We start from the raw sequence: 141,213 nt of genomic DNA on the forward strand, positions 1-141,213 counted from the left end.
ATGCACTGTAGTAGTAGAGTAGTAGTAGTAGTAGAAGCACCAGCACCACCGCAGCACCCCGCCAGGCCACGGTCGCCTAGCGCTCCAGTCACCATGGCTTCCTCACATAGCGCATCCCGAGACGCCTCTGGACTGGTCTCCGTCCTTGCTGGTTCTTCTGCCGTGCACTGCTGACGAATGGCCTCGACATCGGCGGAGGAGAGTCGTCCGCTCTTCCGAATTTCTCGCAACTGGTTGGCCAAATTTACCTCGCTTACCTGTCTCTCCAGGCCCCTGCCACACCAAGCATCGTGCATCCGTCTCATGTACCCACGAGACTGGACACCTCCAGGCGTCGCAATTGCGTAGCACTCAGCCAACACTCTCACTTCCTCCTCCGACCAGCGCTTTCTCCGGGCCCTCTGGCCCCCATTTCCATCCATTATTGAAATAAGTATTACAATGAACAAAACGTTCAATTTTCTGAGCGGACGAGCCATTGAGCCACGCTAAGGAAGCTCTCAGTGCTCATCAGAGCTCAGAAAGTGCAACCGTTCACATCGTTAGGAAAAATATTATTATTATGCCCAAGTTTGCAAGCTGTCGGGGTTCATCCACATGCGACACAGTGACCCCACCGACTTCATCACGTCGTGCATGAAGGACCTCAGTCCATATCAGTGGAGGTGGAGCCACCATTGCAGCCCCTAACTATAACTTGCGAAACCCTTCACCATCGGTCAGCCAACACTGATCCTGATGCCTGTGCCGACCTGTGGGTGAAGGGAACGATAGCCGCAACGCATTGTTCAATACAAGGGTGTTTATGGGTGCCCCGTAAGAAGGCCTATATTAGGCCTGTGGGAATGCCCTACGGGGTACTGAGTACTAGTACCCTATTTCACAAAGCTCCCATGGCCCAGTCCACATCATGACAATGGTCTGAGTCATTTTTTCATGACGATTGTCTGTTCTTTTGGTCTTTTTGGTGAAGCATATAAAGCGTAATTGGCTGCCGCTTTCTCGACCATCCTGTAGAGCATAATCATTCTGGTCATTTCCCGAGCATACTAGTAATCCGTTTACGCATATTGTTAGATTGACAGCATGAACCAAGGTGGAGGACACTGTGTTCGGAAACAGTGACCTTACTACAACATTCCGCGGTTGGCAGAGCCCCGGTCCCTGCGCCGGACCATTTGAACCATAATTATGGGTGTGACACCCATATGGTTCAAATGGTCCGGCGCAGGGACCGGGGCTCTGCCAACCGCGGAAGGTTGTAGTAAGCACGGTAAGGTCACTGTTTCCGAACACAGTGTCCTCCACCTTGTTTCATGCTGTCAATCTAACAATATGCGTGACAAGGTTTATCTAATACTACTTACTAGTTCTGAACTAGTATTGGGTTATAGAGTCCATAATGTTTATGCACTCTTGGTTATTAATTTTTAATATTATTATTATTAGACACAATCTCATAGCATGTGACAAGCATAACTAATGCAGGGACAGAATCCCCTGAGACAAGGGCGTTGAGCCAGCCACGGCAATAGTAAGCTAAGAAAATATGAATTAAAGCAAAAAATGAGTGGAAAAGTACAAAGAAAAACGAAACGATTAACGGAAGTGAGCACAATCAAAATTCGTGCAGTAATCCGTTTGTACCAGGGAGTCATAAAATACCATATTTTACGACTCCCTGGTTTGTACAGGTGGAATCCTGATACAGTGGTCCCTCTATAATCCGGCACCATTTGTGCCACGAAAATCTGCTGGATTAGGGAGGGTGCTGGATTAACAAATCTGATTTACTGCTGCAATGTGCATGAAGAGGACATTTTGGCTACTGAAAATTGTGCTGGTTTATCGAGGGTGCTGGATTATAAAGTGCCGGATTAGAGAGGGACGACTGTAATTCGAATATGGCTTAATTCGAACATACCGCTTAATTAGAAGTTTTTCCAAGACCGATTTCTGTCAATACGATTCCCACATAAACTTTTCTGATAATTCGAACCTCGAACCGGACATGTCCGGTTAATTCGAAGTTCCACGGATTCCACTTACATAGAAAATGTGTGGGATTTGTGCTGATAATTATTATTATTATTATTATTATTAAATTTTTGATAGGGCAATCCCCACAGGCCTAAGGCCTTTTGACAGGGTACCCTAAAAAATGAAGAACAGAATTACGGAAGGTATGCAAGGAAGAACTTGAGCGGACCTCCGCTGGGAGGGCATTCCAGCGGTCAGAGCCAAGGAAAGTGACAGAAAATAAACCATAGCGACGTTTGGCTGTCGGAAGAGCAAGGGAAGAGGACACTTGAGAGCGGGTGCGAGAACTAGTGCAGGTAGAATTAGAGCGGAGACAGAAACAGTTAGCAACAAAGACACTAGCCAGATCATGAAGCGCACGGTACGTTAGAACGTACAGCTTGAATTGGTACGTGACAGACAAGGGAATGATATGGTAGCGGGCAAGAACAAGGGAGACATCAGATAGGCGGGGCATGCAAAATACAATACGCAGCGCTCTATTACTAAGTCGGACAACACGGTCATGGAGGGAGGCAGAAAGGCAGTGAGCAAAGGAATTAGACCCATACTCAAGTATGGACTGAATGGAACAGATGTAGAAAGCCCTCTTAGCATCGATCGTTTAAATGGTCTCGGACCTTTCTAAACATTCCTAACTTACAGCCTATTTTACGTTCTAATTGTGCAATGTGAACTCCAAAGGAGAGATGTTCGTCAAGAACTATACCGAGGTATTTCACGTGTGCACTAGGGGTGATGGTGACATCTTCAATCTGAACGTTGACATCGGGGTCAAGAGGTTTCGACTTTGGCCTGAACACAACAAGCTGGGTTTTCGAGGAGTTCAACATAAGACCTCTCGTTGCCAAGAATTCCTTTGCTTTGATGATGTCCTCTGTGAGGTCTTTGCATAAGTTCTGGACATTCTTCCCCGCCCTGTATAAAGACACATCATCTGCGTATTGACGGGCTTTGCAGTGTTTGGGCACAGCGGGGAGTTTCCTCACGGACAAGTTAAGGGGGGACACCACCATTCGCGGCCCAAATCAGACCGCATACAATTGAAATAGACATATCATGAAAACGGATTGGCAGATTGCCTTCAAATTTTCTATGTTCAATCACTATATACTGCTCCACAATGTAGGCACCAAAAAGAGAATTTACAGTTCATCCCAGTAATGCTTGATGGGCTACACAAATTCTTCACGGGTGCGCACAAACAGCAATTTTTTTGGACAACTTTGCAGCAAGATGTATCAACATAGACAGTTCCAAAATGCAGCAAAACCCAGTCCATATGCCTATGCAGGGAATGAACTACAATGAACTCTATCTGACAGGTATTACTACCCCAAATGCAGAGACAAAACAAGACGAGCCGCAAAACGCGTAAAATAGAAGGCACTGTGGGAGCTCAAAATCCAATGTAAAAGGTCCTATGATCACCATTGTAGTTCAATCCCTGCGCAACAAGTCACTGATTCCAAAAATGTATGGGTTGATAGGTCTAAAATAAACACACTAGCCGCAATCATGTCCAAGAAGGCAGAAAAAGGCCAAAAAGCACAAACATTTAGGTGTCCTTTTCATAGATTCTAAGACTATTGTTCCAACTAAAACCCACCAGCCTCGTATGTGACACCCTCAGCTTCCACAATCTGCTCCTCAATTCCCTTCCTGCACCTCCTCCTTTGTTTCCTTCGCTGTTTTTCCTCCTGCTTCATCTTCTTCTCAGCCTTGGCCACTCTAATACTATCCAACATGAGCTGGCGTTCTGCAAAAACGCCAGGTGCGGTTGCAGAGAGGGATATGGCCCGACTTCCACTTCTCATACTCGTCAGCTGTGACTTCACTATGCGCCTGGCGAGCTTTCCACAAGCTGAAGCCATGGCAGTACTTGGAAGCTAGATGCACATCAAGGACCTTCCCGACTTGCCAGTCAATTGCCGTAAACGCACCGTGTAGGGAGGAAAACCCGCGCTTCATTCACGTACCATCATAGGTGACAGCAGTTATATGCTTAGGCCTGTCCATTGTCTTGTTCATCTGCTGCTTCGTTCATGCTGATTTGCGCAACTGACCTTGCCGCCTTGCACAATGCTCGCTGGTGCCGCTGGAATGCAGATAGCTGAACAGGTGGGGCAAATTCATGAGGCCGCAAAAAATTTGCCAGCCAACATGGCCAATTCCCAGCGTGCGCAATGCCAGAACACTGCGGCGATTGCACTCATAAAACTGTCCTGACTTCTCCACCACTGGCAGGCTGGTGCCTGCTGAACACTGGCTCTTCATTGCAGCATGTGATTCTGACAGTGGATGCAAGGCCAGAACGTGCAGTTTCAGCAATGGTCAGCTCACCTCCACAGTATTTTACACGAGCAAGCAGAGAAAATCAAATTTCGTAAACAATTCAAGTCCAGTGGCGTCTGAATCACAACTTTCAGCGATTGGGCCATGACAGTCTTCAGAGAACGAGGAATCACTTGAGGGAGCAACTGTCTGAGTTCGAGGCCAGCGTACATCCATCAAAGCTCTCCTCCGAATCCGACTCACCATCGCTCAGTTGAATCCATTAATTTTTTATTATGATCACTGTATTCTTATTTTTGGAACGCCATCGTACAACTTGCGCTTCGAGGCGGACTCTGGCACTGCTTCAGCTTCATAAACTCCCTCAGCAGCTTCCTGGACAGGTGCTGCGTGCAGTGAGAATCTTCTCTTTGCAGGACGCTTGCACGACCTGCTCTTCTTGTTCCCCATTGTGCATCGCGCTCGAAACTGCAACAGCAAAGAAGTCCTTTGGGAAAGAATTTTTTGCACTTTTTTTGCACGTGGCACGGGTCACTGCTGCCATGGCAACAAAATTTGGAAGTAAACTAAAAGCGCTTCAAAACTCCCAAACTCCACGGCCACAATCTTGACAGCTCGTTTAGTGCACGAGCATCGCGATGTGTACAATTTTTTTCAACTTTTTAGTGTACGAACATCGATGTGTACAAATTTTTCAAATATTTTCAAATTTCAAACGGTCATATGACTGCAACGGTTGGTCCGAATCGCTTCAAATTTGGAATACTGACACCTCAGGGCATATGCTTTGATTTCCAATATAATAATAGCAAAAAGGTGACAAATCGAAAGTTGATTTTTTGACCCCTGGAAGGTGGTGTCCCACCTTAAATAGAAACGGCCCTAAAACAGAGCCTTGTGGAATTCGAAGTAAGCAAAGTGTAATTTTTTTTGTTTTGAAAATCACTCAAAAACTCCTCTTGTACGGGCAAAATAAACACAATCATTACGAGTGCAACCTCGGCCTCAACAGCACCGGAAGAAAAACGAGCAAAAATGGCTGTGAAAACAGTCGAGAGAGCAAAATGGCTGTGAAAACAGTCTAGTATGGAGCCTCGGGAGGGAGCTTTAACCGATGCTGCTCATGCGGCAACCGCAAATCGGGCCGAGTCGTTTGCATCTGAGGGTACTCGGTGCCGATAGCCTCGCAGACTGGCAACAGCAGCACGGATGAGGGCAAAGCTGAGCTTACATCGGATGTAGGAGATTGTGGCAGAGTACGGCTCCTGCTTCTTGTCGGCGAGCATCGATGCCAGCCGAGCATAGAGTGCTGTTGCAGCTTTGCCATACCCTCCAGTGCAGGACAAGACAACTGGTGAGAAGGAGGCGTGCTCGATGTTGGTGATCCGTTCCTTGTAGCGGCGACGCTTCTCCTGCTCATACCATGTCGCTTGTACACAGCGGGCAAGGCAAACTTGGCGTTGGTGGGGGCGTGGGGGTTGAAAACCCGGACATCAAAATACGAACGCTCGTACCGACCTCCCGCCGTCCCGGCCCGATCCCCAGACTCCACTGGCACCGATGTCCAGGCGGGCGTTGTCTTCAGTTGAAGCCGACCGTAGCGTCATCCTCTCACCTGTCAGCGGCTCCAGCAGCGGTTCCACCACAACTAATTACTTGGCTCAGCTCACCGAGTCTGAGTCGTTGGTCAGCTGGCGATTGGCAGTGTTGCAGCAGCAAAGTGTCGAAGTAAATTAGTTCCCTGAACACTGTACTGGTCAGCTCAGTTTGCATGATCTGAGCAGGCTGTACTGGTCAGTTCAGTATCCGTGAAATCTGTATCTAAGGTCCATAGCGCAACTCTGCGTGAACATGGGAGCATTTTGACATAGTTATTGTCACAATTATAGACGGCAACTTCTGTAGGGCCTTCCCTATCAAAATAATCATTACTACTATGTAATTGTTGCGGGTTCATGTTTGGATAATTAAAATGTCCGGATAATAAGAAGTTTTTCCCGGCATTTGGAGGTTCGAATTATCAGGATTCCACCTGTACTTTGAATTTGTACTACGGCCTCCTCAATCCTCATGTCATGACTGTTGACGTCATGACAACAGCTCAGGCCGGTCATGTTCTGAAGACAGAATGAATATTATGCAAAAAAGTACTTTATATCCACAGTGTATGTTATGTCCAGTGTATCCAGTGTACTTTATACTGAAGTATCACTGAACTATCTTGTCAGCTGTCTTTTGTCAAGAGTTTTGAAGTTTTTTCTCTGTACTGTTTCCATCAGCTTTGTTGTATTCGAACGAGTAACTAACTCGAGTTTGTTGCGGATCGATGTCAACTATGCCGGTGCTTCGAGTCTCCTGCCGTCCTCAGGATAGGGAGCTGCATCTCCTGGTGAATTATGTGCAGAGAACATCGTCATGCTGTGTCAGCGTTGATCTCGTTCCAGGCAATTCAGTAAGTGCTATAGTATAGAGAATAGAATATCATGGAGTCATTATTTGAGGGATGTGAAAAGAATAGTTTCTCGTTTTCAGGCAGGTACATCACTCACTGCACTGATATCTTTTGTTCCACACTAACATCTAATCATGCACGTTTGGTAATATCTAGGTCCTGCAACAATCGTGATCATGGTGATTATTGCCAAGCTTTGCCAAAGGCATACTGGCACATAGTGACATAGTACTACACTCATGTAGTACGTCTGGTGCGGTCAGGGTCCAGCGACCAGTACAGTCAGACCTCGCTTATCCGGTATATATCCTGTCCTCTTTTATCCGGATCCCTCGCCATCCGGAAGAAAATCGCTGGTTACCGATGTGCAGCATATGTTACGCATACAACATAACCGGACCTCACGATCCGCATATATGCGCATACCGCGTACCGGTGCATGTTTTTGTGTACAAACTGGTTGAAATGTGTACAAAAAGCTTCGTCGTATCCGGTTGCACATGGCTTGCAAAAGCTAGAATCAGGGAGTTATACAAGCAAATGAGGTCCTTGACCTGCTGGATGCATGCGGATAGCACTCAGTTGCATGCACTTGTCATTTTTCTGGCTTGTTTTACATACTGAGCACGCTAGTTGTACTGCATAGGACCCGTCTACATGTATGTACGAGGCCACTCCTTTTGATATGCCACATGCATATACAGTATGTGTGTTCAGTTATCCGGTTCCCTCGCCTATCCGGATACTTTTGTGGAAAACGGATGTGTGCGGTTATGCGAGGTCTGACTGTATTGTTATTAAATTCTGTAGATGTTTATGAGAAGCATAGGCCTTCAAAGCTCAACAAAAGCCCACCCGCGTATAAACCCAGGCCAAGTTCGAACATCGCGAAGCTTCGTCGCACAAGCCCATGGGCCTAGATCGTACCATGTACGTTTTTTTGTACATTTCAACACAATCATCGGTTGTTTTTGTTTGCACAGTGATTTTCAGCAATGTACTTCCCACTTCCTTGTTACTTTTCAATAGCACAACTTTGGTGTCGGCGTATAAGCCCACCGAAATGTCCTTGTGAAACAGATAAGCCCGGGGGCTTATCCGCGGGATTCTACGGTAGTCGACTTGCACACAGAGCTGTCGCCGTTTGGGTTCAGCATTTCTGGGACCCAGCCACTCTAGCTTTTCTATCATGATACGTTGCTCCTTCACTATACTGTCGACGCAGGCCTGTCCGAATTGTTGGATGGTGACAGGTGACTGCCAACTAGTGCAGCGAAATGGTGGTGTCAAACTTCTTGATAGTTATCCAGAATAACCATGGTAACTAAGCTTCCAAGGTTGTGCCACTCTGCATATGGGGTCTCCGATGGCGAAAACTCGAATCGCGTGTTCCAAATTCATTTCGTACTGTGTCGATCTACGACAAAGGCCAGCATACGAGCAGTCGACTACCCATGGTTCTACCAATTTTATCACATTCTGCACCAAAATGGCTTCAAGGAAAGAAGACAGGTGAGGAAAAAGGCATGTCAGGGATTGCGAAAAACTACTCTACAGCCGTATATACGAAATAAAAAATAAAATAAAAACCCTCCCGTCCGCCCCGATTTCTCAGGAAAATCTGACTATAAACAATCAATATATTTTACATGGACTCGCATGGAGAGCCAGGAATTAATTTATAGAAAAGAAAAAGGACCAAGGAACTACAAGTTACGCTATAATGTCCACTAGCACCACCAGTTACTAAACAATCAGCTCATGCGATAACATTGCACGACACTGACCGACGGTACTGACGTTCTACATTTTGGCTGCACTCACCTTCCCCTCCTTATGTTATTTCTATAACTTAGAACCTTCCAAGTTGGAAGGCTGTTGGAGTGCGCATCCAAGATGTGCTAGAGCTGTTAGCCAGTTAGTTCCTCGGTACTTTTTCTTTTCTATAAATATTTTACATGGCCTAATTATCCCAGTTTTTAGAGCTGGTTGGGTGTGTATACCGACAGATGTATTTTGTGATAGTTTTCTCTCTCTCTCTCACTCTCTCTCTCACTCTCACTCTCTCTCTCTCTCTCTCTCTCTCTCTCTCTCTCTCTCTCTCTCTCTCTCTCTCTCTGTCTCTCTCTCTCTCTGTCTCTCTCTGTCTCTCTCTCTCTCTTCTCATCTCCCTTGACTTGTGTTTGCTTGTTTTGTAGCCGCAGCTGGAAGTAGACTCTTCAGTGGCCGCCGAAGGCACGAGCGCTGTCGGTCGAAGTCTGGTCGGCCACAGTCAGCCCAACAGTCGACAGTCGGTGTGTTTGCTAGGTCAGGGTGCCAGCGAGAATGCCGCAATCTGGCAGTGGTGCGATGCAGCGCACCAGCTCAAGACGGCCTCCTCTCGGCATAGCATGCTCCAGGTGAGGGTGCAGACTACTGCTACTTACTACTTGTCAACACATTGGCTTCTGTATTGCCCTACTGTTGGCTTGTGGTCATGTGCTTCTGATTGTGTCTGTTGAATCTCAGCACTATCACAGCTACACTGCAGGACCGCCGGAAGCACGTTTCAATTGGTCCGGTCGTACCGTAGTCTTCCATACTTTGTGTATAATATGGCAGGGACGTATGCCCTCCTCAGCGTTGGTAGCTACAAAGTTGGTCCGGCGTTAACCTGACCAAAGCGGACCGGTTCCGGCGGGCCTGCACTGTAACTGCTCTCCTTGCCACCACGGCTTGCACTGCTGGCACTACTGGCACTACCGTAGAAGTCCGTAAATAAGTACCTGCCCGAAAGAAATACCCCCTTCATTCTTTTGGCTCTGTCTGTTGAAGTCAAGTCAAGCCCGATAAACATACTGCCCGAAATAAGTACCGGTACGATGCGCACATGCAGCACATAGCATGTACATCTACATGAAAATGACTTCTCCACTACACACAAGTCACACAAGTCAGGTCCGAAAGGTTGTGGTCGTGCCCGAAAGTCGGTACTCGCCCGAAAGTTAGTACGGGTGTGGTCACTAAATTCGAAAGTAAATACGTACTTATTTACGGACTTTTACGATAGTAGTATAGAATGAACAGCAGTACAGTAGTGATAAACACGTACCTGCTTACCGCCTGTCCAATTCACCTGCTGCATTTCGATCATCCATCAAGACTTTCCTAGGGTTCCCTGTAAAAAGGCGAAGACGCCTGTTGGGATTTCCCTAGTAGAATAAAGAATAAAAAACAAAATTAAAAAAACACGTTTTGACGATGACAATATGTTACAAGGCGGAGGGCGCACAGCAGTGCTCCTGACTGCCACAGCATGTTAACCTATCGAGCAGGGCTTGCGTATACCAAACGATAGTGATTGCGGTGGTACATGTATACCGGCAGGAGAGACTGCTGGCGGCACACCGTTATGCCTGCCTGTGTGATTGTACTACAAATTCTACAATGGCAATCAGTAGGTGTAGTGCCCCTCCGCTGTCATCCACGTGCGAAATTAATGATTTTGCGTGCTAAACCAGTGACACGTCATGAATACATTGTGGCAGTGCGCTAGTATAGCAATTGTATCAATGAATGTATGGTGGCAATGTGCTAGTATAGCAATTGTACTTCAGTAGCAAGGAGTGCGTGGTGGCGATGTGCTAGTATAGCAGCTGCAGCAGCAACTTGGAACCAATGCACCTCTCCAGAAGAAGCGCTTAAGTTGTTACCTAAACCTGTTCCCTTTTCCATTCGCTCAAGTAGTGAATATTAGAATAGACCCATGTTGTTTCCTGTTCGACTTCTCCTTTTTAGCACCAGCTGGTCGTGTGCATTCTGTGTCGCTGACATTTGGGTTTCACTCTCAAACTTTAACACAGTTAGCAGAGAGAAGGTTGGCCGAAACATTGCGCTTGTGCTTGAACTTGGCACTTACTCATGCGTTAAATTTTTTTAAAAGAATGGTGCAACCCTTCCCATCATTGCTTTCATGGTCGTACCAAAGTCCGTACATGTGCTTGGACAAGTTGTCAACTTGCACCTTTGCCTTCACCTTGTGCTTTGCAAGTCATAGCAAACTATACATATTTGGCGCGATGATTTCCGCACCTATCGAATTTGACATTGCGCAGTGTGCAGCTCTCATCCGGCCTAGTCAGAAGCACGCCAGGGGTTGGAGTCATTTTCCAGTGCGGCACCTGCTTGGCATGTTTGGCCTGTGCACGCTGTGTCAGTGATATTCTCCTTGTAGTGTACTCCAGTCAGTCATGAGGCATTCCCCTTGTAGTGTACTCCAGTCAGTCATGAGGCATTCCCTTTGTATTGTACTCCAGCCATGTACTCATGTCATGTGTCAATTGGCCAACACATGCACTCTAGTTGTCAAACTTGCAAGCGTAACCCTGAGGCCAATTTTCTTTCCCATTCGTTGTTACTGCTCAGCACATCAATGACTGGCTGGCATCTCGTTCGTTTCTAGCAACACACTGTTTATCATTAGCTGATCTTTGGCTCTATGCAGTGTGCCACCCTATACTGGTAAGTGTTGCAATTATCTCTGCTGAAGCAGCCCTGTGCTGCTGAACAGTGCAGGTGTGTGTGTGTGTGTGTGTGTGTGTGTGTGTGTGTGCGCGTGCGCGTGCGTGCGTGCATGTGTTGGTCTGTGTTTGCGTCTGTGTATCTAACGTTATGCCTGTCCCTCTGGATGTCTGGACAGTACATGCTCCCTAGTATAAACACGTGGTGATGAGTTTGTTTTCTTGTACATGTGTTGCCATGGGGTGATAGGGTGATACCGTGATAGGGCGTGCATGTATCGTAAAGTACCATTATGTGCCCTCCTCCCCCCCCCCCCCCCCCCCACACACACTTATGGTGCTTTGTTTCATGAAAGTCAAAAAGCAAAGGGAGTGGATAATCAATCTTTTTCCTCACAAGTGCTACGATACATGACAAGCTCTTAGCTGTGTACTCGCGCTGAATGCACGGTCTCATTGTAAGTTTTGTTTCAAGGAGGTAACATGAACACACACACACACACACTCTCTCTCTCTCTCTCTCTCTCTCTCTCTCTCTCTCTCCCCCCCCCCCCCCCCCCCCCCCGCCGAAAAACACATTGCTTCAATGGTATCGCTGTAATACCCCTAGTCTCTGCGTCGCTTATTCATTTCTTCAAACAAATCCTGCGGTGCTGCTTACTGAAATCCAACCGTACCAGACACCGTACCAGACCTGACAACACTGGGCTGTGCACTGGTGTAGGCTGCTAATGTATTTGATGAGATCGGATTTCGTTGAGCAGGACTAAAGTAAGCATATGCATGCATTCTACGATCGGATTGTTATGTCTTCTTCCCTCCTCTTTGTGTGTGCGTGCGTGCGTGTGCAGAGTTCAAATTTTAGCTTTGGCGGTTTTCAGCATTTGGCTCGTTGGTTTGAACAGGTATGTTCGCTGTTTGTTTGCGTAGTTTTTGATGAGGCAGGCAACAGGCCAGTGATGGAGAGAGAGAGAGAGAGAGAGAGAGAGAGAGAGGGGGGGGGGGGGAGAGGGAGAGGGAGAGGGAGAGAGAGAGTACAGTAAATAGCACTGATTTGTGTGTGCATGAATATTCTCGTCTTCCCGTTTCGACTTCTTCTGTACTATTTGTGCTGTGTGTTGCCTTTGAAATCCGCGTCAACTTGTCATGATTGTCCTGTTCTAGCCCCGTGTTGCACGTAGATTTATCATATTGAAACTTTTGATTGAGCAGATGCTCCTGTCATGCAGTTGTGCACCTTGTAATGCTTTCGATCATTTCCATTTTTCCAACTAGAGGGATAACAAAAACAGTCTTTAAACAGATACTCCTTTCTACTGTGAAGGCACTATAAATTGTAGTTTTCGGTTGCATGTGATTCCCGGTACCCCGGGATCACATCTCTTCCAGTGGTGACGAGTCGTTGGTGCCTGTGTGAAATTGAAATTTAGGTGGTAGACCTTAAAATGTGCGAGAGTGCTGAAGATAGGAACCTACCAAAAACCAAGTGTGATTACGGCAGCTAGTGCCAGTACATCGTATGTGTGTGAAAGAGGCGTTCAGCCCGAAGGTATCTTGCTGTTCTTGTCTGTTGTTTCAAATCTTTATTCTCACGATAGCCAGTGGCCAATAAGAGATAATAGTGAAAGAAAGGAGAAAGAGTGAGGAAGAATTGGGTGGGTAGAGCTTAGGGGTTAATGACTACTCTAATTTCAGAAATTTTCGGTGCTCAATTTTTTCGGTATGAGGGCAAAAGGCCAGGTTAGGTGAACAGAAATGTTCGGTACAGAGAAGCAGTTCCCTATTGGATTATGTGTGTTAGTGTTTGTTCAGTGTATTGAAATTTTAGGTATGAAACAGATGCACCGAAAGTACCGAAAATAAAAGTACACCGAAAATTTGTGAAATTACAGTACTTACGTGTACGGGCAGGGCCTAGGGGTGGTCGCTACACGAGCATACAGAGTTGTGCAACAGCAAGGATATCTGGGATTTGAAGAGAGTACGATGTTGTTGTTGTTGTTGTCTTGTCGCAGGTGCACAATACTGAGGGTGTAAGAGGATTGTATCCGGACGTAGCTCTGTACCGAGTATGAAGCGGTTGCCTAGTGATTACCGTCCGCAGTTTCGTACTCTGTCCAGCATACCAGTACAGTGGATTGGGTTTTGTTTAGAAGTGCCAGTGGCAGTGCTCCCAAGAACAACTCGGCTCTGAAGATCCCCACATACGGACTCCGACCTCTGTGTCCCAACATGCTAGCTGTGGATACGCGCTTGTTTGTGTGGTCTTCTGTCCACCTAGCAGCGACAGCGCCTAGCACCATTGTTTGTTGGTCGAGATCTATCCACAATGCATAGGTTGTGTGGTGGGTGCTCCGAGCTACTGCTGTCTTTCTTCTCCGTACTACTTGTATTGGTGTTTGGTGACCTAGTTTTAGAATTGAAGCTTTTATCGCTTTCTCCCTTCTGCTACCATTCAAGAGCCGTTTTAGAAGAATGCTAGCCCCCAAGATAATTTATCCTAACCCAGGAGTTTCGCGAAGTGCTGCCGTTCCCGGCTATACCACTTTCTACCAACATGTACTCTGATCAACCAATCTTTTTTATAACCCTACTGCACAGCCAGCGCCTGCACATTAACTGTGTGTGTGCGTGTTGTGTGTGTGCGAGTGCGTGTTGTGTGTGTGTAGGTGGGGCGCCGTGCATACCGTGTTCTTTCTGAACGTTAATTAAGCCCATTCCCTATGCCCTCTTGTTCTTCGCTTATCGTCAGTCCACATGGCCATATGGGTCAATCTTGTTCAACCTGTTTGGTCACAACAGAGAGTCTTGCTCTCCCCCTAGACACATGCAACACTGGCAGCAGCTGAAGCGCTCCTCGCTTTGCTCACGAAAATGCCATCTACGTACACTCGTACAGAGAACAATTCAAGTGTTAGTGGGCAGCAAGATAATGGGCATATACACAATCAGCTGGTAGCGAACAAAAATGAAGAGCAAATCGAGCAGAAGAAGAGAAAGTTGGCTACTTCAAAGCAACTGTTGTTAGCAACCGTATTTTTCATGCTATTGAAAAGTAGATAGTAATCAGTATGAACAGAGAATGTGTCTTGTTCAACCTGTTTGGTCACAACAGAGAGTCTTGCTCTCCCCCTAGACACATGCAACACTGGCAGCAGCTGAAGCGCTCCTCGCTTTGCTCACGAAAATGCCATCTACGTACACTCGTACAGAGAACAATTCAAGTGTTAGTGGGCAGCAAGATAATGGGCATATACACAATCAGCTGGTAGCGAACAAAAATGAAGAGCAAATCGAGCAGAAGAAGAGAAAGTTGGCTACTTCAAAGCAACTGTTGTTAGCAACCGTATTTTTCATGCTATTGAAAAGTAGATAGTAATCAGTATGAACAGAGAATGTGTCAGAATCAGATGTGTGATGGGAATATGTTCTCGTGTGTGTGTGTGTGTGTGTGTGTGTGTGTGTGTGTGTGTGTGTGTGTGTGTGTGTGTGTGTCTGCGTGCGTGTCATGAGCAGTGATAGTGACAGTTCGCGGGGTCAAGCAGGCTTATCAAAATCGAAGGAAACTGGAGGAAGTATTTGAAGTTGTTGAAGGTCATAATTTAGGAGAAGAGTGTACACGTACGCCGTGGTTTATGACGGACAGTGTTGCGCGTGTCGCCCAGGAGGGGCATTGGTTAAATGTACATATGCCGTGTCGTCATTTACGCTATTCTGCGGTTGCCATTCGTGGAGCACTGCTTGACAAGGCAGGACTCTCTGGCGAAGGAACGGCAGTGAACGCCATTGGAGACAACAAGTTCTGTCGACACGATGTGGTGGGTGCAGTGCTGGGTGAAGTGGCAACACCAGCAGCACATACCATACCACCCATCGGTGAGGAGGAAGATGGCGACGGTGAAAGGCGCTGCTGCTGAGAGCTTCGTGTCGGCGTAACACGACCGGACGGCGAAGTGAGACCAGTCGCAACCGCTGGCGAAGACGAAGATGATGGTGGCTGGGGTCGGGGACTCAACCACTGCTGGAGCGACGTCAGTTTCGGAGTGCCAGGGGCCTTGTTGGATGAGCTCCTTCCTGCCCTATTGCTGCCACCTGGCGACGTTCTAGAGCGAGACGATGCAGAGAAAACAGGGGTTAGCGCAGTTCTGGTGGACGGCGAGACAGCTGTTCGTGTCGCTGGAGATAGTGGTGTCTTGGGTGTTGTTGGTTGCTGGGTAGTGGTACCAGTACCCGCACTGGATGTGACCACTGTCTGCCGAGAGGGACTCAGCGGAAGTGTGAACATGCGCTTGGCAGGCGGTGGCCCCACGGATGCTCCAGCGACGACCGCTGCTCTGTGCGTAGGCGCACCCTCAGCACCTGTTCTTGCAGGTGCTGCGGCGGCGGCGGAGGTGGCAGCGGACGAGTCCACGGCAATGTTCTCCTTGTCGTCCTGGAACAGAGCAGTGCGACTGGGAGTCACCTTCACAAAGCTGAGCATGGACGCAGTACGCATGCACTTGTCGCGCGACGGTGTCACTTGCCCAGGCTCTCTGCTGGCACTGCCGGCTGCTGCTGCCACTGTGCCATCGCAAGCAGTCGGTGCAACTACAGGCTCTGGTGGAGCTGTGAGGAGGCAATAGAAGGCAATCAACACAAGGCATTAGTGACGTTCAGCAACTCGTTAAATGAGCGTGCAACGAGTTCACGTGTCCCCGACTCGTAATGAACTCGTGAAACCGGTCTCAATTCCCTGTCAGCTGGGCACGGCTTGGAATTTGGAAATGAGTCCGCGGTCCATTCTGAACTCGTTCTGTGAGCCGTCAACACTCTATTGATAGAACAACGCAGCACTCTTCACATCAACTGAGATCATATTCAACTATTCACTGATGGGGTGTGGTCTATAATTGATAGCCACCAATATTCTGAGTCCAGAGGCCCCCTAATCCAGGAAATCAGACAGCCTCGGGGTGTAACGTTACACGGCTGCACAAACTTTATGTGTTCTGTGTCCCTACCATCGCAGCTGCGGACGAGCTCTGGACCCCGGTGGGCTGGATGCGGGGAGTTTGAGGAGACTATGCCTGACCCAGAGCGGACAATGATCAACTGGAAAGATTCCTTTTGAAGTTGTCCCGGTCTTTACGGTGGCACTGTGCACATTGCACTGAGCTTGTGTCCACTATATTTACTACGCACCTCCCCCATTATAGTCGTAGGCAACCTGCTCATTATCGTCAGTGTGTTGTCTGGTGATAAGCCCACTGCCATGAACAGCGGAGTTACAACCACCATTGTGAACTTGTGGCAATGTACCCCCCCCCCCCCCCCCCCCCACCACACACACACACATACACACGTATCTTACCTGCAACAAGTGTGGCTCTGCCGATCAGTCGGGCATCAGACAAGTCGCGGGACAAGAGAGCTGCGGTGTTCTTATGACGCCTGCACTCAGAACAGAACAGGATTAAAGAGAAGAAGTTTGAGAGCGGTGGCCAATGCAGGGGTAAGTACTAAACAAAAAACCTTGAGTATACCACAGTGTTATGTCTTCTGTCCACTGAATCACTATCAACATGGCTTGTTGCACAGAGATAACTCCGTGCTCAAGGATCGACACTTTGGTATATCTTTGGCTTCCTTTGGGCGATTTTCATGATCTTGGGCCTTTTGACTCTGCAAAGTCACAAAGCCGTGGTACAGTCTAGCCTAGCCCCAGGTTCACCACCAAAAAGTCAAACATGGGGTTTTAACTTTTTTTTTAACTTTTTACTTTTCCATTTCAGTGCCCCTGCTCGTTTCAACCATAATTTTTTAAACCTCACTGGATACCCTGGCACCATTCCAATCTTGTTCCATGATAGTAGGTTGCAAAGAAAGAGCAAAACGGATTGCGTAGCTGTGCAGTGTGCGCACACACGCACACACACACGGTACGGCTTCAGACTTTTTTTCTCGCACAGGTGCTAATCCCGTCCAACTCACCACAGTCGCACCGAGCAATCATCGCTACACGTGACAAGCTGCACCAAAGCACACAACATCAAGCGGTGGAAAACAGTGAAGTCAGCAAGGGTTTAGCAACTGGTCCGAGGACACCCGGTGTGCTTCATAATCACATTACACAAAGACTGGGAACGGTTTTTGGACACTTGATGTCCCTTTGCTAAGAAGAGGTTGAAGATGAAGATGATAACACAACAGCAAGAGAGAGAGAGAATATCACCTGCCACACACATACCTGCTCCTGGTTTCCGGGGCAGAACGCAACAGCCATGACTTCTCCCACATGCCCGCTAAGTGCAGCATGAGGAACCTGCGGATGGTTCACCTTCACAACGGACATGGAAACACACAGGGACAGGCCGACTACCATTGTCACAGAGATAACTTTCATACATTGTAACATTAAACGTCTTAAAACGTTTCAGCCACACACCTTCTTACCCTGTATTACAAGCAGCATACAGTCGACTCCTGCTAAAGCAAGCACCAATGTGCAGATTTAGTTGCTTATAGCTGAAGTTCGCTACAGCAGAAATGCACTCACACCATACAAGCAACACTAGTCATGACTGGCATGTGGCCCATGACAGTGTGAGCGCACTTGGATTACGTGCGGCCCTACAAGGTATGGTGCGTTATATACGACAGCTGTTCCCTAGTATGAAGGGTCAATTAAATTCGTATGGGCTTGACCAGAGACATGGACAGTGGTTCGCCGTATCATACAATTTGCTATAATGCAAGTTCGTTATAAGTGGAGTAGAAAAAGTAGGAATGCAGAGCATTGCACGCACACAACAACTACAGTAGGCCAGGTGTGGAGAAACCTACGAGAATAGAACGAAGTGCTCAACGTCATTGTGATGTCACCTGCGTGCACACCCTCTAGACAAGATGGGTGCTTTCAGGAGACTTTTGGGGCTCCGCAGATCTAACACAAAAACCCAGAGTATCACCCACTTCATCCTATAGGTTTGCACACATTGTGTACACATTTCATTATCGGGCAATCGGTCGATTGGATCATGTGTGCTGGTGTTTGCATGTTGAAAAGGTTGGGCAAGAAACAGGAAGTACCCAAAGTATAATAATGTACACCAACAATTTCTGAAAAATTCCAGTACCTGATAGATCAGAGCGTCGCTTTCCATGGACCCCGTTACAAGAAATCTAAGCAAGACAACACGCAAAACAAAGAACAGCGCAATGCATGACATAACAAGTGAACAGAGCAGTCTCCAGTAATCGGGCTAGGGGATTAGAGACGCAACTGGGCGGAAGTGATGCAGACAACACACACACACACACACACACCCACCACCACTACGGATTGGCTGATCACCGGATAGCAATGCCAAGCTAGACATTATGGTATATACAGGTACATGTATATGGAGCTTCACTGCTCGGGCCACAGAACAGGACACAGGCAACGACTACACCCACACGTGTTTCACTCACTGTCCATCCGCACTGAGATCCATCTTGACGTAGTATGAGCCCAGGCCTTGCGACTGGATGGTGGAGACTGCAGGTGCGCATGCAACAGGCGGATAAACACATGCGTTATGCACAGCAGTCGCGGCAACAGTCATAGTGTTAGCTAAAACAAGACACCAGGGTAGAACTGTGGCAGCGATTTTTATGAAGCTGGAAAGCCGTTCAAAGTACCGGTATTCAAACAGACTTTGATGATACCCGCGGTTGCGTACCCACCGGTAACGTATTGTGATTCATTAGACGAGTGCGACGATGCATCATGCAGATACCATGTATCCAGTAGCATACATGTATTTTCACAAAGGATATTGTAAGGACCACAGCATCACGCACATGGACTGTTCCATATACACTCCATATCTCTAGTATTAACTTTACACACACACGCGCACACACACACACACACATACACACACACACACAGAGCCTCTCACCTGGCTTGGGAGAACATGCTGCAATGTCGTAACGGTACACGCTGCACAAAGGGGCAAGTGAGACATTCGCAGAGAGCACAAACTCACGACCATACACTGGAGGCATAAGCTACTTTTACCCACCTAGCTAGTCAACAACAGAAAAGCCATGTACTTTCTTAAAAGTTGAAAATAATACTGCAATGCGATGAACACAGCCTTGAGAGTGAGTGTTTGCCGATTTTAAAAGGATTTCAGACATCCATGTGTAGCTCAATAACAAGGCATACAGCCGCACAGAGGAGACGAGATAGAATACCCAGGCCAGCCATTGGCTGGTGGAGGTTTGCGTGGCAGTCAACACAACTTACACATCATCAGTACAGCTTGCAAACACAGTAGCCTTGATGGGATCCATCACCAGGCCAGTGAAGCCTGCACAACAGGAATTGGTCAAAGATGCGGCGGAGATAAATACATGTAGTTCATCAGTGACAATGCAGCATCACGCAGAATTTGCTACAACAGACCAACAGTCACACACAGTCCCAGTCCCACATGTATACTGCATGTACCACACAGAGCGTATTTAACAAAGCTACAGGAAAAGGCAGAGCTGCTGTTCAAGAGAGAGAGAGAGAGAGAGAGAGAGAGAGAGAGAGAGAGAGAGAGAGAGAGAGAGAGAGAGAGAGAGAGAGAGAGAGAGAGAGAGAGAGAGAGAGAGAGAGAGAGAATTCTGAAGCAGACTCACCATGTTTCCCTTGCCTCCCACCACAGTAGGAAAACGCAGCAGTAGGAGTGGGTACAAGCTGATGGATAGATCTTGGCATACGAATATCCCAAACCTTGATCATTCTGAAGAAGAAGGAAGAAGGAAGAATTTTGTGAGAAAACTGCTACGAGGAAGACTAGTCAATGGACTACCACCTAATTGTCTTGCTTTACTTTAGAAGTAACATGCAGAAAGACGGGTGTAGCATTATATATACTCTGCAATGCGTGGGGAAATCTGCAGGCGAGGAAGTCAACACCATCAGTGCTACATCCCCAGCTGTTGCTGACAAGAGCAGCAAAGCGCGCAAAAACTTCGGTCTTCACCTACCCCAGCGCGCTACAAGTACAGAAAATTGAAGAAGAGTTCAAGCCTTACAAGCAAGTCAGGCACTAACACTACAGGTATACTACAGCGCTGCTCAATGAAATCCAGTCGCGTCACGCGCCAGTTCACAGCCCAGTGTTCGCGGGTCTAGGGCTGCGCAACGCCCGGCGCGTACTTGAGCGACGTGACTGGATTTCATTGAGCAGCACTGTACATAGGTGTTGCTCAGCAGTACTGAATAGGCACGGCGTAAGACGCGACAGATAGACAAGACGCGGAAACATCGCCAAAGGTGCAACATAGTCGGGCGTAAGACACGACAGATAGACAAGACGCGGAAACATCGCCAAAGGTGCAACATAGTCGGGCGTAAGACACGACAGATAGACAAGACGCGGAAACATCGCCAAAGATGCAACATAGTCATCCATGGCATGGGTTGGTGGGGGTGGTGGGGGCACAGGATACTACATGGTTAAAGGGGAAGTCCGGTGAAAAATTTAAATTTCAGGGTCGGTAGAGTTTTGGGCGCTGAGTCGAATGGTGTTGGTCCCACGTGTCTCTGCCAAAGCGTTCTCGAGATATTTCCGTTTGAAAAACTGAGTTTCGGGGGCTGCGCCATGACGTCATGCGGCCGCGCCACACCCTCCGCAACGTCATAGCGTGCAGCTAGGTCAAAAGGAGTGCGTGAAAGCAATAGTGTCAGTGCTATTTCAAATGATTTGGCGACTGATATTAGGTGGTGCAAGCGACCCCGAAGACCTAACTCCTTGTGAGAGTGAGGATGCAGCCATGGCTGACCTTCATGAGTTTGGTCTGGCGCTGAGAACCTCGGTATTCAGCTGAAGAAATGGCCGCGCGGGCCGGTCAAGAGTGAGCGCTACTGAGTTTCCGACTGATGAAGAAGCAGCAGCTATTGCAGACGAGGCTGATATAATTATCAGATCGCTGGAGAGCAGGGTCGCCAAAATGGAGAAGAGTGATGCGAGTACTCTAAATGTTGTTCCATACCGATTCGCTTAGACTCCAGTAGCCTGGCACATGGTGATGTTTTGGTGCGAACTTGGCATATTTCGGACTACTCAATTTGAGAACAGTGCAGGCTCTTTGAACCACGGGCACGGCTCTCCGCTCGCAACGCTATGGAATCTGAAAGTTCTAGGTCCGGGAGCTGTTCGCTGTTTTGTCACTTGTCACGGTTGTGCACTCATCGCTGTAGCAAAAAATAATGAGGCGGGACTGGAGCGGAAAACTAAAATTTTCTTTCTCAAAGCACAACCACCGGCACCGGCAAGGAGAAACGCACGTAACGTCGTTCTCTGACCACATGAACTGATACGAGTGTAGTACATGACAAGTCTGTGTACGTGTGTTGACTAGTTTTTGAGTCTTGTGACTCGAGTCTTGTTGTAGCTACCCCTGCACGGCAGTGCGCGAGTAGTTCCGTGTGTGAGTTTGTTGACTGCACTACAGCTAGCATGCACGCAGCGCATTGCTAGAGCCGTAGAGGCCTTGCTGACGGAAAAAGTCCAACTCGGAAACGGCTAAAATACGGTATAACCTCGAGGTTTACCGAGCTGAAAATCACAAGGAAAGTAGTGTTTGTAACACTGAATCGAATGGTCTTGGTCCGAAGAAGCGGCGACAAACGGTTCCCCAATCGAACGCGCTCCGAATATGGCCATTTTGTACACAACTAGATGGTGTGGCTACCTGGCTGCACGCTGTGACGTCATCACCTGGATCTGGGTGATGTGCGCTCAAATTCGCGCTTGTTCGATTGGGCGTATCTGACGAACCATAGGCCGCAGCCTCCTCGGACAAAGACCATTCGACTCAGCGACCCGAACTCTACGGACTGTGAAATTTAAATTTTTCACCGGACTTCCCCTTTAAACCTGCAGGCATAGGGTGTCAGTAAGGTCTGAGCACTTTCAAGGCGAGCTATACCAAGCTCTCTGGAGACTGCAATAAAAACATGCGTATGCACAAATGCATGCATGTGCACATACATCCTTACACACGCACACGCGCACACAAACAAACACACACCCATGCAAGCAGGCAAACAGTGAGCCACCAGGCACCTACCCATCACCACCACCAGCTGACACGATACAGCGATCATCGCGAAACAGCACTGCAGTTACACTCTGCCTGCCAGCCGTTTCCGCCTTCATTGCCGCACACAGTCAAATATCAAGTACAACACACAAACGACAATGCTATTAGTGGCACTGCTGGTAAATGCACAGCGCTGTGTGTGTGTGTGTGCACGTGCACGTGTGTGTGCAAGACGAGCCTCCAGCCTCTGCTCATATACCGTAAAAGTCTGTAAATAAGTACCTGCCCGAAAGAAATACTTCTTTTGGCTCTGTCTGTTGAAGTCAAGTCAAGCCCGATAAACATACTGCCCGAAATAAGTACCGGTACGATGCGCACATGCAGCACGTAGCATGTACATCGACATGAAAATGATTTCTCCACTACACACAAGCCAGGTCCGAAAGTTAGTTCGTGCCCGAAAGTCAGTACCCGCCCGAAAGTTAGTACGGGTGTAGTCACTAAATTCGAAAGTAAATACGTACTTATTTACGGACTTTTACGGTACCACTGAAACCAGGACTGATCAGCTAGGCCCGGCTGTGGCCGCTCAACTATTATAAACTGGGATCACAAGATGCCACACCCATTATAATAATTGTTTTGCTCAACGAGCAAAATTGATGCAAGATTATATAGGTACAGGAGAGAGCCCTGCACAAAGGACAACAGCCACATCAAACAATTACCTACCAAGAGCTCTCGCACATGGAGCACATACACACACACACGCAGTCACCAAAGACACACCTGGCTACGGTTAGAGCGCTTTAGAGACGGCCGAGCACTGGTACTGGACGCTGCCATGCCGAGTGAGCTGTGAGCGTTGAACAGCTGAGAGCAAGGCTTTACCTGGTAAGGTTGATCACCTGTGTGGCACAGGGAAAACAATAAGAGAGTTCACACACGACATACACATACATACACCATGTACACACAGTCAAACAGTAGTAGACCCAAACAGGCATCGTCGCTTCTTTTGCCATCAAAATCACACCGGGCGTGTGTACACACACAGACAACACACGCCACTGCCAGCACCAGCGTAACCACCACTGGCACACTACGTGAAGCACATCTGGGCCACCACAACCCTCATTCACAGACAGGCTTTCAAAAATGTACGAATAATAATAATAATAATAATAATAATAAACACAGCTCGCATCTTCCCTGAACCTGTTAGACAGGAGCAGAGTCGACGCATCTGTCAACAGTGTCAAGCCAAGTTAGTCTATCTCCTGCAGCTTGGAGAGCGCTCTCCACGGAGAGATCCGCTGCCTTCAGGTCGTGCCGAATCGTATCTACCCACCGCAATGGCGGACGGCCACGGTTTTTTTTTATGTCGTTTGTGTTGATTGATAGCTCCAGTGCTTGGAACGAGGCGGATTCCGGACCCTCTCGCACCACATGGCCAAACCACAGCAGCCTGCGTCGCCGACATGTGGCACTAACTGGAGATTGTACGAATGGCCTGCATTAATACATGTACAGTAGGTATCGGTTATAGCGTGGGTGTTTGAAAAACTACTTTCTATTCTTATTTCCGATATTTCTTACACACGATAAATCAAGTGTGACATATCATGTGCATGTGCGCAGAGGCAGGAAGATCATCGTACATGCGGCTGGTCATTGTCGCGTACGCGATCTCCACATTTAATATTGAAACCTAAAACATTTACACACGTTACGTAATTTCTCGCAGCACGTGAGCTCTCATGTTTTGATAACCAAGGCGCATGCTTGCGCTTCTGGGCCTTTTTTTCTCTTTGCTCGTTTTGGAAAAGAGAGAGAGAGAGAGAATCCCGAAGAGTTTGGAGTAATTGGAGTGTATGTGCCCTATGATTGGAGTGACGGAGAGAGATCTAGAGTGTGAGATTTAGAGGCTGGTGAGAGAAGGTGCATGAGCCGTAATTGGAGTAGTAGTCCATTGAGTGTGATAGTTTTATAAGTAAGGTACATTTCAGTCTTACTTCTCTCCCGACAGTCATAGTCACATAGGCTTACCATGTGGCTATGCAACATGAGTTACATGACCACAACAGTTGAACCTGCAGCACTGCGACCCAACGCGAGTCAGATCGGAACTGAATTGGACGGATATTATATTATTATCACTACAGGCGATATACTTTGTACTAATCTGGTATGTTTTGCTACACAAAGTCCATTCTTAGGACCGATATATTCTACTGTACGATAAAATTGCTTGCAAGAATAAGTGTGCACTTGAAATCCATGTTATGATTATGAAAACATGAGAGTTCATTCTTGTAGGCAGTATATTCTTTTACACGACCACGCTATAACCCATACGCACTGTACATGCGGCGAAACACAAATATGCCTCTTACCAGCAGACCGATTTACTCTCAGATCCCACAGCATGATGTGGCCATCACGTGCACCGGATGCAAACACCACTGAAACAACACAAACACCACAAGCAACGCCGGCGATGAAACTCCATGCAGGAAACGTACAATAGCAAAGTACAGTAAAAGCTGTCAAGGCGGCCGCTCGGATAAGGCGACCACCTGTCCTAGAAGACCACTGGAGCCATGACCAAGGGATGCTATTTCCAGTCAATTGGCCCTGGATAAGGAGACCACCTGACAGCAGAGACCACATTTTGAAGGTCCCTTGAGCGGTAGCCGTAGACAGGTTTCACACATCATTCACAGTGGAGCCTCTGACACCTGACTAGATGACTGGGATTCAACATTGACCTTTGAACGTGGATGTGACCGTCCCCGAGTGGTGCCCCTTTGCGGAGTAATGAAAGTGTAGAAAATGAAATTGCTTGCTCTATTGTGACTGACAACTGGGTCACAAGTGTGACTATTTAGTCCTGCAGGAGTACTGTACATATGTGTGTGTGTGGGGGGGGGGGGGGGGGGGATTCCTACAAATGCACCAGTACCAGCAGAAACACGCACACAACTATGACCACAACAAAAAGAAGAAAAAGAGTGCATCTCCCTTTGTTTTCCATCTCGGGCACATCATGTTGAGCGAGGCCAGATGGTTATTACAATGTAGTACATGGAACGCATCTGCTTGGGGGAACGCTTCATGTTCAAAGGACTTACTCGGTTCTTCTTGGCAAAAGCTGACCGACTTCACGCTGCCAGAATGTCCAGCAAAGGTAGCCAGTGGCGAGTTGGTCCTGGCACAGTCCCAAAGATGAATCTTCTGATCACCGGATGCAGTGAGCTGAGTGTGCAGCAGCAGCAGGGGACAACGAGAAGAGACGAACAAGACAAGAGATCAGATGAGGGGCAAAAGACCAATACCCCACCCGACGACTAGTCGGACAGCAAGCATCACAAGGGATCAGCTATCAACGCACACAGCCCAGGATACGCGACATATTTCGATATGACCACGCGACAAAGATCTATCAGCAAGCATTGCAGGAAGGGGGATTGCCAGGCCCGGGCCCGGACAAACCCAGTCAACACGTGAGAAGATCAACAGAAGAAGCACTACACGGAGCACTAGATTTCGAAAATCCACGCTGAGCAGGTTTTCTGGACCAAGGGTGTATGTATGTGCGCAGCGAGAACCAGTCACCAAGGGATGCATGCAAGTACGCGCAAACAGTGTACAGAACACAAGACAGAGAGTGGGTAAACGTGGGATCATAGATCCGAATCATACGACTCCAGTTACCGTATTGCACACATCACATCATACGACTCCAGTTATCGTATTGCACACATCACAGGCAGCGTACCAGTTTAGCCTCGCCATCCACCGGCATCCAGGCCAGATCAAAGACAGCATTGCTGTGGGCTTCCCATGCTGTGCACGCACCAACACAGGGCAGAACAGAGCAACGGTTGCAGCGACACCAACAACGAGAATGGCTGTGCACGCTAGATGCTACCATACACACGTAATATCCTGCACAGATGACAGTAGTACATGTAGCAGCTAAGCTAATACAGCGGAACATGTGCAAACCCCATGCCGGTGCACTGCATGGTAAACCAGCCTTCATAGACAGGAGGCTTTGCTCCCCAAGTCAGAATGCATGTTGAGGGATGGTGTTGAGGCCTGAGGCAGCGGGTCTCCTAACTTTTAAAAGACAGGTGGCCTCTTAATTGCAGTGGTAGCTCAACAGTTTTCACTGGACAGCGCATGCTAGTACCGTAAAGTACCGCCAGAGCGCCCCGTCTCGCGAGAGCGCCCCACCTTGATTTTACAGCCAGAGAAAGGAAAATCGTATGGCAGAGTGCAATGAAGTGTGTACGATGTGAGAATCTTAGTGTACTAAGGTCACACTTGGCAGGTTTTGTGTGGAGCTTGTGTCCTCTTGAAGGTACGGATTGACTGCAAAACGTGCAATATGTGTACAAGGTTCATGTCGTATGACCTACAGACAGCAGACCACCTCCACAATACGACCACGAAAGGATGAGATGGTGGGGCGCTCTGGCGGTACTTTACGGTAATGGCCAGAGAGACTATCGCGACAACAAACCTGAGAGTATAGTAGACTACTGAACACCACGTGTACGTACTAAGTCAACAACTCATTTCAGTACTTCTCACACTTTTGAAGTACAACAAATATTACTCTGGGTCACAACAAGTCTCTGCAGTTGGCTGGTCCTGTCTTACCAACTCCTACAGTATGCTCTCAGCGGGGAATGCAATGCAGTTCGCATTTGTCTCATGTTCAGATTGATACGGCAATGGGGTGTACGACACCCATGCTCAACAATAGAGAGCTAGCATAGCAAGCATAGGCACAAACGATCACAGAGGAACATACAGCCTTCCAGCGCTTTGCACAGTGGCCGGCGAATGTCATACAGGCTCAGAACACCGGCTTCGTCAGCCGTTGCCATGAACGCTCCATCCCGAATCCCTGCAGTGGCGAGAGTTACAAGACGTGAGAAAAGAAAGAAACGTCCAGGAATGGCCACCAGAGTGTATGCCTCCTCGTCTGGAATTTTGTCTCGCACTCATTCTGGTGAGCAGTGCAAAATGGGTCCACAGTTTATATAACACGCACGCGCGCACACATACACACAAGTACGTACACGCACAGGCACTCACACACGGAGCGCACAGCAACTTCCACAAAACTTCAGGCACGATGTAACAGCAGAGGTATGCATTGAATGCAACCGAGCGACATTACAGCTTACAGGGGCATCGGAACCGGTGCGGCAGAACAATTTCATCTTGGGATTTTTGAAGCAACGGAATATGGGTTATTTGGGCCCAATTTCCCTAAAAATACCTCGGGGGAGGACCCCTGACCCTCCACCCATTCATGGCTGCACCAATGTCGAATACCATCCGACGCTCCTGGCTTATCTACACCTGTGGTCTCTTTTCCACATCCGGGACGTAGAAAATATTGTTATGTAACGTATGTACCACACTCACGTATGTACCACACATTGTGTAACGTATGTACCACACTCACATTATGTAACGTATGTACCACACTCACATTATGTAACGTATCTACAATGCTGCCAAACCGTCCGATTTTTCGGACAGTGTCCGATTTTCGAAGGCTCTTCCGAAAAACCGGTCCGAAAAGGGAAACGTCCGAAAAACAGCCAAAATGTCGGAGATCATTACTTTCATATGCAGAAGTCCTGTACTTTCACTTTTCAACGCAACTGAAGGCACAAATCACATTTGCTTCTAAAAAGGCTGCGCTTGGCTGTGGAAGTGCAAAGTAACATGCCTGGATCAGGCTGGATGGCATGTACACTGACAGTCTATACAGAGTCAGTGTACGACCACACTCATCATTACAAAATTCATGACAACTCCGGGGTTACCATGGCAACAAAGCGAATTTTCATGGTGTTTTAGGCGATATTTTGAATTCTCTGTAAAAAAATTGCCGAGGAGAAAAATTCGCACCATGTGGCCAGCCTTGACGGTGAAGGGTGTCCGATTTGGGGCGAAAATTATTTGGCAGCACTGTATCTACCACACCCATATTATGTAACTTATCTACCACACTCACATTTGCTGAACCTGCAAGTAAGTGGCGGGGTGTCGCTCTGAAAACACACAATAAAAAAACGAAATCCAAGAAATGCAGGGAGTCAGCATCAAATCTACTCAGTCCTGGACCATGCAAGACCAGGACACCAAGTACTCGTAAGCAGTGAGTATGTCGCAGAAGAGCTGCTGGAAAATTGCCAACATCACCTTGAGTCAGATTCCCATTCCAGTGGGATGGAGGAGGAATTGACCGTGATTGGCCCGTATGTTGTAGTCTTTTGGACACTGAGTCGACTTGTTTTGGTCCGAAAAGGCTGCGATGTAGCTTTCGGCCCTTATTCCCAAGCGAACACGGTTGAATAAGCGGTCAAGTGCTCATGCATACACCAGTCACCTGGTCACCGCGCCTGCAGGGTACAACTTTCACACCAAGATTCAACTCGAGTTCAACTCGAGTGACAGGAACGCGCCCAAACAGGCTGTAAGTTGTGCCCTGCAGGCACGGTGACTGGTGTACGCATGAACAAGTGACCGCTTATCAACCATGTTTGATTGGGAATAAGGGACGAATGCTGCATTGCAGCCTTCTCGGACCAAAACCAGTCGACTCAGCGTCCAAAGGACTACAACATATGGGCCAATCGCGGTCATCCGTGCTTTTATAAGAACGAAATGGCGCTTTTAGTGACATTTTGCGTACAAATCCCCATCTAGTAGGGCACAGTCACCCAGCTTCGGTGGAAGTGGCGAGTTCGATTGGGAATAAAGGAGGAAGGGAGCGTCTCGGGTTCCTCGGACCAAGACCATTCGACGCAGCACCCCCAAGACTACAACGGGTGAAAACTTGATTTGAGGCTTAACTTCCCCTTTAAATTGGCGGACCAAGCAACACAGCACAACGCTGATTTTGTCATGTGTTAGTTACTATCACGTACAGTCACATAGCGATGGGAGTGTTGGTCTAGTACTCTCTGTAGGATGATTTAAATGGTTCCGTAATTTTATGTTATGTGTTACGTGTCTATACACTATGCCAGGTAGATTTCATCTCTGCACTGCGACGATTAGACGCCTCGAACGAACACCACAATCGACTGTGCACATGTCCTCATGTACAGATAACTTGTCAGAACTCACCAACGATATATTGTGCCCGTTGCTGGTGATTATCTCATCGTGCTCACGACACTGGAACCCTTCCAGGTATCGGCAGGGCACGGCAATTCGATCTAGTACAGGATTCACAGCAGATATGAAATGTGCTCAATGACTGAGGAGAATGTATTACAACACAAAGGCGAGCAGATAGCTGATGGCGTGGCGTGCAGCAGCAAGATGAATATAGCCCAGGCCAGATGAAAGAATCGCGTCTTGAAGGTGACAGTGGGAATATGACTGTATTACCTCGCTTCCTATAGAGTTGCCTTTGACGAAGAAACTGAGCCATGTCACTTCGCTGAAGTCTCCGATATAACAATACTCCACAGCAAATCAGCAAAACATTGGACTGTTGTAGAGTTCAGACAACTCACTGTGCGAAGCTGGCTTGTCTTTCCCGCGGTTCCAGAAGAAGACGATGATTGGCTGCAACCATAGTGATACCCATGCTGTCGGGCCACGCGGTGAGCTCTGCAGCAGTGCAGGGCCCGGGGAAATCCCTTGTAAGTGCAGGAATGTGTGGTAAAAAAAAGACGATCGAGTTTTGAGTTCGAATGCATGCTACGGTGAGTGTACGACTAGACTGCACTGGTCTGTAGTGTAGAACAGGAGGTAGATCTACTACAATAGGTAGCTTGTACAGTACTAGTAGTACCAATCAGGGAGTACATGTAGTACAATAATTATTGTACTACTCCCTGGTACCAATCAATAGTGCAAGGCAAGATCAAGAGTACATAACCATGATAACCTGGGGTGTGTACTCTTGCTTGTACCAAGACTGCAAGAGGCAAGCGCAAGACTACAAGAGTACAATCATAAACTGTGATTCCTCCTCGTCCTCCGATTTCATGAGATTCCCTCCATGGACACCCATTTATCTTTGGAATATCTATTACTGTATTTGACTACTATAAATAATGATGTATAATATACATGTACATGACTGTATTTCCTTTACTTCGGATAATCATCATACCAGGGAGTCGACCTCCCTGGTACGGTGTGTACATGTATATGTACATAAAAGCATTCCTGCCTTCATTACATACTGCAGTAAAATGCTGAACAAGCTACCTGGACTTCAGCTTTCCAGTTCCTACGGTTTAGCTGCAACAATTTCACATCACAAACAAACCCATCCAAAGTCTCCGAGGAAAGCGGACTTGGAAGCAAGAAACAGTACAGCAGATCAATAATGATGCAAATCAGCAATGGCTCACAGTTTGACACTGCCGCAGTCTGCGTAACCAGTGTAAAGTGGGCAGCGTGCTGCGCCATACCCCATATGCAGAGCTGCACACCCTTGTGGTTATGCAAGAAAGTGCTATAAGAACGCAGCCACACAGGCTAAAAAAATCAGAAGGTCCCAGCTCGACAATTAAAATGGCATTCTTGGGTATGTGACTCTGCTGCACAGTAAACTAGAATCAAGAGTATATAACATGGTTATGTACTCTTGCTAGAATGAATGGCACCCTACTCGTCCCTAGCCTATGTTGGCTGCCCAGTCAACACACCAGGAACAAGACTCGAGCTAATAGTTTGTTCGTAGATTGACTACTCAATGATTCTGAATCGTTATGGTCTCTAGATAGCACACTGTACCTGGTAAATGATGTACGTTAGGAGAAAAAAGGAATGAAAGAAAGAGGTAAAAGGCAAAGAGAAAGTCGTATCATGCTAAAATCACACATCAAGAGGAAGAGAAAATGGAATAGCAACGTTATGTAAAGAGAGAAAGTATCAAGCATCAAAGTCCAGAGAGACGAAAGAATCGGCAAGAGTCAGGGCTCAATGTAGCCAGAGAGGAGAAAATATAAAAAAAAAAAAAAAAAGGTCACTTAAAAGAAAAGAATACAGCACTGCACTAGATCGCAAGCGTGCATGTACCCTCACAAACACGGCAAGGTTTTTGCAACAAAATACCAACAGTAGTAAAAGCAAGGCAGTAAAAATAAACACCAGTTGTAGCCGTGCAAGAGACTAGACAAACTGTAGAGAGAACAGTGAGTAGAGACACACAGACGGACACACAGACGCACGCACACAAGAGAGACTACATTCCAGCTAAAGGAATCCGAAAGAAATGGACCGCAGCTGTAGCGATTACCAGCCCGCTATAAGATCTATTCTAAACTAAGTACGGGGTCAAACTAAGAGACCAGACAACTAAAACACATAAACGGGAAACACAGATACAAGGCACACAGGCTTACTGCTTTAGGCCGCGGCCACGGGAGGAAAGCTGCTGGCGCAGTTGGCAATTACGGCGCTGGAGAACTTTGAATTCGTCATCAAGATTCGACTTCTCCTTGACAAGACGCTGGATGAAGCCATTAGCTCTCTCAAGAATCTTCACCTTGGCAGCTTTGTCTTTCAATTCAAGGTCCGGCAGACAGCAACGCAGGTTGGCATACATTACTTTCAAGTCCTCTCGCCGGCGACGCTCAAGAACATTGTGGGTAGCGCGTTTAACTTCAGGATCGTCTTCATCAATCGAAGTGCTCAAGTGAGTGATCGACGGAACACGCTCACGTTCACGGCGGACACGCTTGGCAGCAGCATTTGGGCTAAGGGGGGATGATGGCGCACTTTGCAAGGATAGACGTTGTGGACGGAGGCCAATCGGCCGCGGTGACATGGATGCAGTGGATGTTGTGATGGCTGCAGCAGGCGTAGAGGGCGCAATTGCTGCGCCAGTGGGTAGCTCACTTACTGGCGTGCCAGGACTAGGTGTTGCAGGCGGTGTGTTGACAGTTGCAGAGCAAATTGGCAGCGAGAAGCCTGGTATGTTCTTCTTATGATGAACCACAGAGGCTGAAATACAACCAGTCCTAGGAGGTGTGTAGGTAGCAGGAGTTTTTCCAGATGTGGAGTGCCGAAAGGAACAGTATTCAGCAACGCTAGCATCCACATCTTCCTCCCCATCTACAACACAAAAAGAACACAAAAGAACATACAGTAACAGAGCACATTGTTAAAATTAATGGTAAAACTGGCTAGACATAGTAGAAAACGCAAGACGAAAGAAATATACCACAGGGACATCAAACTAATACCATAAAGTATCACTGCTCTACCCCCACGCTGCGTCGCTTCCTATGTAGATGGTGTCCGGTTTGGGTGGGAATGGGACATACGCATCATTTTCCCGCTATAAGGTTTTGCATGGAAAGTTCACTATAACCATGCGCACGGCGATATCAGCCCTGCACAAAAGCCCAGACATGACCTGTGAAGGATCAAAGTCACAAATGTACTGGCGGGTGTGTAGTACCTGCCAAACATGGGCCGCAAAAAGGTGACGGCCATCTTCGATGCATGCCTCCCAATGCTTCCATTAGATCCAGGCTGCCGAGTGCAGTACAGTAGAGACGCGCGCCCAAAAACATAGTTTCCAAGGGGTCAGCCTGGGACGTTCTTATCTTTCAGCAATCTGGTTCATAGCATTTCAGGCTGGATGTTCCTGGACTCCACGTTCTTCAGCGCGCGACTCTACTGTACGAAATACAATATGGAAGGCCTTGAACTGAAGTCGTTCAACATGTAGAATATCATCAGGGCAACGGTATTTGACGGTACTGTACTAGGAACACACAGTATCGCATGAATACCTCGCGGGAGGACCTCGCTCGCGGGAGGAACAAAAGTTCAGCACTGTGGAAAACACAAACTGTTCAAAATCTGGTTTTGTTGGTGGACTCTATCGCTTAACTTGTGCCCACAATTATTTCCATGTTACAATTTATTTTCCTTGGCTCACCATCTGAGTTCTTAATGCACAATATGTAATTAAACGAGCAGTTGTCCATATTTTACAAATAAATCAAGGGGGATTTAGGGTGTCATCGATTGGCGAATCTGGATTGAGTGCGCAGGCGGTGTAGTCCGAGCAACGCTGGCCCAATCAAACAAAACAAGGGTGTAGTATGCAAAATGTACAGATATCGTCCAAAGATTCTGTGAAAGCTGTCAAAAAAAAACAACTCCAAAGTCCATTTCCACTCCAGCCACTCCCGGTGTGGGGGCCGGTGTGTATCGTACACCGTACTGTAAATACTGCAAGAACAAAGACGGGGGTGGGGGTGGCGATACACCACATAAATCATAACATACCGTATATTCTCTATTATAAGCACAGGTCTCCATTACTAGCACAGTCTCTAATATTAGCACACTGTGAGCACCTTTCGAAACATTATAAGTAGTGCTGAAACGATCATATCGATTACTCGTTACTTACTCGATAAGAAATAGATCGAACGGTTATTTCAATTTTATCGGCTAAACGAGTAGAATGGTACTTATGCTCGGTGCGGAATTTCCCCCCTTTTGGGGGTCACACAAAGCGTGCATGCATCGAAAGTGTTGGGAGTAGGTCTACGTCACGAATATGTACATGACTGTACACTTGCAACATCAATGTACGTGTAAAGCACAAGCGCGATCTGAGAAACATCGACGCGATCACCGTCGCCGTCTTTTGAGCTGACTACTTTTCTTACATCCAGCATGCAGGACGGGCAGGCTCAGTATGTGTCTACACTAGCTGCAGAGGCTGGAGTTCCCTCCACGTGCAAGTAGTCTTGAGCTAAAGACAGTAAAGTGGTCTTCAGTTTCATGTTTTCCGTTCTGTCGACGGTTCCCGAACCAGTTTGCTCGACGACGAGCTAGGCCTGGCGTCTGGGCCTATTTTGAGCATAGACAGGAAAAGCAACTAGTTACTTGTTGGTGCGCCTCAAGTCAGCTCATCCGTCGAAATTCGCCGATCTGCACCCCGGGCCGGCATCTCTGACTTCATCATCGTAGTCAGCGAAGTCACAGGCGAAGGGCACCATCAGCTCTTGGGTTGCAACCAGTGAGCTGCCTCTGTCTTGTCTGTATCTGTCTCAGTGGTCAGGCTGAACAGCTGACGGACTTGTCCGGATCATCAGATCTATGCGCCCACTTTCCGTCGCTGGCGATGTTGGATTCGTAATTTTTTTCCAATTCACAGAATGTACATGTACTGATGTAGTTACATTAATAATCGTTTAGCCGATAAGCCGATCGTTATGGTATCAGCTAAGCCACTAAGGAAAAAACGTAATCGTTTCAGCACTAATTATAAGCACAGTCTCTATTATTAGCACGGTCTTGGTGGAAATCAATGCTGCATGCATGATATCCAGCATGTATTTCTTCTTGCTCTCTATGGATGTATTGGTTGAAAAATATAAGCACGGTCTCCAATATAAGCACGGGGTAGAGGGGTGTTGAAAATATATAAGCACGGCGCTTAATATAATAGAGAATATACGGTAGTTGTTGCATCGGCGATCAACCAAAATGGGTACCGTAGTTCCGCGCATATAAGCCCATGGGCTAATATATGAAATAATGCATTTTCTGGGAAAATGAATCAGTCACAATGGTTCGTTTTTTAGTCCTGGGCCTATATTCGAATTTTGAAGGCAGCTGGCACGCGAAAAAGTACAAGTCCGTCCGCGGTTGTCCGCCTACCATAGGTACCGGTACTGGTAATGTAGTCTGCACTGACATGCTGTACTACGGTGTTTGGGTCTGTATATTAGCCCATGGGCCTATAAACGGAAGTGGGCTTATATCCGGATATAGGCCCATGGGCTTATATGCGCGGAACTACGGTACATTGTGTTCGCGAACTTCCAACCACTGTCTTTTCTTTCTTCACAATCTGCTCTACTCTACTCAACCAAGTAGACAAAAACGAAAGCAGTCTGAAGCACGGATTTGGCACGGAATATGCTGAAGAATTAAAGAAAATTTATACAGAAGCATGGAAATTGAGAAATCGATGGGCGAATCATTTCCAGTGCAGTGCAAATCAAAGTCAGGCCAAAAGTATGCTGCACCACTGGAGGACAATTCCATCGATTTTCTAAATCCTTCTGTCAAGCGTGCTAGGCTGTCAGGAAACAGCACATGGACATACAATCAACCTACCGCCATAACGATATTTGCACCAGATGGTGATATTGTTATAAGAGTAACTGGTTCATTTCATACATGTACATCATATTAACATCTCAATAAAACCTTCGTGAAATGACAATTCAAGCTGGTTCTGTTGATTGCAATCCTTAAATCATATTGCAAGCTTTTAGCTAATTCTTTACTCCTGTTAGCATCAAAAACTTATGTACATGTATGCAGAAAATATCGTTACAATAATAGAGGGGTAGGTTGACTGTATATGCAACCCACACATATCACATGAGTACAGACCACGCAAAATTTGAGTTGCAGCAATCTTACTTGCACAACGGTCTCCCTAAGGGGCGGCAATGTATGAAAAATTCCAAAAAAGAGGAGCAAATGCATATTGGTGTGGTTGGGAGTGGATCGTGCTTCGATACTGTTCCCACAGTGCACTTCAATAAAATACTACCAGCACAAGAATCTGCATTCCAGCTGCTCAGCAGGAGCACAAGCTCGGGGGGGGGGGGGGGGGGTACCACAGCCCCAAGAATGTCCCAGCATGGCGTCAAATACTTCAGTGCCCTTCAATCCCAGCAGGGTGTTTGGCTTTATTTCCCAGTTGGACAGCCATGTGGCTCATGTTCTTTGGAATGCCTTTCCCAGATGGACGGCCATGTGGCTCATGTTCTTTGGAATGCAACTCTGCTGGATGCTAATCCAATCCAGTATACTTCTGGCTTCCCAGGTTAGTGACACCCCCGCCCCATTTCATGCATCTCGCACAAAACCCACGTCCCTTTGTAGATGTTTGGAGAGATGTGTGCATGTAATGTATTGTTAGTCAGTAGCCGACGTTGCGTCAGCGGTGATAGGTTGATGCTTAGTAGTCATAAGAAGAGAAAATATGAAGGCAGAAAGTACCAGCACATCTGCTTACCAGTGCTGGAGGTTGACGATTTGCGGCGTGGCAGGCAGTAGGCAGAGTTCAGAGAATTCAAAGGAAAGGGAAACGGTTCAGGTCCGTTATCGTCAGCACAGCTTTTCCCAGGCCCGGCCAAGCCATCGGGCCGCTTTGGACCAACTTCCGAGGAAGCATTGGGTGATCGACGACTTGCACTGACAGGAACTTGGTTGACAACAGAATTTAGTGTAAGCTTGGAAGAACTCCACATGCAATCTCTAAAAACATTACTGTGTACAATTGCATTTTCTTCATCCATTAGCTCTGTGCCGTTTTCACTTTCGTCACCTGATTCATCAGAGTCCGGTGGTGATAGGGGTGCAGACTTCTGCAAACCACGCACAGCCTCAGCATGACGATTTACTTTACAAGCATGGCCATTTTGATCGACATTATCAGCGCAGCCTGAACTACTATTAGTTGTACACTTGCAATTAGTTAGCGGACGTTGTGGCCGTGGTAGAGGAGATGTCTGGGCTAATTCAAACTTCCTCCAGAGGTCGTTACCAACAAGGTCGTCGACATGTTGGAGTTCTTCCTGGCATGTCAGAAACGCCTCCAAGGAGTCAACCTCGAGTGTAGAGGAGTGACTCCGCTTGCGACGACATTTATAGCTTTCAGTACCGAGGGTACTGAATGCTATGGAGAGTCTACAAAACACAGAATTAAAAAAAAAAGAGCAAGAGCCAGAGTCAACTCGCTGCTTTCCAGAAAACACCCTTGGCAAAAGTAGGTCTCACTTTTGGTGGAGGTCTAGATCCTGTTGGTTCATCATCAACCTCTGCACCACAACTCTCTTCCAAGCCCAACGTCCAAGGCAAGGAGAGGAAAAGGAAAGATGGCGTACGCAATACGGGTTTTATTTGATTCTTCGGCTTCGGCCGATCGGCCGAGTGGTCACATGAGCCCTTTCGGCCAATCATGCATTGCGTCCACGCGGCGGCGTCACGGGACTGCTGAAAGAACGCTGCAGCCAAGGGGGCCGAGGATCCATAACCATGCACGCGACGAAGCTTGCCATGGTATTCCGTACAGATGTCGTGCAGGGTGCATGGCAGCATGCACCTACGCTAGCTTGTGGCTCAATGTAGCTGAACCATCGGACCTTATTTGTCAGCTTGGATCACGTGATCCATCCAGCTGCCGCGTGCGGCAAACAGCCCAAATAGCGCTAACTCTGGCCTGCGAGCGTTTGCTGCGACTAGCGCGCTAGCGCTCGTGACATACACAAACGCGCTAGCCAGAATGCTTTGACTTTGATGGCTTTCAGCTTCTATTTTTTGAAAAGTAGCGCGCTCAGACCAGCTCGCTCACTCTTTTCCTCTTCCATTTTTTAGGGCAATTGTTTTGTTTGATAGACGAAGCTTAGGGTCTCTTTGGGTTTGCAACCCTTACCCTCCTGGAAAAAATCATAGTTGTGCTAGACTGCGACACTTCAGACCAGGTACTATTAGAGCCGCTAATGGACGACGAGCTATTTTCCGCTATCCGGAGCTCAAGCATTTGAGCCGCTAAATGGACGAGACTCCTGAGGTAAAGGATGCAGAGAATGAGGAGAGAACACTCGTATGGAGCAGGGAGTAGGTAGTGTACTACTTCCTGGTATGGAGCACTGAGAAGCGGTAAGTCTTAGGGCAATTCTTAGCCAGTAATTACTTTCTCGCCATAATTATGTTCTCGTTTTTCGTGTCTTCTGTAATGCCAGTACACTAGCAGTACGACTACACTGTAGGCGAGAGTCCATAAGCCAGAGTGTGCAGCTCTCCATCTATGCAGCATAAACAAATTAATGACAAATTTCCTTTGCCTAAGGGCTGGGTTCCACTGCCGCTCCGCCGCACATCATCCACGGCATGAAACGTCATCATTACGAGCTGGTCCAGCGAGGCCGCGGCTCATCACCAGCTTTCGCTTCGCTGCTTGATACAAAAAAATGCAAGCCGCGGTCACGGCTTGCATTGTTTCCCGCACTTAATTGTTTTATTCGGGGGAATTTTAATTCGTTGCACAGGCCAGAACACGAGGATTTTTTTTGGATTTCACGCGCGCGCAGGCAGGCTAAATGTCATAAAAAAAACGTCGAGCACGATCGCGGTACCGTGAATGGCGAGTGTCACTGGAACCACGCCGCTCTGCTGCATGCAGCCAAGTACCGTGGAGCAGCGGAGCTGCGGAGCCGCAGTGGAACCCGGCCCTAACCAAACTTATAGCAATTTGAAAATGTTTGACAATTTTTCATAAAAAACTTGACAACATTGTTCTTCTGTAGAGTGCCGCTGGCAACTCCATCGATGAACTCCATCAATGAGCGCAGGGATAAAGTTAAGAAACCCTTCGAGCGAGAACGTGTTTTCAAAAAGGAAGCACAAATATGCCGCGTAACTTCCCCTCTAGTACTGTATGGCCCCATCAAAGCCACTCGCTGACTACTTACCAGTAAAATGGGGTTGGACGGTTGTCAGATTAGCTGACATGTTTTCTGCCAACACAACCATAAGCAGTTGTCAACTCTCAAGACTAAAAGAGCTTGCGAAGAAAGTGAGAAACCTTGGCTATGAAAGCACATGAAGCGTCAGAACAAAATCGAGCAAACTTGGACCTAGATTACCAGTGTCTGCTCCAGAGCCGGGTCAGTGGCCCTGTTTGTGAGTACTTGGACCTTTTGGAAAAAGAACACTGGGTTACCTGAGACCCGGTCGGAAGTCCTGTCGAGTACTATACTTTTTTATACCGTTCGAGGGCATACCGCCACTGACAGGCTGCATACGCGTGCAGATGCGTGCGGCCAGAGTGCCCAGTGCGAGTACGTTCATACATGTACATGTACAATCATGTACATCAGGAAGTCGAAAGTAAGTTTACGACTCCCTGACACACAGTAGCCGCACTTGAACGCATCTGGCTCTGGCCCAGTGTTGCAGGAATTGTGCCAGGTAGACGTGTACCCGGTTTGTGTTAAATCTTAGAGCAGGTACTGCATACCCTATCATATCTGTGTACATGGGTAGACAGAGTCAGTGTTGTTGCGTCCCACTCAGCACCCTTCTGGTTCATTTCGGCACCAGCACTCTTTGCGTATGCAGAGTTGAGTAGAGTGCAAGTTCGGACCACAAGTACACTGCAGCGGCTAGTAGCAAACCTAACCTGTGCCGTGATGCCCGGCACGTGTGTGCATCTACTTCATCCCTGAGTAACACACCTGGTATATTGTGCACAATAGGGCACAGTAAATAATCAGCATGCATCGCAGTTTTCTGCAACATATTCCTGAAGTCACTTTACACCTCAGAAGAATTGCGTCGCTGACTGGAATTCGATACCGGTTTAGTTTCTCTCTGGGTCATTATCAATCATAGAAAACCCGTCATACAATAGGTTCAAGCTAAAGTACCGTATCACCATGGTAATTACCTGGAAATTCGGTGTGTTTTCTACGTTTTTGTTAAACAAGCAGCAATGTGCAACAGAAATTACCATGGTGATAGAGTAGATGACCGTGTGAAGCGGTGTGAGATGCAGCAAAGGTGAGCCTGTTACTGCGAGTCTATGCCCTAAACAATAAACTTTGCCGTGGGATGATTCTCTTTGGGCTGCACACTCTGGTTAATGTACTCTTGGTGGCAGCATTCTGGTGCCAAAGATGATATTTTTTCAGAAAAATAAGCACTAGAGAAATGGAGTGGGAGTAACCTGAATTATTCTATTAGCAGAGCTGCAATACTTGGGATATGAGATTATTCCCGTAGCTATGCAAAAGACGCTATTCAGTTGTACTTTAGTAGCATCTGGCGCTAGCCAGTATCCACACCGCTGTAATTCGGTGCGTGTCACGGTGTCTGGTAGGGTGGTTCACGTGGCATGCAATGGTTGGTGCAGTATCCCGTATGTGTCCCGTACCGTAATTCGAGTATGCGGTGCGCACCGTAGCATAGATGTATCTGGAGCGCTGTACGAGCTAAGATGTCGGGGCAAATATGGGGACATTCACAACATGCAATGTGAATATGCACGTCAGTTTCGTTTTAAGAAGTGGGTTTGACGGAGTAAGAAAAGGCCCCAGCTTTGGCTGCTGCATGCTAGCCCAGTGGGTACCAATCTCCTGCCATCGGCCGAGTGCTGATGGAACGGAGTAGAAGAAAAAGAAAGAAGAATATTGCGTTCAAGAATACAATTTCGGTAAGGGATATACAGTAAAACCTGTAACTAAAGACCACTGTCACTAGCGACCAGCCTGGTACTACCAACCACTTCGCCAGGCACGGAAGGTCTCACATTCAAAATGCACTGTGACTAGCGACTACCTTCTGAACGCGACCAGCGACCGCCTTTTCCTGTCCCAAACACAATTTTTGACCCGTAACTAGCGACCGCGATGTAGGAAATCAAATGTTGCTCGAAGCTCCTTCTTGAAATTTTACTGATTTTCCATGGTCCTGAAAAAAATCTTTCGATACTACAGCTGAACAAATGAATGCAGGTAATTTTGGCTGTGGAGTCGGTGTGGACTGCACTACACCTGTCAAAATTTCAAGCGCTGTCAAGAAAAAACATGATAGGAAACGTCTTGGAGAGCGCATCGAAAGCGCTCTCTGATCGATGTTACTACTCGGAGGAGAAACGAAGACTGGGCGGCTCTGTCACACCAGTCATACAGACGGATTGACGATGGCATCAAGGAATCCAGAAACAAAGCAGCACCACAAGGTCCTGATGCTGAAGGATCGCGTTCAAGCAATCCAGAAGTCACAACAAGGACAGTCGGTATGATTGATCGCATGAACAAATTTGAAGCCCAGCGCGAAACGAAACTTCCCCAGGGAACGTTTGACTCCTGGCTTCAGAAGTAGCAGCTGAATTTGAAGTCTGCAAAAAATTAATCTTCTCTCTCTCTCTCTCTCTCTCTCTCTCTCTCTCTCTCTCTCTCTCTCCATCTCTCCGTCTTTCTGACATTGCGCAAGTCCTGGGGAATCGTATTAGCTGCATTTTGACATACATATCATATAATGGGATCCACATATGGTCACGCGGTGCAAACCTCTAACTAAAGACCACCTGCTACTAAAGACCGCTTTTGCTGGCACCAAGGGGTGGTCGGTAGTCACAGGTTTTACTGTACCGGTATGTGGATAGCTAACTAAAATAATTAGCCGTATGGTTTGGAAATAGTGGTGGCGACTCTGGATGGCAGTCGTGAGTCCGTCAAGTGTCAAGTCGACGGAATAGCGCTAGCTCCAGTGTGGGGAGCAAACCCATTCCTAGGTTAGCACCCCCCCCCCCCACCTCACAACAGAGCAACCGAGTTTTGGATTAAGCTGGGAGTGCCGATTCGAGCAACTGGTATGATGGCTCTGCTTGGAGCCACTAGATGGCTCGCAGCTGAGCCGACAAATGACTCTGCTTGGAGCCGGCAAATGACTCCGCATGGAGCCACCGAATGACTTCGCATGGAGCCGCCGAATGACTCTGCATGGAGCCGCCGAATGACCCCGCATGGAGCCGCCGAATGACCCCGCATGGAGCCCCAAATTGACTCCGCATGGAGCCGCCAATGACTCCGCATGGAGCCGCCACTGACTGCATGGAGCCACCAATGACTCTGAGTAGAGCCTCCAAATGCTAAATATATTGGTATGCATAACCAGTTGAGAGCATATATTCCATAAATCGGCACTCCCGGAGCGGATCACAAAGTGCAGCTACCCGTGCAATCTGTAAGCGGTGCAAGCTAGGTAAAGACTGTCAGAACTTGATATCATGGGCTGAGGCCATTGCCGCAGCCACCCATACTTTGGCTGCAGGTGGCGTCCGAATGTTACTCGGGCAGACATCGCTTTCCACCTTCCCGCCTCTCTGAATATCGAGTCCCGCAGCTGATTCGAAACGAGTGGCCGGTGTACAACGCCAGGCCAAAGCCACAACTGATGAGCAATATCCTCGCAGTTGCTGTAAATGCCCATTGATTGGCATTCCCAGCTGATGCCGCTAGTTTTCCCAGGTGCTGCGGGCTGCCACAATTGCAAACAACCCTTTGCGATTGCTGCTCTGCTTGATTGACTGTCCATCGCCCTATCCCCGGTCGCAATTGTACGAGCACCGGCCAAGTGCACCACTTGCATCAGTGAATACCAGCAAGTCGGGGGACGGCGTCCATTTAGGGTATAGGAAGAAGGACCGGCCGTTCCGCTAATCCAGGAGCTCAGGCCATCAGCGAAGATCTTTGAGGCACTCTTTGGAGAGCTTGATCAGGTAACACGGCTGCCGGTACCAGTTGGCAAGTGACCACAATCTGCAATTTGCATCCAGGGGCTATCACTCTTGTAGCAAACGGGAGCTTTCCCAGAAGAGACTCGAGTTGACATTGGGTAGTTGAAGCTGTGTGAAGAGTGGCCCGAAGGAGATCACGAAGCTCGGCAAGTTCGTCCATAGGCATACTGATGTTAGCGCGGCGGGTGTCCAGGATGACGCCGATAAACATCAGGACGTGGGCTGGACCCTCCACTTTTGCTGACGCCAGAGAAAACACCGAGGTATGTAAATGCGCGGCGCCGAGTAGCGAGTTGCTGGCGAGCTAACACAGGTCCAGAGCATGCATTGAGGAAGCACTTTTACTGACGCCAGAGAAACACCGAGGTATGTAAACGCGCGGCGCCGAGTAGCGAGTTGCTGGCGAGCTAACACAAGTTCAGAGCAGGCATGGAGACAGAAACGTTAGTCGAGGCACTCCCCGTAATAGGATGATGCCAATAACGTCAGGACTTGAGCTGGACCCTCCACTTTTGCTGGGGCCAGAGAAACATCGAAGTATGTAAATTCTCGGAGCAGAATAGCGAATTGCTGGCAAGCTAACACAAGTCCAGAGCATGCACTGAGGAAGTAACGTTAGTTGAGGTATTCCCCGTAATGCAATAGGCGTGTGAGTGCGAACTGCTAGCACATAATCCATTCACTGGCGGATGCGACAGAGTTCCATATAGCTGGACTGGAGCGTAATACAGTCTGAAGGGCAGGGCACTCTCATAAAAGTATTGATCCTGCCAGCGGATCGACAAGGACCAATCCTCCGGGCGGACGGGAATTCGGCAGAATGCACTTTTAACATTGAGCTTAGCAAGATACACCGGGGCGAGCACAATTGTGGAGGAAATTGTTTGGGAACGCATGTTCCGCAAGTTGCATGCTCGAAAGTCGAAAACAGCAATGACATGCAAGAGACATTGTACAGGATCTTGGAGGTCGCATGACCATGTGACTCGCGCATGCGTGCAGGTCGGGCCAGCTCGCTGGACTGCCTGCTAACTTGCGTTAGCATGCTAACGCTCATTATGGTTTAGATCGCATTATTGTAATGGTTGCGGTTTGATTTCAAAAGACCATAGAACGTGTCGTACTATCGGTCGAAAGTTTAGGGGTGTGGTACTAATGGGCTGGGAATGTAAGGATCGGGTAGATTGCAGTGTTTTAATGGTCGTAGTTGTTGTATAAATAGAATGCTGAGATAATTAGAAGAGGACTATGAGGAGGAGCAAAATGACAGGGGTGACAGTGTTAAAGCTCTGAGCAGACGGCGTCGGCAGGAGTGCCTACACAGAGAGTAGAAGAAGGGAGAAGAGAGGTCCCGCCGCCTCGAGAGTCGCCGTGCTTGCGAAAGGCTATGCCAACAGCAAGAAACGACGGAGCAAATATCCCGTCGTTTGGAGACTCACCGCCTTCGTGACAAGACGCGTTGACAGCTAGAGACCGCTGCACAGGCATCCATTCAGCAGGAGAAAATACATGCTCTCATGCTCGAACTTGTTCGGTGTGCGGGGCCATCATCATGTTACGCACCAGCCTGGCCCTATTCCGTTGATGTTCCGTACCATTCTGGCAAAGACTGCTGGCCACATGTTGAAACAGGGCTTGAAAAAAATGAAATAAGCTAGTACCAAAGCGTAATCTATTATTATATTTACTTTTACTTGGTAGAATGTACCTGTCTGAGAGTTTGAGTTTTGAGTTATGTATCGATGTGCGTTTATGAACTAAAGTTTTGATTGTCATGCACATGTTTTTGTATTGCAAAGACGTTTCTATCAGTTCGAACAACACACATGATGACCTAGGCAAATATTAAGCATAGCGAGGGCTCCTGGGCGGTCAAGCCCTCTCTAGCCTTCAAGCCCAAGCGCTCTTTATTTGTGCGATATCGAAATGAAAAACTAAATGATATAACAACGATGAACAATTTATTTCAGCCAAGTACAAGTGGGGTCTATTGGTATCCTTTATTTCAGCCGAATAAAACTGTTGTTTATTCCTATCGCATAATGCATGATAACCTAGGCAAAAAAGATAGTGAGGGCCCTGAGCTTTCAACTGAGCTCTCTCGTTGGAATTATTAATATGGAGGTGTATGTGCCAATTTTTCACGTAGGATTGCCTGCCACTTGCAGCACTGCATTGCCTTCTGCAACTTGGGGGAAGCTGCGTGCTCAGGCCCGTAGCAGCTCCATTCTGGTTGGTCCAGCGAGACCTGACTTCCACAACTTTGCGTGCTTTTCTTGTGACGGGCATATACATGGTACAAAGTATGTGTGTATGTGTGTGTGTCCGTGTGTGTCTGTGTGTGTGTGTGTGTGTTGGCGTTCCTCTGGAGCAGCTTGGTGACATCGTCCAAGATCGACAGGGATGGCGGGTCACCTGCCGTGACGCTGTCGACGCTATTGTCCAGTCCCGCATGGAGCCTGTGGCGAAGCCCCTCATTTGTGGCACTTGTGCGCGCAGTTTTCGTCGGCCACAGGATATTGCGACGCACAAGTGTAACGCTGTTCGCGCGGCCCGCGCGCGCTGAGTATGGCGTTCCCCGTCCGGTGGACAACACGTCTCCTGGTCTGCCCCGTATGGGGCCACATAGCCAGTCATGGCAGTGGAAGAAGGAAGGAAGGTGTGTGTGTGTGTGTGTGTGTGTGTGTGTGTGTGTGTGTATGTATGTATGTGTATATGTGTGTGTGTGCATGCATGTGTGTGTGTGTGTGTGTGTGTGTGTGTGTGTGTGTGTGTGCGTGCGTGCGTGTGTGTGTGTGTGCGTGTGCCCCCCCCCCCACCCAAACCAAAATCATGGTTTCTGGCCCCCACCTCTAACGACGGTCTAGAGCCGCTCGCGACTCGAACCATGGAGATTGCCCATGTGTCGTCTTTTCGTTACCTTGGATCCAACATACACAGCAACGGCCGATGTCATGATGATGTTACATCCCGGATCTCTGTCTTTTCTCCTTCTGTCTGTCTGTCTGTCTGTCTGTCTGTCTGTCTGTCTGTCTCTGTGTGTTTGTGTGTGTGTGTGTGTGTGTGTGTCTCTCTCTCTCTCTCTCTCTCTCTCTCTCTCTCTCTCTCTCTCTCTCTCTCTCTCTCTCTCTCTCTCTCTCTCTCTCTCTCTCTCTCTCCTCTCTCTGTCTCTCTCTGTCTCTCTGTCTCTCTCTGTCTCTCTGTGTCTGTCTCTCTCTCTCTCTCTCTCTCTCTCTCTCTCTCTCTCTCTCTCTCTCTCTCTCTCTCTCTCTCTCTCTCTCTCTCTCTTACCCCGCTCTCTCTCTCTCTCTCTGTGTCAATATACAGCTTTCACTGTCCAGGAGCGACACTGACTCGCACTGCTATCTGGTGCTCACGAGGTGTTTGTCGCGCTGCAAACGGAGCGTCTCTGTAAGTTTGTATCCCTGGTGATGTTTGGACCTGGAGAGCACTATATAAATGGTGCTTCTCAGGCACAATCTTCCTCAGCCTACTCAAACTCGACTGACGAGGGTAAATTTTCCCGAAACACTGTGTATTGAGCAGGGAGTGGTCCCTTCTTGCAGGTTTTCCGAGTGGAAGGTTGGATGGACTTTTCGTGTGCTCTGGGTGGCAGCTGTCAGTCAGTCAAGTGTAAAGTCAAGGCGGCGGAATAGCGTGAGCTCCAGTGTCGAGAGCAAACCCTTTCCTAACAATCTTCGCCGAAGTCGCAACCACTATTTCGTAGGTCTACCCTTGTTAGGAGACAACCCTGGGGGTATCAACTTTTTTTGTCTGATAACGAGTACATTTTTCTGCTGCTTTGCATCATCCATATTGTGTCCACATCAGAACTGATGGTTCCTTGTTATTAGACAGTGTTTTCCACCAGACCCCTGTACAAGACAACCCATTATCAGACAATGTTTCATCGGACCCCGATACAAGACAACATGAAATATCAATCGAGCTATCCTCGGCCATCCGCTTTTTCTTGTAATGAGAATTCAAACCTGTGGGACAGCTGGAGGGGACGTTATAACGAATTTGGTCTACAAACGAATAATCTCTTATCCGGACTTGCATGTACGACTGCTAATGATTCATGGGATTTTGGATCGTTGTCTGCTAATGAGGTTTGTCTTGCAACCGATGTCATACTAACGAGGGTAGGACTGTAAATTAAATGCTTGAAAGTTGAAACTTCGTTTTTCAGATGAATCAGACTGCAAATCAATAGCATAGCAAAGACCATAGCTATCCCAGGAACACTTGAGTAGTGCCCTCTTTTACCTTTTTCTATGTTGTCCTCTTCAGTTTGAGCAGGTATGGATGTTTCCTAGTGCCTTCTAGAATTTCTAGGTATATCATTGGTCTTGTTCGGATCGTCCATTACGTTTGCAGCTGTTCAAACTTGTATTGTTGTTTATTATTTTAATGATTTATTTATTCTACTTGCCTTTCCTATCTTCTTGTGTTTTAGCATTAGGCGATTTGATCGCAGGACGAGAGAGGAGCTGATGGACGATCTCTCCAATGTTCCACTTGGTTCGGAGCGGCGCCGAGTGCTGACGTTGGGACTTGGGTAAGGATGAGTGTTCCCTCATGTTTACAAGTTATCCGTTTTGTCCAACACTAACGGTTATATGCAGAATACTGTTGAGTCAAAAATGTGCAACAATCAGCACAAAAACTGACTGATGAGATCATGACATTCAACGACCTGATGCTTAGCTGCATCACGTTTATACCCGTTAGTGTTGGAAAAAACGGATACCTCGTAAACTTATGGTCCTCTTTTTTAATTTTAATCCTTGGCTCTCCATCCGAGTTCCCTCATGTGTTGCTATTATTTTTATTTACTTATTTTTTTGCCCAGGGTCTACATTCTACATTTATTTTACTTAGACTAGGGTTAGCTGTCCGTTTACCAGTACTCATCCACACATATGTGCACATAGGGTCTACACAGAACTCTATCAGTAGATATTTTTGTATAGGAGGTTGTCTATCCTCCGGGATAGCACTATATACTCCCATTCTGTGTGTTCTCTGGTAGCTATGTTCCTTGGAGACCATATGACTGTGCCAGTGTGGTGACCGAGGTGAGGTGTGTCTGCACTGGCATCGTCAACTTGCCTACTGCTACGTGCTCCCCAGTGCTCCATCTGTGTCCTGTACTTTATTTGGGGGGGGGGGGCAATACCGGTACTTCAGGTGCAGGGGGCAAGGGGGATGGGGTGGGGGACATCATGCCCCCAATGAACCTCTCCAGGCGTTGTTCTGGAGTAGACTAACCATAGGCGGAGTGTACACATGCAGCACATAGTTTGGGAATTAGAACGCGATCAGACTCGGGCATATTCAAAGGCAGTCTATTGTGATAGTAGTCCTGGACGGATCTCACTATGATGATATAGGTCGTGCCCAGCATCACAATGCCCAACATTTTTTCCTGAGGGGCTAGATGAACATGTGGCTAGACTGCCGATGGCAACCAACAGGCTCAAGGCTGTGTTGAGACTTCGTGTTTGCGACCCGAGTCAATTGTTTACTCACCATGACTAGGCATCGCATCGGGCATCGTATGACCATTTTATATGTCACTGTTCTTAGTCGCACCGGGGGCGTATGCCCGTTTTCAGGAGACTTATCAAAACACATAAGCCCTGTGCCCTGAAGGTTAGGCCTATTGTTAGTCTGAATAGTCCCGGCTACTATCCCACTAAGTTCATTGACTTTCTACTGAACCTGTATGTACGGGAGGAAAGTACTGTTCTGGCCTGAACTACGGATTTCATCAACTTGGTAGAAGGTTTGCCTGTGCGGGACGATCATTTATTTTTAGTATAGATGTGACCAGCCTTTACACCAGCATCCCCAACGAGCTCGGTCACGTGGCATTGTCGTGGTATATCACACACAGGTATACAAGGTGGATGCCCCCGGCCCTTAGTACACGGTTAACAACAGCAGTGACTTCCTTGATGTCAGTCATTCGGAAGACTAACGGGTTCGTGTAAGGTAACGATTTGTTTCCGCAGATCCAAGGGACTGCCATGGGTTCGCCTGCAGCAGTGGTCTATGCCGACATTGTTATGCTGTATTTGGAGAATCGGTACATTTTGCCGATCTTAGAGGGGGAGGGTTTAGAGGTTCAGGTTTATAGACGCTTTATCAGTGACATTTTTGTTTCATTGCATGGTTGCGAAGGTCAAGTTCAGCGCGCTTTAGACAGGATTAATAAGTGTTCGGCCCTCGGGTTTGCGCATGAACTGGCACATGATGGCATTGATTTCCTGGACACCACAGTTTTCCGTAGTAAGGGATACATGGCGGTGAAGCCTCATTTCAAGGTCACCAATCGTTTCCTGTATCTGCTTGCCGGTAGTAACCACCCCCGTAGTATGGGTAAAGGTGTGATCACTGGGGAGTTGATCCGTATCCGTCGGTCTTCGACCCTTGACCACCACTACGAAGCTGCTGCCGAGCAGGCGAAGCAGACTTTCCGGGCCCGTGTATACAAGAGCTCCATCTTTCATCTTTCAGACCGTACACCAGGCATGCAAGGCCGGTACAGCTGGGGTGGCTGGGGCGGCCTCAGCCGCCCCACTTTTTTGGCCGTTTTTTTTTGTTCTTGTTTTTTAGCACACTGCAACAAAGCGCGATGATCGCAGCTCAGCTCAAACGTGGCAAATAATGAAGAATCCTTGTGTATCAAGGTCAAGGTCAAGGTGTGTGTGTGTGTGTGTGTGTGTGTGTGTGTGTGTGTGCCTGTGTGTGTGTGTGTGCCTGTGTGTGTACGTGCCTGTGTGTGTACGTGCCTGTGACGTGTACAGCCGGTGTGTGCACACCGCTAGCTAAACCGACCAACGGCTACTCCCAGGGCACAAACTATTCTGCTGGAGGCAGCGTCGTCTTCGGCTGAAATTCCGGATACAACCTGCAGGGAAGCATTGTGCGCATCTGCCAGATTGACGGTTCCTGGAGTGGGGAAGCTGCCTCATGTAATCGTAAGTTGAATTTCAAGAGAGCCGATATATCCCTCTTGTGTAGAGAAGCTTCAGGCTTGTAGGAAGGCAGATTCTGGTGGCGTTGATCTTTCCTATTTACAGAGCATGTAATAGTCTGGGTGTTACCTGCCACTTTTCATCATCACAAATGATGATCGTGCTTATCACAGGACCCAGGACCAGTCGGGCATCTCAGCCTGAGTCCTTAGGATATATGTTATACTTGTAGGTGTATGGTTAGGGTGTTTCACCGGGTAGAGGCGACGGTTTCAAATAGGACACAGGTTGCAAACCGGAACGGACTCAATATTCACTTTCTCTCTTGGTATTTTGATTAGAAAACATATGTCACAGTGAGACTACGATGTGTTATACTCCGAGCCAAAATTTCATGGCTCTGCGATGACCAGACGCGCCATACCAAGCAGGTGAGTTTTTGACGTGTTGCTTCACACTGCGACTTGAGTTTTACGACTTTCGAAAAATCTACTTCTTGTCGCAGGTAAACAGCGGCTCGCCTCTTTCCAATAAAGCACCGCATACCAATAAAAACTAATGGAAGCACACACAAGGCTTATTGTTACTCTGTACTGGCTGTCGTGGAGCGATAGCAATTAGCTAATTTCAGACCCAAAGTGAATTTGACGTGCACTCTAAAACGTGTCCGGTTTGGAGCCACCTCTGATTTGAACTTTTTTGAAGCGAAAAATTGGGCAACTTGGAGGCAATGGGTCAACACAAAGGAGTGGCTCAGTTCGATTGACTCTGGCCCCAGAGCAAACTTCAACATGCCAGTTTCCTTCCACAAACATATTTCGAGTGAAAAATCAACGCTGATGATCGGTTTGGGTCTATACAAATTTGGCTGTCAAGGCGTTCCGGTATCGAACCGTCTACTCTACCAGAACACTGAGTTGTTGGCATAAGCCGGTAACTTTTGTCGAGCCTGTTTTAGGCTACCTTCTCCTCCAAATATGCTAATATCTCTTGACTGTACAAAAGATGTGCCGAGCAGACACTTTCTTCATCTCTTGACTGCTTTGTGTGTTGTGTGTATGGGTACGTGTATCCAGCCATTCAACTGCAGTGCCAGTCTGGCTACCTGCCCTGCCTGCGTTCCAGCCTGTGGCTGTATCCTGCCATCACAGCGCTGCGACGGTGTTTGGTACGACTGTGCTGATGGCTCTGATGCACAGTACTGCCCAGGCAAGGTCACACCAGCTCCAGGTAAGCACCAGCAGCAGCACTGATAGTAGTACCATGACTTCTATTATTATTACAGGGTGCGACAGAGCTCTCGGCCATTGAAGAAAATGTTGAGTCACCTCCACCACCACACTGCGCTCTTTAGCCGACTAGACCCTCCTGCACACAACCATCATCATTGTGAGGACACTTCCGTAGACGATATTGATAAACTCCTTCAGACAGCTGTTTCGCTAATACATAGCTCATCAGTGAAGGTAGATATTGAATGATTAAAAATATAGACCAAACTGCTATTATATAGGGGGTTTCCACATACAAAACTGGCATAGCTGAGGTGATAACGCGGGAAAAGGAAAGTGTGAAGTACTGTTGACGCGCATTGGACATGCATGCAGCGTCGGATATTCGGCGCGGAAAATCAATCACTATTCAATGCAGAAATAACGTGCCAGAATCAGAGTACTATGTAGCTAGTAGTGAGAGTCTGTGTACTAGTATTGCAGTTGTCCGAGCGCCATGAAGGCCTGCGAACGCACCTCAAGACCCGCCGACGTCGACAGCCACAGCAGCCCCTGGGGCATGACACTGTACTGCTCGCCCGTCGCGCCAAGACGCTTGGCAGTCACTAGGCTTCATGCCACCGATGTTGTCCGCAAGCTACCTTGTTATCTGCCCATCACCCACTGCCGTTGACACGCTGGGAGGCCCCGCGGCATTCGCCCAGTATATCGTCGTCAGAGCTGTGTCGACGGTACAATAACGCTGGTAGAAACAAACAGTTGGTCGTATGATATTGCGTCCTCCGGATTGTCCCTTGACTCGTCTTGTCCCTCTTCTTGCTCTGACGCTAATGACTTCTATTACAAGCAAAATGTAGAGCTACTGTTGACCGCTATTCACTGCTGTATTTATTTTATTACTTTGCATGGCCATGTTGAGGCAGTCTTCGCATCAATTTCCTTTACACAATGCGTGTACTACAATGTATTCAAAACCAATGTCTGTGCCACGCACACATACGCAAACGTTTTAGGGATGAAACGAGTATATCGAATACTCGAGCGCTTGCTCGAAAATTCGAAAGGAGTGAGGACTCGTTTCGCAAAATACTCAAGTATCTTATGCACAGTGTACTGTATGCTTGTACATCAAGCACGTCTGTTACTCTGACCAGTACTGATAACCCATGCAAGTGTGAAATTATTACTTGTCCCTACTTACCAACAAAAGACGTAGTTCAGACTATTTCCTGCACTAGGCTGCATGCAAGACTACATGTGTATCAGGTGTAATACGTTCAGTGTTACGAGAGTGTGTGCAGTACATTGTTTTATGTTGTCAGTAAAATACTCGTACTCGCTCGAATACTCGCTCGTTTTTTCAAAGAGTGCTCGAGTCCTCAATTTTGGCACTCGTTTCACCCCTAGGCCAAACATGCATGCACTGAATGCCTGTGCTCTGTGCACTCTGTGCTTGTGCAGGTCAAGCGACTGCCAGGTCCTGTCACCACCGGCACTGGGCTCAATGACCGTGAACGGCTTGATGTTCAGCAACACGACCACGTTTGTGTGCAGTCTCCCTATGTCCTTATGGGCTCGGCCGTGTGTACTTGTGAAATCAACGGCCAGTGGAGCGGTGTGCAGCCAACTTGCGTCCGTAAGTACATGTACCAATGCTCGACTGGCTTGTATTATGCATTCCCGTTCATCACACCGCTCATACTGTCAAATGCTGCCTCTTTTCATTCACAATGGCATGGGTCACAGTAGATAGGCCTGGTGCAGGTATTGCCAGTTCCTTGCTTGCTGCAGTACAGTATGACATATTAACTTAGCTGGTAAGCAGTGCATGTGTGCATGGCAAGTGTTAATTTTGTCCATTGCTTCCCAACCCATGTGTAGTGACGACTGCTGCTCTGAGTGCGGCCAGTGACGAGCTAGTCAAGGACTCCGTCTCAGAACGCATGACACAAACGTGTAAGCCTAGTATTGCTGCATAATTAAGAGCAATTTCTCCTACTGCTGACTGCTGAAAATGTTGTGTCCTTCACAACTAGTCTCTTTGTTCTAAGAAGTCTGCCTCTTTCATCGATTCGTGTTTACCTAGCTGCGTTACGCTATTAGTAGCCTATTACCTGTTGTGCAATGGGGATGGCCTAAAAGCTGCTCGCTCAACAGTTGTGTTGCATGGCATAGAGGGAGATACGGCAAGCCACCTCGGCATATTTGCGGATAGAGCTTTTATTAGAAAGGAAAAGGACATATGGATACGTAACTGTCCACCACTGTAACTAGCTACTACAGTAAAAAAATGCAACAACTAGGCACAAAACTGACAGAGTGCTGAGACATTCGACGACCTGACTCCTAGCTTCAACACATCTCCGTAGCGCTAACCAACAGCCTTCCAACTTGGAAGGTTCAAGGTTAAAAGGAGAGACCAAAGAGGGGAAGGTAAGCGCAACGAAAATGAGCACAAGCTAGTAGTTGAAGCTACAGTCCCACAAGAACAAGAAATGTTGATTGTTACTGGACGATGACGAAACCAGTATTACCTTTCCCTCTTTGGTCTCTCCTTAACACTACGGAGATGTGTTGAAGCCAGGAGTCGGGTCGTCAAATGTTTTAGTGCCTGGTTGTTGCACTTTCTGACTGTATTTAGTATATAGTGACAGTTACTCTACACTCATATCCATACGTCCTTTTCCTTTCTACATTAATTTTATTATTGCCATATTGGCTCAACATCCGAGTTTCAAAGAGCTTTTAGTGGACGACTTAATCCATTTTCGGCAATACTTACAACGATCCAATCAGTCATATTGTAGATCAGGCTATGCTGTGGGTAAGTATACTACTGGCCTTGTATGGCTTATTGTTTGCCAGCGAGTATTTAGCATCATCTACTAGTATTCACTCGTTTGACAGCCAAAGAGTATTTGTGTGGGAGGCTGGGAGTCTCGCACCTGACTTGGTCACGTTGCGCCTGAAGGTCACTAAGACGCGGCCATATACGGTGGAGCCGTCGCAGTTCCATCTACTGTCGACCAAACATGCCCGGTATTGGCTATTCCGGTACATGACAGCCCATGCCTGTAGCACCAAGCCTGTGTTCACTTTTGCCAAAGGGATCCACCTTACTCGGCCTTATTTAAATAAGATACTCTGTCACGCTCTCAACTGTTATCAGGTTAGCTCCTGCTCCATGCCCATTGTTGGAGCGACAGTCCTGGAATCCAGAGTTGCAAGTGAGGTGGTGATACGGCAAGCAGACGGTGGCAAAGTACGGCTTAAAAGCTCTACATCTGGCAAGTGGCCGGCATACCACCCCAATGGACATCGGAACAGTACACGTAGAGTAGCATCTCTACGTGACAGGGTATGAGCGCAAGTGAGTTCTTATGCTCTACTAATGTGCATTGATACTGTGACTATAGTTGCAGGGAATTTTCTAGAACCGCCCCAACCGGTTTTCGACCGGTTGAAATAGTTGGCGACCGGTTGAAAAGTTACAAATCAGTTCCAACCGCCCGTACTTTTCTGTGGGTGAATGGAGCTGTGAATGGTCATACGCTTTTTTCTGGATGGATACTTCCAGCGAAGCCGCGTGGGCTGGTACTAGGGTCACGAGTTTGTACGGTTTGTACGGTCGAACCACGTCATCGAGCTGTAGCGACGGCGTTGCTACAGTCCAACAGCTCCGCGCGACACTCCAGCACCAAGAAATCTGTTAAATTGCTGTCGAGTGCCATATTTGGGTTGTATTTTGAAAACTATTTCCGGAGGGGGACCCCCCGACTCTTCATTGTACCGTAACCGGTTGGAAATTCGTCCTAGAATATACCCTGAGTTGGTGTACAGATCTCATCACATGAGCCTTAGGCGGGATTTCCTATTGTCACTGGAAAATTCAGCCCTAACAAACAGTGTGATGGATGAATTTGACTCCAGGTATCTGCTTTTGGGAATGCCATGTATGCATGTCTGGCGTGCTGCTGCTATAATGTTGTGGCAGCAGCATTTTGGTGCGATGGACTGTTCTTGTAACGGTGTACCTACCCATTTGCTGTTGCTGGATGCCGTGTTTTGTCAGTTGTGCCTGTTTGAAGGTGCCAGGCCAGCTTGTGTTGGTGCGTTCCCGTTAAGTTGCCAGGCCAGGTATCTGCTTTTGGGAATGCCATGTATGCATGTCTGGCGTGCTGCTGCTATAATGTTGTGGCAGCAGCATTTTGGTGCGATGGACTGTTCTTGTAACGGTGTACCTACCCATTTGCTGTTGCTGGATGCCGTGTTTTGTCAGTTGTGCCTGTTTGAAGGTGCCAGGCCAGCTTGTGTTGGTGCGTTCCCGTTAAGTTGCCAGGGCACCATATTTGTAACGGCGTTCCCGTTTTGCTGTTGTGGGGCTGTGTTTGTATCGGTGTGTTCCCGTTGAAGTTGACGGGGCACCACGTTAGTGGATTGTGTCTGTTTGAAGTTGCCAGGCCAATCCTGTAACGCACACCCGTTTGCTGATAATTGGGGACATGTTTGTCCATTTTGCTCGAGATTCACATGGCTGCGCCAGTTGCCTTGTGCGGATTAGACTGTTATCTGGCACTAGTCTTGATCTGTTTTATTCAGATTCAGATCAGCTATTGTTCCTATACGAGAAAATCTGTGGGTGCACATCCAATTCATTTGCAGATTTGGGTGCTTCTCCTGCAACGGGCGTTTACATGGTACATGGTGTGTGGGCGTATGTGTGGTGTGTTCATGCTGTACAGGCCAGTATTGCCAAGCACTGGGGACCTTTGGCAATCTGAAGAATGTTTTGTCCGAGAATCGATCCTTGGATCTGTGGCGTTGCAGTTGTGGTGCTCCCGACCCTCTTGCGCGATGGCCGCGGAGACCTAGCGAAAAGGTTCGAGACATACGGCATCTCAATATCTTCCACCACAATCAGTACATCAGCACCACCATCGAGTGTAGCGACATCAGCAATAGAAGACGCACATGATATCATCCACCCTTACGGCCTTAGCGAAGACCCGGGAATACCTGAGAAGATGTTAGCCGCAACTTTACTGGAGAAGTCGTCGGTGACAACAGCACTCCATATTTTAGCTGCATGCAGTTAGGTCTCTCAACAAGTGTACCCAAAGTTTTCAAGCTAATACACAAGCAAATTCACTAGGGGCCGAGTATATTTTCCTACACCTCTCCCTGTTTGTTGTTGTTATTTCTGCATTCAAATTGTTTGTGTACCTGTACATTTATTACAGTAGAGCCACGCATCCACAGCTGTTGTTTCCAAGGGGTCAGGCTCGTCAGTTATACAAAACCTTTCAGCAATCTGGCCTTAGGCTTAGTTCCTTGACTTCTTGTACCACTTTCTTAGATGCACATCCCACTGGATAGTGAGCAATACGTGTGTAGCAGAATCTGTATTCCAGAAAAGCAGAGACTCGAGTCTATTGACACTGCGTTTCTTTTTAAAACGTTATTGGCTGTGGTGTACCTAGAGGTATACACGTACATTCCTGGGTCCCACGTTCTGTGACGCCCGACTGTATTCGTGGTGCCTCAACAACTTTTAATTTTGTGCGCTCGGGAAAACCTGCCGGAGGCTGTGAGGCTGCAGAGTGTTGGCTGTGTTTTGCTTTAAAAAACCATTAGGTCTCCCCAGATTTTCTAGTCTGGCCCTGAATTTTGCCACTCTTCGGTTTCAAAACCTAGTGTGGTGGTGGAAAGCCTAGCAGTGTTGTGTGTGCATGTGTGTATTTTGTACAGTGCTGGCCAGAGAAATCCAACCTCGTTAATAAAGTAGCGCCGCGTTCGAGAGCACAGACCGGTCCAGTATGTTTACTACTAGGGCTGCATAGCGCCCGGTGCAATTTTATTCATAAGGTTGGATTTCTTTGGCCAGCACTGTAGTTAGAAGTAGGTCCTCTATGGTCCTCTGTTTGTGCGCAATTGTGGTCACAGTGGCAGTAGTGGGTGAGGGGTAGACTCAGTTACTACGAAGATGGTGTATACATGATGGTGTATACAGTCATGTAGTTGAATGTTACTTCGGGCTTAGACCCAGAGGTTCTTGAAATGATGACCCCGGGTTTATGTACATGTATCATTCAGCTACCGTTGTCATAATGGCACTAGTTGATAGAACACCTGTATAAGTACAGGCTGTACATCTAGCATTTTCCAAAATAGCACTCCGTACTTCGAGGCTGCAGCCGTTTTGCATGCAACGTTGTATGTGTTGATCGGTTGACAGCATGTGACAAAGCCGAGGACATACTAGTGTATCAGGAGCACTGTTTTTTAACACAGTGCGTCCCCCGCCTTGTCATGTTAATTTATCAAACAAGGCTTACCTATACCAACATTATACATGTAGGGCTGTGCATGCTTTCAAAATTCTTCCTTGTTGAAGTAGAATACCGTGCTTGTGGGGGCTTTAGTAGTTCCTTTGCCAGATGTTCTATGCGTATCTCAATGACTTATCAGTTTCAGCACTTGGGCAAGGCACATTCGGGCCTACACATGTAGCCTTGAATTCTGGCTTGGAGGCATTATTTATCTATTTTCATGGCTGCTAGGTTCATCCTTAGTTAAGAGTTATTTCTCCGTTATTCGCTAATGAGTCCACAAAGGACGAAACAGCTAGACAGTACTAGTGCTGTCCCCAGATCGTGTATTCTAAATCCATAATACTGACGCTCAATCTCCAGACAGCTGTTTCAGCCTTTTTTAGGTCCCATCAGTGGAGCTCAGAGCGGGAGGTTAAACAAATGGCAATACGGTCTATATGAAATGAACAAAAAAAGCAATTTGAAAATGGCTCAAAGCATCAAAGTCAGCGAGCTATCTGCAAGACACGCACAAAGAGAGCTTTGCACGAAGGCAGATACATATTACATATACCTTTGACACTAACCAAAAAGAGTGCTCAATCAAGTCAACGCAAGGCAGCGTAATGCGGTGATCGAGTCTATAAAAAGCTATAGTGACATATAGCCAGGCCCCCAGCACAATAAGCTGACTTGCATCATGCTAAAATCGTTCACACAAATCTCTTATAACAATTATTATATAGATTGCAGGATAGGGTGGTTGCACCAGGAAGTGCTGTCTCTGCGATAGTGGGACCAGCCAAGATTGCAGTACAGTCGTCCACCATCAATCCAGCACTTCATTGGCCCACGCCCTCGATACACCAGCATGATTTCCGGAGTTATTACCATTCATTAGAGAGGTTAAGATGCACGTTATTTCTGACGTGACGCGAAAGTTCATCTCGCGTTATTTGGCTCGCACGTCGAAAAATCAACGCGAGTGACCTGCTGCTCGCGTCGAAATTTGGAGTTTTACGCCAAATTTGACGTGAAATTGCGCGTCACGTCGGAAATAACGTGCATCTTAACCTCTCTATTGATACATGCCCCCCACCCCCCAGTTCTTCGGCACCTGACCCGAGTTCTATTTGGGCCGCACTACTTTGTAGCAGTCATACTATAGTACTAGAACTGGATGCACGTGATATCCACTGGAGCTGGCGCTGGCCATGAGCTGACCCACCGCCGTGCCTCCCAGTGTCAATTTTGCTTACGTGATCCTACCACAATCTGGAACATTATCAGTACTCGCCTCTGTTGACTTGCCAGCACTAGTTCTGGTGGATCCGGGCATGTTTCTGCCTTCTCTTAAGCATGTATTCTCCTGCAGGTGCATCTTTCACCTCCTTCTAATGCGCGAGCACATTTTCTGTGGAGATTCAACGACACATAGACCAGAAAATACAGAACGGAACAGTGGCTGCCAATGCGACACAAGTACCACATAGACCTAAAAACTCATAAGTACCCTGGGAGTTAGATGCATTTACGGGCAGTATGCCAGGATTTGCGCAGCTAATTTAAAATCAGATTAGCAATGCTGTGTGCTACCTAGGCGGCATCTTGGACTCAAAAACCAACCGATTGTGGTCCAACCCAACCGACAGCGTTGTCGGTGGGTTCCGATTGGCAGGTGTTGGGTGGACGTATGATCCATGCGTCCCCACAAGCAATGAGAAGTTAACAATGCCACTAAGGATATACTATCGCGGACAGCAGTACAATGAAACTGGGCCATTCATTATCAGCAATATCAGGGGTATATCCCATCCGATAAGACGTACTGCTCGTGTATGGCGGACTTTACAGCAGGTCCCGACATAGCTTGCCCCGTGCCCTTTACCACTCCTGGGCCAAAACTGTTGTACAATATTCGAGAGGGTCTAGCCTAGTGAGTGTGAACAGAACCTGGCAAACCATATCTCCAAGTGATTCACATGTTGGTATATTCTCCGTTATCATACATCAATTCCGAGCAATTTGACACCCGAATATTCTCGCACCACTACTGCTGAAGTATTGACCACAAACCATGTTCCATTTGACTTACAAACGGAACTTGCAAAAGGCATGAGAGCACTGGAATCTGTAAAGACTCTCGCATTATTTATTAGCCACCATACATACCTTTCGGGAAGTCGTGTTGGATGCAGAATGCTCGGAGAGCAGAGCTGAGTGAGATCTGCATACAGTAACACAGCGACAATGAATCACATGAACAGAAGGTATCCGTACACATCTGAATATGCGCTTATGGGAGGAAAATCCGTGCGACAAAAGAGGATCGTGCTATGCAGGTGTATGTCTTACCCGGGTACGTACTAAGTGAGTTCCACCGTACGTATATAATTGTATTGCAATTGAATTACTTTACTGACTGGAGCCAAAAATATCAATTGGCACTTACTCCGGTTACCCGAATGTTTCGGTACCACTATCATTAGGTTTGTTGCAATCGAACCAAGTAATAGTTGAGTCATTTTCAATGCGTTAGGTGTTACCTGACGTGCCCACTGCATCAGCCGCTATGTCATATTCCACCAGGCATGCACCAAACCAGGCGCAATGCGCACACTGATGATGGTGGTTGTCACACAACGAGCAGTAGTAAAAGTGAAAGCACATTTTGCATGTGATTTTGTTGTAATTTGTGCCTGTCGAATTGTCTCAGTGTAACTAGTTTATCGTTAGCTTACTAGTTTGTTTATACAAAAGAGAAAGACCAAGGAACTACAAGTTACGCTATACTGTCCACTAACACCACCAGTTACTAAACAATCAGCTCATGCGATAGCATTGCACGACACTGAACAGCTCTAGCACATCTTGGATGCGCACTCCAACAGCCTTGTGGACGACGACCGTCACTGGAGAATCGGTCCGTCGCTCCACCAGCCCGGCGGCACAGGGGACAGTGCCTTGGGGGTGTCAGGCATGGATCGCCAATGTAATGTTGTTCTCTTGCTGTGTTCCAAACAACAACTAGCTCGGAGCTCCGGAAAGCTCCGCAATAGTGAGGTTTTGCATTCCGAATTTCGGCTCGGGGTTCTTTGGTCATTTGTCGAACATCAAAATGTCGAATTTTCGCACCGACGTTTGTTTTGCAAGTCGAAAATGATGTGTTTTGATTTCGTGAGCCCCAGCATCAGCAATGTCCTGTCCCGTGCTCCTTTTCTTGCTGATTCCGACAAACTTTGATCGCGCCCAAAGAGTCGAGGGCCAAACCTGCCTCCTCAGTCGCCTCAGAAAAACAAAAAGGTACACCACACCAGGAAGCAAGTCAAATAAAGATGTGTGAACAACAGCCACACACCACAGAAAAGCATACAGAACAAAAACTCAATTACCGACACCATAGACACTGCAAAATCCAAACAGGAGGAAAATACTAACTCCCTGAGGACACTGAGCATGAGGCAAACGAGCAAGCAACCTCTTGCCGATGTTCCACCGTGTAACAACAACCGCGCTGGCCACCGGACTGTATGGTAGAGGTATTACACCTGGACCTCAAGACCAACGGGCGAAGGACAGCAGGCCGGGCCCAGGTAAATACAATGAGGAGCACTGTATACAACTACAGAAATAACCCAAACCCATGCCAATTTGACCAACATACCTTCCCTGCGCATCCATTCCTAGTGTACGGGTCTGAAAGATGAAAGATGGAGCGCTTGTATACACGGGCCCGGAAAGCCTGCTTCGGCCGCTCGGCAGCAGCTTCGTAGTGGTGGTCAAGGGTCGAAGACCGACGGATACGGATCAACTCCCCAGTGAACACACCTTTGCCCATACTACAGGGGTGGTTACTACCGACAAGCAGATACAGGAAACGATTGGTGACCTTGAAATGAGGCTTCACCGCCATGTATCCCTTACTACGGAAAACTGTGGTGTCCAGGAAATCAATGCCATCATGTGTCAGTTCATGAGAAAACTTGAGGGCCGAACACTTATTATTCCTATCTAAAGTGCGCTGAACTTGACCTTCGCAACCATGCAATGATAAAGCGTCTATAAACCTGAACCTCTAAACCCTCCCCGTCTAAGATCGGCAAAACGTACCGCTTCTCCAAATACAGCATAACAATGTCGGCATAGACCACTGCTGCAGGCGAACCCATGGCAGTCCCTTGGATCTGCCGAAACACATCGTTACCATACACGAACTCATTTTTCTTCCGAATGACTGACATCAAGGAAGTCACTGCTGTTAATAACCATGTACGAAGGGCGAGGGGCATCCACCTTGTACACCTGTGTGTGATATACCACGACAACCGAGCTCGTTGGGGATGTTGGTGTAGTAAAGGCTGGTCACATCTATAATAAATAAATTTCACGGTTCGCGTGAGACTCGGCTGGAAGCCGAGTTTTCCGCATCCGCCGTGGGAACGCCACCACCCTCTAGGATCAAAGGCGCAGATGCAGCGCCTGAACGGTGGGAGGTGAGTAGATCAGACCCACCACCAAGTGGTCAAAGACCGAAATCCCATTAGCTGCATCCATGTTACCCTCGTGCCAGGCCACGAGTTCCCAATTGACTGTGGGTCGCAGCACGGCTGGAAAAAATCCTTCCGCTTCCAAGCAGGACTTGAACCTGGTACCCTCTGTTTCTCAATCATGGTCTTAGACCATCCCACTATGCCTGCCTGTCACATCTATACTCAATTATAAATGATCGTCCCGCACAGGCAAACCTTCTACCAAGTTGATGAAATCCGCAGTTGAGGTCAGAACAGTACTTTCCTCACATACATACGGGTTCAGTAGAAAGTCAGTGAACTCAGCGGGATAGTAGCCAGGACTATTTAGATTAACAATAGGCCTAACCTTCAGGACCCAGGGCTTATGTGTTTTGAGAAGTCTCCTGAAAACGGGCATGCGCCCCCGGTGCGACTAAGAACAGTGACATATATTTGTGGGCATACGATGCTCAATGCGATGCCTAGTCATGGCGAGTAAACAATTGACTCGGGTCGCTCACAGGAAGTCTCAACACAGCCTTGAGCCTGTCGGTTGCCATCGGCAGTCTAGCCGCATGCTCATCTAGCCCCTCAGGCAAAAAAACAGTCATTTATAATGTTTGGCATTGTGATGCTGGGCACGACCTATATCATCATAGTGAGATCTGTCCAGGACTACTATCACAATAGACTGCCTTTGAATATACCTGAGTCCGATCGCGTTCTAGCTCCCAAACTATGTGCTGCATGTGTACACTCCGCCTATGGTTAGTCTACTCCAGAACAACGCCTGGAGAGGTTCATTGGGGGCATGATGTCCCCCCACCCCATTCCCCCTGCACCTGAAGTACCGGTATTGCCCCCCCCCCCCCTCCCCAAACAAATTACAGGACACAGATGGAGCACTGGGGAGCACGTAGCAGTAGGCAAAGTTGACGATGCCAGTGCAGACACGGCCTGACCTCGGTCACCACACTGGCACCGTATAGTCTCAAAGGGACATAGCTACCAGAGAACACACAGAATGGGAGTATATAGTGCTATCTCGGTGGATAGACAACCCCCTATACACAAAATATCTACTGATAGAGTTCTGTGTAGACCCTATGTGCACATATGTGTGGATGAGTACTGGTAAACGGACAGCTAACCCTAGTCTAAGTAAAATAAAGGTAGAATGTAGACCCTGGGCAAAAAAATAAGTAAATAAAAATATTGACTAGTTTGAGGGAAAGACACAAACGGGAAAAGTCTGAAGAAAAAATTGACTGTCACCAAAAAAATAATAATAGCTACACACACGAGGGAACTCGGATGGAGAGCCAAGGATTAAAATTGAAAAAGAGGACCATCAGTTTACGAGTTATCCGTTTTGTCCAACACTAACGGATATAAACGTGATGCAGCTAAGCATCAGGTCGTTGAATGTCATGATCTCATCAGTCAGTTTTTGTGCTGATTGTTGCACATTTTTGACTCAGCAGTATTCTGCATATAACCGTTAGTGTTGGACAAAACGGATAACTTGTAAACATGAGGGAACACTTGTAACCTTGGCCTGAGGTTACAATTACATTCACAGGAGCATAAACTCCCCAGCCCCCAGCCAGGCACCAGTTCCAACCATGACAAGACGTTGAGATCAAAACTGCAACTCTCAAGTCCAAAACATTCTCTCCAAGCAAAAGGAAAAACCAGCATCATAACAGAGCGAGCCAGCGAAAAGATACGCATGCGTGTGTGCCTGTGAGTGTGTACAAATGACGTATGCATACATGTCATGAAGTAGAGTCACATTCATAGCTACAATCAAGAGTGGAAATATTACTACGCCAAACGGAACATGTGCAACATGTTACACCTCCCCCCTCGTTACAGAGGGAACGATAGTGACCGAAAGTTACAAAGCTTAGAGCATATCCGTGATAGCTTTCTACATGAGAAAATTAAATACTGGAAAGTGAAATAGTGTGGCGCAAGTATGGTACAAGTGTAGTTAATCGGTGTGAGGTATAATGGAAAGTTTAGAAACTACTAATGCTATGTAAGTGGACTGTGAAACAGCAAGTGAAATGCTCGACATTATTCATACTAACCTAACAACAGGTAGGACTGTGTGAAATATGTGTATTTCTGAACTAAGAATGTACAATTTCTCAATAATCACACTGTACAGTCATAGACACTCACTGAGCAAACCTTGCTGGCGGCTGAATGTTTGCACGGTTCCGCAGATCATAGTGGTGCACAACAGGCACAGGTGCATGATTCAGTGCTGCGGCTGGTGGCGGCACCGGCGCAGCAGCAATTACTGGTGCAGGTGGCGCCTGCACTGGAGCCGGGATTGGTACTGGTTGCATATTATACTCAACATCAGGCATGTAGTCGGCAATAGAAGTCGGAGGCGAGTTCGGTACGAGCTCATTGGCACTTGCAGGCAGATCAGAGCCAGTCCAAGCCTTCAGACGGTCAACGTGAACAGTCTGGGTCGTGCCGGATTTGTCAGCTATCCGAAGTACTACATCGTCAACACGTTCTAGCACAGTGTACGGGCCTTTCCAAGGTCGATGGAACTTGGAAGTCGTACCTGGTTTGACGGCAGGAGAATGCAACCGAACCATGTCACCAACGTTGAGTTTCGGTTGTTTAGCGTGCTTGTCATAGTGGGCCTTCTGCCGTCGTTGAGCTGTTGCTCCAGCATCACGGGCATGCGTGAACGCTCGTTGTAGATTGCGCCGTAAGTTGATAACATACGTGTTCACATGGGAGCGCTCAGAGTCTGGTGACTGAAACATCACATCAACAGGCAGGTGTATTTCATGACCTAACATGAGCATCGCTGGCGTCTCCTTGGTCGAGGAGTGCACACTAGACCGATAGGCCAGCAGACAACGTTGCAGATGACGGTCCCAATTGGTGTGGTGGTCGTCGACGTGAGCAGCCAGCATTTGCTCAAGTGTGCGATTCATCCTCTCGACTAAGCCGTCACTCTGGGGCCGGTATGCTGTTGTACGTGACTTTCTGATATCCAACAACTGACAGATCTGCTGGAATAACCTCGACTCAAATTGCGCACCACGGTCAGAGTGCAGCTGGTATGGAATACCATAACGACAGAAGAAGCCGTCAACAAGGACATGTGCTACTGTTTCAGCAGTAATATTCGGTACAGGAAACGCTTCTGGCCACTTAGTGAAATAGTCACAAATGACGACTAAATACTTGTTACCGCTAGGCGTAGTAGGCAGTGGGCCCATAATATCAATAGCAACTTTCTCTAGCGGGAATGATGGGCGGTCTTGGACAAGCGGGGCTTTGGCCTTTGGTAGCGGTGCTTTGCGGCTCTCACAAATATCACATGCTTGGCAAAATTCACTAACTGCAGACGACATGAAGGGCCAATAACACCGCTTGCGAAGCTTGTCTTGTGTTCGCTCAATACCTAAGTGGCTTCCAGAGACATCAGCATGCACAGACTGAAGCATGCGGGATTGCAGAGACTGTGGTACAACAAATTGTAGGTACGGTGTGTCGCTATTCTCGGGGTGGTAAACCCGGTACAACACTCCATCAACCAGTCTTAGACGCTTCCACTGGCTCCATAATCGTATCAATGCAATAGACGCACCGTGCATGGCAGAATCACTACGCAGGGGCCTGTCAAGTAATGCCTCCTGCCAGCCGATCATTGTACTCACATCTGCATCTTCTAATTGAGCTCTGCGCAACTCTTCAACAGTGAAAGACTCACACCAATTGGGTGGCGACACTTCAGCATTGACTGTTACAGGATTACTATCAGGACTAGCGCTAGACAGGTGATTGACAACAATATTCTGCTCACCTACTCTCTGCTCGGGCGTTGGCGTCGGTGAGGTTGCGGTAGCCGGGCTGTGGTAGCGGAGTCTTGACAAGGCGTCTGCATTGACATGCTGCTTCCCGGGCCGATGTGTGACGACGTAGTCGAAGACGGCCAAACGCTCAATCCACCGGGCTAGAAGACCGTCCACTTCCCGGAACGAATGTAGCCAGATGAGCGCTTTGTGATCAGTTCGCAATGTGAACTGATTTCCAAGTAGGTAATGGCGGAAATGTGCAGTAAATGTGACAACAGCAAGCAGCTCCTTGCGTGTACTGCCCATGTTACGTTGGGATCTCGTTAATGCTTTGCTGGCATAGGCAATCACTACTTCCTCACCGTGACTATTGACTTGCGAGAGAACAGCTCCCATGGCGAGATCTGACGCATCAGTGTCCAGGATGAAGCGCTTTGCAGGATCAGGATATGTTAGAACAGGTGACTTGACTAGTCGGGACTTCAGTTCAGCAAATGCCTGTTCACACTCATGTGTCCAGTTGAAAGTGGCATTCTTCTGGGACAAACGGTTCAGGGGCTCTACAATTTCTGAGAAATGTGGCACAAAGCGGCGATAGTACGATGCGAAACCAACAAAGCTACGCACCTCTTTCAGTGATGTTGGGGATGACCAGTCTTGAACAGCCGTGAACTTGCTTGCATCCGGTGCCACACCTTGCTCTGAGAATAAGAATCCCAGGTACGTGACTGAGGACTGAAGCAGTGAGCACTTCTTGGGCTTGATCTTGAGGCCAGCTTGACGAAGACGACTGAATATTGTTTGCAGACGACTCATGTGTTCCTCAATCGTTGATGAGAACACGATAATGTCGTCCAAGTAGACCAGACAGATATTGGGTACTAGGTCACCAAGGACCCGGTTCATGAGGCGTTGAAAAGTTGCCGGTGCGTTACACAGGCCGAACGGCATACGGTTCCACTCGAATAATCCGAACGGTGTCACAAACGCCGACTTAGCTTTGGCAGCTTCATCTATCTCCACCTGCCAATAGCCAGCTGCGAGATCTAAGGTAGAGAAGTAGCGTGCACCCGCCATAGCGTCGATAGCATCGTCCACACGAGGAAGGGGAAAGGCATCCTTCTCGGTGATACTGTTCAACTGCCGGTAGTCGATGCATAGCCGGATAGAAGAGTCAGGCTTGCGTACGACAACTATCGGAGCAGCCCAAGGGCTTCTGGATGGAGATATAATCTCATGATCAAGCAGTTGATCAACGTGCTGCTTTACCTCGACTCGTTGACTGAGAGGAATTCGGCGGGGTGGCTGTCTCTTAGGCTGATCAGATGTAGTCTGGATGTTGTGTGTTACTACATCAGTCTTCCCAAGGTCGAATTGTCCCTGCGAGATGACATCGGCATTGTCGTTGAGCACAGTAGCTATAGCAGACTGCGCTTGCGGATCGAGGTGACGTAAGTCAAATAGATCGTCTGGCTCGGAAGGTGAGCAGCTCTCTTCCTGTACTGCGCTACAGCTATGCTCGTCAACAGAGGCAGCATGCGTAGGCGAATCATTGAGATCATCGTCAATGTAAATATCAGAATCAAATTCAGCAATTTGATAATTCTTCGGGACAGTTGTGGAATGAGGAAGAAAATTTTGTAGGCGAATCCAAACACGGCCAGCAGAGTCAGGAGTAGCCACCACACGTGACATAGCAGTGCTAAACTTGGAAATAAACTTCTCTGAGGGTGAAACAAAACCAGCAGAGCTAGGTAAATGATTATCATCGGTACGCAGCTGAGCTTGAACAATGACTTGTGTATACGCTGGTACAGTAACCGAATTAGCAAGATGAACACGGCAGACTACAGGATTAGCATTATGGGTGGGCTCTAGGGGTACATCGACACCGCCTGCATCGAGCATGTTGCGACCGAAATCAATTGTGCAGCCATGAGATTGCAAGAAGTCAATGCCGATTAGCACATCGGGCATAATGTCAGCAACAATGACTCTGTGGCGTACAGCAAGCTTGCCAGTTGCTAACAATACGACAGCTTCCCCGAGCACAGGGACAGAAGAATTATTTACCGCTTTAAGAACAGTATTAACGGGTGAGATAGATAAATGAACATTGTGATGAGAGAGAGACTTAGCAAAGCTGGTGCTCAACAACGTTACGCAACTGCCGGTGTCCACAAGCATGTTGGCTGGTACAGCCTCGACCGTGCCTTGGATCTGCACCGTGCTGTCGGACTGTGTTGCAAGACACGACAGAGGCAGGACAATCGAGCTGTCTGGACACTCGGCTGGAGTAATTGTGCAGGCCTGACAAGTTGTCTCAGTAGGTAAGCAGACAGCCTCATGACACACCGAACACGGTTCACTCTGCTTACCGGTACATGGGTCCATTGGGGAGGTTGCTGACGGCGGACCCTGGCTGTCAGCGACGCTCAGTTTCCCCGACCGCGTCCACGACCCCGGTGACCACCACGGTTAGCCGGTGTGTATCTCTGGTGCGGACAGTCAGGTGCGAAATGCATTGTGCTGTCGCACACATAGCACCGCTTGGTGTCACCATCTCCACTCCGATGCAGATTAGTTGGCCTCTCCAGCGTGAGCCTGGAGATCTTGTCCTCCAGGGCTGCCATCCTCGACAGCAGGGCGTTGAGTGTAGGGTCACTGGGCTGAGATTGCACCGCACATATAACTGGGCTAGCTGCCTGCTGCTGCTGGTCTGCCTCCAGGATGCACTGAAAATGCATAGCCCGTCGGAGTGCATCATCCAATGTTGGTGGGTCCGTGCCACGAACATGCAGGCGCAGGTCCCTGCTGTCAAGGCCGGCTACAAAGGTGTCGCGCGCCAGGGTATCCTGCACTGCTCCAGCTACCGTGGGGTACGCCCGTCTACTGAGCCTGCGGACGACTTCCGCAAAATCCGACAGGGACTCGCCACGAATTTGCCGGCGTGACTGCAGCTCTGCTCTGAACGTGGGGATGAAGTTTGCGTCGCCGAATCGCTGTTCAAACGCCTGCAGCAGCTGGTCGAATGGGCCTGTCCTCGTATGGGCTTCCAAACTTTGGAAGTAAGACAGTGCGTGGCCGGTGAGGTACAACCCAATGTACCTGCCTTGGTCTGCCGGTGTCCAGTTGTTTGCATTCGCGACGAGGCGAAAATGGCCAATCCATGATGTCCAGTCGGCGTTGCGCTCGCCAGAGAATTTCTCTGGCGTGGCCCATGCCCGCATCTGCTGTTGTTGACGTGCTGGTTGTTGCGCTGGGCCCGGTGGTGGTGGTGGAGGGGGCGGAGGAGCGCCACCTTGCTGAGCCATCTCTACACGATCAATCTTCCACAAATAATTTGGTACGCGTGCTCTCACAAGACGTGGAATTCGAATTCGCTGCCACCACGTGTAACCTTGGCCTGAGGTTACAATTACATTCACAGGAGCATAAACTCCCCAGCCCCCAGCCAGGCACCAGTTCCAACCATGACAAGACGTTGAGATCAAAACTGCAACTCTCAAGTCCAAAACATTCTCTCCAAGCAAAAGGAAAAACCAGCATCATAACAGAGCGAGCCAGCGAAAAGATACGCATGCGTGTGTGCCTGTGAGTGTGTACAAATGACGTATGCATACATGTCATGAAGTAGAGTCACATTCATAGCTACAATCAAGAGTGGAAATATTACTACGCCAAACGGAACATGTGCAACATGTTACACACTCATCCTTACCCAAGTCCCAACGTCAGCACTCGGCGCTGCTCCGAACCAAGAGGGGACACTGGAGAGATCGTCCATCAGCTCCTCTCTTGTCCTGCGATCAAATCGCCTAATGCTAAAACACAAGAAGATAGGAAAGGCAAGTAGAATAAATAAATCAATAAAATAATAGACAACAAAACAAGTTTGAACAGCTGCAAACGTAATGGACGATCCGAACAAGACCAATGATATACCTAGCAATAATTGTGCAGAGTGTGCAGCCCAAGGATAATCATCCCACGGCAAAGTTTATTGTTTAGGGCATAGACTCACAGTAACAGGCTCACCTTTGCTGCATCTCACACCGCTTCACACGGTAATCTACTGTATCACCATGGTAATTTCTGTTGCACATTGCTGCTTGTTTAACAAAAGGCAGAAAACACACCGAATTTCCAGGAATTACCATGGTGATACGGTACTTCATAATGACCCAGAGAGAAACTAAACCGGTATCGAATTCCTGTCAGCGACGCAATTCTTCTGAGGTGTAAAGTGACTTCAGGAATATGTTGCAGAAAACTGCGATGCATGCTGATTATCTACTGTGCCCTATTGTGCACAATATACCAGGTGTGTTACTCAGGGATGAAGTAGATGCACACACGTGCCGTGCATCACGGCACAGGTTAGGTTTGCTACTAGCTGCTTTAGTGTACTTGTGGTCCGAACTTGCACTCTACTCAACTCTGCATACGCAAAGAGTGCTGGTGCCGAAATGAACCAGAAGGGTGCTGAGTGGGACGCAACAACACTGACTCTGTATACCCATGTCCACAGATATGATAGGGTATGCAGTACCTGCTCTAAGATTTAACACAAACTGGGTACACGTCTAACTGGCACAACTCCTGCAACACTGGGCCAGAGCCAGATGCGTTCAAGTGCGGCTACTGTGTGTCAGGGAGTCGTAAACTTACTTTCGACTTCCTGATGTACATAATTGTACATGTACATGTATGAACGTACTCGCACTGGGCACTCTGGCCGCACGTATCTGCAAGCGTATGCAGCCTGTCAGTGGCGGTATACCCTCGAAGTATAAAAAATTATAGTACTCGACAGGACTTCCGACCGGGTCGCAGGTAACCCAGTGTTATTTTTCCAAAAGGTCCAAGTACTCACAAACAGGGTCACTGACCCGGCTCTGGAGCAGACACTGGTAATCTAGGTCCAAGTTTGCTCGATTTTGTTCTGACGCTTCATGTGCTTTCATAGCCAAGGTTTCTCACTTTCTTCGCAAGCTCTTTTAGTCTTGAGAGTTGACAACTGCTTATGGTTGTGTTGGCAGAAAACATGTCAGCTAATCTGACAACCGTCCAACCCCATTTTACTGGTAAGTAGTCAGCGAGTGGCTTTGATGGGGCCATACTAGAGGGGAAGTTACGCGGCATATTTGTGCTTCCTTTTTGAAAACACGCTCTCGCTCGAAGGGTTTCTAAACTTTATCCCTGCTCTCATTGATGGAGTTGCCAGCGGCACTCTACACTCGGAAGAACAATGTTGTCTAGTTTTTTATGAAAAATTGTCAAACATTTTCAAATTGCTATAAGTTTGGTTAGGGCCGGGTTCCACTGCGGCTCCGCAGCTCCGCTGCTCCACGGTACTTGGCTGCATGCAGCAGAGCGGCGCGGTTCCAGTGACACTCGCCATTCACGGTACCGAGATCGTGCTCGACGTTTTTGATGACATTTAGCCTGCCTGCGGCGCGTGAAATCCAAAAAAATCCTCGTGTTCTGGCCTGTGCAACGAACTAAAATTCCCCCGAATAAAACAATCAAGTGCGGGAAACAATGCAAGCCGTGACCGCGGCTTGCATTTTTTTGTATCAAGCAGCGAAGCGAAAGCTGGTGATGAGCCGCGGCCTCGCTGGACCAGCTCGTAATGATGACGCTTCATGCCGTGGATGATGTGCGGCGGAGCGGCAGTGGAACCCAGCCCTTAGGCAAAGGAAATTTGTCATTAATTTGTTCATGCTGCATAGATGGAGAGCTGCACACTCTGGCTTATGGACTCTCGCCTACAGTGTAGTCGTACTGCTAGTGTACTGGCATTACAGAACTTCAGAAGACACGAAAAACGAGAACATAATTATGGCGAGAAAGTAATTACTGGCTAAGAATTGCCCTAGGACTTACCGCTTCTCAGTGCTCCATACCAGGAAGTAGTACAATACCTACTCCCTGCTCCATACGAGTGTTTTCTCCTCATTCTCTGCATCCTTTACCCCAGGAGTCTCGTCCATTTAGCGGCTCAAATGCTTGAGCTCCGGATAGCGGAAAATAGCTCGTCGTCCATTAGCGGCTCTAATAGTACCTGGTCTGAAGTGTCGCAGTCTAGCAACTATGATTTTTGACAGGAGGGTAAGGGTTGCAAACCCAAAGAGACCCTAAGCTTCGTCTATCAAACAAAACAATAAGAATGGCCCTAAAAAATGGAAGAGGAAAAGAGTGAGCGAGCTGGTGTGAGCGCGCTACTTTTCAAAAAATAGAAGCTGAAAGCCATCAAAGTCAAAGCATTCTGGCTAGCGCGTTTGTGTATGTCAAGAGCGCTAGCGCGCTAGTCGCAGCAAACGCTCGCAGCCCAGAGTTAGCGCTATTTGGGCTGTTTGCCGCACGCGGCAGCTGGATGGATCACGTGATCCAAGCTGACAAATAAGGTCCGATGGTTCAGCTACATTGAGCCACAAGCCCTACGCTATACGGTGTAACTACCAAAATTTAATTATTATTTATACGAGTACATGTAGGTCTACAACCAAGAATCAAGATACAAGAGTCCATGGGGCATGACCCCAGGGACCGGTCGACCATGGACATTTTTACTTCGTAGATTCTAGCTGGTATGCAAGGTGAAATAGTTTCCATCAGGGAGTCGTAAAATACAACTTCACCCCCATCAAATAATAGTTGTGTGTGGTTTAGTTAGACTTTAGAAGTGGATGACTGCCTCAGTGTCAGTGACTGCGAGTAGATTGCACCTAGACCTGTACAGTGACTGACTGTATTAGATAACCAGACCATGGAATGTCTTTTGTGTACATCTAATCAGGCGTTGCTCACGATTCGATGCTCAGCAGCGCTCCCTGACAGTGACAAGGAAGGGCCACAGCATCCGGGCCGACAGACAACTGACAGCAGCTAGCCTCCTGCTCCTGCTGTGTTCCTCTCTCAACCAAGTCACGGTGTATAATCGTGTTGTAAGTACAGTGGAGATTTGTGCTTGTGCACTGAGCTGAGGCTGCCATAATCAGATGACGAGGGGATCCATAATTTTTATGTAACAGGTTTGGCGAAAATTCGGATGAGGCACAGAAAATTGCAAACCAGCCGGAAATCACTTCCAACACACATCAGCTATGCATAAAGGAAATGATACTTGCAGCATAGCAACGGTCATATGTGGGCCATGATGGGAGCCGGAGGTACCGGTATGAAGATGGCCGCAAACTTTTTGTGGGACAGCTTGTCCCATATTTGGCAGGTACAACCAGCTCAAGTACACATTTTGCCCGTAAAAGAGGCCTGTTCACAGCTAGTTGTTTTAAAGTGTTATGCAGCAGGAGTACATAATCATAATAATGGGACGTATCAAGAGTACATAACCCCCCAGAGTGTGCAACGCCGATCCAGCTCTGCATAGGGTCTTGGTCGAGCGGAATCGGATCTTCTGATGTCATGCGTACACTCCACACCAGCGCAAGGCCGGTCTCGAGGCAGGGCACCATTGCTTTTGATCCAAGAGTACCCGCGACTCCCCGGGTTCCCCTCAGATGTGTACGGTATTATGACGCAAAGATCTGATTCCGCTCGACCAAGACCCTATGCAGAGCTGGATCGGGCGTTGCACACTCTGGGGGGTTATGTACTCTTGGACGTATTCATCCATTTCCCGCCGTTAGGTTTTGCGGGGCAAGTCCACTACAACCGTACACACTGTAATACCAACTCTGCATAAAAGGTCATGAACTTTGTGAGGTCATACTCATAAATGTACTACAGTAGAGTCGCGCGCCCAAGAACGTTGTTTCCAAGGGGTTAGCCAGGGACGTTCTTATTTTTCTGCAATCTGGCTGCGTTCTTTTAACACGTTCTTAGAAACAATGCGTACTGAATCATATGTATCCCACAAGCTCCCAGAAAAACAACACCGCCGTTCTTAACTTTAGGCTGTGGCATTCTTAGTATTTCAGGCTGGACGTTCTTGGGCTCCACGTTCTTCAGCGCGCGACTCTACTGTAGAATGGGTTGTTCCTGCCAAAAATGGGGCAACTTGCCCCGCAAAAAAGGTGACGGCCATCTTCGATGCATACCTCCCATTGGTTACGTGTACTCTTGATGGCGGGAAAGAGTGTGACTAAAAAGTTCCCCGGGGCCCCGCATACGAGTACAATAAGCGCATCACTACGCTACAAGATTTTGCAAGAGTTGTTTACAGTCATGCAAGTACGCCTGCCTAGCGCCTGCAAGGCATCAAGGCGGATTATGGGAGGTACCCCCTAGAAGGTCCTGATAAGAGAGGTCCTGCTGTGTATTCTTCTCTCTGTCAAGAAGAGGACTTGAGCAGTGATAAGATTGATGGCAATGCAGCTCTTACAGTGTCAACCCAGCTATGGTTTGATTGGAACCTGTCATCTCTGTTTTGATGCATAGCTCAGCTAAAGATGACAGCCTCAGTGTGACGGTGTGGAGTTGCTGTCAGTGTCTGGTGTCCCGCCTACATTCTATGCCTGGGTGGCTGTTCATGCTCTTAGATAGGGTTTGCCCTTTGCATCGCACGCCTGGACCGTATTGCGTCAGTACAAGACCACACATTGACAGAACGCACGCTGCCAGCGAATGAAATGACGCAGGCATATGACCAGGCTTGCGCTGGATAAGGCATTCAAAAGTCTCTCTATCAGTGAAGGTGCTAACTTGACTGATCCATTGCTGTTTTCTCGCTCGTACAGTGAGAAATAGCTACAGAGCCACCACCATTTGAAATTTTGAATTCCGGTGCCGTTTTCACCGGGCCTGAAACGACAGTCGACTCCATTCATACACCAAATTCACACTGTGTAGCAAATTTCGAGATTTATAGCGAACCGTTCTCCATGTTCCTTTTTGAACCAGTACAAAACTGACCCTTTGCAGCGAACTGTTTTCGTTTACAATGAGCTCATAATAATTATTACCTTGAGGAGGAGCCTGTAAACTTCAGAAAATCAGCTCAATCACAGTCATGGCATTCTCTTTTTCTAGAGAACTGCTACTTTCACTCTTCCTGTCCATGTGCATATAATTATGTGCATCTGCATAGGGATGTGTCCCGACACAGGCAAAGATATGGTTCAGTCTGGGCTGCGGTGGGATCAGGTTTGCGGACGCACGTGTACCACCTGAACCAGGGTCAGCGGCGCAGCAATCACTTTGTCCACATCCAGACTTTTTGGTGGAGTTTTCGGGGGCCTCTCCCAACCCTCACTCAGTTTTATGTGGAATCAGCTGCAATTCCATTACCACAGCCATGCTGTATTTTACTGGCAGTCATAGCAGAAGCCACGGAAATACGATTGCCTTCTTGACTAGAATCCGTATCACAATTACATGTACATGTACTGTTACTGCATGATAGACACGTGGGCCTCAGGAACATATGCTCAGGTTGTACGCAGGATCAGTGGGAAGGGGTGAGGGTCGCAATCATGCTATTCTGATCAGAATGATTTGTCCTTGTGCGTGTGATGGACTGTTGTCGCAAATATGCATTGTGGTGTTGGTGATGGTTGGGGGGGGGGGGGGGGGGAGCATAAATGTTACCAACTAGAAACCCAGAAGTGCTAGCCTACAAGGGGTCTTCATCAGACAGTACATCATCCGACGTGATGAGGGAGACTGTGGTGCTTGCGGAGCAAGTCTGTGCAGTGGAAGGTGTTTTGGCAATCTTGGTAGGAAGAGGTAGAGCAGGAGTTGCGGATATGTTGTGTACATGTACTTGAATCACCCTATGCCTGTAGGGCCAGGAGATGCCCTTGGCTTTGGTGGTGTGCTAGCAGCAGCATCGGTACATGTAGTAGCAAGAGTCCAAAACCACAGGGTTATGGTCCTAACTTATGGACTCTCTTGGTAGTAGCATTAGTAGTAGGCCGGGTGACGACTCTGCAGGTTTGTTGGCAGCTTGACGCTCTCGTAAACAAGCTGGGGTTAGCAGTGGTGCTGACGAAATGGAGAGGAGATGGATGGTTGAGTTGTGGGCAGAAGGTGATACAGACGGGTCCGGCTAGCTATAGTGGTGTTCTGAGGACGGCCTGGGTGTTGCCATTGTGCGGTTGAGTCGATTGAGCAGGGACAAGTAGAATCTGGCTGTGTGGAGATACAGAATGATGTCGGAGATTGGATGTGAGTAAGAGTGGGAGTAAATCATTCATGGATGGAATGAAACGGGTGCTGGTGGGTCTGGTTTGAGCGATAGTGGTGTGCATGGAACTTGTGCTAGATATGGAAGACGTCCGTTGTGATAATTATATGGTGGTAAGACGTTGCATGCATGGCATAGTGGGAAGTGAGCTTGTAAACGTTTTACACACTCTGGAACACATTACTGTTGTGTTCACTAAGGATTGCTCTGGGATGCTGATGAGGGCCTTGAAATGGTATTTTGGGTGGTGCGGTCAACAATCGGACATGCCCTCCCTGAAATTTTGTACTCATATACAATGTACGAAGTAGTGGAAGCGACCGCGACGATAAATTTACATTGCTCCCCACACCAGAGGTCGCGCTTTTCTCGGTAGGCACTGTCTTCCTCAGCCCACTCAAGCTCAACTGATGAGAGGTGAATTCCCCGAAACACTGTGTATAGAGCAGGGAGTGGTGCTATCTTGCAGGTTTGCCGAGCCGAAGGTTCCTTGGACTTCTCGTGTGCTCTGGATGCTAGTCGCGAGACAGTCAAGTGTCAGGTCAGGCCGGCCGGGAAAACACAAGCTCTGGTGAGGGGAGCAACCTACTTTCCAGTGTCTGCTCCAGAGCCGAGTCAGCGACCTGGTTGGGTAGTACTTGGACCCGTTTGGAAAAGAACACCGGGTCACTCGTGACCCGGTTGGTCGTCATGCTGTTTTAAAAATACTTCAAATCAGGGGGGGGGGGGTGAGAGGCTGCAACTACGATGTAGTGCAGGCGCGCACGGCAGACCACCCAGCACGTTCATACCAGGGAGTAGTAAAATACCGGTATTTTACTACTCCCTGGTTCCTACATGTACTCATACGACCATGTAGATCTACATGTACATCAGGTAGTCGCAACATATTTACGACTCCCTGATCTACGGTAGCCGCACTTGAACATACCCGGCTCTGTCCCGGTTGCAAGAGTTGTGCCAGGTACACGTGTACCCGGATGATTTGAAATCCTAGAGCAGACACTGCTTCCATTTATATACAATGTAGATAAAACAATTGAACTTCAGGTTAGCTGTGGCAAAAATAGTACCATACAGTCAACACGGTGGTGACCGTACGAGTGCATTGTAGCATGTAGCGTGTCTGACTCCCCTGGCTGAAGTCCATCATTTGACACCCCCTCTCCCCCCCCCCCCCCCCCCCCCCAACACACACACACACACACACACACACACACAACACATGACCCAATTGATCAAGTGAATCACGTAGAAAACCGGATCCCAACTGTTTTTCAACTACTCGAAGTTCTTTTAGAAAGCTAACGTATTTCACCGGATACAAGTCAACCTTTTTAATACACCGTATGACCTAAAAACCAAACCAAAAAAGGGTAGTCGACTTACAACCGGGGCCGGGGCTAACTGCCGGGAAATCGAGGCCCCAAGAGGTTATGCGATACACGTCATATACATGTAGTACGTTTGCCACCCCAAATTCTTCTGTATAACTATAAGGGGTTTCTGTACCCGCTTTCGGCATTTTGCCACCCCAACTGGCTCCTATTTATTTATTACAGCATCTCATAGCACAGTGAGAACACCGGCCAATACAAAGAGAGAGGGTGTTAGCCAACCACGGCAAGGAAGGGAGAAGGGGAGGAGAAGAAAAAGGAACCGGCATGGATAAGCAGTGATTGCAACAAAATGAGAAACACAAAATCAAAGTCAAGGCGCGACAAGGCTCTTAAAAAGGCGGAGGGAAGAAAGGTCCTTAGCTTCTTGGGGAAGTGCCAGCCACGCAGAGTACGCAGTGAAAAGGGAGAGTGAAGTAGAAAGGAGGACTTAGGTTTCGGATGGGAAAGGGAGTTTCTTGCGCTACGGGAAGAGAACCAGTTGAAACAGTGGAGGTGAGGTGGACACAGATTGAGTTTGAAAGAATGGATAAGGGTGACAAGATGTGAATTACGTCTCTTAGACAAAGGGGTAGTGTCAGCAAGGGCATAAAGGGTGGAAGATGGAAGCATGCGGAGTTTTCGGAGGAGGATTTTGAGAACTTTTTAGTGGTGAATTTCGAGCTTGGCAGCACGGGTTGTGGAAATTCCAGCCCAAGCAGTATCTGCATAATCAAAAATGGGGCGTAGGTAAGCTGAGTAAAAGAAGAGTTTACAAGAGATTGGGAGATGGTAACAGTGAGAAGAGAGAATTCTTAAAGATGAACTTGATCGTTTACATATGTAATCGATGTGGGGTTCCCATGAAAGATTAGAGTCAATGAAAATGCCAAGATGCTTATGGCTGGAGACTATGTCTATAGGCTGGGGGAAAGTGGGATGGAGGAGGGGCGGAACATCGGGCTGAGAAGGAAAGAGCATGATTTTAGTTTTAGACAGATTGGGCGATAACCGCCAAGACGACATCCAGGAAATTACTCTTTGAATCCCGTTAGCTAGGTTACTCATCAGGCCAGTGATGTTAGGAGATGCCCGTAGGAGCGTTGTGTCGTCTGCGAACAGTGATGTCGCGGCCCGGGGCAGCTGCGGGCAGATCATGGACGTATAAAATAAAAAGAAGGGGCCGAGGATAGAACCCTGGGGAACTCCGGATAGTACTGTTGTGTCGGCCGAGGACGTCCCATGTACCGTGACGTACTGCGTTCGCCCAGTTAGGTAAGATGTCAGCCATAGCAGGGGATTGCCGTCTACAGTAAATGATCCACGAAGCTTGGCCAAAAGCCCCCGGTGCCAGACGGTATCGAAGGCCTTGGCAAGATCGAAAAAACAGATCCCGACTAGATCTCCAGCATCCCGATGTCGACACACTAATTGCACCAGGCGCGTCAGCTGGAGGGTGGTAGAATCGCCTCTGCGAAATCCGGACTGAGCTGAACTCAAACGTGACGAGACATGACAGTACAATTGGTCGTAGAAAACGCGCTCACAGAGTTTGGAAACACAGGACAGTAGAGATATCGGACGGTAGTTGATGCTTCATGGCGGGACCCTTTCTTGTAGATCGGTATAACATTAGCTGTTTTCCATGCAGAGGGAAAACGACCAGTGCGGAATGATAGGTTGAAAATCAGACATAAGGGGTATGCTATTGAGGGCGCAAGGGACTTTAATGCCAGATTAGTGATGCCGTCTGGGCCCGGCGCCTTGTCAGATGGGAGCTTTCGAATGTAACGTCGGATGGCAGCAGTCGTAGTAAAGACAGATGTGAGGCGGATATATGGCGGATTTGACGTTATCGCATAACCTCTGGGGGATTGAGTTATTAGGGAGGTTTCGCTCTACGTAATTATGTATGAAAATCCATATGTCGTACGCGCCGGGGAGCGAGGGCAACTTTCATACGTAAATCTCTCTACGGATTTCCGTAGGAAAGCTGTTTCCTACGTTGGGTCCTCCGTAGGACTTTTTGAAACATTTTTTTGCATTTTCCGCATTTGTCCATGGCAACGTTCAAGCCGCGCGAAACACAAGGTACACACACCGTACACCACATGCAAAATAAAAAGGGAAACGCGGTTTCGGTTCATGGTGCATGCGGCAGGCGCATGCAGCCAACGCGTCTCCAAAGCAACAGCGCATGTTTAGCATGCAGTCGTGGAGAAATCATGTAGAACGAAACCCAACAGCTCTGATTTTTACGTATGAGAATTCCGTGCAGTTCCTACGTTATTTTCATACGTAATTCCGTAGAGCGAAACCTCCCTATTACCGGGGTCGACTTACAACTGGTAAAATACCGCACTACGTTTACAGAATTACTTTGCATTTCCATAAAATTTATAAAAGGGTTCATCTTCCACTTCAAGGAAAGCAGTTAGGGGAAGTGAACTGCCTGGAAGGCCTCAGAAAAAAATGCCAGACCCACCAGGACTCGAACCCGGCACCTTGCTTGTCATGAGCAATGCTCTAACCAATTGAGCTATGGGACCAAGCCGAACCTAGAAACTTACTTGTCAGCGCCTTCTAGGTTCGGCCTGGTCCCATATATATTGGCCATAGCTCAATTGGTTAGAGCATTGCTCATGACAAGCAAGGTCCGGGTTCGAGTCCTGGTGGGTCTGGCTTTTTTTCTCTTTTCAGGCAGTTCACGTCCCCAGCTGTTTACTTGAAGTTTGTTGAAGTTTATGCCATTCCCATTTCTTCTACTTCAGTAGGAATTTATCTTCTAAGAAAAAAGCAAGTCCTCCTGGTCTTATCAAGGCCACTCCCCATCTCAAAGCAAAATTATTTTGAGCTGTTTCCACCCCTCTTTAGGACGGACACCCAAAGGACCGATGGTATAAGGTTGCGATAACTTATAAGTTATAACAGGAGTTCTTCTTATCCATATTTTATACCCAGTGAATACACAGTTATTTAGACAGTAGAGCAATTATTACTACAGTCCATTCATAAAAAAAGATGGGCCCTAGGCCCTGGCTCTGGCGATTTTTCGTGATCAGTTCATCGTACACAGTGCATGCGTGCGCTAGTGCAGTGATGTGAAATTTGAAAAGGGTCCAAAAAGGGTACCTGAACTGGGGTTCGAACCGCACAGTGCACTGTTGCAGGCGGGAAAATAGCATAGTGAAAGGATCTGTAATCGCCGTTTTATAGCTTCCCAGCCTGCACACTGGTTAAGGTTTTCTTTTGGAGTCATCCAATCTGGCTTCCTCCCTAATTTGGCGGCAAGATATCCTCTGGCTAGCTGCAGATGCTTGTAGCCTACTCATACTATCCCGGTCTTGGACCGTCAATAAGGAAAACCAGACGTAACGGGGATAGAGTACTCTAGGGTAGGGCGAACGCATGACTTATACAAGGTAGAAATGACATGATGGAGGGGAAAAAAAAGAGCCATGCGACTAAGCAAGAACACTCCGCTACGAAATTTAGAGATAATGGAACGAATGTGCACACGGAAATCTAGGGACTCCAAGATGGCGATGAGCCTCAAGTCGACACAGGCTAGCTTCATTCATCTGAACAATTTGCTCTGCTGCCGTGGTCCTGCCTGACTGGAATATAATATGGGCGCACTTACTTACGTTAAAACTTGATCCAGAATGTTCAGCCCAAGAGATACACGCTGCTTGATCAGGCTCAATCTGAGACAAGTGAGCCGTAATTGTGGTAGTCGGTGGGGAAATGCACAGAATGTTGGGGTCATCCGCAAAAAGGCTCAAAGTGTTGGTAGTCACTGTTTGGATACTGTCGATCAGTATGTTAAAATAGGAGTGGGCCTAGATGAGAAGCCTGCAGCACTCCTGCCCCCAACGGATGTGGCGATGAAACTTGATTACCAATTTGAACATGAATAGAGCGCCCACAGACAAAGGATCCGAGCCATTTGACTGAAGATGATGAGCAGAATGAGGAGAGAAGATGCAACAGGACAGAATGGCTGGCTTTATCGAATGCCCTTGATAAGTCCAGGTAGAGTCCGTCGCACAAAGCTTTGCTGTCAAAGGCTCTTCTTATTGAGGACGTCATTTGGACTAGTTGGTCAGTGGTGGACCGCTGCCGGCGAAACCCGAACTGGTGCATACGGAGAAGGGTATTGACTATTGGCCTCCACAAATGTAGTCATTTCTCATTTGCTTGCTCATCATACTTTCGAACACCTTCGCAACTCCGTGGAGCAGGGAAATGGGGCGATAAGAGCCAGGACTGCCTTTGTATACTGGGATAACAATAGAGGTTTTCCAATCTGATGGAACCATGCCAGAGGTGATACTGAGGTTAAATATAGCTGTTAGTGAATCGGAAATATTGGAACTGTTTCTCGGCGGATTCGCTTAGGGAGGGGTCCAGACGTGCGTTTGTACCGGGGAAGGTGTAATAGGGTCCAAAGAACACTAGTGGTACTCAATTGCTGAAATTCGAAGGGCTCGACAACCGTGACTGTGGGTAGCTGTGTGCAGTCCGGGGGCTTAGAAGGAGGTGAAGAATACTGAGAGAATAGGCGAGCTAGCAAGTCAGCCTTCTCTAGATCGTGTGTAGCCTTAAAAATTCCATCTGAGAGATCAGGAATCGGAGCCTGAGGCTTGGAAAGATTGCATAGTTGTTTGGCTCTCTGCCACCACTTGTGTCCGCCACGGTTTTCCTCAAGACCGGCCGACATGTTAGCGTAAAAACGTCGCTTTGCTTTGTGAATTTCGGCAGTGAACACATTCCTTGCAAGGCGGTAGGCTACCCAGTCCGTTGCTCTGCCAGATCTTTAGCTGTAGCAAACGTCGATCACGATGTCGACGGAGACGGTGGTGTTTTGCCGCGGCACAGAACCAATGCCGGTTGTTGCGAGGATGGTGGGCTTGTCTCTGCGGTACATACTGCTTTACCACTTCTACAACTTTGTGAGACCACTTTAACCAAGCCTCTTCGATACTAGTCGATGTTGTGACTGATTTGAGTAGGTTTAGATTGGCAATGGCCATTCATTCATTCCAGTCTACCTTTGAATAATCGTATATCAACACCGAGGACCTAGGGATCGCTGCGTGCTTCTGTTTTGAGTTATACAGTACTTAAAATCTACAATCACAGGGCAGTGGTCTGGTTCCTAGCAGCTGTTGGGTTGGTAGTTGCGACAAGGTCCAGAAGAGAAGAGGTTTGTCCAGCTACTGAGTATCGAGTGGGCTGGCGAACCAGTTATGTAAGATTTACGGAGTCAAACACATTGGAAAGATGTGCTCCAGCAAGGCTAATGGGATCAGATGGTAGCCAGCAGCTGAGCCGCACATTGAAGTCACCGATTGCTATAGCTGTCGCTGCGGGGTCTTGAACTAGCTCGATGCATGCCTGCAGACTGCGGGAAAAGTGGGCAGGGTCCTGGTGTCTATCAACAGAAGAGAATGGTACGACTGCGGCCAGTGAACAGTTCAACACAAATAATTTCTACACTGGGATCACTAGACTGCAGGTCTGGCCGGTGGGAATAACGTAGACAGGGGGGGGGGGGATCTACGGATGGGTGGATGCGGAAGGCAACACGTCCCCCGCGACGGGTTGTACCCTGGCTGCGGTCCTTACGGAGGATGTGGTGATGCGGGGATGGTAGAAGAAGGGCATCAGGTACGTGTTGTTGGAGCCAGGTTTCGGTTATGCCTAGTACGTGCAAATGGGCTGTAGCGAATAAATTAGAGACTTCTTCAGCTTCAGAAAGCCAGCTGCATGTATTAAGAGTTGCGATGCGTATTTGGGAATGGGGCTTTATATCGGGGAGGAGAGATGAAAAGTAAAATGCTTGTGAGTTGACAGTAAATGGCGCAGCGAGAGGGTTTAGGACCGTCACTGGTCTGTTAACTGATCGCCTTGGCTCTTTTCAGCTGTTGATGGCTTGAAAAAACCATTCCCGGATGGTGATTTTGCTAGGTCAAAAGTCGGTGGCAGTGACCGTGCTTGCACAGTTAGCATCGATTGAAGTCGTGCACAGCAAGTGCCGAAACCCTTCTGGGATTGGAAGAGGGTGCAGTTGGTTACAGTGACTTTGTTGTCCTCGAAGTATTTAACCACATCCTGAACTGTTGACTGTAAGCTGATGCCCTGCGCGCAGAAAACAGCCCGCTTGATCCTGGTAGCCCCAGAGAGCCCAGGTCTCCGAACTCCACCAGCCCGACCCCGCTCAGCATCTCTTGCCTGGCGCATAGTATTCGTATTCAACATTGAGTAGGAGTCCTTAGACATAGAGACGTGACCTTTACCCATTGTGGGTTCCGGTGTATTGTATTGCTGTATTGCTTTTGTTTTACATCGCAAGTCAAACGGGCAATCATGCCCAATGTTATGATGACGACGATGGAAAGGGAGAAAAGATGAAGAACAAGATTAGTTATCCTGGATTATGGGGAGTGAAGAAAACGGTGAGTCTAGGAATCTCTCCTTAGATCATCAACATTGGTCATGAAAGTAGACTTTCAATGGACGTGAGAGTTGAGGTGTGTTGCAGAAATGTGTCTGCTGTGCAGCCTCTGAGTAGGAGTTGTACACAGACTGGCCAGGGAGTGCATGCGTGCGCGTGCTGCTTCCGGTAGTAGCACTGGGACTAATGGTTGCTTTCCCCTGCACTTTACCCACGTTGGAACTGGGCAATGGTGGGGCACATGATTCATAATGGTGTCTTACCAGCTGGAGACTTGCTGTGAGGTCCCTCAGGGCCTCACGGCGTTCTGGAGGTCAGCAACTGCGATCTTGAGAGCTGCGACGTCGTCTGGTGAAGTCTCCACCTCCGAGCAGGCTCGCACGGGGGCTGATCCTCTACCATAGTTCCTGTCGATCCCGGCTTTACGGAGAGCGGCTACAAGCTCGACTCTTCCGAGTCCCTTCTCATACACTCCGCAGGATTTGGCAATTTTCACATGCCCGTCCTGGGTTACAATTGCTAAATCAAATCTACGGCTGGGTCCTTCTGCCTCATCTTGCATGGTACTGGGAGCCTCTGACATCCTAAGCCTAAGGGACGGTCAGGCGGTGCTCAGGGGCGCAAACATGCGCCTACACGCACAAGAGTACTCGAGAACTCGACTTTTCTGAATGGACTGTAGTTCTTCTAAGGCAAACGTGTGTACTGTTCGCAACAATGTCTCTTCTATCTTCCAAAAATCGAAAGAGATTAGAACTTAGAAGAGGCATCTGCAGTCAACTTCGCTAATAACTACTGCAGATATAACGACAATTCGCGAATAACGACAGAATTTCCTTGCCCAGAGCAAAGTCCCATCCAACTGTAATAGTAAAATACATTATATTGAGACTTCGGGTATAACGACACTTCGCGAATGAGGACACTTTCTGATGCCCCGCCGAGTGTCGTTATAAGCGAAATTGACTGTAATGTCATAATTATGAGCTTGTGCGAACACTCTTCCTACAACAAAATGCCCCATCAGAAAATGGAAGAGGCCCAAATCCACTTTACTTTCAGTGTATCCATGACTAGTCCCATCTGTATCTTCGGAAATAATATTCCCAGTGCTACTACCGGAAGCAGCACGCGCACGCATGCACTCCCTGGCCAGTCTGTGTACAACTCCTACTCAGAGGCTGCACAGCAGACACATTTCTGCAACACACCTCAACTCTCACGTCCATTGAAAGTCTACTTTCATGACCAATGTTGATGATCTAAGGAGAGATTCCTAGACTCACCGTTTTCTTCACTCCCCATAATCCAGGATAACTAATCTTGTTCTTCATCTTTTCTCCCTTTCCATCGTCATCATAACATTGGGCATGATTGCCCGTTTGACTTGCGATGTAAAACAAAAGCAAAATAATTATTATGCAGTTTCCACATTCTTCAATTGCGTCTCATTCAGATTATAATTTTACCTAGTGCATTTCAGCGAGCATCAGACAGCATTTTGTATCTCTTAAACTGTCAAATCCTATATGTATAGGATTTTTTGAAAAATTTCCAATAATCCTGACCATGCTTCCGCCCGGGATAAGTTGTGTGCCTAAATTGTATTGTAAGGTGTTATGGCAGTATCAGTAGGTTCTCTTCAGAAGTTTTCAAGAGTGCCAGTATTATCGCTTGACTTATAGGGCCATTTTAGTGAGGACACGTCAGTTTTTTGTCAGATCCTATAATTATACCTGTATAGGATTTGAGTTTTCTGCAGAGTGTTGTAATGGATGCAGATGATGATAGAATGCTTAGTATGCTGAATAAGTACACAGATACCATGAATAGATGTCTGTGATTGATTGGGGAGCACTGCCACAGGTTGGCATATCTGGTGCTTTTAGCTGTACTACATCGGAAGTTTCACCCCAAAAATTGGCCGATCGGCTTGAAATTTGGATTATTCCTACGAAAGTGTATGGAAAACAGTTCCAAACACCTCATGAAACCCATTTCATCAATTTGCATAGGTACTACTAGTAGTTTAGCGACATCCTTAGGCTTTAGCCAGAAACCAAATCCTATTATAGGATTTGCTGGTGACACATTGAGCACTCTTCCTGGAGCTGCCTAGCTAGACCGGCCTTGTTTCAAGCTGCCTTCTTCAAGTGCGCTTTTCACAGGAGTTTTGGGTCATTCATGTTTACAGTGCTAGTACATGTACAGACAGCCGGGATAACTTATGCACATACACCAGTACACTGTACATGCCAGTCTGATGATAGATATTTGCAAGCAAGAGCTCAGTCACATTATTGTCGTGTTTATGACTATGTGTGACTGTGTGCTGTAAAGGATAGGTGAACCCACACATTGAAGTCTTCTCCAGATCACAGAGACTTGTTTACACCATAGCCTATGAATGATCCTACTACATGACTTGTCTTACTATGTGCCGTGCACTGACTACTGAGTATGACTGTACTACCACATGCAGTGCTGCCAAATAATTTTCGCCCAAAATCGGACACCCTTCACCGCCAACGCTGGCCACATTGTGCGAATTTTCCTCCTCGGCAATTTTTTTACAGAGAATATTCAAAATAATTATTGCCTAAAACACCATGAAAATTCGCTTCGTTGCCATGGTAACCCCAGAGTTGTCATGAATTTTGTAATGATGAGTGTGGTCGCACACTGACTCTGTACAGACTGTCAGTGTACATGCCATCCAGCCTGATCCAGGCATGGTTACTTTGCACTTCCACAGCCAAGCGCTAGCCTTTTTAGAAGCAAATGTACAGTGATTAGTGCCTTCAGTTGCGCTGAAAAGTGAAAGTACAGGACTTCTGCATATAGGAAAGTAATGATCTCCGACATTTTGGCTGCTTTTCGGACGTTTCCCTTTTCGGACCGGTTTTCGGAAGAGCCTTCAAAAATCGGACACTGTCCGAAAAATCGGACGGTTTGGCAGCACTGTACATGTAGTAGTACCAAGGCAAGAGTACATAACATTGGGGTTATGCACTCTTGGTAGTACATGTAGGCATACATGTATCGATATGTATGTCTGACGAGATGTTCTTGAACTGGCATGCTGCTTTGACAAGAACTTAAAAAAAAGTGACTTTTAAAAGTCTTTGGTTAGATAAGGTTTAGAATTGGGTGCTCAATGGCCTGGGGGAATTAATCATGTTTGCGATCAGTATCACCAAGAGTACGGTTCTTCCGTCTACGCATCTCTTCTTGGCTTGTGGATTGTTTGAAAAGAGATTAAAATAATATTATTACATACAAAAATACCTATATTCTGCTTGTGACTACTCACAGAGAAAGAGTGGTCGCAACTGTACATTCCGCATGTACATGTAACTGTTCGCATGGAATTGTAGTGGTCACAACTGTATTCTGTGACCGCTCATAGGGAATTATAGTTTCCACAACAAATCCTGCAGTACGAAGCACTCCGCGAGCAGTCACGAACTGTGTGCTTTACACATGTACATGTATGGTGATTTGTGACTGGTAAACTAATTTGTGACTGGTCATGGGGGGTTTGTGACTGTTTGACTGGTCACGGGGACCGTGATTGGTCATGGGGCCTTGACTGGTCACTGAGTCCTACATATAAGAACAGCTCTCGAACTTTTCGGAGAGTCTCCAACTTTTCCGAGAGAACGCACCCTTACTCCCCCTTACTTTGGCCTTAGTTCCTTTCTACTCACCTCTCAGTCACATCAAGACATACACACAGACCAGTCACAGACAGTACACCATGCCATGGTTCACTCACACTCAACGACATCACGGGTCTTGCTTTCCTGGTCGAGATACCTGGTACATGTACATGTAGGTCTATATACTGGTAGCCAGCAGATAATGATTTCGTGGAGAGTTGCCTTGACTTGTGCTGGTTGCGCACAGTCTCATGATCGACTTGCCAGCGCTAGCGTACAAAGTCGAAGGTCTCATTCATGATTAAATCAATCACAATTAAATTTTATCGGTGCACTATAATCGCGCTTACGTGCACAACTGTCTGACCTTCTTTTCGGAGCAGAGTTTTACGCATAGTACCCAGCCTCAGTTACCGGGTCGACTGGAAGTGAAAAGCAAGGACTTGGCCTTAGCCATGTTGCATGTTAGCCTAGGCTACACTGTTTCTTACATGCAATTGTTACATTGACAGCATGAAACAAGGTGGAGGACGCTGTGTTCGGAAACAGTGACCTTACTACAACCTTCCAATTGCGTGAACTATAACAAGGTTTATCTAATACTGGTTTTTTTAACCAGTGTTGGATTATAACACCTGTTTCTTACATGTAACATTTTCAGTGTTACTTGCAGTCAGTATTTTCGGACGTACATAGTCATTACACACATGATACTGATACTAGCAGCGCTGATCAAACCACGTCTACGACATGCGCATAATGACGCACACGTGCCATGTTTTTGAGGGGTGCGTTACAAGATCTCTGATTTTTTTAAAGTAACGACTGGTTACGTAACGACGGTTACGTCGTTAGTTAGTTTTTAGTAGTTAGTTTTGTTAGTTTTGACGTAGATGTCTACGTGACCTGCGCCGCCCACGTCTTCTGCAGTTTTAGTTTTGCCATCGATCAAAACGACAAAAGCCTACGCGCTAAGCTACATACACACTACACCTGTAGTGTAGGCTGTAGCCTGAGTGTAGGCTGTAATCTACACTATTTTTGTAGTAGATCTACTACAGACAGTCTACAGCTAGCTAGCTCTGCACCTGACTCCTGGCTCGACCTGTTTACCAGGCTGTGTGGTCGGTGAGGCTGTGAGTGTGACTGTGAGAGTCACTCTTAGTCTTATGCCGCACCAGACGAGTCTTTGATCGTGCGCGTGACTTGAGACAAGTAGTAGTTAGTTGAGTGTGAATGTGTGCATGTGATACAGTCAGTCACCAAATCAGACCATGCAGTGACTAGTATTGACTAGTGTACTGTGTAGTCTGTGTAGAGAATCGTAAGTCGTCGTAACCGTTTGGCCCGGGTACGACTCCCTGTCCCTGTTCACTGGTACATGGTGTACACTGATCGTACAGTGCTACTGCTACAGTGCTGGCAACTGAAATCCGATCCCCTGGGCGGTGCGTTCACTTTCTAGCGGCCTCTACCGGTATTTCGTAGTGTTAAGATGTGAGCGCACCGCTTAGGCCAGTTAGGGGGTTGGATTTCAGTTGCCAGCACTGTACTCTGTAGTACACTAGTACTAGCTAGCGACTGTACTGGTGCTTCGAACCTTCATTCAAAAGAAAGAAGAAGAAAACCCGCTACATGCTACAGTACAATGTACATTTGTAGTGTACAGCAGTCATGCGTGGTGCCTGTACTGTACTGGTACTGGTAGACCTACAAGTACAAGTACAGTCGACTAGTCAGTGATTGGCGAAGGGATGCAATGCCCGCTAACTCACTCAGTCACTGAACTGAAGCAGCGCGACTGTGGTCAGTGACAGTCAGTCTGTGTGACTGAAGAAGGTTTTTCACAACTAACTAACTAACAGTTACTTTTTGCCTACTGTAGTTTTGGCACATAGTACCGACTGTAAATCTACGACACTACTCACTAGTACAGAGTAGAACTACAGCCTGCCGCGTACTGCAGTGTAGACCTAGTGTTTGTAGTGTAGCGACTACTGCTGGCAGTGCTGCCGCAACGGTGTTGTCTGATAGTGATCGAGTTCTTTCCAAGTCAAGTCAGAATGTAGCAGTAGAGAGGCAGTTTATGATCTTGCAGCCATCTAGAGTGGAGTCGAGTCGTGGCTTGCCCACGACAGCCTACTGGGCTGCTGCTGCGCTGGGAGGTCGAAGGCGAAAGCCTTCCCCGTTGTTCATAGACGTTCATCTCTCCGTTGGCGTTCGAGTGGTGGATTTTCATGGTGACTTGACAACTAGCCTAGTGTGCAGAGCGTGTGTGAAGAATGATTTCGGACTTGGAGAATATCGTGGCCAACACCATGCTGGTGACGGTCAGAAATGGTGAAGGTATGACTGGATGCTTATACGAATTCCAATCATGTCGCTTGTTTCTAGTATCCTATCATTTCCTTTATTTTTACTGCGTGGAAATGCTTCTCGGATCCAGAGAGGGAGAGGTATCTGACTACGATGAGTCTGAATTCGTGTTGCGTGCATGGGTGTATAGGCCTATGTGTGTGTTCAAAAGCAGAAGTGCTCGATCTTGTGTGTTGCTGTATCCCATTCCATCGTGAGGAGGTTCGTGTCCTGTTGCTGCCGGTTGAATTCTGTCGCGAACTTCTCTTTCTTTTTCGCTTTTCTCATTCATTTGCTGCCAGGTTTCCCGTCACAAGAAATGTTAGTTGTAATTTGTGTCATTTTTCACCTGCCCGCAGGCGACGGCGATGGAAAGCGGAGAGGAAAAAGCAAGAACTGGCGCAAATACATCCCAATGCCGAATATTGCCAAATGCTCCACTCTGCGCGAGGAATTGGGTCAGTGCTGTGAACACAATTATTGTGTCACTTTTAGTCTTTAGTCCCTATTGTTAGGGTGAACGTGTGCGTTTTCTTGGTAATTATTTTTCTTCTTTGAAGATGTCTCACCCAGAAACTGTCTTATCTCCAGTAATCTCCACTGCTGGCTGCGCAATACTCCTGTTTGCATTTGCGAATACTTACCCGGTATCTAGATCTGAAGTGGTCGGCGGGCGATGGTATGAATGGGTGCTTCTCCGATGACGGTGCTCGTAATGCTATTTTGCGATTTCCAATTATTTGTCGTTCCAGATATCGATTTCAACTATCTTTTCGATCATCAGCCGATTGGCAAGGAGCTATTCGAACGATTCTGCCAGAATGCATCCAGTAGTGCCGCGGCGCGGAACTCTCTATGCTTTCTCAACAAAGTCGTAAGGAATTGTTGTAGCTGCCTCTTGTATTGTGTTGTGTACGATTCAGTCTTGTTCGGATGCATGATGTCCAGTTACTTCGTGTAATGGTTCACTAATAGCACTGCTTTTCGACTTTCGTGGGTAAGCAGTGAGCGTTCATGTACTGGTTTGGTTTGCCAAAATAATTTCGAGGCAATGTTCCATCTCAAGCGGCTCGTGGCATGTTTGTCCAATAGAATTCTGGTGACATCTGGCAGATTGCACCTTTGGGTGTTTTTGTTTTTGTGTGTTTGACTGCAGGCAGTATTTAGTGTCGCTGTAGCTGAAAAGCGTCATGCTTTGGCCGAGGAAATCGTCACACGCTGTCTCGTCGACACCGAGGTTTGTAATGGTGGAGAACGATTTGGCTGTTTTCTTGTTCCGCAACTATTGCTTCTGAGCACCGCGGCGACTGTTTTGTTTTGGGCAGGTGTTGTGAGTGAATATGCTGGAAGCCCGGCGCAGTAGGCCCGGCCTGCTGGCAGATCTATGACCAAAGCTTCATGCCTGCTGGATACGTTGTTCCCACTTCAAACAGTGGTGTGTTCGGTAGTCTACATCTTGACGTAACGATCCATTCTGTTATGCCTGTCTTGGAAGTGGGGTCGAGAGGTCAACCGCTGCCACCCTGCTGTAATCGTTCAGCGCCCCTCTGTAGCTGTGTAAACCTAGAATTTGAGTACAATGTTCCAGTACAATCTGCAATTTGTAGTGGTTGTAAAGTAAGTTAGTTGAATGCAGTAGTTGTTGTGCAACTGCTGGCATGATAATTATGGTTCATTCAACTATTTCAACCCGGGGATATTATGGGGCTCTGCTACCAATGCCAATCCAGCCGGCGTGAACTCCAATGCTGTGTCAAGCTGTAAAGGGCTATGTGTCATGGAAAGCATTCAATTGTGATCTTGGTGGATCAAGCTAGTAATGGCTTACTTGTGATGGCGCAAGGGAGTTATTGATGGAATGGTGGTACCCAAGTACAGTGCAGGCTGGTCACTGGCAGTGCAAACATGAATGGATACTATGCATAGAACATGGCTGCGTCCTTTTTTTGTGGGGCAACTTGTCCCATAATTATTTTAGCTGGTGTAACCAACTGGCTGAAGTGGACATGCCCCCCCCCCCCCCCTGCAAGATCGAATGGCGGGAAGACTATGCATAGGTTCCAATCGTCTGTCCCTGTCCCATACATCTTACCGATGGAACTGAAAATTGTAAAAACCGTAAGACTGTCCAAGAAGTTGGTGCGACCAAGGTGATAGGAATACCTTTTAGGTGTGTGTGTGGGGGGGGGGGGGGGGTATTTGAGGTACAGATGGGTGTGCAAGTGTTTTCTTCGGCCGATACTTTCACAAGGCCTGGGAAACAATAAAATCAATGTTGAATGCTCTTCAGCTTGTTGGGGACATGTAGCATTGTCAAGCAGCTGATGTGAATATCTTTCTGCAAATATTTGTGATACGATGTGTCTTCCGCCTGCCAACACGAGGCTTGTTGCGTCCTTTTCCGAAAATCCTGATGGTGCAAAACTGGCCTTGCAACAAGCCCTTAGTGATGCAAGGGTGTTGGAAGGTATTTTAGGATTTGTATGGTCATCCATCTGAAGCCCCCCCCCCCCCCCCCCCCCATGGGCGCGCTCCCCTGAAGATCTAGAGGCAAAAGCATTTCCTTATTACTATTAGCGGGTACGTAAGGCAAAACAATGGCATGCGTAGTAACTGTGGCGTGTCCAGTGCCCCCTGCACCTCTCCCTGTCTTTGTGTTGCGCATGACCCTCGCCTGCGGATATGCACATGACTATACAGCCGGGCATGCAATGTATATGCATGCACTAAGCAGTTTGGCCACATGTCGAACTCCTCTCTGGCAAGAATTGCATATCACCTGGCATTAGAGACAACATTGTGCCTGCTATGGTGAGACACTATGTCAGCCCTGCCATTCTTTCACTGCTTGGACATCTGTCTGAACAAATTCTACTGGGGGTCCTTCTCTGGGTTCTGTGCATACTGTTTGTATCACTTGTGTTGCAAGTTCTTGTATTAAATGTTGAGTTTTTTACTACATTGTAACTGTCTGGTCTGGGCATGCAGTGAAACCCCTGGATTGGCTGGAATGGGCACCAGAAACAGAACCTCTTCCATTGTTGTTTTGGACTGGGGTTGCAATGTCTATGGTACTAGTTGAGTGGGTATGTGTGTCAGGATAAGAGAGGAAGCCAACTCTAGGGCAGGCGCTCAAGTGGCCTCAAAGTTATGTGTTATTTGTTGTGTCATGCCCTGCTGGCAACTTACGTAAGAGAGTTAGGAGAGGGTTTCAGGCGGGGAAATACTCCATAGTACTTCAGAACTATCTTTAGTCCAGGCTTGTTTTGCATAGTTTTGCCCATGATGTGTGCACTTGAAACAACAAAACTAGGCGTGAAACGATTATACCGAATCCTGGAAATAGAAATTGCTACAAGCTTACGGATCGATTATTCGTAAAGTTTCGATTTCTCGATTATGCGTACAGTATACATGGTTTACACATATGATTGTAGATCGACCGATGTGCGAGAAAAAATTCTCTTCTCAACAGGATCATTTTTTTAATTCTACATTTTTGCATGTTTCAGCTTCTCGTACTGCTTTTTATCTGTGGAAGAGAATAATCGAAAAATAACCGATAACCGACCGATAAAGGTTTACTGTAAAACCGGAAAGTCCACCGACCAAAAAGTTTAACGTTTTTGTAATTTTGGCATAATAACGTTCAGAAAGTTTAACGATAGCTACCTGACCACCCATCTGTATGCGCATCTTTACACAGACATCTCGTGATAACGTTTCTTCCAATAACGAAAAAAAATTGGTCGTTAAAACGTTAGACTTTGTGACTCGTTAGACTTTCCGGTTTTACAGTAGGTTATTCGGTAGTCAAAAAGTGTAATCGTTTCACCCCTAAACAAAACCTGTAGTGAGTATAGTGGTGTAAGCTATGTTTATGAGTGGTAGTTCAAAGAACATGTGAAACCTGATTTCGAAGCTCACCCCTGAGACCGTTCTATCACGGTCTCTGAACACAGGTGATTTCTGAGCCAGGCTGACCATCGCACATTCCAAAATTTCAGGGCTAGTGTAGTGGTTTTACAGACCAGGTTTTACCTGTGTATAGCGTGGCATTTTTCACTAAACTATGTCCAGCCATCTGGGAATGGATTTCTTTGATGCATCATTGCACCAGGCAATGATTACGAGGACCCCCCCCCCCCCCCCGCACATACATACATGTGTGTTCAATCCCCCTGTACACACCCTATGCAAGGGTGTTGGAAGGTATTTTAGGATTTGTATGGTCATCCATCTGAAGCCCCCCCCCCCCCCCCCCCCCCATGGGCGCGCTCCCCTGAAGATCTAGAGGCAAAAGCATTTCCTTATTACTATTAGCGGGTACGTAAGGCAAAACAATGGCATGCGTAGTAACTGTGGCGTGTCCAGTGCCCCCTGCACCTCTCCCTGTCTTTGTGTTGCGCATGACCCTCGCCTGCGGATATGCACATGACTATACAGCCGGGCATGCAATGTATATGCATGCACTAAGCAGTTTGGCCACATGTCGAACTCCTCTCTGGCAAGAATTGCATATCACCTGGCATTAGAGACAACATTGTGCCTGCTATGGTGAGACACTATGTCAGCCCTGCCATTCTTTCACTGCTTGGACATCTGTCTGAACAAATTCTACTGGGGGTCCTTCTCTGGGTTCTGTGCATACTGTTTGTATCACTTGTGTTGCAAGTTCTTGTATTAAATGTTGAGTTTTTTACTACATTGTAACTGTCTGGTCTGGGCATGCAGTGAAACCCCTGGATTGGCTGGAATGGGCACCAGAAACAGAACCTCTTCCATTGTTGTTTTGGACTGGGGTTGCAATGTCTATGGTACTAGTTGAGTGGGTATGTGTGTCAGGATAAGAGAGGAAGCCAACTCTAGGGCAGGCGCTCAAGTGGCCTCAAAGTTATGTGTTATTTGTTGTGTCATGCCCTGCTGGCAACTTACGTAAGAGAGTTAGGAGAGGGTTTCAGGCGGGGAAATACTCCATAGTACTTCAGAACTATCTTTAGTCCAGGCTTGTTTTGCATAGTTTTGCCCATGATGTGTGCACTTGAAACAACAAAACTAGGCGTGAAACGATTATACCGAATCCTGGAAATAGAAATTGCTACAAGCTTACGGATCGATTATTCGTAAAGTTTCGATTTCTCGATTATGCGTACAGTATACATGGTTTACACATATGATTGTAGATCGACCGATGTGCGAGAAAAAATTCTCTTCTCAACAGGATCATTTTTTTAATTCTACATTTTTGCATGTTTCAGCTTCTCGTACTGCTTTTTATCTGTGGAAGAGAATAATCGAAAAATAACCGATAACCGACCGATAAAGGTTTACTGTAAAACCGGAAAGTCCACCGACCAAAAAGTTTAACGTTTTTGTAATTTTGGCATAATAACGTTCAGAAAGTTTAACGATAGCTACCTGACCACCCATCTGTATGCGCATCTTTACACAGACATCTCGTGATAACGTTTCTTCCAATAACGAAAAAAAATTGGTCGTTAAAACGTTAGACTTTGTGACTCGTTAGACTTTCCGGTTTTACAGTAGGTTATTCGGTAGTCAAAAAGTGTAATCGTTTCACCCCTAAACAAAACCTGTAGTGAGTATAGTGGTGTAAGCTATGTTTATGAGTGGTAGTTCAAAGAACATGTGAAACCTGATTTCGAAGCTCACCCCTGAGACCGTTCTATCACGGTCTCTGAACACAGGTGATTTCTGAGCCAGGCTGACCATCGCACATTCCAAAATTTCAGGGCTAGTGTAGTGGTTTTACAGACCAGGTTTTACCTGTGTATAGCGTGGCATTTTTCACTAAACTATGTCCAGCCATCTGGGAATGGATTTCTTTGATGCATCATTGCACCAGGCAATGATTACGAGGACCCCCCCCCCCCCCCCCGCACATACATACATGTGTGTTCAATCCCCCTGTACACGTAGATCCATGAACCTTTGTGTTCTTGTGACAAACTTTGCATGTCTTGTTTGGGTTGTCTGGTGAAGGCATTGCTGTTTGACATGTTGGATAGGCTTGTTTGGACACTGGTGTACTTCATGTTAGCACCTGCACAATCTTTCTATCCGTTGGTGCTGTGTGAGTGGGTGTGCATGCGCCCTTGCCTGCGTGTGTGTGTGTGTGTGTGTGTGTGTGTGCGCATGCGTTCGTTTTTGTTAGTGGTGGTGGTGCTAACACTGTTGCCTTTGCTGTTTTCTGTGTTTTTTGTGTGTCCCCGCACAGAGTAGACCTGCTGGTGTCACCGAGGAGCAAGTAACCAATTGCCAGGAGCGCTTGGCAGTACGGCCGACTCCGTCGAATTTCTTCGAAGAGTGCAACAAGTTAGTGATAGGGTGCTTGCTACTTCTGTGTGTTCGCAGTGCCTTATTTATTATTATTATTATTATTGTTATCGGCCTTTTCGCATTGACATCACCAAACAAGCTTGGCTAGTTTTCGCTTACGCCAAATGGAATGGAGAATGAGGAGCGAGCAGGGTGAATGAGGTGCTTATACGCATGCAACTGCAGAACAGGCAACGCAGAAAATATCGAAACAGTCCGAAAAAATACCCTTGAACTGTGAAATCTACATGACTGTAGATATGGTGTCCCTTTAGTATGCAGTGACCCTATGCTCAGTGAGCCCTGGAACAAGAAATCACCTGATTCGTGGTATGTGCCAGGTCAGCTGAGGACCAAGCCACTACTGCTGCCATACGGGAGGCCAAACATTCATTCTCTTCTCCACAGTTAGTCCAGAAGGTGTCTGCTCTGGGTGGTTCTAATGTGAAAGTGGGAAACTCATGCAAGAGGTGTAGACCAACACGCCGTACCTTTCTCACGTTCACCCACTTGAATGGTGTTTGTTTGGTTGGAAGCTGTCAAGTACTAGTAGATCGATGTCTGCACTGCCTCTCCTGTAACCAGTTTGGGTTACACTGTCTTTGCCAAGTGCTCTCTCTGCTGGATCATCTCTATACTGGTGTTGACTTGTGGGTTTTGAACTGACAGCATGTTGTCAAGAGCGTAACACCTTCTTTGACACTCAAAGTTCACCAGGGCTAGATCTTGCACGGTTGTGGGTGGGTTATTTTGTCACCTCAGCAGCGCAATGTTATTGGGCACCTGGTATGAAAGTGGTGTCAATACACAGTAAAACCTGTCAAGGCGACCACTCGGATAAGCCGGCCACCTGTCCTAGAAGACTCCCATTGAAGCCAGGATCAAGGGATGCTATTTCCAGTCAAATGACCCTTGATAAGGAGACCACCTGGTAACAGGGACCACATTCCGAAGGTCCCTTGAGCGGTCGTCTTAGACAGGTTTCACTGTAATGTCTTATCTGGCTTGGCACGTGATCACTGCATTACTTGCGGCTTGCTTGTGTTTCCCCATGCAGAGCAATCCGTGAGCAGCTGTCTGGTGATATCTACTCCCAGTTCAAGGAGAGTCTGTACTACGATCGTTACCTTCAGTTCAAATGGGTGGAAAGGTGAGTTGGGGCATATAGAGGCTATGCGAATGATATCATGGCAGTGAGTCAGAGGAGCCGCTGATGGGCGCTATGTATACAGCGTGAGCCAGCGGAATCGCATATGGCCGCTGTGTGTGCAGCGTGAGTCGCTATTGCATCGCGTTGCCGTGACTTTGTCAAAGCATCTCCACTGGTGACGCCATCACGTAACCTCTACAGCTCTGAACTGTCTTGCTGGTCCTACTCTGAACGGCCGCAGGGTCAGGCATGCTGCGACTGCTCACGTTTTGACTCCGAGTTTCTTGCATTGTGCCAAACTCTGTAAACCTCCTTTGTGCCTTTTGAAATCTTTTCTCGTTTCTGCATAACATCATATCTACCGGTGTGGTATCTGTCCCGTGCTTTCCCAATGTAGGCAACCGCTTCACAAAAAGCTTTTTCGGGAATTTCGTGTCCTAGGGAAAGGCGGCTTTGGAGAGGTGAGTAGTGGACTGAGAATTGTTTATGCAATGCTAATAGGCATGGCACAGTGTGTAATTGCTCATGATATGAACGTATGCACAGTCTTGGTAGAGGAACTGTGAGGGTGAGAAGAACAGAACGGCAAGTGTCAGCACTCATCTTACATTCAAGATATTTGCCGTTTCCCAGCGGAGAAAAAACACATGCTTGCCGGGAACATGAAGTGTATTTCCAACATGTGTTTGAGCTCTCGTTTTTTTTTTAATCTTGCGGCTGCGCTGCCTTTTGTGGGGTTGCGCAGGTCTGCGCATGTCAGTGCAAGGCAACCGGCAAGATGTATGCCATGAAGAAACTGGAAAAGAAAAGAGTCAAGAAGAAGAAAAGCAACACAATGGCTCTAAACGAAAAGGAAATTCTTGAGCAACTATCGAGCCGCTTTATTGTAAGTAACCTGGTGCACATGAGAAGTTCTATATTGGCTGCTACATGGAATTGTTTTTATGCTGCTGTTCCACTGTCGTGATTTGTGATTTCATTCAGTGTGATGTGGCGGCCCTGCGGGACTCGGCTGAGTTGGTTTGCCAGGTGCATGTTGTTAAGAGAGCTCATAGCGCCTGTCTCCCCAACGCATGACTTGGGAGGCTCTCAATTTCTGTACCAAGCATATCCTGTAACGTGATGGCACTTGAAGTGCTGCAACCTATCCCCGAACCGAGAATTGTCTTAGGATGCATGGATGCGTGTGTTTCTCTCACTTCTACCCGCCTGTCTGCCTGTCTGTCTGCCTGCCTGCCCGCCTGACTGTCTGCCTGCCTGCCTGGCGATGTTTGCAACCACACTTGTTGATATGGTGTTTGATTTTTAATACCCAGGTTTCACTGGCCTACGCGTGTGAGACAAAGAAGGCGCTATGCATGGTGTTGACGCTGATGAACGGCGGCGATCTCAAGTATCACATACACACCATGGCGCACGCTAACGGTCGCACGGGCCTTGAGAGGGACCGGGCCATTTTCTACGCTGCCGAGATCTGCTGTGGACTGCAGCATATGCATGAGAAGAGCATTGTGTATAGGTGAGTAGGAGGCAACAAGCGGTTTCTGGTACAGGGACGCCCTGCCCCGAAAATGGGGTATTACGGTAAACGTGCGATGTGTACGTCTGGGTTCGAATCTCACTTTTTTGTAGGGGTGGAGTGTTATGCCCTGCCCTAAATCACTGTGCATTATGATGTCTAAAATATCGGAGCTCATAGTTTGCAGTATTTTGACCTGTATTTTCAATTTTTCTGATCATATTTCAAAACCTCCTTCTTGGAAACACCATACGTGGCCGAGTGCTGAGATGCTTGAACGGTTACAAGGGGTTTGTTGGAGAACACACCACTCCACCACGCCTGCTTACAGCCAGTGAGTTCACTCACAACACAACAGAGCTTCAAAGGAAAAGAGTTATTCTTCTAAAATCAAAAAAGAGAAACCCTCTACCATCACCACGAGTTGGAACTGACCTCGTGCCCGAGATCGAACGGAAGCTAGGCAATGCAAAAGTCGAGATGACCTACAATCGACACAGCGTGTATAGTAAATCTACGCGGCCGCACACATGGTACACATCAATGCGCCTACGCTTGAATCGAACCTACGCATGAATGCACTGATCACGCTATCAGCATTCAGCAACAGTTAAGCATACAAGCTTCCAGTAGCACACAAGCGATTCATAGGCAGTCGTTGCTTACTTTCACCGATGTCCAACATATGTCTTGTAATGCGGCAGATATACTGCAATACGAATAATTAATTCGAATCTAAATTGGTATGCATTTCATCGCAACGTTCAACAGGCAAAGGGGCTAAAATAGCGCCTAAACCCCAGATTTTTGGTTATTAACCCTTTAGGGCCCACAATTATTTCAAGAAATGCACTGCATACGCGAGCCCGGGTACTTATCTGGTCGTAACTTTGGTGTCCTTTGGCCGATTTTGGTGATCTTGGGCTTTCTGGAAAGCTCTTGGCCAGAGGAACACAGCGATAGTCAGCAATACATCACTCGATCCACAGAACCAGCGCCGCAGCGCGATACGGCGCTCCAAAGCCAGCATTGCGAGCGCCCAACTCAAATTCTCTGCCATTTCAACAAATTGCATCGCAGATCGCTCAATTTTTTTTTACTGGAGAGCTGAGAAACATGCCTTTGCGATGACGTGAACTATCTGTAGCTGCGTGGGCCGCGAGTCAGGGAAAACCCCTAAAAACGAGTTCAAAATGCACGCGCTCGAGTTGACTCTGCTGAGCGAATTTAGTTCGAGGCTCGTATCTTCGCTCTCCGAACTCGGATCGCTTTCGGGTTTTTTCGAGCCGATAGCTGAGACAATTCTAATGTCGATAGCCCTTTCGATTGTCCGATTTGGTCAAGGGACGGCCGAGTTACGCCAGGTTGCGCTTTGAAAAGTATGCACTCTACACTGGTACGGATATATCCGTACTATGGGCCTCAAAGGGTTAAATATTGCAAAGAAGTCTTGATAAAATTTAATAGGATATTGATCTCGACTTTGGTCTTTATGGGAAATACAGACCTCGTCTCTGTCAATATCCTATACAATCATATTGACATGAAGTTGATTGTTCCAACTAGGAACACACGCTTCTTGCCGAACTTGACACTTGACTGACTCACAAGTGTCAAGTTCGGCAAGAAGCGTGTGTTCCTAGTTGGACCAATCAGCTTCATGACTATTACCGCCGAAGTCGCAACTTCTAAGTTCGAATCATATTGACACTACGCAGTATTCGAATTATCAGAATTCCACCTGTGTTGGAAAGAGACTCCTGTGGTAATTGAATATGTGCATGCATCTTGATTAGAATGGACTCGGACATTATAGCGTAACTTGTAGTAGTTCCTTGGTCCATTTCTTTTCTATAAATTTGTCTTGACTAGGATTCAAAAAGTCACCATTGCGTTTAATTTTCTTTTTTTCTTTTTTTTTGTACTTCAGGGACATGAAACCAGAAAATATTCTACTAGATGGTAACGGTGAGTGCCCTCTGCTGATGACTGTTTAATTAAAAAGTAATATTGCTGACATAGTTCCCATGATCAAAGCCGAACATTTTCATATGAAATGTTGTGTCAAGCCACTCCTGTGGAGTGTAGGCTGAACATTCATTTTCATGCAAACAAATACAAAACTGGAATATGGCAGTTTGCGTCGTCCATGTTGAAAATCATCTGGAGGTAGGATGTGAGAAATACAAGCAGCAGCAGTGATTTGCTGAAGGAATCCTGTCTTCAACTCCTGGAAACTGTCATGGAAGCTGATGTGGTGCAGCTACTAGCCGGAGCCTCGTGTTATGTTGATTGTCCTAATCTCGGTGTATCTCCCTTCTGCAGGTCATGTGCGCATCAGTGATCTGGGCCTTGCCATTCACCTACCGCCGGGCAAGGCAGCTCATGGTCGTGTCGGTACTGTCGGCTATATGGGTAGGTGTGTTCTCTTCCCCTTCAGCTTTCAAGCAATCTTCACCAACAGTTTGTCTCTGGACTATCTATTGCGCTGCAATGTGTCTTGTGTACCGATCTGGGGTATTTTTGCTGAGGCAAGTTTCTATGCCCTTGCTCTTTGCCTTTGTCTCATGTTGTTGGTGCTGTTTTCTTTTCTTCACCGTGTTGTGTGTTGCTGCTCTTCTTGCTCTGTTTGCCCGCAGCACCTGAAGTAATAAAGGGCGAGCGGTATCGCTACGCTATTGACTGGTGGGGCCTAGGTTGTCTGGTATATGAGATGTTCCAAGGACAGGTATGCACGCGAATGGTTGACTTTACCCTCATCTTATCTCCTACGTCCTGTAGTGATGTTGTTGTTGTAGCTTTTAGGAATGTCCCTATACTGCGTCCTGTTCGCTTCAGTGCGGAATGATGTCACAATGTACATGTACCCTAGAGTACCGCTGTCCCACGCCCACTTGACAATCCACCACCCAGAGGATGTTGAGGCTATGAAGCCAACAGTCAACACTGCACCTGCAGTATACCAGTAGGAGACCGGGATGCTGCACAATAGTATGAACTGAGTGCAACCTCCGAGCTCTGTACGGGATTTGCGGCGTGAAGCAGAAGATGAATACTCCTGCTCGGCACTGCCTTCTGCACATACATGTACACCGCAGGCAGATGTATCAAATGCCCCCTCCCTCCCCGCCATATCACTGTCCTCAATTATACAACTCATTTTTCGTGAAAATATTGACGTCATATGCCATATCTATGGCCTTTCCCATCAAAATGTATATGATTTGGAGATACGGACATTTCAAAGTTACGGGCCGTGCCCGGTCCCGGACTGCCCGGAAAAACGAGCTTTGAGTGTAGTAAAACAAGGGAACGGAGAGACGCACAAAAACGAAGTCCCAATCAATTTCGGGCTACAGGATGGGGATGACGATGATGATGATGATGATGATGATGATTTTTGATGATGATGAAGCCACTTCTTTGGGCAAACAAAACACAATTTCCCAAGATGAAGGAGTGGAACCCTACACAAATAATAGTTTAAATGAATCCAACGCAAAGATCGTTTTTCCATGAAATACAACAATTGAACACAATTACATGCTTAAAGGCATGAAAGCAACAAAACAGCAACAAAAGGGTAAGCGCCATACCAATCCCACATGCACAGTCAGGACACAGCACGATACTTAACAAACTAGACCTGACTCGGCCACGGCAATCGAGACATCATGAAAACATCTCGCCGGATGGTGGTACCGTGACCGAGCCCCACGTATGCACAACACAGCAGCACGCAGCAAAGCAAAAGACAGCCGACAGCGGAGTAAACCAATGACCTGGGAATAGTGAGATCCCGATGACTCGGCCTGCATCTGGCACAGTCTCTTGAGGAACACATTGCACAGCCTCCCACAACCACCATGCACAGAGAACACGAGAGGTGTGAAAGCGGCTCTTTCTACATTTGTGACTCTTGGCCCATATTCGTTCCACTTACGCCGCTCGTGCTGCTGGTACAATGCAGGAAGGGTTCTGGACCCGTAGGAAGGAGCATCTGGGCAAAATACCCTTACATCAAAAAAAGCTTCCTCCCCACGGGTCCAAAACCCTCGAGCGGCTATGTCCAGGCGCGCATCCTCTCGGCGGTTCGTTGACCGAAGAGGAAACCTCTCACCAGAAAGAGGTTGCAGCGCTGGTTCTGTCGAAACGGCAGTGCAGACTTCAGTCAATTCCCTCGCCAGCAGGTCACGTATCTCGTTATGACGAAGTGTCGGGAAGCCGCCCCTGGCGCAACATAGCTGATGCTCAACTGAGAACAGCTCACCACACACACAGGTTGCTGGTGTATTGGCTAGCGGCCATGCATATCTCAATGCCAGAGCATCCCGGAAGTCACGCTTGGTGAGACGAAAGCCATGCTCCGCCAGGGGCAGCACGCTCAGCCATGAGGATGATCCTTTCTCCGTGTGTTCTTCTATTCGTCGCTTCGTCATCTCATCGCTCGTGTCCACTATTTTGTTCCTGGCTGCCTTTGCGCGCTCCCGGTTTTCGGTGTGGACGACACGCTTTTTGTGACGCATTTCATCGATCATCCTCTGAAAGGGGGTACCAGCACCAGCAACATCAGCAGCCACATCCGGTCCAGGGTTTGAGTTGCCAGCGACCTCCCGCGGCTGCACCTCCGTTGCCGTCATCGTGGGAGTGGGAGACGCTCCACCACGGTCAGCAGTATCTGCAGAAGCCGGCACATCTCCAGCGAGAGAAATTGGATCGCTATCCTTAGCGAAATCGCCCAGAACCTCCTTCACCATAGGTCCGGACACTTGCTTGGAGCCCTGGTGCTCAAACCGTGGTCGAGTCGTGAGGTCCGGAAGGGCCATCCCACCATCCCGTGTCGGGAGCTTTAGAATATCAATGTCTTTCAGAGGCACGCTCGGTTGTCCCACGAGCTCCGGTAGAAGTGAGGAGTGAAGCTCCCGCTCCAACGGCACCAAGTCCTCCGCAGAAACAGCCATAGTTCGAAACACATAGTTCCATCTGTTGACTAAGCCATGGGTCAACGCAGAGTATGCTGCATGCGGCTCTGATGCGGCATAATTTGCTAAAATCTCTGTATGTTTCGCCCACTCTTCTACTTTTGTCTCTTTGAATTCTCCGAGGAATGCCTCAGTCCCGATAGCAGCGCCCAGATACTGTACGCCACGAGACTTGACGTGGATAGTTGTGTCACCAAAAGTCTCGGCAGCCAAGGACTCAAAGCCAGGCTTGACGAGTAGTTGCGTTTTTGTTTCGTTGATGTTGTAGCCGTATTTTTGGCCCTCTTCCTTAAGGAGGTTGTACCACTTTCGCAATGGGGAGAGCCCTCCGGCAGCTGCCGAGTCATCTGCAAACCATCCCTGGCACACATCTGCAACATTGGTTCCGACTGACTTGACGAGAGGGGTGAGAGCCGTGGCATAAATGGCCATCGCAAGAGGGTCACCCTGGGTTGTGCCCTCCTGTGACAATAAAGACTGGCCACCACGCACAAAGAGGGATGCAGGGTCTTGGTAAGTATTCAATGTTATTTGTGCTAGCGGGGGGCATACTCGAGCAATATTGTGCAATGCAGCGCGGCGATTCAAGCTATTGAAGGCATTGCGAGCATCGACTAGCAACACTGCCTCAGCCTTTTCCGAAGCAAAGGCAGCCGTCATTGAGTGCACCATAGCCTCCACCCCAGCCGGGATGCCCGTGCAGGCCTGAACTGGTCCGCAGGCTTGCATAATGTCGGGTTTCATCATGATGATGATGATGATGATGATGATGATGATGATGATGATCAGTCAAGAATTTCAGGAGTTATTGTTTGATGGGTCGTTAGATAGAGGCCGGTGTTTGTGAGACTGCAATCATTTAATGTTTCTTCCTTAGTGGTGTAGGTAGATTCTGTTTTGTAAGCATAGTAGGACTACTTTTGTTTTGTAAGTCAATCTCATTCTCCACGCTTTGCTGTCATTTGGTTGATGTTTTGAAGTAGTTTTTATGACCTGATGTTTGTTTTTTATATTTGTAGTTCTATTGTTGACATCTTTTGTCTTTTCTTTGGGTTAAAAGGTTAACTTCATCCTCGTTTTCCTATTGCCTTGTATTGGAATTTGCCCATAAAAGTGGCTACGGTGTGATAATGCATTTCTATAAATTATTTCGTGTTTTAACATTATTTTCAGAAAATTGCTCTTACAATACCTTGCGTTTCATATTCATAATATTGTTGCCCGTAAAAGCGGCTTGGTCACATGATGATGATGATGATGATGATGATGATGATGATGATGATGATGATGATGATTTTTTTTTTTTTTTTTGATGATGATTGAAGCCACTTCCTTGGGCAAACAAAACACAATTTCCCAAGATGAAGGAGTGGAACCCTACACAAATAATAGTTTAAATGAATCCAACGCAAAGATCGTTTTTCCATGAAATACAACAATTGAACACAATTACATGCTTAAAGGCATGAAAGCAACAAAACAGCAACAAAAGGGTAAGCGCCATACCAATCCCGCATGCACAGTCAGGACACAGCACGATACTTAACAAACTAGACCTGACTCGGCCACGGCATCATCATCATCATCATCATCATCGAATATGGGCCAAGAGTCACAAATGTAGAAAGAGCCGCTTTCACACCTCTCGTGTTCTCTGTGCATGGTGGTTGTGGGAGGCTGTGCAATGTGTTCCTCAAGAGACTGTGCCAGATGCAGGCCGAGTCATCGGGATCTCACTATTCCCAGGTCATTGGTTTACTCCGCTGTCGGCTGTCTTTTGCTTTGCTGCGTGCTGCTGTGTTGTGCATACGTGGGGCTCGGTCACGGTACCACCATCCGGCGAGATGTTTTCATGATGTCTCGATTGCCGTGGCCGAGTCAGGTCTAGTTTGTTAAGTATCGTGCTGTGTCCTGACTGTGCATGCGGGATTGGTATGGCGCTTACCCTTTTGTTGCTGTTTTGTTGCTTTCATGCCTTTAAGCATGTAATTGTGTTCATTTGTTGTATTTCATGGAAAAACGATCTTTGCGTTGGATTCATTTAAACTATTATTTGTGTAGGGTTCCACTCCTTCATCTTGGGAAATTGTGTTTTGTTTGCCCAAAGAAGTGGCTTCATCATCATCATCATCATCATCATCATCATCATCATCATCATCATCATCATGTAACCAAGCCGCTTTTACGGGCAACAATATTATGAATATGAAACGCAAGGTATTGTAAGAGCAATTTTCTGAAAATAATGTTAAAACACGAAGCAGCGTCTGTGTTGTCTCGATCACAAGCCCTGAGTCAGCTGAAGTCTCACGAGCGAAACAAGAAAAATCAATACGCCAGCCGTGTGGTTAACGTGGAGCGCGGCTCCTTCACGCCACTTGTGTTCTCGACGTACGGCTTTAGTGGCCCAGAAACTACTCAATTCCTGAAATCATTGGCCTCCCTGTTTGTTGAGCGCCATACTGAACTGAAGTACCCACTAGTAATGGGCATACTACGCACCCGTTTGTCTTTCTGCTTGCTGCGATGGGCAGTCACCTGCTTCCGCGGTTGCCGCGGTTCGTACGGCAAGAGGCGACAGCCGAACTCATTTCTGGCCCAGTGCCGCCAGGCGGAGTAGGGTGCTGCCTTTGGCCTCAACTTAATATAATGCTATTTGGTTTTTCCCCTTTTATTACTCTGTGTTCATTGCTTGTTTTTGTATTGATTTACTTCCTTGACTGCTTTTGTGTTTCATCATTTTCCGGTTTGTTTTGTGTTGATTTCCCCTGTTCACTTTACATATTGTAATGATATACATTTGCTTTGCCCGTAAAAGAGGCTTTTCTCATGATGATGATGATGATGATGATGATGATGATGATGATGATGATTTTTTTTTTTTGATGATGATGATGAAGCCACTTCTTTGGGCAAACAAAACACAATTTCCCAAGATGAAGGAGTGGAACCCTACACAAATAATAGTTTAAATGAATCCAACGCAAAGATCGTTTTTCCATGAAATACAACAATTGAACACAATTACATGCTTAAAGGCATGAAAGCAACAAAACAGCAACAAAAGGGTAAGCGCCATACCAATCCCGCATGCACAGTCAGGACACAGCACGATACTTAACAAACTAGACCTGACTCGGCCAGGGCAATCGAGACATCATGAAAACATCTCGCCGGATGGTGGTACCGTGACCGAGCCCCACGTATGCACAACACAGCAGCACGCAGCAAAGCAAAAGACAGCCGACAGCGGAGTAAACCAATGACCTGGGAATAGTGAGATCCCGATGACTCGGCCTGCATCTGGCACAGTCTCTTGAGGAACACATTGCACAGCCTCCCACAACCACCATGCACAGAGAACACGAGAGGTGTGAAAGCGGCTCTTTCTACATTTGTGACTCTTGGCCCATATTCGTTCCACTTACGCCGCTCGTGCTGCTGGTACAATGCAGGAAGGGTTCTGGACCCGTAGGAAGGAGCATCTGGGCAAAATACCCTTACATCAAAAAAAGCTTCCTCCCCACGGGTCCAAAACCCTCGAGCGGCTATGTCCAGGCGCGCATCCTCTCGGCGGTTCGTTGACCGAAGAGGAAACCTCTCACCAGAAAGAGGTTGCAGCGCTGGTTCTGTCGAAACGGCAGTGCAGACTTCAGTCAATTCCCTCGCCAGCAGGTCACGTATCTCGTTATGACGAAGTGTCGGGAAGCCGCCCCTGGCGCAACATAGCTGATGCTCAACTGAGAACAGCTCACCACACACACAGGTTGCTGGTGTATTGGCTAGCGGCCATGCATATCTCAATGCCAGAGCATCCCGGAAGTCACGCTTGGTGAGACGAAAGCCATGCTCCGCCAGGGGCAGCACGCTCAGCCATGAGGATGATCCTTTCTCCGTGTGTTCTTCTATTCGTCGCTTCGTCATCTCATCGCTCGTGTCCACTATTTTGTTCCTGGCTGCCTTTGCGCGCTCCCGGTTTTCGGTGTGGACGACACGCTTTTTGTGACGCATTTCATCGATCATCCTCTGAAAGGGGGTACCAGCACCAGCAACATCAGCAGCCACATCCGGTCCAGGGTTTGAGTTGCCAGCGACCTCCCGCGGCTGCACCTCCGTTGCCGTCATCGTGGGAGTGGGAGACGCTCCACCACGGTCAGCAGTATCTGCAGAAGCCGGCACATCTCCAGCGAGAGAAATTGGATCGCTATCCTTAGCGAAATCGCCCAGAACCTCCTTCACCATAGGTCCGGACACTTGCTTGGAGCCCTGGTGCTCAAACCGTGGTCGAGTCGTGAGGTCCGGAAGGGCCATCCCACCATCCCGTGTCGGGAGCTTTAGAATATCAATGTCTTTCAGAGGCACGCTCGGTTGTCCCACGAGCTCCGGTAGAAGTGAGGAGTGAAGCTCCCGCTCCAACGGCGCCAAGTCCTCCGCAGAAACAGCCATAGTTCGAAACACATAGTTCCATCTGTTGACTAAGCCATGGGTCAACGCAGAGTATGCTGCATGCGGCTCTGATGCGGCATAATTTGCCAAAATCTCTGTATGTTTCACCCACTCTTCTACTTTTGTCTCTTTGAATTCTCCGAGGAATGCCTCAGTCCCGATAGCAGCGCCCAGATACTGTACGCCACGAGACTTGACGTGGATAGTTGTGTCACCAAAAGTCTCGGCAGCCAAGGACTCAAAGCCAGGCTTGACGAGTAGTTGCGTTTTTGTTTCGTTGATGTTGTAGCCGTATTTTTGGCCCTCTTCCTTAAGGAGGTTGTACCACCTTCGCAATGGGGAGAGCCCTCCGGCAGCTGCCGAGTCATCTGCAAACCATCCCTGGCACACATCTGCAACATTGGTTCCGACTGACTTGACGAGAGGGGTGAGAGCCGTGGCATAAATGGCCATCGCAAGAGGGTCACCCTGGGTTGTGCCCTCCTGTGACAATAAAGACTGGCCACCACGCACAAATAGGGATGCAGGGTCTTGGTAAGTATTCAATGTTATTTGTGCTAGCGGGGGGCATACTCGAGCAATATTGTGCAATGCAGCGCGGCGATTCAAGCTATTGAAGGCATTGCGAGCATCGACTAGCAACACTGCCTCAGCCTTTTCCGAAGCAAAGGCAGCCGTCATTGAGTGCACCATAGCCTCCACCCCAGCCGGGATGCCCGTGCAGGCCTGAACTGGTCCGCAGGCTTGCATAATGTCGGGTTTCATCAGAAACAATGCCGCCTTGGAGCACAGTCTACGAAACACTTCACATACCCCTATTGGCCGAACGCCAGGGTTCTTGTTGAGGGCAATGAGTCTGCAAGCTGTGTACGGTGTGAGTGAGCCGGAGGGGACTGAGTCGGTACAGATCAAGCGTGTGAAGCACGCCACTGCCTCACGCAGATCAGTAGATGCACCTTTGTAACATGTGCATAGCCGCCGCCAAGCATCCGCGTCCAGGCCGGAAGGACCCGCAGAACCATGCAGAGAAAGGGCAGTGCGTTTGATCAACTCACCATTGACGCTGGCGAAGTAGATACTGCTGACATTGCCCGCCTCCTCCTGAAGCAGGATGTCCGGTGCTGCCGGTGCCGACCCCGGATGCTTCCCGACGAGAATTTCACGGACTGACTGGGATTGATGAGAATCAGAAATGATGTCGTCCATGCCCAAGACCGGTTTATCACACTTGGGCTTGGTTGCATTATCCAGCATTCTCAGTGCGCAGTGAACTCGGCCCTGTTCCATCAAGTGGCCAAACTCATGAGCAGGGTCTTCGCCACGCCTGGATCTCCGATTCTGCGATGTCTTGAGCATATGCTGAATAGTTCGACCCTCCTGCACTAGCTCCATATAGGAACCCTGGATCCATAAATTTAGTCTGCGACGAGTGTGGTCAGAGCACTCTGAGGCAGGGCAATTCCGACCTACTCGCTGGAGCACCAACGCTGGAAGCAGGAAGAAACGATATAGAGCAGTGGCTTCCGCTCCTCGGGACGAATTGAACTTTTGAAGTTCTGACGTGAGTGTCCGAACAAACTCTTTGCCAACACTGCCGGTCGGAGCCCGGAAGAGGTTCTTTTCCCAACTCGCCACCTCCTGATAGATGTCAGCCATGTCAAAAGGCATGGAGACCCGAGGGGTGGTGGGAACTGGAGAGGCAGCGTCAGGCTGGCTCGTGCCAAGCACCTGCGAAAATGGATCCACATCCGCATGACCAGAACCCGTAGCCTGCAAATCGATATTCCCCGTAGATGGGCATAGCTGGGGTTGGGATGAGATAAGAGTGGACCGTGAGTCATCCTCCCCATGCACTGCCTGTTGTACAGTACCCCCAGCGCCCGAATCCACACTCATCAGTGGCGCACCAGAGTCAGATTCCTCCAAACTGGTAAGCAAGTCAACCTGAGATGCTGTCGGAATCAATGCAGTTGCAGCAGAGGTGCCACTCTGAATAATCTGGGGCTGAGAGCTCGGGACCCCAGGCACCGAAGCAACATTACGACAGGTGCCAAGTCGACCCCTCCCAGGATAGCAGTTACTACAAACTCTGCCAGCCCTGACACAAGCGCATCGTATGCACGTACCCCCTGCTTGGCAGCGACAACATGGCACCGCGCTGGCTAGACCGCACTCGACTATGTCACTTGGGGAGAATGGCGAGGAATCAGAGCTGGGATGAATCCCAAGTGGGTGATCTACACGCAGCCAGGAGTCGACATCGCGCCTGCCACTGCCACAACCCTCATCTGCAGATGCAGTGGATTCATCAGAGCTATCCTCCGGTGATATGTTTCGCTGAGATGGCTGGCTGGCTGAACATCCTCCACCACCACTGACCACAATACCAGCGCCAACAGCGCCAGCAGGCTGCGAGGCGATGGATTCGGTTTGGTTGTGACAAAGGCTAGGGGTAGCTCTACCAGGGTAGCAGTCCACACAGCGCTTCTTCGCACGAACACATCTGCATCTAACACATTTGCGACCAATCTGGCAGTTGCAGCACGGCATCGCGACAGAACTGGCAGGGATAAGAGGTGTGAGGATGACTGAGGTGACGACTGCATCAGGACTGTACGACCAGAGTCACCAATCGTGTCAGAAACTGCCTCCAGCAGCAAGGCAGTCACACTCCTCTCCTCACTGGTCTAACACTGGCCATTGGGTGGCCATTGGGTGCCTCCAAAGGATAAAATGTGATGACCACTCCACCGAACAGCAACAGACAGCAGCGCCAGCCAAGTCAAGCTTCCCAGTTCCTCTCCAGCAACCAAGTCAACCAAGCAAACCAAGAGCCTCAGAATTGCCAACCGTTCTCCACTGATGAATGATGATGATGATGATGATGATGATGATTATGATGATGATGATGATGATGATGCCTCCAAGCGTGCCTGGTGATATGGCAAGGAGCGATTTGTCGGATACTGCCCAGTCAGAGGGCTCCGGTGATACAACCCAGGAGGTTGCCGACCGAGTGAGGCTCTCCAATCATGATCCCGTCCGCGATGCTGTTGGGGACACCCGCCAGCTGGCACGCTCGACTCGGACAAGCAAAATGCGGAGCCTATGCAGCCGGCAACAAGACATTAAGGCGGACTTGAGCTCGGAGCAACAATTTCTTGTTGAAATCGCGTCCGAAAAGGGAGTATCGTCATGGTTGACTGTTGCCCCGCGGTGGCAAGATGGAACCATCCTGAAGAAATCCGACTTCCGTGATGCCCTGTGCATCCGCTATGGGCGAAGGTTGAGTGGGCTACCCGATTCATGTGTTTGTGGTGTGCCTCTCAGCCCCGCTCATGCACTTACCTGTGCCACTGGCGGCTATACCATTGCCCGTCACAATGAGGTGCGGGACTTGGTTGCTGGACTACTGAGGGAGGCTGGAGTGGTGGACGTAGAGACGGAGCCCCGGCTATTGCCCTGCAGCAGTGAGCATTTGCCTGGTGGTCGTTCCCTCAACCGATGCGCAGAAGCTCGTCTGGATGTGCGGGCTCGCGGCTTTTGGTCGTGGCAACAGGACGCTTACTTTGATGTGCGGATCACTCATCCCGCAGCGTCTGTGTTGTCTCGATCACAAGCCCTGAGTCAGCTGAAGTCTCACGAGCGAAACAAGAAAAATCAATACGCCAGCCGTGTGGTTAACGTGGAGCGCGGCTCCTTCACGCCACTTGTGTTCTCGACGTACGGCTTTAGTGGCCCAGAAACTACTCAATTCCTGAAATCATTGGCCTCCCTGTTTGTTGAGCGCCATACTGAACTGAAGTACCCACTAGTAATGGGCATACTACGCACCCGTTTGTCTTTCTGCTTGCTGCGATGGGCAGTCACCTGCTTCCGCGGTTGCCGCGGTTCGTACGGCAAGAGGCGACAGCCGAACTCATTTCTGGCCCAGTGCCGCCAGGCGGAGTAGGGTGCTGCCTTTGGCCTCAACTTAATATAATGCTATTTGGTTTTTCCCCTTTTATTACTCTGTGTTCATTGCTTGTTTTTGTATTGATTTACTTCCTTGACTGCTTTTGTGTTTCATCATTTTCCGGTTGGTTTTGTGTTGATTTCCCCTGTTCACTTTACATATTGTAATGATATACATTTGCTTTGCCCGTAAAAGAGGCTTTTCTCATGATGATGATGATGATGATGATGATGATGATGATGATGATGATGATGATGATGATGATGATGATGATGATGATGATGATGATGATGATGATGATGACTAGGTGTTGTACGAGCAGCATATTGAAGCTGCAGTGCTGGCCAAAGAAATCCAACCTCGTGAATAAAGTAGCGCCGAGTTAGAGTGCACGGACTAGTGTGTGTAGTGCTAGGGCTGCGTAGCGCCCGGCAATGCTATTTTATTCATGAGTTGTTGGATTTCTTTGGCCAGCACTGTACGTTTCGTGCTGACAGTTTGTCCGACCTTGTCTTGTTTTTGTTTTAGGCACCATTTAGACAACGTAAGGAGAAGGTCTCCAGGGAGGAGGTTGAGAGAAGAACGAAGGAAGACGAGGTCCAGTACTCTTCAAACTTCACAGACGAAGCTAGAGAATTGTGCTCAAAGGTAAAGAGGAGAGGATGATGTACATGTGTACGTGTGTGCGTGCGTGCGTGTGTGTGTGTGTGTGTGGAATCTGTTGAATGGTGTAATCCCAGCACAAGTTGGCTATGACAAGCTTGCTCCAAAGTACACTGGATATGCAGTGGTCTGGCTTGGATTGTGTAGCTTTGCTCTTCGATCCGTATGGTAACACATTGCTTGGTCTAATTCCATTTTCTTCTTCTGTAGCTTCTGGAAAAGAATTATCAGAATCGGCTGAGCAAAGCACATCACATTAAGAGGCTGAGTTTCTTCCAGTCCATATCTTGGCCACATCTTGAGGCTGGTCTTGTTGATCCACCTTACGAGCCTGATGTAAGTACCATAGTTCCCCGAATGTAAATCTCAAAGAGTATACAAGGAACAAATTGGAACTGGGTGACGCAGGGAAATGAACTGGTCGGAGCACGGCTAAGTTGCACGCAATTTCCGTACCGTCCCTTATCTCCAGCCCGCATGTATACCTGTGTTCTCATCATCATGATCAACCTAAAGCGGGATTCACAGAAGCTTTTTTGCTATGCGACACGCGATGCGACGTGATCTGCGACGGACGCGTGCGATGCGAACTCGCGAAATACCATTCACAGAAGAAGTCAGCGATGCGACAATGCCCTGCTGATTTGGCGCGAAGTTCAATGTAGGTGGGTACGTCACCATGGTATTTGCGCGGTTTGGTACAACTTCTACAAATTTATTGGCAACTCTTGAACCTTTGTACAACTTTGCTGTAGAAAAGGTCAAATTCGTACGCCAAATCGCTTGTCGCATCGCAAAAGTTGAGCCAAGCTCAACTTCTGCGATGGCCCAGTTGCGGCAGTTGCGTGGGGTGCGAGATGGCTGCGATTTGGGGATTTCCCGGTTTCGCGCGTGTCGCATCGCAAAAAACTTCTGTGAATCCCGCTTTAGTCTCTGAGTTAGTAGGACGGAAGTTACGATCCGAGGAACATGAAAATAAAGTACAAAATAGTACAATCCTAACATTTTCCTATGACTCGAGAAACACTATCAATTACGTTACTATCAGATTGACAGTAAGAGCTTTTTAAGTTAGAGCCCACTCTATTGCGGTAAATTTCAGTAACCAGTGCCAGTCATAGTATATGGTCTCTAATTTCAGGGGTCGCACTTGTGTACTTAGACATCGCAGCCATTTTTGATTCATCACGCACGCAGCACGTGCGCGTCAGGGTAAGCCTATCAGAGTTACGGAAAATTCAAAATTTGGGCGATTTGTAAAGGGTTCCTTGGCAGCAGTCGTTCTATCTACAGCATCGAAAATCGCAGGTCTGCTCCTGGGGCCAAGTACGCGGACATCTATCGAAAGAAATTTTGAAATCGGTCAAGTAGAACGGAAATACGGTAATACGGTACATTTCCACCTGTTTCACCGTACTTCACCGTATCTTGACAATAAATCGCTGCTCTTTATCACAAATTTGATTCGATAGATCTCAAGAGGAGATCGCAATGAAAACTTTGAGCCCTCAACCATCAGAATCGGACCAGAAATGGCTGCCAAGGAACATTTTGAAGATCACACTTACGGCAAGAAGTGCAAGTGTCGCTCAGTTTGAGCTGGGCGGCAGGGTGTCACTGTCAGTCACAGTGTTACTAGTGCTAGCAGGGCATTCACTCGACGGCGTGGATATGGCAGGGAAAGATCTCGCTGCAGCAATACTCTGCACTGCCGCACACGTTCCAGGGTTGTTCTGCACGGCATGTGTCCACCCTTCCTTCTCCAGCACGTCGATGCGCTGCTGGTGGTCTTGCCTCCTGCGATGGCGCTGCAGGATTCCCTGGTAGGTTTCCGCAGCAGTAAATGATGTCGCCTGTGACATACCGGCTTGGAGCTGCTTTCGTACTACGCTGAGGCGTTCGGCAGTGGCTGTTGAGGCGTATTCACCCATGGCAGCGGCGATCTCATGTGCCGTGGCATCTACAAAACCCAGGTGTGGAAACGAGGAAAAGATAATTCGATTGTTCCTATTATTTTTGAAGGCAACCGTGGACACGCACGTGTGGAGATTTAGCAATCCAATATTGCAGAATAAGTGCAATGCTCATCATGTCACATAAACATTTGGAACCATTCTGATTCAGTGGTGATAGTGGCTTACCTGTGATCTTCTTCCGCTTTCCTGCTGATGTTGGCCGTGACTGCTTGCTGTAAAGAATGTTCTCTACGAACAGGTGGGTAGCTTGCTTACTCTGCTCAGAGTCAGACGCCGTTAAGTGGATGTTAGCCAGGTTGAACTGACGCTCTGCCATTGCGTTGTTCACGGGTAACGTGAATATGTGCTTACAAAACCACGTCCACGTACACGGCTCTTTCTCGGCATCGATGGTGCTGGGTGATGCCTTCTTCGCTAGGTCTATGATCTCCGCTGCCATGCCATCTGGCATTGGCCATTTCGCCATCCAGTCCGTCATGCCCGACACATCGGCAGACACCAGCGCAAGCACCTCAAACTCTCGAAACCAATGGCATGAAGAGTCTTGGAGGAGATGCTTTTGCCTGTCAAGCAATCCGTTCTGGTGGCACACAGCAGCAAGAGTGAATGGACACTTTAACGAGGTTGCTGCTGAAAGTAACTCTCTGTACAACGTGTTCCGGTCAATGCCGTCTGGCAACCATGGCAGTCCATCAGTATTACTGTCCACTGGCTGAGCTGGCAGGACTGGAGACTGAGCTGGCAGGACTGGAGACTTCTTGACTGTCCTGCACTGGCGGTAGAAACTCTTCAGGTGTTCTCTACGGAGAGATGTCAAAAAGGGGATATAAAATCTTATGAGATTTGCTTGAAAAAGTATCAGAACTGTTGTTACTTTGAAACGGACTCTGGAATTCACCATAGGATGTTATTGAATTTGAGAGTACACACAATTCCTTTCCTCTTTTGTTTAAACCGATGCCATCGTTAATGCTTGGTGTATTGTATTTTTTCATCTGCTTCTGAATGATCATTGCCAGTGCCTGTACAATTAAATTATTTAGGGTAGTGTTCAAGTCACAGTATTGTTTGGTCAGTTTTGCTGGATAGTACGCCAAGGCTACATGTAGAAGCCATTGCACCAAATTAATGATTGGTATAGAGCTTGTTTCCAGGCATACGTGTCAACATAAAATGTTATTCCCGTAGCTATGCAGAAGACGTTACTTCAGTAACGTCTGGCGCTAGCCAGGGTCCACAAAGCTTTAATTTGGTATTTGTTTGTTTGTTTGTGTCACGCCTGGCGCTATCCTGTATCTGTCCCGTACCGTACCATCAAACACAGCTGGCCACAAACAGCTGGACACAATATTCAAATAGGGCTTTCAAATGCAAGATCATAACGTGAAGCAACTTGAAAGAATGAGTATGAATGCGAAGTGTATTTGGGAATGCATGTAGGGCGATAGCGCGGGTTCGAATCCCAGGTTATGCCTAAAAAATAGGAGAATTGAAAAATTTATAACATCCCTATGCTTTTTTTGCCTGGGTCATCAAGGTGGTAGACGGTGTCGTATTACCCTCGACCGTATCTGTCCTGTACCGTACCATCAAAGACGGCTGGCCACAAACAGCTGGCCACGATATTCAAATAGGGCTTTCAAATGCAAGATCATAACGTGAAGCAACTTGGAAGAATTAGTATGTATGCGAAGTGTATCGGGGGGATGCATGCTGGGCGATAGTGCGGGTTCGAATCCCAGGTTATGTCTTGAAATTAAATAGGAGAAATGAAAAATTTATAACATCCCTATGCTTTTTTTGCCTAGGTCATCAAGGCAAAAAAGCATAGAGCAGAGCCCTGCGCTTCCAAGCTCTCTCGTTGTGGTTGCATCGTTGACGCATATGTCGGAGACAGGAGATTCGAAAAGAAGACGGAGTTGCTTTCAGCAGCTGAATCGAAAAGAGCAGCTTTGGCGTCAGAGGTGATTTTTGGTTGATTTTTGGATGCTTTCATGCACGGATATGCTAGTCACAGGCGCCTCGGTGTCACCCACGTGACCAAAAACGCACGCGCTGGGCACGCACTCAAAAGCAAGATGGCCGCGATGTCGAGAGCCGATCCTGATAGCAAGTGCGACCCCTAAATTTCACAACATTAACATTTCTCTTAGTACGAACAGAAAGGGTCTGGTACAGTAGAAAAGAGGTTACCTGTTGGATTATGTCTGTCAATGTTGGCGTACATGTTGAAACCTTCGGGATGAAATAGATGTCCCGAAATACCTAAATTTGTGCCGACAAATTCTGAGATTTCAGTTGCTTGCTTGGCCTTCCTGGAGATGTAAAGCGGGGGCAAGGAAAGGGAACCTTACTTTACTTTTATAATATCATGCTGTGTCTGACCAATGCAGGCTTCCTGAACTGTTCTGGGCTGATCTAGATAGGTGTTGTCTACTTGTTTGCTGTGCGTGTGCTGCAGAAAAACCTTGTCTATGCCAAGGATGTACTGGATATCGATGAGTTCACCTCAGTGCATGGCGTTGTGATTGACGGAGACGACAAGGAGTTTCACTCGCGCTTCGCTTCTGGCTGTGTCTCTGAGCCGTGGCAGCAGGAAGTAAGTAACTTAGTACACTTCTGTTGAGTTTCTCTCTGTAATTGATACTGAAGTTACTTTGTGAATGTAGAACTTGTGAATTGCAACACATTTTGTTATGCTGAACACTTAGATGAAAATCCTCTCTGTATCAAACTATCCCCCCCCCCCCCCCCCCTCCCTCTCTCCAGTTCTGTGCTGTCTCTGGGCGTGAGTGTGCCATTTCTCTATGCTCAGTACTAACATTCTCATTGCGAGTATCCTCTGCACCGTTATCTGTTGCCACATACAGTATCAAAGCTCATGCTTCGAAGAACATAGGACCCACTTGTCCAGGCTGGAAAGATCTTATTAGGCAAGAAAAGAGGCTAGGTTCTTATTTTCTTTCTTTGACCCAATACGGTCACCGAAATGGCTATTATTTTTACGATATCTATGTTCTGTAACATCCTGTCGTGTGCCAGTTGTGGGGTGCTATGATGGTGACCAATAACTGAAGCATGTGCTGCGATAGCAAAGACTTCAAGAAAAAAAGAAAAAAAGCGTGCACTGGTGTGGCTGCGCAGCACACCAAATGTGCACTGGTCTGGCTGCACAGCACACCGAATGTGCACTGGTCTGGCTGCACAGCACACCGAATGTGCACTGGTCTGGCTGCACAGCACACCGAATGTGCACTGGTCTGGCTGCACAGCACACCGAATGTGCACTGGTCTGGCTGCACAGCACACCAAATGTGCACTGGTCTGGCTGCACAGCACATCAAATGTGCATTGGTTTGGCTGCGCAGCACACCGAATGTGCACTGGTCTGGCGAGATAGGGTAACTTTGCTTCATGGTCTGTATAGCAAGTTGGTAGCACATTGCTCGGTCTTATGCCGTTTTCTTCTTCTTTTTCTTCTCCCCTGTGCGTGCTCTTCTTTACCTACTAATGCGTTGTGCTTAGTTGATTGACGAGAAAGTCTTTGCGGAGCTCAATGCCTATGGTCCTGACGACACGCGAAGTCCTGACCTAATACCCTGTGAAGTTGAGGAGGCACCGCGTAGTAGTGGCATCTTCAGTTGGTTCAGACGACAGCGGGTAGGTTGAAGCCATTTTCCTACTGCTTCATTGTCGATGGGAGTATGATGTTGGTTATAGTACGTGGTGTGTCGCTATTAGTTCCGCCACTTGAATGCCAGGAGATGCAAGCACGTATCGTCGGGACTTGACCGAGTTCAGTTGCACGCATGAACGCTGTCTTCGTATATATTTTTGTGTTAAATTATTGGGTATCTATGGTGGGTGTCCATGTTCTTTTCCTTCTATTTCTTTTCTTTTTCTGTTTGTCTCTCTTGATGCTCTTTTCATAATGTGAGCATCATGTCTTCTGCTTATAAAAGAACGTTTTGCTGCTTCTGTTATTGTTGGATTGTGTGTGTTCACTGGCAGTCGTCCACGTCTGGATCGCGCTCTGCAGGGTCGGTTTCGTCACCGACAGCTTCACCGACGACCGGAGCAGCTGTGATCGAGAAGGCGCCAAGCGCGTCTCCCGCATCCGCCAGCGCAATACCAACTCCTTGATCGGTGTCGTACTTTGCTTCTCTTTCTCTCTCTCATCACTGGCAACGAACTAATGTATATGCTTCCATGGAAGTCTTGCTTGAATTTTGTCCGTATTATTCGGTGAGCTGCGGATGTGTCCGCTTTCCTTTGTTATGGTGGTGATGATGCTGCTGATGGTTGCACCGGTGATGTTGGTTTTCCATTGAGGGGTTCAGTCATCTGCAACACTATGGTACTGTTATTGTCTGGGATGTTCCTTGCCCCAACCTAGTGCCAATCGTAGTGGCACTCTAAAAGCTGTAAACGAAAACGGCTTGATTCACGTCTTGAGTTGCTGTATCCGTCCAGTCTGGCCATGGCTAGAGGTTGCAGGCCGAGGTCTGGCACACACTCACAGTCATGCTACTACTACTGCTGTTGCTGCTGCTGCGCCTGGTACCATGGCCGTTCTTGTTCCAGTCTGGTAATTTTCCAGCTGACATTGAACAAACTGTGTCCGCGCCGGTCAGCCTCCATTGACAATTCTCAAGAGCCCAACTAGCACCAAGCTGAACACTGATCTCGTAGCGGTGAACTAATACCCTACGAGTCTTGTTGATGTCTATTTGCCTGTACATAGTATAGTGTTGCTCAGATGCTGCTCAGATGCTCCGTACTTTAGACCTGGTAACATAATATTGCACGCGCGTGCACACCTCTGTCTTAACTCACCTCGCTTCCAATCGCTTCGCAGGCCGTCTTCCGCCGAGCCTCGACAGCTGCGCACTCTGACGCTGTGTACAGATTATATTCCTACTTTCCCGCTAGAGCCTCTCTGCTTCTATTTTCATTCCTCTCCCGTTGATCTCCGCTTCATGGCTGCTCCTTGTGGCTCCTCCAGTACAGCTACAGCTACAGCTACTCTTAGAAGTGTCTAGTGAAGCCAGACATGGTGGTGACTGACATTATTGCCACTAATTTGCTACTGATTGCTAATCACTCGTGACCGTAGTAATGCCGAATCAACGATACTTTTACCAGTAATAAATTAACTTTCCAATGACTGTATATCTCGCCTCTAACTACTGTAGCTCCAGTGGTATCAACCATCCCTCTGTGTTCGCACACGCGTACGTGTGTGCATGCATAGTGTGTGTGCAGGGGGTTGCGTGCACTTGTGTGTGTGTACTGCTACTTCCTGAACCTCCTTGCCTCTGCATCACCTTTAGGTTTAGGCAGCAGTTTCAAGGGATTTGTGTTCTTCAAAGTATGTACGTGTATGTGCATGCGTGTGTGTGTGTGTGTGTGTGTGTGTGTGTGTGTGTGTGTGTGTGTGTGTGTGTGTGTGTGTGTGTGTGTGTGTGTGTGTGTGTGTGCGTGCCACGTGTGTGTGTGTGTGTGTGTGTGTGTGTGTGTGTGTGTGTGTGTGTGTGTGGTGTAGGTAACTACATTGTACAGCTTTCAGTTGCAATGAGTTGGAGCGCAAAGTGATTAGTACATGTACTAGTAGCCACCAGGGAAACAAACAAAGTGAAAAGGAAGAGGCAGGCAGTTGGGTGTGAATACAACCGTCTGGAACACGATGTAAATCTACATAACAGGGTTGTACCAGGTAGTCGTAATCATGGTAATACGACGTCCTGGTTGAGCCATAAAATAATGCCATTGTCCATGTAAATGCACACTGTACTGAGCTACTGTCGACATGTCGTGGACATGGAAATCCGGACAACAGTCTCAACGAGCCTGTAGTTGTACAGTACTGACACACTACTGAGTCTAACCCCACCCGGCTCTCCACGCGCACTCGGCCCGGGTCTTGGCCTCGCAATGCGGCGCCGTGTGCTCGGTTGCGCCGTGTGCTTGGTTGCGCCGATCTACTGTACGCGACACTTGCGGAAAGGCATACTACTACACTAGTAGTACTAGTAAGTATTAACATGTTTTTCGATTTTGACAGCATGTTACAAGGCGAGGACGCGTAGTGCTCCTGACTACAACCATAAACCGGTAAGTAGTAGTAACTGACTGTGGTCATCGGCACTCCTGTGCCAGCAGAGTGCAATAAAAATGGCAAGTAGTTTACAGCAGCAATCCAACGCAACGTCGCTCGCTGTGCAACATGTGGCAGCTGACCATGCGTGCATGCCTAGTTGGCTTGCTAGTCGACTAGGGTCGGGACGCACGGAAACAAAGACCATCCTCCATCCTGGTGCCAGTGTTGGTATCCAGTAACAGTTATCTGCATACTTTTACCGGATACCTTGCAAGCGTGGCAAAGTAAAGTCGTCGTCGTCGCCAGCTGACTCGACCCTAGCGGCGACAAGTCATCAGCGAGCGTTTCCGTCACTGTCTAGATTTGCTTGTCATCGGGGAAAGCTAGCAGTGACTCGCGCAGGGTCCGACTCCGAGTACGGACTGTTTCCGGTGCAGCGGCGGAGGCACGGAATCAGCGATCTTACGTTGCCCGACGGCAGTGTTGGCTGCCGGGTTGGCTTGTCCATGGTACGTGCCGCCTGGATCTCGTCTTCGCGTTCCTAGTGAAACCCGGCCGACGCAGTCCGAAGCACAACGCAAGGACAAGGACGAGGAGCCATGGGTGAGTAAATGACGATGTGCGTTTTGCCTACATCATTACCATGATAACAGTCATGTCCGATAATCATGATAATCATGATTATGTGCCTTTGACTTGGAATTAGTTTGAGGCTATGTCACTATGTGTTATGTCTCACTGTGTGTACCGTACTCCGTAGTGCGCGTGTAGGTCTACCAGCACAGGGGAGAGGAGTGGGATGAACCCGCAGCTCTCATTCAGTCATTACCTTGCTCCGCCAACCCCACCCATGGCTCACACCATGGCCGATTGCCATGCTTGACACGTCCCAACGTGGAATAGGGACAAGAGGAGACTACCCCGTGTTTTCAAGTCGCTGTATGCGATGGCCCCGAAAACAATGACTGCTCGACGGGGTCATGTTTGTTTGTACTGTTCGCTAAACGATCGCCGTATGTACACGAAGCTTCCCGGGAATGTGACCATTCGCTATTTCCCGACTCACGTGATGTTAGCTTCACCCTGAGCGGAGAGGGGCGGCCCCGCTGGGGACTAAATAAAGACCACCGAGTCACCGACCGACCGTGGCCTAATGCAGTAATGACTGTGTGTACTTACGAAACCCACAACCCCCGCGGGCCGCAGTCACAAGCTAAGACCAGGGTTGACATTGGCCTTTACGTTGACATCTTATTTCAAGGATTCTCCAAAGGTAAACCGTGATGCCTACGGAAGGCAGTCAGTCTCCTAAAGAAGTCAGACACGAAATATAGCTGTGCCATGGTCATTGACATTGTGTCGGTTTACTACCTTGGAATATTTGAAAACAGGACTGACACTGTCACCATGGTCCCAGGTCTGTCGGAAGCAGTTGAGCAGTCAGCCAGTGCCCAGACTCCAGCCCTAAACCCCAACACCCTCAAGACAAAACACCGCAAGACAAAACACCCCTAGACAAAGCACCCCTAGACAAAGCACCCCTAGACAAAGCACCCCTAGACATAACACCCCTAGACAAAACACCCCTAGACAAAACACCCCCAAGACGAAACACCCCAAGACAAAGCGCAACAGGGACAATAACTTTGGGGTGGGCTGTCTTTTGAAGTGATAGACATGGTTTGAGACCAGTTTGGGATGTTTCTCAGGGATTGCATGAGACAGCCAGGACGTGCTCCACAAGCTTGACCCGGCTTCCCTGAGTCATACCGTCATACCCCTCCCCCCCCCCCCCCCCCCCCCGATGTGCAGTGCCTAGCTCGGATTAGGGGGATGCATTGTGTGATCACCAGTAATTCAACCTTCAGTCACCTGAATACTTCGACTGGCCCACATGCAGCAGCTTCTGGCTGAGGTTTGTCAGCTGCACAGTGACACTGAGTATCAGTGTAATAAAAAATGTAGCACTGTGTGCGTGCAGTGCTCGCTGTCTGCGGCAACCCGATCAAGGGAACCCCCAAATAGTGCTACCCCCAATGTGCGGATGGTCCCCCTATCCAAGGTCATTTGATTGGAAATGCTGATCCCTGTTCTAAGTCCTTGTAGTGATCCTTTGGAACAGGTGGTTGTCGTATCAGATTGGTACTCTGAGGCGTAATTATCACATCCGGCAGACTTATCCTTTGAAACAGGTGATTGCCTTGTCAGAGTGGTCACCTCACACATTTTTTGTGGTAGTATAGGACTGCGCTGTACATAGTGCTGTGTACAATTGACCTTTGCGGTAACAGCAGTCAACTAACTGTACAGTGCATGTGACCCATCATTGCAGGGAACACGGCGCAAAAGGCGTATTTGCATGGGGATCGAATTCCATGGGTTCAAAGGGATAGGTTCATTAGTTTACAAGTGTGTGTGTTTCTGTGTTTTGGTGTTCTCTTGCACAGCGAATGCCACAGCTACAACAATAATGGCGACGAGTACTGCTGCAGCGTCTATCACTACACGCGGCAGTAGCACTACTACCAACATGGTGATGAGTACAGCAAGCAGCAGCAGCAGCAGCAGCAGCAGCAGCAGTAGCATGACCAGTGCTGCCACGTCCACAACAAACACGGGCAGCAGCGGCATTCTGAGCAGCATTACGGCGGGAATCACAAGCGCCATCACTAGTGCTGGCAACGTGGTCACTGGCATCAGCTCTGTCGCCACCAGCACCAGCAGCAGCACCAGTGCTACATCAGACAGCCCTGGCATCACGTCGTCATCACCACTGCCAAGCATGAGCAGCCTTGCCAGCTCAGCCAGTACTACTACTACTACTACTACTACCGGCGGTGGCGGTAACGGCAGTGACACTGCTAACATCACTAGTCCTACCAGTGTAGCGTCCACCGTCACAAGTACACTGATGGGCGGCGTCACAACCGCAGTCAATCCCACTAGCAGCAGTGCTGCGGGCAGGGTCGACGACACCACAACCATTGTTCTCGGCACTGTTCTTGGCTTATTCCTGTTCACCACCGTAGCAGTCATACTCATTCTATGGGCAAGGCGGTGAGTGGTCTCCACATGCAGCATGTAATGCCAATTATACCAATACATATGCAGGGGTGTTTGAAAGGAAATTCAAGGTGATATTATAAGTTATTGCCAGTAAGGTTTAAACTATTCCCATTTCGGTGGAGGTGCACAGATTCGATTGGAATTATAGGACAAACTGAACGCTGCAGCTTCGTCCTCGTACCAGTACCAACTCACTCGGTTGCCCAGAAGACAACAAGTCCCGGATGTTTTTGATTTTTGGCTAAACTTCCCCTTTAGATCCACAGAGCAAAGTGCTACTTTGATTATCCGACATGCCATTATGCCACGACTCACCTTACGAAGTGGACCCAGTAACCTCTGTGCGCATTGTATACCAGTGGCCAATAAAATACGGAATGGGTAGGGTTGATGCTGAAGCAAAGGTTAACAAGTTATCCTTAGTTGTCCAACACTAATAATAATTATATCCAAGGCACCGGTGATTCAGAATGTGCAACAGTTAGTACAGTAGTGCCTGGAGTGACATCGGCTTCATTTGTTTATTTGTGATTCATTGCAGACTTCAGATGCGTGAAGATGAAGAGGTTTACGGCGATGACCGGGACTTCTCCAAGATGCACGTTGAGCCCAAGTTCACCTTTCACAACCCTGCTGCGGACTATGAAGACGATGACGAGTTAGTGGTGAGAGACTCAACAACAGCCGATGCCACGGTTGCATCCGCCATCACCGCTATGTCGACGCTGGAACGGGATAAAAACCGGTCAGACACATCGAGAAGTGAGCGATCCCAGACAAAAGCATCAATTGCTGATCATGACGTTGTGGTGGGCTCTATGAAGGATTTAGAACCAATACCAAGTACTTCGGTTACGGTGCAGCCCCTATACGAACAATCAGCAGAGACAGCGTTTCGTGCTGATGATTCTGCATTCCAAGGCGACGCTGCAGCAGCACCTGAAACCACTCAGCGAGGACACACAGATGAAGAAGGCCAGAGTGATGTTGCTGCGATCAACAAGACTCCATCGCCGGGAATTCAGCGAGGCGGGCCTCGCGGTGCCACCGTAGCTGTGGTGCGTGTGAATGCGGAAAACGAGTTTGAGGATGCCGTGCGTCTGGCCCGTAAGCCCCCGCAATCCATGAAGGTGCGCTCCACGTTCGGCGACAACGAGGAAATGCCGCTGGCAATGTAAGTCCGATTGCAATTCTTTTGCCGCAGCCTGGGATGTGCTCTCAGTGTGCATCGCAGTGCACTGGCTGTATTCACACTATTGGGCATGTACATGGTCCAAGCAGTCTGCCCAAGTGGCAGCCAACACTCTCTGTACACAAGTCACTGCTTAGTTCATGGGACGTCGTGTTTTGAGGAAACCAATCACTCTCACACCGCCCTGTTTTTCGTTTGGTAGCGCATTGCATCGCTCGCCGTGGAAATTCTCAGCCTCTTTTTTCTTCACAATGTGGATATCCGTGTTAAGGCGTGTGCTTGATTCGTAATAAAACGTGTTTTGTTGATTGTTGCAATGTCGTTGTCGCTCAGCACACACATGTCATGTGATCTTGATTGGGATTTAGACAGGTGGTGCTCTACGCCACTCCATTGTCTTTGGACGATGAAGGGTCACCAAATTCGATCAGGGAAAGCGAAAAAAATCATTTGCCACCTTTTCTTTTCATCACATGCCAGCCAGTCAGGCCTGCTATTCCGTGAAATGGAGAACCTATTTGCCAGGGGATTGTTTCCGGTCTCAAGTTTCTATGCTTGAGGTGGTTGTTCACCCGGTACATTCTTTCCTCAGCCAGTGCGTTGTGTTTGACATTGGATTCTGCATATCGCCGTGGTCATTTGCAGCAGCTCTGTTAACAGCTGTGATGTTTCATGCATGTGGTTATTAGTGACTTTGGCCGGTGACGTTTGCAGCTATTCCGGTACATGGGCTTCAGTGCAGGAGGGGGTGCTTGCGCCGCCCCTCTGCTGTACGGGCGCGTGGCACATGCCAGTGTCGCCTGGAATGTAACTCCTGCTTAGAAGCTTCATTCAGTGGAGAAGAGAGAATGTGATGAGGTTGTGCTGTGTACTTGTACTGACGGCATATTTTTTTTACCAGGCGTGGGCCATCCCCTGATTTCATAGGTGCCAAACATTTTTACGTTTTTCAAAAAGTAAATCAATAAACTGATGATGAATGTTACTACAGCGCACTGTTGTGCAGATATCAATAGCATAACTGCAGCAGATTTAGGCCACGGTTTCATGACCAGTGATAGCTACATGTACTTGTATCAGTCGTTCCTGCAACATGTGGCCTTTCCCCATGTAGAGCCCAAATCGGTTTTCATTGAATGTTCAGAAGGCCGTTTACTCGCTGCACATGTGTATTGTCACTGCTCCACGGGCCGGACTTGGAGCTGAAGCACACGTATGTAGCTGTCATGACATGTCCTGCCTGTCCTCTCTGCTGTCAGCCAAGACCGCCCGGTGTCACATTGTGTATATTCTTAGCACAATCTGTCGGCAGTAGCGCTGACCGCTTGCTGTTTACCTGGGATCATCAACGACAATACCAAGGATGTCAACTGCCGTCTCCAGGGGTTATGGAGCAACGCAGCTCACACTCTCTTCCAGAGAACCCAAAAGAATCTCTCAGCCACTCCGTGTGCTGCTTCAAGCGTTAGCTTCCGGAAGTCACAGTCCGCATGCACTATGTGAGCCTGTGCTCTCTGTGCAAGGAGGCTCTTGCAGTGGTGCTTCAGTTGGAGATGGGAGAGATCATTCAATGGAGGTGGATATCGGCCAGAACTAGCTGCCTGAAGTTGTGCACCGGGAGAGGAGATACCAACAGCACTGTCAGGTAAGAAGTTACACATGTTACCCGTGAGCTGCAGCCTGGCCGTGAACACAATGTGATGTAGCAAACATGATTGTTCAGTGAATGGTCCGGACACAAGACCTCTTCAGTTTTCCTTTGTTACATGGCAACTTGGTAGGTTTGTGATGGCAAAACATGGCAGACAGCAATATCTTGTCGGTCAGATAACATGGCGGTCCAGGGTCACAGTATACTGCTTGATATGGGGGGGGGGGGGGGTCATGTGCATGCCTCTGATTATTATAATTGCTAGAGCCGGTGCAATTCTTCATGTGTTGCAATAGTACTGGATACACCTCCCATTGAAGACATGCACTTTCAGCAGTTAAATGACATGAGACCTATGCACCGGTGCCTGGGTTGCCTGGGTTGCCTGGGTTGCTCCGCTGTGACCATGAACATACACTGATGCAGGTGAAACTCCAGGGTCTGGATCTGCTGTTGATTTGCCACTTTGTGCTGCCGTAGGAGGCAAACTTTTGGGAGCATACACACCTAACCTTACCACCACACCAGCATAACTACCTTCCCAAGTGGAGAGATTGGGTGTACGAGTAGTCATGCAATACCGACCAGGTCTTGAATGCCAATCTTCTATCTTCCGTGCTTCCGTATTTCTGTCTACATGCAGATAGTCCATTGAAACTGAAGTCATGGAGGCTAACGCCACTGCGGACACGCCCAGTACTGGACTATCAAGCAGCTACTACACACTCGTGATGGGTGTAGTCATTGCCGTTCTCGTCCCGCTCTTTCTATTCCTCGTCGTGTACCTTCTCATTAGCAACCAAAGGCTGAGAAAGACGCTTGCGGCCAGTAAGCAACCCCTCACCGAGAATAAGGATGCCAGCGATAGGGAGAAGTCGAACAAGGCAGCTAAAGGTATTGCACCCGAAACGAAGGAGGTATTGGGTTCAAGCCTGGCTGGCAGTAACGCGGAGTCACTGCGCTGTTGCGCAACACCACCAGCACAGATCGACGGACCACATTCATATGAGGATGTAGACTTCATATCTCAGCCTCTCATCCCGGCCTCGTCACTGACCAGCAGCCACCGAAGCAATACAGCCCACCACCAGCAGAATGAGATTGCTCTGAGCTTCTTGGTGGACTCACTTCAGTCCAAAGAGGCCAGCACCGACCCGGTCAGGCACACCGTGTCCGCTAAGCACCCGGTGTCTCCACTGGCTGCACCCGGTCCCACCCCACTACCAGGCGTGATGATGATGGAACGACAGAGAGCACACACAGAACATACAGCTAGTAGCAGTGGGGAGATGACTGGAGCAACGTGGCCCGTACAGCAACTTTCATCACTCATGCACATTGCCATTGATATGAGACAACAGGCCCCGTTACCAAGCCAACAGGCCTCGCTACCAAGACAACAGTCCCCGCTACCAAGCCAACATGCCCCGTTGCCAATACAACATGACTCATTACCACCACAACTACCCAGTGAACATTCTGTTAGAGTGGACAGTGCTGGCAGCAGGTCTGCTGGCGTGATGCCAGCGTCATTTCTACGGGATGATCAAGTCACCGGCGTCGAGTTCTACTCACCCGGCGACTGGAACGCAGGTGCGCTGGGACTTTCCCACGCTAGCACACCCCAGCGCCCGTATGCTGCACAACTTGGCGTGGACGATGGTGACGGCGTGTGTACCCATAGTGTGTCCGCACACTTTGCCGAGCAAGCGGAGAAAGCACAGGAGTACTGCTTGTCCATCAGAAAACGGCCACCGCTGCGAGCTGACACGACACTGCTTTACAGTGCAACAGATGACACACATGCTGACATACACACAGCAGTGTCAGCCCAGAACACACCATGCCATGCGGCAGTGACCGGCAATGATGATGCAACCAGAAGCGCAACCACCACTGGTTCAAGTGCTGCTACATGCCTGGATCCAGATACTGATGTTCCTCCATCGGCGCAGCATACGTCGTCAAGCTCTGGCCAACACATACTGCTGAGTAGCACCGGTGTTCAGGGAAGTGGCAGTGTGGCCTCACCTGCATGCACACCTGGAGATTCCGGACAGCAGTGTGGGTCTAGCATGTACTACGATATCCCTATTGATTCTAACGACGCGATGGCGTGCAGGCAAGCCGCACCGGTTCCCAGCGCACAGGGCAATGCACCTTCCAGCGCCGGCTCTCCGACACGAAAGTACGGCGTCGGCCACGAACCACCCTACTACGAGTGTCCTCTAGACTCGCCAACACAGCCGCCGGCCGGTGCACAGCGCACAAATGAGACCTACTCTTACGTGTTGCATCAGCCAAGGCTCCTGTCTTACCCAGGCGTGCGCAACGATCAGAAGGCGGAAACTGATGTTGGCTTGAGCTCTGCTGTGGGCAGTGTGTCCGCAGATCGTGCCAACACTGACCAAGCCAGCGATGTCACCGGTGTGACTGCACAGTCTTCATGGACAGCCGGTGTAGATACTCCGGAGGAAGCTGCACGGCGTAGGGTTGGTGACAATCTGATTGATCACAATGATGACACAATGTCCGGCGATGAAGTTCCGCGACAAGACGGGCAAAGTCCTGGCACGGGCAGCAAGGCGGACGGTCCGCCAAGTGGTGGCAACATTTGGACTTCTGTCTATCCACAGGATGGTGGACGGCGGATGACTATCCCACAGGATGGCGGACGGCGGGTGTCTAGCACATCGACTGATGCAGCAGTGTCACCAGCAGAGAGGCTGCACACAGACTACGATATACATGTACACATGGGTGCAGGGCATCATCCTTCAGTCATAACACTTGGAAGTGATAGCCACTCAAATCAGTCAGTCCCAAGTACAAGTGAATCAAGTATTCCTCTAGCCACCGAGAAGGCAGAAGCAACACGCACAGGTGCACACATCACTGCCAGCGTCGAAGGCTTAGATGAGGGGACAGAAGGCGACAAACAAAACAGTCTACCTCTCCGGCTTTCCCGGCCCGCCTCCACAGCAACTGTAGAGAGCAGTGGTGAGGCTGGCGTGCCACATGAGGGCAAAGAGGACAAACAAGAGCACTGTCTAGAGAGTAAAGTCTGCGATGCAGCCACTGTCGATCCTCTGGTGCATGGAGCAGCAAGTGTGCAGGAATCACCTGTGGGGCGATCACACCATTCTTCAACAGCCAGTGTAGGCCTGTGTTCAACACAACCCGAGACTAGCAGTACTCCGCCACCAGAACGACAGGCTGGAAAGCCACCCATCGCTCATCCTTGTGGAGATCGTAATGTGTACGTGACAATGACGGTTTCCCAAGAGATGGATGTTGACAATCTGGGCAGAGATGCTCTCGGTAAGATGATAACGTCTGCCAAAGCATCACGGACTAGCAGTAAGATGATAACGTCTGCCAAAGCATCACAGACTATCAGTAAGATGATAACGTCTGCCAAAGCATCACGGACTAGCAGTAGTGGTATTTACCTGCCATCAGGTGCCAATGAGACCGCCCCGCAGACTCTGACTCACGTGCTACACGATCAACCTGCCGATGATGATGATGGCCATGACACGTACGTAGTGATGGAGAAACCGTCAACGCAGTCCTCCATAATAGTTCCACAGGTTATTGTTCCACTTCACGATGAGCAGCAGAGTCTTTCTGGCCATCAGGTACCCGCATTACAGGATAGCTTGCAAACACTGCATGGTGCGGGAAGAGTGAGTATGGTTCATACTAAAGATAGTTGCAATCTTCACCAGGAAGATGCTGAGACCGCCGCGGCAGTGGACGTGTGCATACGCAGTGCAGAAGTGGCAAACTCACCGGAGTGCAGCCCCTCTATAAAACCAACACCAGACAAGCAACACACATCGTCGGATGGCTCTTCGCGAAAATGCCCACAGTCACCAAAGTCGCCACCGCAGTCTCGGCATCGCAAACGCTCCAGTCGCAGAAAGCCGCGCAAGGACTCCAGCTCATCATCAGTTCCCCGCTCTCTAGGTTCCGAGAGCATGAGGACCAGCTGTGACAATACAGCAGAGGATACACGGCAGTCAAGCATGACTGTATCGGAATTGCCACCCGCAGTCTCTTCCAACACACTGGATTCACTAGTGAATCGAGATCGGGCTATCGCGGCCTGCACCCACCGGCAAAGCAGAGGCCCGTACAGAAGAATGGCAGATTCAGACCTGGAAGACTATCAGATAATCAGTGATGAGGATGAGGATGACGAGGACAGCGATTATGAACGCATCAAAGACGATACTGGAGGAACTCGGGATGAAGCCAACGGCAAACGCAATCATCTCAGTGAATCTGGTCGATCAGCCAGATTAGGCTTCCTAGGTCAGGTCCAGCCGGAGGAGAGTGACGATGTGTGGCAAGCAGTTTCCATCCCAGAGGAGATTGAATCAGATTGTGACTGGCCATGCGTGTACGACGACGACGACGATGATGCCATGGACGAAAAAGGCTCACAAATTGCACCTTACGCGTCCGGGGATGAGTACACGGAGGAAGCCATGCTCCAGCGGCGACGTCATCTCGGAACTGCTGGCTCCGTCATACCGACGTACAATTCCGAAGACGAGCTGCTGGATGATTACGCTGGAAGGCAGCGCATGAGGGACATTGAGGTCAACCCCGGCCTGGCTGCACTGGGGAATGCCGGACATATCCAAGACAATATGCGCACACCTGTACCGCTCCCACGGCGTTGAGCAGTTTAAAAGTACAATTTCCAGTAGTAAAAGCTGCTAAGCAGCACTTGATATGATGAAAGATTTCAATCTTGAGTTTCCCCTTTTTTTTAACATCCTAGGCTGCAAGTACCCCTTCCCCTGTACATATGCTGACATGGTTAACACACCATCTATCATGCTGCCTGACTCGTGATGATTGTGCATGAACCTCGGAGTACTAGTAGCACCATACCAGTAGCCTCGTTACACTGTTGTATTATAATTCTTGAGTTTCAAACTAGCTTTCAGTACACCACCACCACCATCTCCACTAGTCCCCGACACTGCACTACACAGAGATGAGCAGCAAGCTTAGTTAGAGGCATTTGCACCTTTTTTTGTCGCAAGTCGTTGGTGTTTCCATAGGCATACTGTGCCCGGTATGTGTTTTTCTGGTGCTTTCTAGAAGTGTGATGGATGATCACAATGTATACCACACTGTGGAACCATGCTACTGAACTTGATTGCTCCAGACCGCAGTGTCGTCTGGCAATGAAAGTGACTTCAGTGTGGTGTGCGTACGCTGGCGAGATCTATGTTGGGGGAGTTCTTTGTGCTTCGTGAGAGAATATTGTAGATTATGGTTTTCAACAGGCTTTGTGCTCGTGAATGGTACCGAGTCTCTGAATCAATGGTCTTCTTGTGTGAATAGCCATTGTTTTGCTTTACATGAATAATAATAATATTCGCGGGATCCGCGTTAGCATCACTTGAATGTTCAGAAACACACAAGCTATAGCCTTCGCTTCCGCAGGCCACCACTATGCCTTTACACCTTACATGAACACACTTTAATAATATTGTGGGCACTGACAGTTGACATCCACTGTTCAATGTATGGGTCATCTATCAGAGCTTGTCTATGACTCATCATGATGTCATTCTCTGTGTTCCTCCATGTGTCTGTGCATGTTCCGGATTGCAGTGACTTTGAGCAGGTGCTGGCCCGCTCCACGCCAGAGCGTTCCGACACCGAGCCGGCCGGCCGGGACACCATCAGCAGGGCCAAGTCACCCAAGGACAGGGACAGCGGTTCCTGTACCCCTGTGTCCGCGCGTCAGGAGATGACAGACAGGCGTGCTAGCTTGACGCCATCGCTGCAGGTAACATTGTGCGCGGATGACGCCGACGCACTGCCGGGTAATAGACTTCGAACGGAAAGTGTCACAGAGGAAGGCGATACTATTGTATATCCGCTTGGTCAACCGCCACCCAAACGACCCATAACCCCCAAACCTAACCGCCAGCTTCGCCCCACCTCAACGACATCTATTGGGTCCACAAACAGCGCAGGGTACAATAGCACAACTAATTCACGTCCCAATTCTATGACAGAGTAGACAACTGTTCTATGACAGAGTAGACAAAGTGCTTGCTGAACAGTTACTAGATGCATGCCGAGCGTTTTGTCTCGGTCTTCTCTACTAGTCACCATTCCTGAGGGAAATTGATGAATGTAGCTATAGCAAGGACTCAGTAATTGCATTTCCTAAATGTCTACATGTATGCTTACAGTGAAATTAGTCGTCCTTGTTGCTATAGCTATATTAACTATAACTGCTGTCTCAGAAACGCTTGTTTACTTAAAATTGATGAACTTGAAATATCTAGCCCGCATCAGCACCGGCATTCTGTGCTTTTAAATCATTTTAACCATTCTCTTTCTGCTCAAGCACCTTATGCATGCGCCGGGAGAAGTCTCCCTCCTTGCTTGGGTGAATTCAATGACTCAGGGATGATTGGATGACAGTTCCAGTAATTCAATAGCTCTGCATAGAATAGCCTACGGTTGCTGATCATGAGAAACCAGTTTGACGTCAGTGACAAGGAGTGTAGCCGGGTATTGTTGGAAATAATTCCTGAGAGTCGCTTTGTGTGAATCTCAATCTTTCTGATTTCTATACAATCATGTTCTCTATGGTGTTGGGCACGGTGTGAGGATGCAGTGGAAGTTGCCTGCTGCTTCGCTGGGTATCAATCTGGGATTGCACTGTTATGAACTGAGTGGAGACGGAGTCACGGGGAGGGTGTGTTGGTGTGTGTGTGTGTGGAGGGGGGGGGGGGGGGGGGGGTGACCACTGCCAAACATTGGCATGCAACAGCGAAGCACAATCAGTCATGTACCTACATCGGTACAGTAAAATGTATGCCTGAATAAAAATAATGGAAACGTTGGAGAGAGCTGAGTGCCTCAAAGTTGATATATACTTGAGCTACAACAATCTACAAAAGGAGGAAAGACGGTCATTTGGTTATCATTCACTACTACTATAAAAATGTCACGGTGTCACCTCTAGTCTAAGAAAGAGACAATCTGTGCAGAGTAGAGTACTATACGTATTGATCTAGTTGTTGTCTCAATCGAAATATGGTCAGCAACATTTTTTAAATCAATGTGATTCACTCAAGAACAGGGATAGGATATCAACTAATCATCAACAGTGGGGGTTTAGGTTTTACAGTCACATTGCCTGTTCCACAGTTCTCTTGCATTCATATAGCGAACGACTTCCGCTCGGTGTTGACTGACATAGTCATTTCGCCGTCGTCATCATCAGCGACATCGCGCTCACCAAGCTGATTACCTAGACCAGTCAAGTTAGGGTTAAAGCGCTTTGCCTGGACAGAGGCATCGCCTGTTTCTTGCCCCCTGGAGTGCGACTGGCTATCTGACTCCTGAGCATATGTCGATTTGATGGTACCACGGATTAGACGTGATTGCTCCGATTGAGGCACGCGGGGATTTGATGATTGCCTTCTCTTCTGTGGTCTAAGCCTTGCACAGCAGCGGTATAAACACAACGCCAGGAACGACTTGATACGTTGTCTAAGCTTCGGTGAGAAAAGGATGAAAATAACACCATTCGTCAGGCCTTCACTGCAGTCGCCAAACGTCTGGAGAATGAGAAACACACACACACACACACACACACACACACACACACACACACACACACACTTGTACTTGCTCCCTGCCAAAAATGGTCACGTGGGTCTCCCCGGGAGAGGGGAGAGAGACTCAAAAGGAATCTTGGAAAGATGACTCAATTGGCCATTGAACCACCCAACGGCCGACACCCCCTGAAATCCCCAATCTAGGGTGGACTTGAAATAATCCCACTTATGGGCTCACCACACCTCAGTAAGTGGGTGAGGACAAGGTGCAGAAAAAGGATTGACGGCATCAGGGTATCCGTCCCGGGATCCAACTGCAGGTACCCCTGCCCCCAGTGAAGGTAATACTTGGTACTAGTGTGGGTGGCTAAATCAGAGTGGATCTGATAAAAGCTTCACTAGCACCATTGATTACACAAGAGTTTATCTATCCAGAAATAGTCCATGATTAACAGGTATGTATACTTCAAATAGAAAGTATATTATGAACCCTGAAACCAACAAAGGTGGTAGGTACAGTCAGACCTCGCTTAACCGCACACATCTGTTTTCCACAAAAACATCCGGATAGGCGAGGTAACCGGATAACTGAACACACATACTGAATATGCATGTGGCATGTCAAAAGCAGTGACATCATACATACATGTAGACGGGTCCTATGCAGTACGCCTAGCGTGCCCAGTATGTAAAACAAGCGAGAAAAATGACAAGTGCATGCAACTGAGTGCTGTCCGCACACACCCAGCAGGTCAAGGACCTCATTTACTTGTACAACTCATTGATACTAGCTTCTGCAGGCGCTAGCCAGCCACATGCAACCGGATACGACGAAGCATTTTGTACACATTTTAACCAGTTTGTACACAAAATCATGCACCGGTATGCGGATCGCGAGGTCCGGTTATGTTGTATGCATAACATATGCTGCACATCGGTAACCAGCGATTTTCTTCCGGATGGCGAGGGATCCGGATAAACGAGGACCGGATAAACGAGGACCGGATAAACGAGGACCGGATAAACGAGGACCGGATAAACGAGGACCGGATAAACGAGGACCGGATAAACGAGGACCGGATAAACGAGGACCGGATAAACGAGGACCGGATACGCGAGGTCTGACTGTACAACAATACACCTTCAAGCAGCCGAGCCCGTTGGCAACAGGCCCAACACTATCTGACATAAGTGTACCCACCAACCGAACTAGCTGGCACACACACACGCACACACACACGCACACGCACACACACACACACACACACACACACACACACACACACACACACACACACACACATGATAGCGGTGTCAGACAAAGCAGAAGCGGGAATGTCTCTTTTTAAAATCTCCAGGGTGGGAGAAGACACGACCATATACGAAGCGGCATTCCTTCACCGCCATCCACTGAGGCCTCAGACGACGGCACAACCTTTGGTACATGTACTTTGAAGTAACAGGACTTGTATTCAAGTATTTTGTGTATGCAGCTAGTAGGGTCAGTGTTCATTGCTATATTTAATATTTATACAGCAATCCAGGACTTTTCCTCCCAAGCAAGTCTATCTCTGATTAGGTCCCTGGCTTTGATTGGGGAAACAAATGAGGTTATGCGAATAATGTCATGTAATGATGGTGGTGAGTCAGCGGACCCACTTATGGGCGCCGCTATGTATCATGTGACAGCGTGAGCTGGCAGTTGCCTTGGTTTTGTTTTGAGCCAGTGCATCGCTGTGCGGTGACTTCGCCAAAGCATCTCAGCTGATGATGTAAGCGCACAGCCACCTATAGTGAGGTGATGAGTACCGCACTCACGATGTCCAGCTCTAACTTAGTTACCATTGCTGTCTAATGATCTTCGACATGACTCTCAGTGTTGCAACAAATACTAGTAAACTTGCTCAATTGTTTTGTCTACATAGCCAGTCGAGCTTGTTCATTCAACAGGTCCCTAACACGACGCCACCATCGCTGTCAGAAAAGACTTGCTGCCTACAAGTGTAGCTTCAGTGACCTTTACCAGAATGCTAGTTGGAATGGTTGGATGACAACCACATCTACGTGCGCATCACATATGGCGCAGTGGTATATGCAGCGATTTCCAATCGAGAGGTTGCGGGTTCGATTCCCGCCGATTATGGTCACACACACACACACACACACACGCATACACACATATATCTTTCTTCTCTTTCTCAGACTCCTCCTGACCTTTCTTACATTCTCCGGGGTGGTTACCAACAGCCAGTGCATGCCGGAGTATGTGGTGTGATGTGCGCGGGAAAAAATGAAAAGACCAAAAAAGTAGGGATTCACTGGCCAGAAAAGCCACTTCATAGCTGTGTGGTGTAGACCAGGCTGAAAAGTGGCGATCAATTCTTCAGCCTTGCAAGCTGTTGTATGGTGTAATCCCAGCACACATTGCTAGGAGTGCATGTGCATCATGTATGTGTCAACCATGCAAACATTGCTCACCTCCAGTGCCAGCAGCACTTGCTGCCCCGGGGACAGCGACCGGCTGTCGTTGGTTGAGCTCAGGGAGAAAATGGTGCGCATGGGTCCCCAGATGTGCAGCAGGAAGTAGATGATTGGGATCCAGGTGAGTTTACGGTCAACGGTGGAGGCAGCCGACATAGCGCTACGTGTGACCATGAATGAAGTGCCACGGTTGGTTTTCTGGCCAGGTGGATCAGGTGACACACAGGAGCATGAATATATTATATTGTCACTTTCAACGGCTAATGTTATTCGGAACTTATTCCTAACCTTGACTACATGCATACCCGCGGTGGTGTAGTGCACTCTTACCTCGACTGTTTTGTATGCAGTGACATCACAAGCTTTGGTTTGCCACTCTATAGTCTATATACAAGCATACACGATGATGTTGTTCACATAAGCTCTCTACTGCGACAGGTACACGTAATAACGTTACCTAGCAACCCCTCCTCCACCATTCAGTAATGAGACGGGTAACACCTAGCAACCCCTCCTCCACCATTCAGTATTGAGACGGGTAATACCTAGCAACCCCTCCTCCACCATTCAGTAATGAGGCGGGTAACACCTAGCGACCCCTCCTCCACCATTCAGTAATGAGGCGGGTAATACCTAGCGACCCCTCCTCCACCATTCAGTAATGAGACGGGTAATACCTAGCAACCCCTCCTCCACCATTCAGTAATGAGATGGGTAATACCTAGCGACCCCTCCTCCACCATTCAGTAATGAGACGGGTAATACCTAGCGACCCCTCCTCCACCATTCAGTAATGAGACGGGTAATACCTAGCGACCCCTCCTCCACCATTCAGTAATGAGACGGGTAATACCTAGCGACCCCTCCTCCACCATTCAGTAATGAGACGGGTAATACCTAGCGACCCCTCCTCCACCATTCAGTAATGAGACGGGTAATACCTAGCGACCCCTCCTCCACCATTCAGTAATGAGACGGGTAATACCTAGCGACCCCTCCGCCACCATTCAGTAATGAGATGGGTAATACCTAGCGACCCCTCCTCCACCATTCAGTAATGAGATGGGTAATACCTAGCGACCCCTCCTCCACCATCCAGTAATGAGACGGGTAATACCTAGCGACCCCTCCTCCACCATTCAGTAATGAGACGGGTAATACCTAGCGACCCCTCCTCCACCATTCAGTAATGAGATGGGTAATACCTAGCGACCCCTCCTCCACCATTCAGTAATGAGACGGGTAATACCTAGCGACCCCTCCTCCACCATTCAGTAATGAGATGGGTAATACCTAGCGACCCCTCCTCCACCATTCAGTAATGAGATGGGTAATACCTAGCGACCCCTCCTCCACCATTCAGTAATGAGACGGGTAATACCTAGCGACCCCTCCTCCACCATTCAGTAATGAGATGGGTAATACCTAGCGACCCCTCCTCCACCATCCAGTAATGAGATGGGTAATACCTAGCGACCCCTCCTCCACCATTCAGTAATGAGACGGGTAATACCTAGCGACCCCTCCTCCACCATTCAGTAATGAGATGGGTAATACCTAGCGACCCCTCCTCCACCATCCTATACCTCCAATCCCAGTCAGTGCTGATAGTACAATGTCAGCCAGGGTCGTTGCAAGGTATTTTAGGGTGGTATGGTCAGCCACCTGAAGTACAGTTTACTCGTGGGGTTGGGGTGGCTCCTCTGAAAACAATTCCGAAATTTAGAGCCCAAACCAGTGAATTTTATTGATTCACGGGTACAGGCCTTGATAATTCTATTGAATTCCAAGAGTAAGCTATGGGTGTGGAGGGGAGGGGGGGGGGGGGGGAGGATGGTGGTTGATCTGCAATGCTCCACATACCCTTGCGCCAATCCTCACACATCACCTGAAAGTGCCGCTATTGACGCTTTGAGGGGTCTGCCACCCGCATTGATACCGAAGGGAACTCCACCACAGCATCAAGATAAATAAGATAATTATTACAACTAACTACTGCGGTTAGCATCAGAATAGCCTCTATGTAACCATAGTAACTGCAGATGAGATGAGATGCAGATGAGGTGATGCCAGATAATACATGGCTGCATTGAGGGACGTGAGATCATGCATGCCTACTGGTTCAGCCGTAGGACTAGACCATGACCATGTATCATGTGCAGTGTGTGTGGGTGTAGTGTGTGTGTGGGTGTAGTGTGGGTGGGTGTAGTGTGGGTGGGTGTAGTGGGTGGGTGTAGTGTGTGTGGGTGTAGTGTGTGTGGGTGTAGTGTGGGTGTAGTGTGGGTGTGTGGGTGTAGTGTGTGTGGGTGTAGTGTGTGTGGGTGTAGTGTGTGTGGGTGTAGTGTGTGTGGGTGTAGTGTAGTGTAGTGTGGGTGTACAGCTTACCTCCTTATAGATGTGGTATTTGATGATGACGTAGAACGTGATGGTGCAGATGATGGCCAGAAAGCTCCAGCCATCGCCGACCAGGAACGACCACATGATGTAGGCCTGGTCTCCGCCGATTTTAGGATCCTTGGCGTCGCGCAGGATACACCACTGTGCAGTGTTGCGTGCCTGCACATCTACCCCGGTCTTGCCGAAACCGTACGCGAATGCTGCCACGACGAAGCCACATCCCCAGCACACCGCGTGCACCACGTTGGGACAGCGCGCGTTGCCCCAGGCCGACTCGCGCACGATGATCACGAAGAGGTAGAACGCCAGCGCACACGTCCACAGGTACTCGGCAATGCCCACGCATATGAGCAGCGTGGCCTGCACCTGACACTGTATGTTATCCGACGACACGTTGCTGTGATGTGCGCTGGTCCACAGCACACCCCATATCACCATGGCATTGCCGATGATGTCACTCAGCGAGATGTAGGCCAAGATCTCACGCGACGTCGTGCGCATGTCGCTATACTTCAGGAAGAAATAGAGAATGGCAAAAGAGCCGAGAGACGATACGACACTGGACACGACAGCGAGGTCCGTTGTCCAGACTTGCAGGTCGATGGTCGGCAGGTCGGACGAAGTTGTCGGACTAGGCGCCGTGGCGTTGCCTGGGAGTTTCAGCAAGTCCATGCCTAACTGGGGTCTAGAACTGAGTGTGTTTCAAGGACCACGTGCACAGCACAATGCTAACAGCCAGTGTTAGCTTGGATACTTGTTCCACTATCACCCACACCTTCCTGCACCTCCCTGCACCTCCTGGCACTGAGGACACACTTCTTTCCACTAGGACCAGGCGCTGTTGCTATCAGTGCTTGCAAGTGTAGCAATTCAACACAAAAGGAGCTGCGAGATTTCGCCTCTGCACAGGCAGTGCAGCTAGTGTACTGCCGCCTCTTGCTACTGATCCGTCTGCTCTACATCCATTCCTTGCCCGGCCGCACACCATGCGCCCGAGAGATCTGTAGTTGTTGACTCAGTTTTTTTGTTTTCTCCCACACTGACCGCTAAATTCTCACTCCAACTGCGGATCTAGCGGTGTTGCCTTACACTTAGAGCATACAAGCTGAGTTTCTGGACACAGTCATTATCTGTGCATAATTATTATGGGCATTAGACGGTATAGTACTATACTGGAAATCAAACAAAATCTTTTTGTTTGGCAAGGCGGGCCCGGGCCGCTAAAATCTGTCTCGCCTTCACGGAATGGATGGGAAACGCAACCAACCCGACACTGTTGCCTGTGACAGTACAGTGTTGGGGCTCTTCGCCGTGCTCCGGTGGCAGATAATCAGCAACTCTACTCTTCCTTCTTCTAGCACCAGACCGGCCCGGTCAAGAACACGCTGTGCAGGTAGGCGATATTAGGTAAAATGATCAGTGGCTGTGCAGTGACTACATCGTAACATGATTGTAGTGGTGGAAGCCCATTGCTATCGTTGCTTGCGCTTCTCGTACACGGTACAGACTGTTGTCGCGTCGAACGACGTCTGTCAGTGACTGTGTAGCGCAGTGACCAGTGTCACCCCATGCCATGGCCCATGGCCCACTCTACACTTGAAGCAATGACTTCATGGCTTTTTTTCCTTCTCCCCAAATCTTCGTCTGTGATGAGGGACTTGACAATCATTGTGCCTGTGCGCCATGCCCATACTGTCATAGTGCACGGACAGGTCGGCCGGATCGGTGTCAAGCTCCCTGCCATGTGCTATCTTGAAGTAACTTAGTTGAAGTGCCACCGCCTGTTTTGATGTCGGTGGTCGCAGACTGACTCAGTATGAACATAGCCTGATCATGTGTGTACGTGTGTGTGTGTGTGTGTGTGTGTGTGTGATGTGTGTGTGTGTGTGTGTGTGTGTGTGTGTGTGTGCGCGCGCACGCAAATGTGTGTGTGTGTGTGCGTGTGTGCGTGTGTGTGTAGAACTTACTACTACTAGAAGTCGAAATAATGGTCAACTAACTTGATGGTCAAAATTAATGGTAGAAGTACGGGTGTCGAATCGACAAAAAACCGTCTGATCATGTCTGTCAATGGTGTCGAAACACTGACTGTGCTCAG

General features: G+C 48.2%; 9 protein-coding genes and 1 long non-coding RNA gene across 13 annotated transcripts; 6 read left to right on the top strand and 4 right to left on the bottom strand.

Moving 5' to 3' along the window:
• Positions 1 to 6,567: 6,567 nt before the first annotated feature.
• On the top strand, positions 6,568 to 13,890 carry LOC135815386 (uncharacterized). Its single transcript, XM_065328677.1, has 5 exons — positions 6,568 to 6,787; positions 8,986 to 9,186; positions 11,192 to 11,287; positions 12,138 to 12,191; positions 13,302 to 13,890. The coding sequence occupies exons 1-5, from the start codon at positions 6,662 to 6,664 to the stop codon at positions 13,359 to 13,361; spliced, it is 537 nt and encodes a 178-aa protein (XP_065184749.1). The 5' UTR covers positions 6,568 to 6,661; the 3' UTR covers positions 13,362 to 13,890.
• A 555-nt stretch (positions 13,891 to 14,445) lies between these two features.
• On the bottom strand, positions 14,446 to 29,932 carry LOC135815385 (denticleless protein homolog). Its single transcript, XM_065328676.1, has 18 exons — positions 29,785 to 29,932; positions 29,518 to 29,609; positions 28,400 to 28,436; positions 27,179 to 27,274; positions 26,135 to 26,202; positions 25,488 to 25,611; positions 24,750 to 24,818; positions 23,143 to 23,261; positions 22,381 to 22,463; positions 19,942 to 20,045; positions 19,562 to 19,625; positions 19,212 to 19,252; positions 18,739 to 18,805; positions 18,402 to 18,447; positions 17,513 to 17,602; positions 17,257 to 17,294; positions 16,637 to 16,716; positions 14,446 to 15,891 (listed from the first exon to the last, which is right to left on the bottom strand). Exons 1-18 carry the CDS (start codon positions 29,825 to 29,827, stop codon positions 14,996 to 14,998), a joined length of 2,157 nt encoding a protein of 718 aa, XP_065184748.1. The 5' UTR covers positions 29,828 to 29,932; the 3' UTR covers positions 14,446 to 14,995.
• A 1,147-nt stretch (positions 29,933 to 31,079) lies between these two features.
• Positions 31,080 to 37,318, bottom strand: LOC135815387 (myc protein-like). The gene is made up of 3 exons (XM_065328678.1): positions 37,183 to 37,318; positions 36,419 to 37,092; positions 31,080 to 32,469 (listed from the first exon to the last, which is right to left on the bottom strand). Exons 1-3 carry the CDS (start codon positions 37,215 to 37,217, stop codon positions 31,754 to 31,756), a joined length of 1,425 nt encoding a protein of 474 aa, XP_065184750.1. The 5' UTR covers positions 37,218 to 37,318; the 3' UTR covers positions 31,080 to 31,753.
• Positions 37,319 to 37,527: 209 nt separating this feature from the next.
• On the top strand, positions 37,528 to 56,482 carry LOC135815388 (uncharacterized). Of its 2 annotated transcripts, none has more exons than XM_065328680.1 (9): positions 37,528 to 38,064; positions 45,081 to 45,365; positions 46,034 to 46,117; positions 47,169 to 47,270; positions 50,772 to 50,925; positions 52,389 to 52,563; positions 52,809 to 52,883; positions 54,102 to 54,297; positions 55,670 to 56,482. In XM_065328680.1, exons 2-8 carry the CDS (start codon positions 45,322 to 45,324, stop codon positions 54,164 to 54,166), a joined length of 699 nt encoding a protein of 232 aa, XP_065184752.1. In that variant the 5' UTR covers positions 37,528 to 38,064; positions 45,081 to 45,321; the 3' UTR covers positions 54,167 to 54,297; positions 55,670 to 56,482. The 2 variants fall into 2 exon arrangements, with proteins under 2 accessions (XP_065184752.1, XP_065184751.1); XM_065328679.1 differs by lacking the exon at positions 37,528 to 38,064 and adding an exon at positions 38,786 to 39,966 and having other exon boundaries at positions 54,097 to 54,297.
• Positions 56,483 to 58,338: 1,856 nt separating this feature from the next.
• LOC135815389 (uncharacterized) lies at positions 58,339 to 71,819 on the bottom strand. 3 transcript variants are annotated; one of them, XM_065328681.1, is made up of 5 exons: positions 71,475 to 71,819; positions 69,624 to 69,693; positions 69,307 to 69,409; positions 59,411 to 59,465; positions 58,339 to 58,652 (listed from the first exon to the last, which is right to left on the bottom strand). In XM_065328681.1, the coding sequence occupies exons 1-5, from the start codon at positions 71,554 to 71,556 to the stop codon at positions 58,633 to 58,635; spliced, it is 330 nt and encodes a 109-aa protein (XP_065184753.1). In that variant the 5' UTR covers positions 71,557 to 71,819; the 3' UTR covers positions 58,339 to 58,632. The 3 variants fall into 3 exon arrangements, 1 of the variants encoding a protein (XP_065184753.1); XR_010553286.1 differs by lacking the exon at positions 69,624 to 69,693 and having other exon boundaries at positions 71,475 to 71,808; XR_010553287.1 differs by lacking the exons at positions 58,339 to 58,652; positions 59,411 to 59,465; positions 69,624 to 69,693 and adding an exon at positions 60,786 to 61,422 and having other exon boundaries at positions 71,475 to 71,807.
• Positions 71,820 to 72,117: 298 nt separating this feature from the next.
• Positions 72,118 to 74,595, top strand: LOC135815391 (uncharacterized). The gene is made up of 2 exons (XR_010553288.1): positions 72,118 to 72,535; positions 73,989 to 74,595. It is a non-coding gene; the product is annotated as an uncharacterized LOC135815391 (long non-coding RNA).
• Positions 74,596 to 89,179: 14,584 nt separating this feature from the next.
• Positions 89,180 to 119,790, top strand: LOC135815392 (G protein-coupled receptor kinase 5-like). Its single transcript, XM_065328682.1, has 17 exons — positions 89,180 to 89,579; positions 89,948 to 90,046; positions 90,341 to 90,462; positions 90,745 to 90,825; positions 95,827 to 95,924; positions 96,985 to 97,077; positions 97,475 to 97,538; positions 97,823 to 97,963; positions 98,394 to 98,596; positions 100,527 to 100,564; positions 100,922 to 101,011; positions 101,236 to 101,324; positions 112,508 to 112,627; positions 112,853 to 112,978; positions 117,080 to 117,217; positions 118,144 to 118,278; positions 118,630 to 119,790. The coding sequence occupies exons 1-17, from the start codon at positions 89,516 to 89,518 to the stop codon at positions 118,759 to 118,761; spliced, it is 1,833 nt and encodes a 610-aa protein (XP_065184754.1). The 5' UTR covers positions 89,180 to 89,515; the 3' UTR covers positions 118,762 to 119,790.
• A 1,111-nt stretch (positions 119,791 to 120,901) lies between these two features.
• LOC135815394 (uncharacterized) lies at positions 120,902 to 133,269 on the top strand. The gene is made up of 4 exons (XM_065328685.1): positions 120,902 to 121,321; positions 123,166 to 123,775; positions 124,326 to 124,958; positions 132,268 to 133,269. The coding sequence occupies exons 1-4, from the start codon at positions 121,318 to 121,320 to the stop codon at positions 132,680 to 132,682; spliced, it is 1,662 nt and encodes a 553-aa protein (XP_065184757.1). The 5' UTR covers positions 120,902 to 121,317; the 3' UTR covers positions 132,683 to 133,269.
• LOC135815393 (mucin-19-like) lies at positions 125,461 to 131,840 on the top strand. The gene is made up of 2 exons (XM_065328683.1): positions 125,461 to 126,621; positions 127,271 to 131,840. The coding sequence occupies exon 2, from the start codon at positions 127,293 to 127,295 to the stop codon at positions 131,319 to 131,321; it is 4,029 nt and encodes a 1,342-aa protein (XP_065184755.1). The 5' UTR covers positions 125,461 to 126,621; positions 127,271 to 127,292; the 3' UTR covers positions 131,322 to 131,840.
• Positions 133,270 to 133,454: 185 nt separating the features above from the next.
• On the bottom strand, positions 133,455 to 140,530 carry LOC135815395 (uncharacterized). The gene is made up of 3 exons (XM_065328686.1): positions 139,104 to 140,530; positions 136,716 to 136,916; positions 133,455 to 134,237 (listed from the first exon to the last, which is right to left on the bottom strand). The coding sequence occupies exons 1-3, from the start codon at positions 139,785 to 139,787 to the stop codon at positions 133,836 to 133,838; spliced, it is 1,287 nt and encodes a 428-aa protein (XP_065184758.1). The 5' UTR covers positions 139,788 to 140,530; the 3' UTR covers positions 133,455 to 133,835.
• Positions 140,531 to 141,213: the final 683 nt, after the last annotated feature.

Source organism: Sycon ciliatum, chromosome 4 (assembly GCF_964019385.1).
Source record: "Sycon ciliatum chromosome 4, ocSycCili1.1, whole genome shotgun sequence".
Lineage (NCBI taxonomy): Eukaryota > Metazoa > Porifera > Calcarea > Leucosolenida > Sycettidae > Sycon > Sycon ciliatum.

What these genes read in the sequence shown, in the direction of transcription:
- LOC135815386 (XM_065328677.1), top strand. Translation starts at nt 6,662, where the DNA reads ATGTCAACTATGCCGGTGCTTCGAGTCTCCTGCCGTCCTCAGGATAGG. An exon ending in CTCGGCATAGCATGCTCCAG is followed by an intron (nt 9,187 to 11,191) that starts GTGAGGGTGCAG and finishes GTTACTGCTCAG; the next exon opens with CACATCAATGACTGGCTGGC. An exon ending in CAGTGTGCCACCCTATACTG is followed by an intron (nt 11,288 to 12,137) that starts GTAAGTGTTGCA and finishes GTGCGTGTGCAG; the next exon opens with AGTTCAAATTTTAGCTTTGG.
- LOC135815385 (XM_065328676.1), bottom strand. Translation starts at nt 29,827, where the DNA reads ATGGCTCAGTTTCTTCGTCAAAGGCAACTCTATAGGAAGCGAG. An exon ending in GCAACTCTATAGGAAGCGAG is followed by an intron (nt 29,610 to 29,784) that starts GTAATACAGTCA and finishes ATCCTGTACTAG; the next exon opens with ATCGAATTGCCGTGCCCTGC. An exon ending in GCAAGCTGTACTGATGATGT is followed by an intron (nt 19,253 to 19,561) that starts GTAAGTTGTGTT and finishes CCCTTTGTGCAG; the next exon opens with CGTGTACCGTTACGACATTG.
- LOC135815387 (XM_065328678.1), bottom strand. Translation starts at nt 37,217, where the DNA reads ATGATGAACCAACAGGATCTAGACCTCCACCAAAA. An exon ending in GATCTAGACCTCCACCAAAA is followed by an intron (nt 37,093 to 37,182) that starts GTGAGACCTACT and finishes TGTGTTTTGTAG; the next exon opens with ACTCTCCATAGCATTCAGTA. An exon ending in ATCGTCAACCTCCAGCACTG is followed by an intron (nt 32,470 to 36,418) that starts GTAAGCAGATGT and finishes TTTGTGTTGTAG; the next exon opens with ATGGGGAGGAAGATGTGGAT.
- LOC135815388 (XM_065328679.1), top strand. Translation starts at nt 39,899, where the DNA reads ATGTGCAACAGAAATTACCATGGTGATAGAGTAGATGACCGTGTGAAG. An exon ending in GTGCTGACGTTGGGACTTGG is followed by an intron (nt 47,271 to 50,771) that starts GTAAGGATGAGT and finishes ACGTGTATCCAG; the next exon opens with CCATTCAACTGCAGTGCCAG. An exon ending in CAAGGTCACACCAGCTCCAG is followed by an intron (nt 50,926 to 52,388) that starts GTAAGCACCAGC and finishes GTGCTTGTGCAG; the next exon opens with GTCAAGCGACTGCCAGGTCC.
- LOC135815389 (XM_065328681.1), bottom strand. Translation starts at nt 71,556, where the DNA reads ATGCAGAGAATGAGGAGAAAACACTCGTATGGAGCAGGGAGTAGGTAT. An exon ending in GTATGGAGCACTGAGAAGCG is followed by an intron (nt 69,694 to 71,474) that starts GTAAGTCCTAGG and finishes TTAAACAAGCAG; the next exon opens with CAATGTGCAACAGAAATTAC. An exon ending in GTGCTGACGTTGGGACTTGG is followed by an intron (nt 59,466 to 69,306) that starts GTAAGGATGAGT and finishes TACTGTATGCAG; the next exon opens with ATCTCACTCAGCTCTGCTCT.
- LOC135815392 (XM_065328682.1), top strand. Translation starts at nt 89,516, where the DNA reads ATGATTTCGGACTTGGAGAATATCGTGGCCAACACCATGCTGGTGACG. An exon ending in CACTCTGCGCGAGGAATTGG is followed by an intron (nt 90,047 to 90,340) that starts GTCAGTGCTGTG and finishes TTGTCGTTCCAG; the next exon opens with ATATCGATTTCAACTATCTT. An exon ending in ATGAGATGTTCCAAGGACAG is followed by an intron (nt 101,325 to 112,507) that starts GTATGCACGCGA and finishes TTTTTGTTTTAG; the next exon opens with GCACCATTTAGACAACGTAA.
- LOC135815394 (XM_065328685.1), top strand. An exon ending in CTCATTCTATGGGCAAGGCG is followed by an intron (nt 123,776 to 124,325) that starts GTGAGTGGTCTC and finishes GATTCATTGCAG; the next exon opens with ACTTCAGATGCGTGAAGATG. An exon ending in GAGGAAATGCCGCTGGCAAT is followed by an intron (nt 124,959 to 132,267) that starts GTAAGTCCGATT and finishes TCCGGATTGCAG; the next exon opens with TGACTTTGAGCAGGTGCTGG.
- LOC135815393 (XM_065328683.1), top strand. Translation starts at nt 127,293, where the DNA reads ATGGAGGCTAACGCCACTGCGGACACGCCCAGTACTGGACTATCAAGC.
- LOC135815395 (XM_065328686.1), bottom strand. Translation starts at nt 139,787, where the DNA reads ATGGACTTGCTGAAACTCCCAGGCAACGCCACGGCGCCTAGTCCGACA. An exon ending in AATACCACATCTATAAGGAG is followed by an intron (nt 136,917 to 139,103) that starts GTAAGCTGTACA and finishes CCACCTGGCCAG; the next exon opens with AAAACCAACCGTGGCACTTC. An exon ending in AAGTGCTGCTGGCACTGGAG is followed by an intron (nt 134,238 to 136,715) that starts GTGAGCAATGTT and finishes CTCATTCTCCAG; the next exon opens with ACGTTTGGCGACTGCAGTGA.